Source organism: Anopheles gambiae, chromosome 3, assembly GCF_943734735.2.
Source record: "Anopheles gambiae chromosome 3, idAnoGambNW_F1_1, whole genome shotgun sequence".
NCBI classification, from domain to species: Eukaryota; Metazoa; Arthropoda; class Insecta; order Diptera; family Culicidae; genus Anopheles; species Anopheles gambiae.
In genome coordinates, this window is record NC_064602.1 from 86,066,055 (window position 1) to 86,210,233 (window position 144,179).

General features: G+C 41.8%; 1 protein-coding gene, 3 long non-coding RNA genes and 5 other non-coding genes across 14 annotated transcripts; 5 read left to right on the forward strand and 4 right to left on the reverse strand.

The window, feature by feature from the left end:
• Nucleotides 1-7,428: 7,428 nt before the first annotated feature.
• On the reverse strand, nucleotides 7,429-7,510 carry Trnal-aag (transfer RNA leucine (anticodon AAG)). The gene has a single exon. It is a non-coding gene; the product is annotated as a tRNA-Leu (tRNA).
• An 8,614-nt stretch (nucleotides 7,511-16,124) lies between these two features.
• Trnaq-cug (transfer RNA glutamine (anticodon CUG)) lies at nucleotides 16,125-16,196 on the forward strand. Its single transcript has one exon. It is a non-coding gene; the product is annotated as a tRNA-Gln (tRNA).
• Nucleotides 16,197-19,417: 3,221 nt separating this feature from the next.
• Nucleotides 19,418-19,490, forward strand: Trnav-aac (transfer RNA valine (anticodon AAC)). The gene has a single exon. It is a non-coding gene; the product is annotated as a tRNA-Val (tRNA).
• A 13,773-nt stretch (nucleotides 19,491-33,263) lies between these two features.
• On the forward strand, nucleotides 33,264-33,336 carry Trnar-acg (transfer RNA arginine (anticodon ACG)). The gene has a single exon. It is a non-coding gene; the product is annotated as a tRNA-Arg (tRNA).
• A 14,249-nt stretch (nucleotides 33,337-47,585) lies between these two features.
• LOC133393366 (uncharacterized) lies at nucleotides 47,586-106,025 on the reverse strand. Of its 2 annotated transcripts, XR_009766129.1 has the most exons (7): nucleotides 105,877-106,025; nucleotides 105,742-105,803; nucleotides 105,562-105,672; nucleotides 103,052-103,270; nucleotides 49,565-49,741; nucleotides 49,144-49,492; nucleotides 47,586-47,912 (listed from the first exon to the last, which is right to left on the reverse strand). It is a non-coding gene; the product is annotated as an uncharacterized LOC133393366 (long non-coding RNA). The 2 variants fall into 2 exon arrangements; XR_009766128.1 differs by lacking the exons at nucleotides 47,586-47,912; nucleotides 49,144-49,492; nucleotides 49,565-49,741 and adding an exon at nucleotides 80,730-80,928 and having other exon boundaries at nucleotides 105,877-106,022.
• Nucleotides 78,398-80,645, reverse strand: LOC133393367 (uncharacterized). Its single transcript, XR_009766130.1, has 2 exons — nucleotides 80,539-80,645; nucleotides 78,398-79,024 (listed from the first exon to the last, which is right to left on the reverse strand). It is a non-coding gene; the product is annotated as an uncharacterized LOC133393367 (long non-coding RNA).
• On the reverse strand, nucleotides 90,765-90,836 carry Trnap-cgg (transfer RNA proline (anticodon CGG)). Its single transcript has one exon. It is a non-coding gene; the product is annotated as a tRNA-Pro (tRNA).
• LOC133393592 (uncharacterized) lies at nucleotides 97,640-101,539 on the forward strand. Its single transcript, XR_009766272.1, has 3 exons — nucleotides 97,640-98,991; nucleotides 99,111-99,177; nucleotides 100,490-101,539. It is a non-coding gene; the product is annotated as an uncharacterized LOC133393592 (long non-coding RNA).
• Nucleotides 106,026-106,045: 20 nt separating the features above from the next.
• Nucleotides 106,046-108,024, forward strand: LOC3291372 (uncharacterized). 5 transcript variants are annotated; one of them, XM_061658049.1, is made up of 3 exons: nucleotides 106,046-106,184; nucleotides 106,401-106,786; nucleotides 106,851-108,024. In XM_061658049.1, exons 2-3 carry the CDS (start codon nucleotides 106,558-106,560, stop codon nucleotides 107,453-107,455), a joined length of 834 nt encoding a protein of 277 aa, XP_061514033.1. In that variant the 5' UTR covers nucleotides 106,046-106,184; nucleotides 106,401-106,557; the 3' UTR covers nucleotides 107,456-108,024. The 5 variants fall into 5 exon arrangements, with proteins under 5 accessions (XP_061514033.1, XP_061514032.1, XP_061514031.1 ...); XM_061658048.1 differs by having other exon boundaries at nucleotides 106,056-106,305; XM_061658047.1 differs by having other exon boundaries at nucleotides 106,056-106,243.
• Nucleotides 108,025-144,179: the final 36,155 nt, after the last annotated feature.

Here is a 144,179-nt window from a genome sequence, read left to right on the forward strand (position 1 = left end):
AACTGCGCACCACTTTGACCCAGTTTTGGGTGGTGTGGGGGGATCTCGTGTGGGGATTCGTTTGTGCAGTAGAATCAGCATTGCGGGCTAATGCGGGGTAAGTACACCCAGGCAGGGCACACAGGAGGGGTGATTTATTCGCGAACCGCGAGCGCGCTCGCGCTCGTGCCTCTTTCTGTGTGTGTGCCGGTTGCGTATTTAAATTGAGTCCAATCGCGCGTTCTGTTTGTTGTTTCTGTTTTTTTTTACTTTATTTCTTTTCTTACCGTTTGTTTTCTTTTTCTGCTGTTATTGCCGCTTTGTTGTTCGTTAGCTCATGACCAACTCAACGCCGGGGCGATTAACGTTGGTGTGTGAGATATTAAATAGGCGCTTTATTACCATTCGCTGTTAGGATGAGGACGTGGGGAAGCATTGTTAATTGAAGGGAATTAAGATAAGTGAGTGATTAGAACTCTTTGGCTGTCTTTATGTGCCATTACGTTTGCTGTTGTTGTGAAGATGCATTGTATATGGTTTGTTTGACAGCTCTTTTATCGTAACGAGTTATGAAATATTTCACAAGCTCTAGAGAAAACACTCCTTATTTCTTCCAGTTTTTGTTGAAATGGTGCACAATTTCTCAAAACACGGTTATTTTATTGAAATAATTTTAAATATATTTAATTGGAAGAGTTTCAGGGATTGGTAAATGTAAACGAATAATGTTTTAAAAACAATTAATTGACAACGCTTAATCTCCCACCTTGAAATAGTATTTTGATAATGTATTATTAGTTAGCTTTGATGATCTTATTGGTATCGTGGATAGCAGAAATTAGAATCTGTTATACTCAGCGATGAAGGGCAAAAACAAATATTCTAATAAGACTGTAAAACGTCTCATACTAATGGGTGGAGAGGTTAATGGAAACGGAAAAGTGTGTAAATTAAACTAACCAAAACCGAACTCAATCAAAATTATAATTTAACTTTGGTCCTGAACGTTTGGGATACGGAACTAACGTTTTGGATACGATCGAACACCATTGTAGTGGATTAAAATAAGGGATAATAGCATATTTACTTGTAGTCTATCATAACTCAAATATTTGAATAAATTGTAATCAAGTATTATACATTCATAGTAAGGCATACATTTATAAACAATAATCCATATTTCCATAAAAATGTTCAATATAGGTATGAAATTCGATGTCCACAAATTCATTTAGCAAGTCGCACAACCTAACAGTATGCCATTTATGAGCTAAAATCGCGAATAAATCCAGCCTCTCATCTCATGTAAGAGATAGTTTAGCCCATGAGTGCATAAAACAGACATTAACTACGGTTGTTAAGCCAAATAAAACGATGAATTTATATCTGCAATTTTTGAAAAATTTCAACTTTACCAATTCCACTATTTCAAGATTTGAGGATCTTGTCGTTCAGGTTTATATTAAATTGTAATACTCAATATACACATCAATGTAGATTTATGTTCAAGTTCTTGTGAACATGTGCTAAAACGAATCAAATACTTCTTATTACGTTAAATTGTCTAACATTGAATTACGAAAAAAAGTGAAAGTAAAAGTGTCATTAGTTAATATTCGTTATCTGTTCAAAGTATTTGTTGGTATAATTTAGAGAAACTTGGGTTCGTATGGAACTCTTTCGCCTGTAAATCTGTTCATAGCTCCCTGTGATATTCTCAATAAGGAAATATATTCCAACTCATAAGAAAGGTGTATCAACTGTACCAAGCGAAGTGACACGTGTTTAATGTGTAAAACAAGAATCATGTCTTTCTACACCTTAGAATGTCCTCGCAAGTGAAAACAAACACAACTGTAACATTGTGCTAAGGCGCAATCTTTCTCGAGCATTATTAATAGTGTTGTTGTTTGTCCACTTCCTCGCAAACCGTAAACAGAGCACGTCATTGACATTCAACAGCGTTTCTCAGCAGAGCAGCAGCAGCAACAGCAATACCTGGTCACAATTATGCCCATTTCCTCCCAGAAGAATTAATCCGCCCGCTACCCACCCAACCACCTGGAGCCCCCATTTTGAGAACCTTCCTTCAACGGGGTTGTTTTGTTAAAAATAGACCGGTTGAAATAAATTGATAAAAAGCGTCTATTTATTAAACTGTTTACTACGCGCGACCCCCGTGTATCGCCGTGCCCACCGAATGCCGGAATGTGGCAAAGCGAAATGGCAAATTTAAACGGCACTGCGTTTGTATGGGTGTGTTGTGTGTGTGTGTGTGTCAGCCCCTCCACAAGGGCTCCCCGGTTTGGCATGGTTACGGCGGGGCGATGGGGTGTCCGTCCACCTCTTGAGCGATGATGATGACGGTCATGATGGTGATGATGCTTGTTTACCTCCTTCTCGCGAGTGCTGACTCTATGAGATTGAGAAAGGGGTATGGGAGTAGAGGTGGTGCAGGTCCCCGAGAGGGGAAGGGAACAGGAACAGAATGAGCGATGATGGAGTTGATTCTATCGCTCGCTCTCTTTCTCGGAGCTGCGTTTGTGTGGGTAATTTAAGCCGGACACTAGCAGCCATTTGGGGCCGGTTGTTTTCGCGCATTTACGCCCAGTTTTTTGTTGTTGTTTTTGCGCTCGCTTTACGTTTCGTTTTGCCTTCCTGCTTTCTTATTAGTTAAGGGTGTGTTTCAGTTGTTTTTGCACGAAGACAGACAGAGAGAGAGAGAGGGAGAGTATGCATTGATGGAGGAACTGAGTCTAGCGCGAGTTCGGCACACGATGGACGATGTGGGGCTTGTCACGTATACGTACGTCCGTACAGTAACGGACGGGTGACAATCGTAGTAGCCAAGAGTTGTGACAGAAGTGTCCAAACGTCTTGGAGCACGAGTGCGTATGGACTAAGAAAGAGAGAAAGAGAGAGAGAGAGCGAGAAAGCGTGCTTCGTGCTGGTGATTATCAAAACAACACTTTGGCAAAACTGTCGAGATAGCTTGGCGTCAAGGTCGTTGCTTTTGGGGTGTGTTGTTTTTATTCTCTGTAGGACGGGGATAGATGGGGGTATATGCGGGGATGACACTGCGAGATATAATAACAAGCAGGAAAAAAATGGAGCACATTCTCGGGGTAAATGTTGTTAGCACGCTATAATCGAAATGGAATGCTTTTTCATCCTACTCCTTTTTTAAATTCACAGACAGAATGTTTATAGACCTTCCCAAATTGCGGTGGAGTGTAGGAACCCCATACCTGTGTCTTTTCTTCAATTGTCGCGAAACCGAAGCAAACAAAAAAAATTGCTACTCACAAGCAGGGCACGCAGGAAGCAACCAATTTGCCAATCGTTCTTCGGCCGCTTTCCTTCATCTCAAGCGCGCTGGAATGTATCGGGAAAAGCAGGCGCTGCAAAAGGATTTAAGTTCGCAGCAACGGCGTAGCAAAGCTGAAGTATTAGTAGGCTGCGGGATACACATGTATGGCGATGTGTGTGCGTGTATGTTGTCTGTGGTACATGGAGAGTCCCGTGTTTGCACAGGAAATTGAATGGCAAATATTGTGACAGTGAAGTGGGAAAAGCTTGGATAAAAGATGCTGCGAGCATACAGCGAGCGTGGATAGAGGAAGGAAGAAGGAAGGGTGGTGTAGAAAAAATGTGGCGCGGAAAAACAAGAGCGAAGAGAGATGCGCCAGTGTTTTTTTTTTTTTGCAAAAAAAAAAGTCATTCAGGGCGAGTCAGTTTTTGCTGTCTGTGTCGCAACGGCGGTTACATAAAGTATGAAAATATTTCCTTTTTCCTCCTCCCCCGTACACAGTGATGAGATTGATGGAGAGGAAACGCCGTCATGGCACACATGGCTTCAATCACATGGAATTGGGATGAGAAATTGACCAACCCGAGAGAAAGGGCATGGAAAAAGGAAAGGAGGAAAAATAGGTACGTTGACATTATATTCTCTTATCAGTTTTATTTGTTGAGCGTACATCCTTATCAATGGTTTTTGATCAATGGAGTGGCGAAAACGGGTTGGCGAATGCCTTTGCGGACACCAAAGCAGCTATTTGTCCCTTTTTATTTTGGGGAAAAGCATGAAGAAAAACGGGATCGTTTAAATTGAAACATTCACAAGAAGATGGGAATTGTCATTTATTTTCATTACCATTTTTTTTGGTGCATGTTTGTGATTGTTGCCGTTGTGTGAAATGTGAGTTGTTTCATCCCACCCTAAATTTCATCCCGGTTTTGAATTGTTTTTATGGTGTGTGAGGCTTTCAAATTTTATTGCAACTTGCTCCCATGTCGATCGTTATCTAGGAACGTTCTTGCCCCTCCCCACCAAAAACAGGAAGGAAAATCGATTTTTCTTTCCTTTATCTACCGTTTGTGGATGTTTTTACAAACCTTTACATCAAGATTTGCAAGAACTTCCCTCGTTTTTTTGTACGGCGAACACGGCGGACACTAGAAAGGAGCGTTTTGTGCGAGGAGCACAGCAATTTGGGCTGACGCGAGCTCCAGCGTCCAAAGCATAAAGTGGAATTTCTGTTGGTCGATTGTTTCTAGGAAAGCAGTACGGTCGCTTGCCCGCGCGTGTAAATAACCGTTTCTTTGTTTGAGCAAGCAAGCAAACCACCACTGACTTGTGAGCGGTCGGGTCGTTTTCCACATGGAGACGCTTGGTGGCTCGTAACAATGGATGAGCGGGACCGGATGGATAGCGTAGATGTTTCATTATCTTCCGCATAGTAGGGTTTTGGTTACTCGATACATTTTTGGTGGTCGGTTTAAGGTGGGTAGTTTTGCGCTCGTTCGAAGTATGTTGCTGCACAGTTGAATCTGGTAATGAGCTGTACGGGGAGAAAATTGACGGTGAATGATTTAATAAAGTTAATATACCTCATCGAATAGCTTCTAGGGGTATATCGCTTCATCGTTTTAAAAGCGTTAGTCAAATTCTATCATATGTCACTCTCAACTAATAGGTTAGTCCTAAAGAACTAAAATAATAATAATAATAATAATAATAATAATAATAATAATAATAATAATAATAATAATAATAATAATAATAATAATAATCACATTTACCCTACCCATGGATGCACATATGGGGTTATGGGGGTTGGGTATGGGGCTTCAGCATCAGTTTTAGGACTTTTATAGGACTGCCAGGCTCGGGATGAGTTCAATATCAGTGCCATTACTGGTGTGGATTCGGTATCAGTCTCTTAAATTTAATACCAACATACCTCACAATTGCGTTGCGGAGCCCTGTAAGAAAATCAAATAAATTTGTAAAAGCAAACGCTGATACATTAAAAAACAACAAACAAACCCTTTTTAAACAAAATAATCACCTATCAATGTATAAAAAAAATAAACAACAAAAAGAAAGATAAAAGAAGCTTAATATCTGCATTAGTTTTATATGTAACGATTGAAAAGATAATTCGATAATTCGATTAACGAAAATGTCACTTGATACTGCACATATGCAAATAATTAATATAACATAATCGCTAAAAGAAACGAAAGAAAGAAGTGATGAGAAACATTCAATAACTTATAAGAAAGGAGAAAAAAAAAGAAAAATTAAGCTTTCGAAACGAAAAGAATATAGCAGAATAATTTTCCAAATGAAATCTTTCAAAAAAGTAAGTTTAAAGTTGTAATAAAAAATCAAATAAAATCAAATTACGCAAGGAAATCAAAGCGAGAGCTATCCCAAAGCATTTATAAGCATAAATAACATATTTTGAATGACACAGTAAACAGATAAACTTAACTTAAAGTGAACGAAAAGAAAGCAAGAAAGAAAAGCGAATAGCAAAACCAAATAAATAAATAAATAAATTAACAGAAAAAAATTAATAAATAAATAAATAAATAAATAAATAAAACTGCGAAAGTTAATGAAAACTAACAGAATATTAATATTAATATGTTTGTGCGATGTAACCATGAAACTGCAGCAGTAAAGTAAAATAGAAAAATAACAACTTAACAACAACAAGTTTATTATAAAAAATAAATCCAAAAACTATGTATGACAATCAACAAAATGGAAAACTCGCACATGGCTCAACAGAAGATCCATTACCTTCTAACATACAATCATGCACAACTTCTTCGCAGAGCGACAAAAAAACAACTACCGGACAAGCTTACACTTACACACACGCTCACACGCCAGCACATGCATGCTGGGAATGGCGAGAGCGTTAAAAGCTCGAATATGTCACCATAAACGAGCATCACCGCGCGGTGGAAAAATGTAATCTCATCTCATTTCCACCGCAAACGATGTATCACATGATCATGTCCTTGTGTGTGTATGTGTGTGGCCCTCCAGTGCAACGATGATACGGATTCTGCCGCTTGCCGGGTACGGTGGTGGTATACATTAATCGCCTTGATGGGCCGGGGAAAGGAGAAAGACGACGTGCCGGCGATGTTGATGTGAAATGAGTTTTGACTCGTTTTGCGTATCGTTCGGGATGATGCTCTTCTGCCAGAATTCCCTTCCCTAGCCTGGAGTGGAATGTTTTGCAGCGCCATGCAGCTCTCATCACCACCGTGGTGTGTGACGACGTGTTTTGAGATAGAGATGAGCATCGCGTCATTTTTCCCCCCATCTTCTTGTTGGCTCCATATTTGATGGAATGTTGGATAGAAATAATTCACAAAAAAAAGAATGAAAGAAATGGCACACAAAATGGATGGGGATGAAACCATAAATTGATGACAGATTCATGACGCGGCCGCGCGCTGCTGTAAAGTAGCAGGTTTTGCCAAGGGTTTGTCTAATGATAGACGAGCCTGGCTTGCAGTAAACGAGCGCGAGCGAAAGTGATCAAACGATCATAGTGGCAGCTCGCTGCTAATCTCGCATGGGAAATAGATTGTTAAGCGGATTTGTGTGCAGTTTTGGTTGATGTTTTGGTGATTTACAGCGCGCGGAAGTGAGAGCAAGGGAAGCCAGCACTCATGCAATGTTGGTTTAACACTTTCAAAAGATAGAACGAAATGACACTTTAAATTGGATTTTTAAATGAAAATTCATAGCAGAATGAAACAAAATATCATAAACATTCAAAAGCGTAGGGGAAAATGTAACAGCATACAAAATAAATAAAATTAGATAGGACTCATCTTTAAAGTAAACTATAGATATTCAAATAATAAGAAACAGTTCATAAAAATTATACTTCCTACAAACTGCATCTGTACATTATTAACTTAATCGTTAGTTTTTTTTAAATTATTTTTATCTTTTCCTTAAGTTGTATAACACTCTAATTTCTACACCAACTAACTACTGTTGGCAGCAATTCGTCTTGTATGTTGCTGTATCATTGTATTAAAACTTACCCTTTACGAATGCTGCTGCTCTTTAGAGACAGAACCCTTCATTGTCGTTACTTATAAATAAAAAGAAAAGTTTCGTTCGCATGGCAGCGGTGGGATTCGAACCCACGCCACCGAAGTGACTGGTGCCTTAAACCAGCGCCTTAGACCGCTCGGCCACGCTACCTCGGTGCGTGTGGTGCGTCTATAATCGATCCGCAGCATCGTGCCGTTTCGTCTTTGTGTGAGCGTCTTACGCGCATAACCCTACAAACAACGAGCGGGATATTTTATCATGGTGTGTGTAAAAACCTAGAGTTAAGCGGAGAATCGGTGTGAAATACACGGAGGCGAGAGCGCGTTTTGGTTTCGACACAGTTTTGGCACTAACACAGTTACACATGTGGAAATGTGTGCGTTCACTTTCAGTCTGCGCGCTCAGTTTGATCTGCTCGCAGCGCTGTGCTGATGTTGGTGTCTCGCTTGTACTGCTGTACCGAAAGTTCCTCTGTGTGCTCTCGTTCTTGCTACCACACGAAATCGTCAGTACAGCTCAAGGATCGACAGCGAGCGGCCGCACGTGCGTCAGCCTAAGTCCTGGACGATTGGTGTTATGATTTTGTAAAGTGTTCAAGTGTTCAAGTGTTGTGCGAATTCAAATGAAGCAGCGCGAATGATTCGTAATGCATGTTATGTACATCGCGCAGCTTCATTTCGTACCTTTTTTACAGTAATCAACGTGTGCAACAGGATCTACGCAGATATTCGACAACTTCAACGTTTGCATCGATGGATCGATCAATTTTATTTTAGTCAAATGTTTTGTATCAACTTACGTTAATGTGTGAAATCGTGTAAAGTTAAAATGTAAATGTTTCAATAAAGTGATGAAAAAAAAATCTACGCGTGTTTGTGTTTTTGTTTAGCTTTAGATAACAAAAAAATACGCAGCGAGTGTGAGCGATCTCTGAACGAAAGAAACGCACACAGCGCAACACGAAAGAAACAAACACAAGCACACGAAAGGATGCTCGCGCATGGGCGCGAGCATTGAGAGAGCGCACCGTGTATTTTGTATGGGAGCGGGAGAGAACCGTGGTACCCGTTCCCGCCCCCTTTTTTAAGCCTAGGAAATCTTCCATCGGCTTAACTCTAGGTTTTTACGCACACCATGATAAAAATTACCCGCTCGTTGTCCGTAGGGAACTTACCCCCACCGGAGTAGCATTCTTCATCCCTCTATTACATCGCATAGAACCATTCTTCGTCAAACATTCGGGTGGAAGTAAATGCCCTCATACACACACACACACACATCCAACTTTAAAGCTATCTGCCCCAACGTTCTGCGCTTGATACGGTCGCGGTTCGGTACTTCGAAGTTGTTTGTTTCAACCAGCGGTTGGAATGCTGGAGCAAGCACACACGTACAAACAAACACTTGCCCCTCCCTTACGTGGACCCACACACCCGGTACGGCATCATTACACGTAACAAACGGCGACGAGCGGACCCTCGATGGGGGATGGTAGTGTTTATCAATAAACAAGCACTCCAATTATCGAAGATTCTCGCCCGCGTGTGGATTAAACAACGGAACACGTTGAAAAATTGCACTTTGTGCGTGTGTGTGTGTTTGTATGAAGCTGAGAATGATTGAATATGCTCCATAGGGTGTAAAAGAGAGGGAGAGAGATATAGCGTGAAGTATTATGTATACAGCACGAGTAGCATGGACCACACAGTAGATGATGTTTAACTAAGCTCTTATCGCCCGTCCCCGGTGGTGGACGATGTTGTCCAGCCAAAAGGGAGGGACGGAAGAAAGAAGCTCTCCAAACACCCCCTCTCCTTCCCAAGATAGCCATTATGCAAGTTGGTTCCACCACGTGCTATACCATTTGCGCTTATCTGCACTTGATTCTATGCCGTTCTGTTCTGTTCGGGTTCCGTTTGTTGTTCTCTTCCGCAATTATGTACACAAACACACACACATCCACCCACCCGGCACTGATAAATGGCTCAATGTAAAGCAATAAGCATCTCTTCTATCCAGTTCTCTCTCGCTGTATCTTTCTTTCCCTCTAGCGTAAACGATCTCCTGCCCAATTAAAGCACCAAGTTTGTTGATGTGTAAGCAGCAGCAGCATCATCGGCGCAAAACGTGCTGCACCGGCATTATTGCATAATTTCGATTGACCCCGCGCGTCATCCCACCCGCCGCGGCGGTTCGATACCATTTCTCTGGATGGATCTGCGGATATACGGAACCACCGGATTATTGGGTGGCATGGAGATGGTGGATGGAGATGGAAGATGCAATGCAAATAGGTAAAATGCATAATGAAGTCATTTTCTATCGTGATGCACAACAACATGGCGCATCACAAAGTTCACTCGAGAGGGCAAAGGTGGGTGCTTGGTTCGTACATCCTCGTTTTACAGCATTTTTGTTTTGTTTTTTTGTTTTTTTTGCATAGGTAATGATAATATTGCAAATGTAGTATTTGTGTACGTGGACGTTGAGGTTAATGATAATCACGGTTCGCACCACAATCGCGTTGATCGGGCGGGCGTTAAAAGCAGAGACTTAATTTATTTACCGGTGCGCTGGAAACATCATCATTTCACACGGGGGCAGCTTTTGTGCTTCCATTGAGTTTTAAGTGTGTTTAATTGCGTGTCTGCAATATGAGAAGTTTAGTGTTTGTGGAAATATTTGCTCTGAACAGTGCATGAGATTTTAATTTAAATCGTTTCAATATTGCATGCACTTTTCATGTACTGTATTGATGTTGTTTTGTATGTTTCATGCAGTATTTTTATATTCATGTTTCTTATTTATATTTGTGTTTTTTTTTCCTATGAAATTATGCGGTGTTGCTTAAAAAGTCTTATGATGTATAATATTTGCCATTTACATCTACTTCTTCGATGTTTGCACATTAAATTCTATAATTCTGTTTAAAAGTTAAATTCTACGCAGGAATTTATTAACTATCTTAGAAAAAAAAGAAAAAAAAGAAGCACAATCGAACGCACAACAAAGAGATAAACAGAAGGTAAGACAATAGAAAACAAACAAACAAAAAAGAGAGTGTAGAAAGAACAAATCCCATCAAATGAACAGAGGTTTTAAGAAACTGAAATGAATTGGCTCACAATGTAAATTGCTAAACAAAAATATAAAACTCTCTTGGAAAAAAGGAGAAAAAAAAGAAGTACAATTGAACACACAACAAAGAGATAAACAGAAAGAAAGACAATAGAAAACAAAACAAACAAACAAAAACAAAACAATAACAACAAAAACAACAAAAAAAAGAGAGTGTAGAAAGAACAAATCCAACCAAACCATAAGAATTCGAAATTAATTGGCTCGCAATGGGTAAATGGCAAAAGAAAAACTATTTTAACTATTTAAATCGAGTAAATTGCGTGTATTTCGTGTATTGTAAATTATCTTCGTTTAAATGTTATCGTTCTATGTTTTTATTTTGTTCGTTTTTCGTTCTTATGTATCTATTTTGCTTCGCATTTCGTTACTCGCATTGTCAACTGTTTTTATTTGTTATGGTCATATTTTCTAAAATGTCTTATTTGATTTCGTTTGACATTCATTATTTATCTCCTTAAGTTTTAAAAAATTTTAAACTTTTATTTAAAGATTCTTCAAAATTTTTGATTATTTGACTCATGTTTCAAATGTTTTGATGAAATCTCTTGTCGATATGTTTGTTCAATCCTGTTGGTTAGTAAAATACTTCAAATATCCTAGCTTGCATCTGTGAAACTTCAACATGCCGCAACTTGTTTCATTTGCCAACACACATAACAACGATCGCGCAATGGTGAACCGTGGAACAACAGCGGCTAATCCCTTTTGCGTGATTGCAGTCGTTCATTTAAATAAACGTGCTCTCTCATGTCCGATCGGATTAAGGTGGCGTGAGCATCGGCCAACGAGAACACATAGCACTGCGTCATCATCACTCAGGGGGGCGCACATCATTCGGCGTACGATGATAATCCTCCTGCATGCATGCTGCTGCAAAACATCCCCCCACCGTCTTTAGCCTTCCCCTCGCAATAGGTAAGATAATCCTGCCAAAATGAATCGAATTCTTCCCGCACAATGAGGGACTGGGGCTGAGAGGTATCTCGCGCGTGCATTAAAACCAAAAACCCTCTCCCCTCTCTTCCTCCCCGACCCCGTAGTGTTCGGAAAACAAAACGGTACGAAAAATAATGAAATAACCGGAGTTCAATTTTCATCGCATCATGCCCTGCTCTCCTTTAGGAGGGAGGGGGGTGACGGGAGGACAAAACAACAGCGCGATGCGCTTTTGTGTGCCACAACAAAAGCTCCATTGTGTTATGTATGTGTTGGGGCAGCACAGCACGCCATTATTGTTAGTCGTCCCATCCCCGTAGCCGTGGACACACATGCGCTCAAAACACGTGCAAAATGAGCGGTCGCGCGCGATAATGGTTGGGGCGGATGGATTTCGCGATGAATTTAAATAAGCGATTAATTGTGATACAAATTCGCTGTGCGCCGTTGCGCCGTCATCCCACATCCCATATCACAGAGCCCAACGGGAGAATAAAACAACTCGGGCAACTCTCAACTGTCAAAGCAAACTTGACAGCTGCTGTATGGTGGAGCTGCTGGGACAGAAAGTGCATGGAGATGAAATTAGATCATCTAGCTCGTGTTGTGTGTGTGTGTGAGTGAGGTGGTGTTTCGTGCACGGCCATGTGGTTGCTCGTATCATGCAGTTCCAGTGTGGTGGAGAGACAGATTGGCGTGTTTTGTTGCATGTTGGCGCACCACCAGCACCGCCGCCTCTTTCCTCTACCGCGATGCGTTTACTACGATCGCATAATGAGGATTGATTACACAGTGTGGTACTAGCCTAGAGCTTGGCTTTTTGTGAGGGATAGGTTGAATTTGACAGTTGCTAGATGCTAAATGCTAGATGCGGTTGTGCTGCGGTGTGAGTAATGGGAGTCTATTATTGTTGTCTATTCCAGTGCTCGGCTTGGATGGATTGAGCCAAAATATTTAAAATAGATTGCACAAAGGGATGGAATGGCATCACAAAGGAATTCTCTTTTCTTTGATATGTATATCTTTGCACATCTTGGATAGGTTGTATCTTTCCTTTAACTCACAAAAGCAAATCCTACAAATTTTTAGATAGATTTTAGAAGATGACATAAAACCATTATCATAGTCATGGAATTTAGATGAAATGTGATGCCATTTTAATATGATGTCGTATAATACGCCGTATTTACAAAACAATTTATGTTTTAAAGGTCTGAGAAAGCATACCTAGCAACTAGTTAGAAGTGATTTGTCAGGCTTACAAGGGAATTTTTTCAAGAGGAAATCGTTAAGCATGGATAATAAGAAACGAAGCTTGATGAAAATCCTGCACAAGCGTTTCAAGAAGTCGCAAGGACACATGAGGAATCTCAGTAAATTATTATCAATCGTTTTAAAGCAGTTAGAATGATTTAAAGCAGTTAAAGTGTAAGCTGCCTCCCGAATCAGGGCCCTTGATATTAATTATTATTCGTACGAGCACCGAATGTTATTCTGGATGGCTCATGTATTGGCTTAAATTGATCTTAAATAGTACCTCACATTGGCAGAGCCGTATTCGCTACATTGTGCAATGAAAGCATATTCGCTTTAAGCACTGGTTTTGCATAAAAATAATATTGTACCTTGCGCAGCTTATTCTGCATTTAATAAGGAGCTTGACACAGCAATTTTCAATTTCAATAACCTTTTTCAATATCCAGCTTTAGTTAATTAGATGATCGCTTTTCGGATCTTACGTAAAAAAAACGAAAAATCTGATTATGACTCTTTGGATTTTGTGAAATTTTGATTAAAAATGACCAAAAATTAAAAAAATCTCCTCTTCGGGAGAATTCTTCCCGTTTGAAAACCGCTGAGTTAGAATGATTCAAAGCGTGGGGATTTGGATGCCATATGAGCTGAATTTAAGAGACGATCAAAGTCATTACTTCGCCAGTGAATATCCATAAAGGTGGCATTTCTAATAAATAGCAATTAGAAACTTATAACTAATAAATAACTATTGTTTTACCAATAAGATTAAATTCTAATCTCCTATTGGTGAAAACCATGATGATCTTATTGGAGAAAACCAATATCCTGGTAATTTGGATAACCAGTGCCAATATCAATTAAAAACACAATGAATAAATTTGAATTGCCTTAAATTGATGTTTAGATAGATGTGACTATATTAGTCTTGAACTTTAAATTTTAATTTTAAAAAAGTAATGAATGTAAAAATATATTATTTACAGTTTTACAATGCTTAACTCACGTCTGTTAATTCTTCTTACAGCAATAACATTCTGACATTCTTCTTACAGCAATAACATTCTTAGTACAGGCTACCCTTATCTTTCCGGAATGAAATATACTCTATTCTCCCTCCGTTAAAAACACCGTTTTAATCAATAGGAACTGTAATTGCAAATTCGTGTACCTTCTGCAAACCTCTTCTGCTCCTATACCATACCCCGCGTCAGTGCATGATACACATTATAATATCTTAAGTACCAATCGGGTTGCCATCTTATATATGAAACAAATGTCACCAGAAACTCCCGTTTTGTTCACAGCACACACGTAAAACACACCATCCAGAAGTTTTCGACTCGATTTCGATCGTACGCTCTTCTATCCCGTGCGCTATTAATTGCCCATGGAGGAAGGAGATACGAAATCCTTCAAGCACATACGTATAAATGGGTACGGTTACACCTTCTGTTTCGTTTCTCAAGTAATCTTTTGACAGGTAATAAATTTTCTCATCCACCAGGCCCATCACTTCCACCAGACAAATGCCGAATACGCGCGCGTACGTTTCAAAGGACATGCTTCCGCCGCCCATGCTATACACCTTGCGTTTTTAATTGCGTCGGCATCTTTGGAAAGGCATTTTCCGTATCCAATTCGTATCCTGCACGGGCGCTCCCGAGACTGTTTGCCGTTGGGAAGTTCGGATGGGTGAGGGGTCCGGGATGCACATTTAAGCGACCACACGTATCACCAAAGACGTTTGCGAAACAACAGAGGGTGAGTGGGTTGTGTAAGATTTTAAGCTCATTTGAATTGTTGTGGCAGAAGTAATTTGCCATTATTGCCATTATTCGAGTTTTGTCGAGTGGTGGTTGGACGAATTTTATCGCTCACCTGCATATCTGTCTTGCGGATGGACGGTAGTAGAGCGAGAAAAACAAAACGTGCGATTGGGAAGATGGTCTCTCACCTTTCCAAGTATCTTCCAACGGAAACGATACCAAACGATAACGATGATGATGCTTACGCTGTTCGTTTTCGCTGTTGCCGAATGTACACCACCACAAAGGGAAACTGCCTTTTATGTTCCAAGTTCTAAGTCGTTTGAAGGGCTGGAGCTGTGCCGGTGTCAGGCACTGCTGATACTAAGCACCGTAACAACGTAGCAGTTTAATGGTTATTGATACACGGCAAAACGGGCGGAGCTGCTGCCGTTTAGCTCTAGTGTTTGTGTGTGTGTGGTACGGTTTTAATCCATTATGGTGCTCTGTTTGTTTTAATGTTTTCTTTTCTGTGAGCAGTAAATCGAAGGTATTTATTTTATAGACAGCAAGCTCCAATAGTCTAACCTCACTGTGTGTTGCTTTCTAACGTTCTTCGACTGACCAACTTCGACGTTGTGGTCAGTTGTGGATGCCCCCGGAGAGCAGCAGGGGAATGATTTACGAGCGCCATCTAGTGGGGGCTCGAAAAACGGCCCAAAAACGAAGTTCGGCTCTCCAGTGTTGCCAGGGATTAGCATTCGGCCGAGATTCCTTGGCCGTGCCAACGTTGGGAAGTAAATTCCACCCCGTTAAAGTAGGATGAAATTAAATGAGCGAACCAACAAACCCTCCGAAACGATCACGGGTGTGGGATTTGGGCGGTGAGAGATCGGGATGGTACGCCACCGTGTAACCATGTACACACACACACCGAGCTCAAAGTCGTCGCATTTATTGTGATTACCTTAATGAGTCCGTATTATCTATCGTAAATTATTTTATGACTACCTATTAATGCCATCCACTGCCGTTCTGTTTCCCGAACGGTTTCTTTTAGGCTCCGCTTCGCTGTGTTCCTTGCATCGACTTCTTCACATTGCCGGGGAGAAGGTTCCCGGGTGCTTCGATCCACCGGAGCATTGTGGTCTTCTTTAGATCGTTTGAAGTTCCAGGCAACCAATTAGCCTTCGGAAGCGTTATGGAACCGTACATACGCTGCATGACGTGCCTCGTCGCCGCCCGTTCAGGGCAATAAAAACCTCATCGCATCGGTTTCGGGGGCGACCGATGTGTTTTCGATTTGCGGCAAAAGTAATCGAGAATCAATTCCTTAATTAATGCAATCGTCGTTTTGCTCTCTCCACTGCAGCAGATAAGCCACATTTTGCTCGCTGCTAGTGGGCCTCTTGGTGGGTGGGTGGATGGGTGTGATTATTGTGCCGTTGTGGTGAGTCATCGCTGCAATTGTGGAATGAAATGGGAACTATTTTTCTCTCTTGTTGCTCCTCCGACTATGTTACGATGTGCCGGTATACGTCATTGCGCGATAAGGTGATGATTGCGATTGCAAGAGGGAAGGGATTTATTATCGACCGAGCGGCTTAGCGAGATGCTGATTGCAGGTGAAGCGAAGATTAGGGTTGGCTCTACCGGCGCGCTATAATCGTCAGCCAGCATCAACGGGTTCTATGGTGTAATGGTTAGCACTTTGGACTCTGAATCCAACGATCCGAGTTCAAATCTCGGTAGAACCTCTTTCGCAAGCAATCCTTTTTTTATGTAGGTAAAGTATTGCTGCAATTGGTTTGTAATAATTAATGTATTGTTGTAGCAAACATTAACACCATTGAATGCTCATTTGCCTTCAAGAAAGATGATCATTGATCTCATCTACCAAAGAAATCATACAAGCACTTACTTGCAAAATAAAGAAATACGTTAAAATGTGTTCTATTACAGGGTTTTCGAGGATTATATAGACATGTTCAGCGAGTTGTAGATTCGTTCAGGCATATAATAGACTCTTTCAGCGAGATATAGAATTGTTCGGAAGTAAGCGTTGATGTTCAGCGATTCTGTAGAGTTGTCATTTGTTTTGTTTACACACTGTGCCGCAGGGTTCAATTTTTCATTCTTAAAAGTCCTAAAAGTAGCTAATAATCATTCTCCAAGCTGTTTAATACATAAATTAGTTGAAAAAAGCATATTTTTTCGAAAACCGTTTGTTTACCTTCTGATGAGAATGATCCAACTTGCAGTCCAAGGGGTACGAAAGTGACAGCTCTACAGTATAACCGAACATGTCTACACCTACTTCCGAACAATTCTATATCTCGCTGAAAGAGTCTATTATATGCCTGAACGAATCTACAACTCGCCGCACATGTCTATATAATCCTCGAAAACCCTGTATTTGTAATAATTGCGCATCTCTTTAGATTATTTGTTGTCCCAAAATTGTCAAATTATCACAATTTTTTGACGTATTAGTTAAGCTTTGCAAGGGAAACGATCGTTAATATTTAAAATGGTTATTGTGAGTGTCTGAATTATCAAGAATCAAGCATTAAATTAATTTTCTGACAAGTTTAACATCATCAGTAAAATTCCATTTCAACACTATGAATAAATGTAAGTGAAGAAAAAGAAGTTGGAGAATATACTCATGGGTTTGAAACAAGTGCTCTTGGTGTTGAGGTATCTTGAAAACCTGTGTAGTAAGGTAGTTCCCAGGTAGTATCCAAGATACGCGGTACCTTCTTTATACGCGGTTTCGGCTAATTTAAATTTGACAGTTCCTTAAGCAAATTGAACTGATTTGACATTTTAATAGTCAAATGGAAAAGAAATTCCCTTTTGGTCGAATTCCATACATACATTTCATGAAGATATAAAATTGTAATAATTAATAAGAATCAGAATCATATGAAATAAGACATTTAGTGACTAAACCCTATCATTACATGCTAAATTACACAAAAATTAGTGTTTTTTTGGTTGGAAACAGGGAAATTCGAGATACGTGGTTTATCTTGGTCCACATTAAGAGCGTACTTTGAAGATATCTAGTAATTAATAATGAATTAAATTGAGACGATAAATAAACGGGTTCGAAGAAGAATGTCAAAATTCTAACACAGCAAAGGAATATTTTGTGTTTTTTTTAGCAGAGACCTATAGAAAAATAACTTGGATTATGTTTTAGATTTAAAATTTAAGGGCTCCAAGGTGTTGTCTCTGCAAGATGAATTGTTTTTTAAAGATAGACATTTAAACGGTCCCGTGATGTCCCATAAAATTTGTCCCTCGGAGATTTTTCCTTTCCTAAGGAGAATTTCTTAAAGTTTGGACATGTGTTTTGACGACCTACATTCACCAACACTTAATGTCAACCATATTTAAACCAAGACTGGATAGTTTGTATACTCCATACCAATAAGTTGAGTTAGTTTCTCTCAGAAGAATTCGATCAAGATTCATATTAGGGAGATACTTCATTGTATTTTCAAGCTTCATTGGAATGTTCGATAATTTATTCCTCCTTCTATTAGTGCATCTGCAAAACCGATTAAATAATTGACGTCAATTGCTTGAAATTTACTACTAAAAATTTCATCTTCTAGGGACTCAAGTATTTCTAGACATTCTAGACATAATTACCCTTTTATTTCTTAAAAGGTTTATTTCTCGAGCATCCTTCATCGTGGTCGTAAGAGCAATTGCACTTGATCGCTACTTTCAAAACAATAATGGCTGCATTTCAATATGGTTGCCGGTATGGTGCAAGAAAAAAGAAAGAAACAACAAACCTTAACATCAAGCGTTTGTGCAATAAATTGATAATCCCTCGGTCGTACCACCATTCGCAATCTGGTTCGGGGCACGCTCACAGTTCAGGGACACGGGGGGCTGTCGTACAGTGACGATTGCTGCCCGGTTGGTTGGTTTGTTGGTCGGTTTTTGCTTCCGCTCTATACTCACTGGCAGTCGCGACGATGATAACCGGTTACAGAAGTTCTCAGACCGGCAGGCAGGAGCAATCTACGCCCGATCCGATTCGAACCGGTATCACCAATCGTACCAAAGCCTGATAACACGTTTAAAGGGAAAAGAGCAAAGTCGTTTAGCAGTAAAGTATGGCCGAGCAATGGATGGTTTGATTAGTGTATAAGGGTTTTTTTTTTTTGCAAATGCTCTCGAGGGTCAGCCGAGGAGGTCGCAATCGCAAGACAATAAAGGATTCCTCCACATCCGTCCATGGGTCGCGTCAGACGATTACGTCAGTGCGATTGAATTAGAATTGCTCGCTTTAATGGCCACTGATAACGGTGAGGAGTGGAAATCGTTTATTGGAGTTATGTGCTTTACAGGAATGGCAATTGAGAGTTTGCGCCTGTTTCAATGCAAAATGCAATGTATGAATCTAAAATAATGAGCAACTGTAACGCACCTTTTCACCATTCTTCAACACAGCGTCCTACAATACTTATCATCGTTTTCAGTTTTTTTGCGTCACAGACTCCTTCAAAGCTGTTGTTTGTTAACAATATCTGGCTTATTCTTGACATGTTTTGTGCTGCGTTTGCATCCCACCACACGACACGAGGCTTGCCAAATTTGACCCGGCGTGTTTGCGATAATGCAAGAATTTCGGCGCAAAAATATGACGCAACCGAGGGATCGTGTTGAATCAGTCGACCGATCAAGCCGATTATTCGCCCGGCGAGTGGCACTTCTGGTTCTCTCTCTCGAGTCAAGTGTGCACGGCATTCTATTCCTGGTTCGATACGGGCTCTACGGCGGAGGTCGGGATTTGCGTTGGGTTCGCGGCAATCGTAGGATGAAGAAGTCAACTAGAAAAAGTATTTTTGTAATGTGTGGTCGCGAGTTTGTTTTTAATTTCTTCTTAGCGTGGAACATGCTTTTGCACCGCAATAGGTGAGGAGTTAAGCTCCCGCTAATAGAAAATCCAGCTGTTTCCGTGGTGTAGTGGTTATCACATCCGCCTAACACGCGGAAGGCCCCCGGTTCGATCCCGGGCGGAAACAGAGAACCTTTTTTGTGATGTGTCTTATGTTTAAAAGGCAGCAACAAGTCTGTGATGGAGGAATTTTTGACCGGAAGGTAATTGTTTGAAGCGCTATCATAATGATTTTAGATGTCGATTTGCAACTTAATAAACATTATTCAACGCTTGCGATATGTTTTTCAAAAGCTCTGTCGTTCAATATATATGACACCTGTTGAAATACATCGCCCGATCGTTGAGTAATGCCGTAAAAATTGTAAATTGATCCGAAAAACATATTAAAAGCCATATACCTGGAATAATTATTTTAAAAAATTGTACAGCGAAAGGAGCAACCACCTAAAACATGATCCCGATTTGATACAAAATTGCTTTAAAAACTACGTCAAAAACTGAAGAACATAACTAAATAAACGAAGCAATAGACATAACAATTCTTAAGAAAAACATAGGCAAAATTCGGAAACGATTACTATTGTAACCATAAAGAATAATATAACAAATACAAGTCGAACAACATTCTTCGTATTAAACATTCGTGTACATAACATTTACTGTCATTTGGATAATAAACATAATAAAACAACCAAAATACTGCTAATATAAAATAACAAACAAATAACCAATCATCACTAAATAAAAGAAGCTCTATACCTTATCAAATAAGCTAAGATTGCACGAAAAATATAAAAAAAATCGTTACAGCAATATGTAAAACAGAAAATAAAAAAACTCGTATGAAAAAAATAATAACGTAAGAAGGGAATGAAAGTTGACAGAGTAATAAAATAACGATAATGGTATTTGTATTTAAAAAGTCAGAAATACTTCAATTTCAATGCTAAGTTATGAAAATGAAAAATGATTAAGTATATCGGATAGATAGAAAACTATAAAGAAACAATATATTAATGATCACAAGTAAGACATGAGAAAGCGATCATCAAAACTAATACTAATACGTAAGAAGATTCAAAGATGAAGAAGGAAGAGAATAAAGAGAATAAAAAAGTAATTATGTCAACGTAACAAACCAAAAGAAACAAATGCAATGTTTAAGAATCTTAAAAATAGAATTTTACAGGTACACATTTACCAACAAATGAAAAAGATTAAAATTATAGTAAAAAATCACTTTTACAAGCACAAGATCCTTTACATCACTTCCGTGTCTCTGTTAAAATGTAATACTTTTAGCATCACTTGAACTTTACTTTTATCATTACATCTTATTCACTCAAGGACAACCTAAAATCCACCGTGTCCTTCTGGATAAGTAGATACGAAAACAGAGCTACAAAAACAAGACAATTCACAGTTCTTTCACCAAGCACTTTGTCACCCAACCGTGTACGGCTAAGCTTAACTATTGTTAATCAAAAACAAACCTCCTTTCCCTTTCCTACACAGGCGTACGCGAAAACAAAGCGCACAGTTGTCGCAACATACCACCGAACAAGAGGAAAATCCTGTCCAGCGGGCTAATACATACGATTCCGCTGGAGGGTAGGGAAGACTGCAACGCGACCAACCCAAAATGTCACCCCGAGCTGAGGTCGCTAAAATCAACACACACACACACACACATGCTGGATTCCAGCTGGCAATACATGTCCTCCGTTCACCTGGCAAGGATGGCGCGGTCCTGCTGTTAAGCAATGTAAGTGGTTGCACGTCGTTTTGCGAAACACAAAAGGGTGCTGCTGGCGGTTTGGTGTGTAATTGGGCTTGATTAAACGTTTTGCTATACACAAAGGTTGGGCGCGCCCGCCCCAGTGGCCCAACAACGGTGATGAGATGGTCCCCGAACTACGCGCAATGGATCCGCTCGTCCGGAACTAATCACACCAAGCATAGGTTTGATGTAACTATTTTGTGCGCACAATGTTGATTCAAGAGTTTCTTTGCTTTCCTTTTTCCCGTTTTTTTGTCTTCCTGATTAGCAATACTACGCAGTTAGTTCCCTGGTCCCGAGAAAGGCCAAGGCGCACATCTTTGTTGGCTTTATACAGAGTTCTCTCGTTTTCTGGAAGTCGTCATGGGCGCTAGCATTTTAATAGCACGCATGTTTATTTATGCTTCCCGGTTTTCCCGGATTGCGTACGGGGAGATCAGGTTCCAATTTTTCGGCTCCTGCATCCTGGGCAAATGACGACAGGCATGACGACGGCCGGGCAGGCGAAAGGGAGAAATAAAAATGTCAATTAAAATCATGCAAGAATGTTGCCAAGGTAACGGGGGGTTTAAGCTCACCACACACACACACACGCCGCCATTCGTGGAAGGAAGATGCGTCGTGGTTTGCCGTGGTTCCCTCCGTTCTTTTACAGGATTTGCGCCCCATGCCAAACGGTGCTGGAAAGCCACATCAAGAGGAATTGGTTTATTCGTCGCCCCGAAAGATGGCTTCACGGTGGCCCTGTATGGCCAGGTGTGTAGGGAGTGAGAGTTAATCGCCCTCCGTCATCGATGATGCGCGGCTTTGCGAACGCGTGTTTCCCTGCTGATTCCATACCGACACAACCAAGGGCAGTGAGCAAACAGGAACGGCACGGGCTTCCCATTCGCTCCCTCTGGTTGGTAGAGGTTTACCGAAAGGATTAGCGCTCCAACGCTCGCTTCAAAGGTTTGTTGCGTAACTGCTACCGTTGCACGATTGCGATGTATGAAGGAGAAATGGGGATTTTCTGCTGCGCTGTGCTGCGCTCTGTTGCTCATTTTACGTTGCCCAGGGAAACCGTTTGCCGGGCGTACTAGCGCGCGTGAGCTTCTTACTGTGTGTGCATTTCCTTTACGGAGAGGGAGGGGTGGAGAAATTAATCCTGCCCATAGCGCACCAAGCACCACCACCACCGCTGATGGATGAGTTTTGACTTGCTGTTGCTGTACCGCTTTTCGGGGTACACGATGATGAGAGCGGCTGGTGATGGGATTACGGTGTGATGAATCATTTGCTACATTGCTGATGAAGTGTGTGCTGTGTGTGTGTGTTGGTCTTAGATCGTATTTTTCCTAGCTTGGAGTTGATTTGCGGCATGTTGCGAAAATTATAAGATTGGTTTTGCTTTCTGATTTTTCTGAAATTTATTTAATCTCCAAACGAAGAGAAGTAAGTGTAAGTACTACAACGGTGTATTATCTCGTGTAGTATTACTGGTGCTGTTGTTATGAAGCTTTTCTTCTTGTCGGATTCTTCTTGGTAGGATTAAAGGGAAATCGTGGATACGGTGATCAGTGTGGCAATAATTAAAACGGCGCTGCTCAACCGTTTTGAAACTTGGAACATTTTTGTTCCCCTTTGTTAGATTTTGGAAGTGTGCTTTCTTGATGATATATTATGATATAGTGGTAGTTCATATTAGTTGGAATTTTCCCACTCATTCATTTGTATGTATCTTCAATCGTAGAAACACGTGTACAAATACATTCAAATGAATATAGCATAATGCAAGGATCTTTACTTATAACTGCAGATTATTCTTTCAAATCAAAGTTAATGCTACATCAAAGTGTTTTGAGATGGTTTATTTAAATTTTTAAAGCCATTGAATATAATCTTTTACTGATGTACGCACTGGAGGGTTTGGTATTTTTGTGTTCTAATACATTCATCATATTACATTTACTCTTTGATGTTTGAAATCATTATTTGAAAATCTCCTAGTTTGTTATGTATAATGTCATGAGAATCAAGTGATAATCACCATCGAAAACAATCAAAATATCCGTGGTAGCTTGATGCTCATTGCCAATACAAATCACATGCCTGGTGACATTTTAAGCAGCACCCAAATCTTAATCACTCCCTTGGTCACGTCATTTTCTGTAGGTGATAATCACGACATTCTTGGAATAGACTTGGCGTGTCGTCCCAAGCAACAAAATGAGCATGTTTACTCACTCCGTCTGGTTTGATGATCTGTCTGACCCGACAGTGCGAGGGCCACTCGCACGCACCGCATATCTCCCATGACTATCGTGATGATCACCGACAGAAAATGTCGCGAACAAGTGACTGACCAAGAGTTGGTTGCTCAAAATGTCACCAAGCATGTGACAGTCGCACCAACTGTTTGAGTCTCACCTCTGATCATCACAGTAGAGCTCGTGACTGTGACCTTAATTTGTTTCAGTCGAAAATTGTCCTGACTATTTCAATGACATTTTGCAGAACTGATCACAGTGAAAAAAAAAGTCATAACATAGTGACTGACCAAGCGTTTGTTGCCTAAAAATCACCAAGCATGTATTGGACACACCACCATTGGTTTGAGCATCACCCTCTGACTATCACAATTTAGTACGTGACTCTGACACGGATTTTATTTCAGTTAAAATGGTTTATGATATTACTGGTCCTACTATTAGAGGGGGTTTTCAACACTTTAAATCATTGAGAAAAAAGTTATGGAATGATTGTTAAACAGCATAAATGATCCAAATCTACATACAAACATGAAGTAAATAACACATAATATTTAAATTATAACACATACCACGTACATTGCAACATCTAGGACATATAGCGGAGTTGGACAAACAAGTGTATGATTAACAAAGAAAACACTTGAAACAAGTAACAAAGCATTGATAAAGATGAAAGTTGTCGAAGAAAACAACCTAAAATTACCAGAAATTAATTGAAAAAATTGTAAAAACATCTTATTCAACGACAAAACAACGAACATGGAAAAACCCACGAAGAACCTAAACAACCAAACCGCATGGGCGCGTTGAGGTTCCGTGCGACTGACAGTGCGCCTATTTGCTCACCGTATTACCTTCATTCAAACAGTGCCATTATCCACAATACCTCGCAGGGCCGCATAAGAGACGACTGCCGCACGGGGGGCCCAACTTCTGGACAGGAAAGTGAGCAATTTCTTTACCAAGCGACATTAATATGCACGCAACACGACCGGCAGCAATCTCCTGGATACAGGATTGCCAATTGCCGGCGGTTGACAGTTTCCCTTCCCCGGTGCACGAGTGAGTGTATCACCAATTGACGTGCCAGTAAATGATGACGTGCGCCCGCTGCACAAACGAAATTGTCCCCTGAGTGGAGAGAAAAAAGCAAGCCGAGAACGATTAAACAAACAAGCAATTTATCGTACTAGCTGCTAAACAAACAGGCTACACCATTACTGGTTCTCCAGTGAAGCGAAAAGGGAAAGGGGACGGAAAAACGGGAACAGAAGCATAAAAAAAACATGAAAATGAAACATGACAATAGAAGTAGGCAGCGCTTTTGACTGAAAATCAGTTTGACGTGAGAAGAAGGAAAAAAATGGGAAAAAGTGAAGGACTGTCACACTTTGTTTGTGTCCCGTTTTTTTGTTGCTTTGTTTAAGATCCTAAGGGCTATGACCGTTTGTGTGTTGTGCTCTCCCAATTTCTTCAGCCTGTGATGCTCCCGCGACTGTCCAAACCTTAGCGCCGAAGGTTAGTAGTGTTTATTTTTGTAATTGAATAATTTGGAAATTGTATTACAGGATGATTGGTTGGCTCGGAGCGATGTGTTTTCCTTTTCTTCTTTTTTTTCCTCTCTTCAAACGGTGCCTTCCAATATGGATGTATACATAAGACACATCTAATTCAATTGCAGTGGTGTGTCGGTCCTCGTCTTGGGCTGTCGTCGTTGGCGATCCTGTTGCGAAGTGGAAGGGCCACAGCACAGCCATAACAACACATCGGCACAGCAAAATATGACACTCTACAATGGGGACCACGCGGGACCACCTCGAGGCGACACACCGAAGAAAGCCATCAACATGCTAATTTAGTTGTTGCTCCAAACAGTGTTGTTTGGAGTCACCACCGCCGGGCCTGCCTGCCTGCCTGCCGGGGCGAAGACGTTACCGGCAGAGCAGCCACAGCGCGCTCCCCGAGCGTGCTATCCATTATTGATCGAGGGCGTTATAGCAAGTGCAAGTGTCGCTATTTTTGTGCCAACTCTCTCTGCGCCTTATTATGCTGCTGTTATGCTTGCTTCCTGTGCAAGGACGGTCCCCGCCTGTATTTGTGTGCGAGTGTGTTTTCCGTAAATTTAATTACTTGATAGGAGAGAGAGAGAGATTGCGGGGGCATTCTTTTATTTATTTTTTAATGCGCTTCTCCACCGCTGCAGACATTTGCACTGCAGTGGATTGTTCGTTCGTAACTTTAGCATCCCCCCGTCCGTCCGTCGCAATTAAGTAATCCAATCTTCATAAAACGCACCAAGTAATGGGCCCGTCCACTGTGTGGGGCTGTGCCGACGACACCTTGTGTCCATGGCAGCTTTGCTGTGGGGTGTGAAAAGGAGACAACTTTTGCTCTCTGGTGGTGGAAGAAAAACGCGTTAAAGAACCGGGAAAGGCGCGAAAGATTGAGCTGTAAATTTTGCGCCCCTGGTTCGCGCCTTGCTCGCCGCCGCCCACTGCCACATCCACAGCCCCATCGGTGTGAAGGAAATTATGATTGCGAAGTTACGGTCAAGGGGGAAAAAACGCAGTAGCCGCCTTCGCGCGCTATTCACTGGGTCGCCGTTACTTTAAAAAGAACAGATTCCAGTGGTCCTTGCTAAGTATTGGCATAGCGGAAGGAGGGGCGACGGCGCGCCTGTCTGCACTCGATTTGAATGCAACTAATTGCACACTTCAGTGTAATTTCTTTTGCCGCTTTGTACCTATAGCCGGCCGTTTTTTGTTGTTTCTCTTTCCCTTTTCACAGTAATGAAAGAACAAAGGGCGGAGCGGGTCTTAAGAAAGGACTTAAGAAACAAATTAAGTAGCTTCACGGGAAGGATTCGAGAAAGAGCAAACGTTTCTTTATGCGTTAGACAGAGAAGGAATTACTGGGAACCGGAGAGAGAGACAGAGAGTGCAAAGAAAAGGTGCAAGGATGCAAAAATATTACTTTTTTTACGTTTTGTTTCTCTCCTTGCCAATGCAATTACTTTGCAAGTGTTTAGGGTTGGAGAAATTGTTTGGTGCCTTTTTTATGCTTATTTCTGATGCAGCGATGAAATATTACTTAAGCGAATGATGATGCAAATAAATTAATTTCTTTTCTTATCATTTGGTTTTTTTAAAGTCAATTTAATAGTTTCCATACTATTTACATTCATTTTGGATTTGATAAATGTACTAGGAGTTATTGAAATTAGCTCTTATCTATATGAACCTTAAGACAATTGATTATTACCATGAGTATGATGATGATAAGTCCCACCTCTTTCCCCAACATAGGTTTGAGAAGGACGGAAGTATCTTTACGATAATATTACTCTGATAGGTATATTGAAATATTTTGTACGAGCAAGTGGTGACATCGGAATACTCTCAGAGGATCTGTCCGAGTCATGCACACACCCAAGATGACCAACATAGTTTCATCAAGAAAAAAACGGGTCATACTCCATCGAATACAATGGTATTCCCTAGTATCATTTACGTAGCCCGCCAAGAACCAATAAATGGATCTGACGCACCACTTATCAGGACACAACTGCGACATGCATATGGCCAGTTCCACTAGTGCCAACCGCTGACCCCAGGGTCTCTGGCACCACTGTCAGGCTCCTACCTTCCGAAGCAGGAGAATCTAATTATGAGAAAGAAAACAATAACCAAAGGTAGCTAGAACTAAGAACGAGGATCATAAAATGCTTGAACCTGGGAAGTATCCTGTGGAACATCGTAGAATGATGAGGCAGCGGAGTAGGATATGGTCCGTTTTGTTTTCCTCTACATAGTTTCGATTGCACTTCCATAAGGACGGTCCCGTTGTATAGTCGTTTACGTACAACATGCTCATCGTGTGTTCTAGCCTAGAATGGATCGTCTCCCCGTATCAAGGACCTTACTATGCGAGCAGCGTGTGGCATAATATAAAGTCTTGAAAGCCTTGTATAGGCCGATATATCCGCGTAGGACGTTACAGCAAATAGAAGGAGGAAGACTCCATTGCGTGTAGAACTACGGCTGGAAACTGGAACCTAGAACCCAAGGTCTTACTACCATTTGTGAGAGCCAGGCTGTTTGGAACATTTTTGAAATTAGGTGTTAAAGTACAACAAAACAAAAGCGAATTAGTATCCATTGGTAAATTCATAAATAAAATCAGATACATGTTTTTTTAACTGTTTATAATTATTTGAATATATAACATTTAATTTATTTATATTCTATAGACTGTAGAATGTGTCAATGTATTCATCAATATGTAAAATGTTCTTAAAAGTGTAAACACACCTATCATAGATACTATTGCATTCCAAGACAATCAAATTGAGATTTGAAGCATAACAGGCACTGAACTCTTAGTAGAAAGTATTCAAAGGGCATATCATCCATGATTTCTGTAGCGGTTATGGCATCATTTATGTTGATTTGAATGAAAAAACGATGATTTCAAATTATTGTAAGAAACCTTGCAAAACAATGGAACTTTGCCATTTAAAACTCAATAAACTGAATGCAAAGCAGAGATGATCATCAGTGCCACCCAATCGAAAGCCACTACCACCAGTAAGTAATTTATTCGACGTTCTACGTCGCATCAGCATAAAACAAACATTAGCCAAGAGATTGCTAGTAGCGCAACGCTAGCAATTGTCAATACAGCGGCAAAACAGCGTCTGGGAGGAACCTCTGGGCAGGCAGCACCACACATCCTCTACCAAACCGCAGCCACAGAGTGATTGATGAAAATTCTATAACGATAAAACAAATACAATTGCCCCCAAAAATATATAGAAAAAAAAAAAACGGGAAGGGAAAAACATAAAACAATTCCACCCGCTGGGTGGTGTATGTGTAGCACCCCGTACAAAACAGTACACTCTCATGAGCTCGTTCACGATACGAAACCGTTTGACAATCACCGTTTGTTACGGTGCCTCAACCCCGTAAAAACATCGGGAAGGAAGTTTGGCAGGACACAATTTCAATTAAAATGGGAAAATTCATCACCGTCTTCGTCTTGATGAAGCACCGTTGTAGCACAATCCTCCCTCCCCTGGTTCAATGTGAGCCGGACAAAAAAAAAACGGACATTCAACCAGAGGACACCGAATCCCCGACTCAACGATGCTACTCGAAGAGTAATAAAAATCCCGTTTGATGCTTGATGCTATTCTCCTACCAAAAAAGGTTTCCCTTTTCCAAACCAAATGCTGTTCTTCAAATGGAGCTTCTTACCGAGGAGCAGGACGTCTAAGCTATTGTCGCCATCATCAGCGCTGAGGCAAACCGTTTCGGGAACCGACCGTTTCTCAATGGGCCGGTGGGGTCCGCCTCTTCCATGTTCGGCGGTGAGCAATTGAATTGATCGAAAAACAACTTATCTCCCTCGGGTTGCCACGGGCTGGGGGGGGCAAACAGTAGAAGGCAGGACATGAACTGGCAGTAACCAGAAATCAGCAGCAGTGCCTTGGCTTCCGTCAGCAGCAATGCGCAAACCCATCGGGCGATGGGGACCAACCTACACGACAGGGAAACGCAGGAAGAAATGGCAATAAAAATATGCAATAAAATTTTATTTTCTCCTTTTCTACCAACGAAAGTGTGAGAGATCGATCGAGATGGAAACCGTTTTCTTTACTTTTCACGGCCGCTTTCGCAACCCACCCCGACCCGACACCGACCGACCAACCAGAGCCAACCTGCTACCCCCTCTCTCTCCGTGGGGAGCAATTCCGGTTGACATTTGTAGCGCCCCGTCACCGAGGGCCATCCATCCATCACTGGCCACTCAACTCTCTGGGTCGCTGTGGGATGCACAACACAAATATCGAGATAAAAAGACTCCTTCACTCTCTCCCCCTGCTACGAGGGAAGAGTTATGATCGAATCAAATCGGTTTTCACAATACTCGCACACAAGCAGACGAGTTCGAATGTCAATTGGAACGTCTTGAGAAGCGAATTTTGCTACACTTCCGCACATTCCGTCTGAGGAATCCGAGGCCAGCCGGCTTTCTGCTGCGTGTGCTCTGTTGGTGTGGAGCTCTTCATGTATGAGTTTTCTTTTCCCATTCTTTCTCTTTTTGGGATGAATCCCGTACGATGGGTTGATGATGGTTCTCCAGCAAAGAAGGGAACTTTTATGCCCATTCTATTCTGGTCCTGGGCCGCCCGGAAGTTGTGGACGTCGTTTTTTTTTTTTTGCTCGGTCCTACCACCCTGAATTCTGATAAGAAGTGTCTCCTCTTTCATTTTCGGATGGCTTTCTTTTTGCCGTTGCTTTCTTCTTCCGTTTCTCCGAAAGGTTCTGGCTATTTTTACTTGTCATAATCTTTTTCGTATAATTTGGCATGGGGTGGACTTCCTGGGTCGTTCAGTACTGTTAAAGGGGAGACTTTATTGTGCGTCTGGGTGGAATTGCTCTACTTTTCTCTACTTCAGTGTATTAAAATGTTGTAAAAATAGTTCGAAATAATGTTGAAACATAGAGTAAATCGTGTAGAAGTTGGTACTTTGCAAAAATCGATCATGCATGTACGGAGACAACATATTCTAATGTCGGCACGGATGTCTTAATGAAGGAAAACAATATTCGTGTATATTTTTCATAGTTCTAAATCCAAACGTATCGTAAAACTAAGCTTACAAGCGATGAGGAAATTTAAAATTTAACAAAAAATCCTAGTCGGATTAATTCCTGGGTTTATAAAAGCTTTTCAGCCAAGTTTGGATGCATCGATTTCGGGTCATTACGGGCAAATACCCGCGACTCCGAATGAGTTACAGCGACTCCAGATGAACGAGGAGTTTGAACTAGTTTTGAGAATAGAGCATCTTATGGTCTTATTTGAACTCATCCAAAGTTGTCCCGACCCATCTTGATTCGCCCGGACATAAATGCACTCTCCCAGAGTTCGGGAGTGTTCCTAATTCAACCGGAATCGTATAGAGTTTACCTGAAGCCGTCGGGGTTCATCCAGAATTTTCAGAACTCTTTAAAAATCATCAAGAATCGACTGGATTAGCCCAGAGTCAACTGGAATCATTTGGAATTTTCCAGAGTCATCCAACTTCCTGAATCCTGGATTTAACCAGAGTATACCTGAGCCAACCGGAGTCGTCCAAAATATTTTGGAATCAAGTGGAATTGTTTAAAATCCTCTTGGTGTCGTCGGGATTTATCCAGAGTCGTCCGAAATCGTCCGGAATTATCTGGAGTTTTCCGGACTCATCCGAACTCGCCCGGAATCTCCCGGAATCGTCTGGATCCTCTTCCGTATTCGTCCTGATTCGTCCTGAGTTTAGGTCAAGTCTTTATTCTGGATTAAACTCCACAAAATTGTACCGAACGTCAATTATCCGCAAATCTTTATTTTGTTGCAGAAATATAAGACATAAAAGCCCAGCATGGATATTTGATTTAAAAACTCTAATTTAATTTTTTTTATCAGTAGCTGAAACAGTTGTAATGAAATTATTACCATGTAAAAACCGACTAGCAATACCGATTGACCACAAAAGAGTGAATCGTGCCCACCACCGCACGATATACATTGTCAACCGCATCATGCTTCAAATGGAAATTTCAACTGAACCAATCAATTCCCAAATTATGCGCACGTCTCCCCGGCAGGTCCCGCGTGCCACATCCCAAACAACAATTGTCCTCATATTGAGTCGCGTGAATAAATCAATTAAATTATCAGTCGAAACTCGAAATCAATCCAATTACTCACTCATCGGCTGCTGATTGCAAGGACAGCTCTAATGCTGACGGCGACGATGATGGTGGTGATGATGCTTGATAATTACATTGAAAAGCAATTTTCCAGCCATCCAGAAAAGGGAACAGAAACGTAAAAAAATGAACCACAGTAGCAGAAAGGGCGACCAAACCAAAATGCCGAACATCAGCTTCATTATGTAACATATGAAACAAAAGTTGGTTTATACATTGGGACGAGAAAAAAAATCCACAACCACAAAGCCCAACCACCACTAAACATGGACACGGACAACACACACACGTACGTTTGCAATTATAATCCGATTTCGGACTGCCACCACTCCGAGTTTTCCCACGTTTCCTTTCCACACTGGACCGTAGTACACAGCAGAACCACAAAAACCCAAAATATCAACTTCCGGTTCGAATGGCATAAATCAACAACACACATTGGACCATTCCTCCCTCAATATCTCTCCATCTCTTTCTATATTTCCTTACTACTCTAACCTTACCAAAGTTCGCGAACGAAAAGCGTCATGTAACAACCGCAAAATCCATCCAAGTAAGCGCTGGCCCTCTCCTCGCGTTTGCTCGCCACCGAACCAAAATCAAAAGCAAAGGGAGTGGGAGCGGGAAAAAAAAAGAAAAAAAAACACACGTGACAAAAGCGTCCCCGGGAAATGTGACACTCATGGTGGTGTGTGGACGTGTGTGTGTGTGTGTGTGTCCTTCTGTGGCCGCGTGTCATCGTAATCGCTGTCACGTTTGCCGGACCGATGATTGGTGATTGTTATTTTTAGTGATTATATTTTCAATTTCCCTTCCGCGCGTTCGCGCCGGAAAAGGCCCCCGGAAGTATGCTCCCGTGTGTGTGTGTCTGTGTTGGTGAACGACCGTTGGCCACCACCACCATAACCATAAGGGTAGTTTTTTTCCAACCAATGATGATGATGATGCCGGCCGAACCTTTGCACGGGGTCAGAAGCTGATGAGGAGGAGGACGGTTTTGCAATATCCGTTTTAGGTTAGGAAACTGCCCAAGGCGAACCAAAAGGATAGAATCAGGGAGGGAGACCGGTCGCTCATGTATGGGATCCTTACCTGCCGCAGTCCGAGCAGGAGATGGTTATTAAACTCAGGAAATCGTGTACTGATTTACAGTGATCGAATTGTCGGACCGAAGGACAACTCTGCCAGGGCCCGGCGGCTGCGACCTGCGTAAAGGAAACTGTGCAGTCCGAGTCCGGCCCCGGTTGGGTTTGCGTGCTATGTAGCGTGCTATGAGGCAGGATGTGAGAGAGTATCGATCGATGGTGACGTGGTTCTGGGGATCGTTATGGCCGTTATGCGTTGTCGTTACTGGGCAAAACTGGAATGATACTTTTTCTCGTCGCATTTGCTATGCTTAGGTCCATGATGATGATGATGGGAAAACTATGGAAAATATTAGTATTAAAGGATTTAAGGGATTAAAGCATGTTATCAAGCGTGATACTCCAAAAATGTGTTTAATTTATTTAAATTAATCAAATTAGAGGCTCCATTGAATCCGCAAACTGCAAGAAACAAGTCATAAGTCGTCATTGAGCTCCATTATTTGTAGCTTAGCGCAACAATTAAAAACCCAATAAAAGATTAAACTAAACTTAATTCATTAAAATAAAATGAAAAACAATAAAATTTAATATAAATATTTTTTTTTTTGGTTTTTGGAATCCGAAATCGAATAAATAGATTCAAAAAGAAATAGGAAACACAAACCAAAAACCAATGCAAAGCATCTTCGTCACATCCAACTGTAATATATAGCGCATTGACTAGTAATTTCAAGCGAAATAAATTAATTACAATTTTAATAATAAAGAAGATAGATCTGGAATAATAGTTGTATCAATTTAAAAAAAATTTTTAGAAAATAGTACCAAATGCGATCGTTCCTCCATCTAAAATCACATCCAACCATTGCTTAGAAGATGCTTTTGATCATGCGCAGACAACTATCGTCACGATCAAGAACCATTTGAAAATAGATCCAAGCAAACAAAGCAGCAGCGATTAGAAAAGTGTTTGAAATTTATTTTTAAATTTCAAAATAACCTCACCCTCTTCAACTGGGTCCTGTGGCGCAATGGATAACGCGTCTGACTACGGATCAGAAGATTCCAGGTTCGACTCCTGGCAGGATCGCTACGAAAGAACTTTTTTTATGAAACAATACTATCAATATGTTCATCAAAACAAAGCATTCTTATCAATTTCTTGATGACGTTGTTTTCGTTGGTTGTGCCTTTCGGCTGAGTCGCAGAAAAAACCACGGCAAATGTCTAAGATTTTGCGTCGTGCTGCGTTCGCTATTATTAGATAAGATTAGATAAATTGGCAGCTACACACGGACGACTGGCTAGCTGCCCTTGACCCAGTTACCCTGGCCAAATGTGGCTGACCGATAGGCGAGTGGTCGGACGAACGCGCGCGCTTGTAATGCGCGGAAAGCTGACCCAAATAGTACGTTGCCGTTTGCTATTTTGTTCTTATCAAAAGCATCTTTAACACTTTGACCGCCGGCCTGACGTCACAGTTTTTGAGTGAGCACGTAGCGCATGGCAAGAGAGCGATGAGAGCGACAGTTTCTCGTGCCATTGTTATCACTCTTTTGTTTCATTGCGATAAGCGGCGTAGCACATGTCGTTCTCGTTCCCTCTTTCCTACCTCATTCGTTCTCAAGAGAATCACAGAGCGCCAGATGCAAAGCTGAACGGTGAGCAAAACCGTCATGCGAATTTATATGACACGGCGCTTAAAGTGTTAATCCCCTCTCTCACCCCACCCTCTCACCCCCAGTCTCACGGTCTTGAAGCGTGTGCGGTGAAGTTTGGGTTTTGCTCCACACAATGGCAACGGAATTCCTCTCGAGCAATTAATTCCTTCCTCTCGGGTGAGCTTCCGGTCACTCCTGGGCCGTCCTGGGCTTAGCGTCCCTCTCTTCCTTCGTCCCCTGCTCCAAACCCTCCACACTTTCCGAAGCCCGAAGTCAAAGGAACATCATAATTTTTGCTTTCTACGCTGGGACATCACTGGGACACGGGTATTTATGGCAACGGTGGAGCGATCGCAGGAATGGTAGGGTGTCATGTGAGGATTACCGTGGTGCTATTTTGCTATGCCGGTGGCAAAAAAAGGAAGCAAAAGGCCGAGAGTGGTGGTAGTGGTAGCAACAAAACGAACGGCAACAAAAACCATACATCATACCAGCGCCGGGAAGTGGGGAACAACAAAACCTCGGAAAAGCGCTGCCAGAGACAGCAAATGCTCGCGAGTGGTTCGGTAGGAGATATTGCCCCGCCGATAATAAATAATGATTATAAATAATGTTTTCGGCGCACACCGTTTGGTGCACAACCAACGGTGCTGTTAAAGCTGTTAAATGTTTGCGTTGTTCGGTCATGTGTGTGTATGTGTATGTGTGTGAATCGTTTGATTTCGAACGAGCAACAAAAAGTGTCCAACGGGTGCGGCTGTTTTTTTGCCAAAATAAAATGTTACATTTCATATCTTGTTTTGCTTTTTCATTAAAAACTGGCCGTAAGGATGTATAAATCTCTTGTAAAAATTTACTATTTATTAATTGATGTCTTTTTTTTATTTCCGTCTTAGTCATCCTTTCTCAGTTTTAGTCTCGAGGGTCATTAAGCAAAAATAAAACTTCTTATGAGCAGCTTTAGGGCACCAGAATATCCCAATCTCTAAAACCATGGTTGATATAGAAAGTACTATCTACAAAGCAAAGGCTGTGTATCGAAAACGTTGAAGAGCTGTTTATGATTTCCGCAAGGCAATAATCCAGGATTCTTTTTGTTGTACATTAACGAGCGAACCTTTTGATGTGTGCAACGAGAAATGAACATCTGATGCGGTTCTTGTACCATTGGACTGCATAGAGCTACATGAACTGATCGCTAGACTGTAGACTCTAGACTGTGAATGCACTGTAGTGTATTTTGATCATTTAAACCCCTATTTATTTTGAATACACACTACATTTGGACGCTCGCATGCATAACGCGAGTTAGGAGATGTGAGATATCAAATAATATTTTCGTGTTAATTATGAGACAATCATCAGCTCACAGAATGCTGAGCTTTGTTAATCGTCGCTCAGCTTCTCAAACTGACTTCCATTGCCTCAAATCCCTCTATTTACCATTTGCCAGGTCTTATCTTGAGTATTAATGAGTATTTAGTATCGTATCAGATGCAGTGTTTGTAAGAATGTTACGAATTGAGTAACTAAAATGTTAACGTCTTCCAAAGTTGTGTAGAATTATGATTAATATATTAACTATCATGTAGCTATTGACTGTACGATGCAACAATGTAGCTCTTATGAAGCATTGATGTCCAAGTCTTACTTAAAGTATTAACTTGTCTTAAATGTATTTTGATTTTTAAACATCCTAAAGCCAGTTCTTGATTGGTCGATAGTTCATGCATAGTTTAGGACAGTTCTTAAAGTGTTAAGACTACCAGCCAATAAGTTAAGGCCATGTCAATATCATAAAATAAATTTAAAAAAACTGGATGTTCACTGCACTTTGAACTATGCAATAGAATGAAAAGAGCATACATTAAACGACATTTCATTCATCGCTTATGAAATATTCACATATGCTTTGGTAAGTAAGCTTTTGGATTGATACTATCTGCGTTTCATTATATTTTTTGCACCTTAGACACATTACAAACAGACTAGAATCTTTGAGAATCGCTCATATCAATGAATAGCGAATCCTCGAGAAAAAAAAACCTTTTGCGACTACAAATCATAATTAACAACAGTAAACAGTAAAAATGCAAGGCATCTTTACGCTCGTGACATTTTCGCTACAAAAGCATCCATAAAACTTGGACGATTTGTAGCCAAACTACACATGCACCCGAAAATGAACCTTTTTTCTCCCAGATAATAAATAATGAATTATGAGCTACCGAAGGAGCAGTTCACTTTGATGACAATCGATAAGGCACTCTCTCTCTCCCATCAGCACTAACCTTTAAACCGTGGGTAAAACAGCTGACTGGGACAACAAAACACTATCCACGCTATTGTGTTTGGCGTTTGGTCGTTAATGTGAACATTTCCGAGCCTGGAATAAAAGAAAACAAATAAACAGGCAACCTTTTCCCACTTACCGACCGATACCTGTAGTACCAGTTGCCGGAGAGGGCTTTCTAATGTCACCCTGAGTGTTAACTGTCCGTTTGCTTGCGATCGGAGCAGAGGAAACAAACGTGCGCTGCACATCAGCCGCACGTCGTTTTTCGGGTGCTTCAAAAAAGACTGGCAACTGCGCTGTGTGACCTTTTTCGTCCTGAATGTTCTGTTTTGTGGCACCCCATTCCAGCATTGCGTGTCGTGCGTATGTGTGCCATTGGGCCATAAATATTGTGCAGAGGCGCACTTTTAATTGAAATAGCGCGTATCGCGCACGGGATTGGGAAGAAATAGCTACCAAGCTCTCCCGTGCGCGCAGCACTCGATCGTGGGACAGAGCACGGGGAAATGTGTCTGTGTGTGTCTGCATCTGTGTAAAAAGTAAAAAGGGAAAAACACATTTAAAAATAAATAATAGCACAAAGTGTTGACATTTGCGGTGCAATCCGAGGCTAAATCATTGCTATTTGATGATCACCACTCGATGATAACAGAAGCGCTAAGAGGGGGAGGGGAAAGGAAGAGGGCAACAAATATTTCAGCGAGCGCGAAACAGCGAACAAAAAAACGGGAAATAAATAAATCGATACAATTTACAACCGTAGCGCATGTGTTTGCTGCATCGTCGTGCGCGAAAACACAGTGGCAGTAATCGTTTATGTTTGCGCGAAACGCCACAATGAATAAGGGGTTCGAGACAGTGCTCCCCCCCGTAGCCGGGATGAACTTTTGTTTTTTAATTAAACCCAATGTCGCATAAAATGCCTATAAATTACGACAAGACAATACGCAATCGGTGTGATAATGCTGCATGCGTGTGTGTGTGTGTGTGTCGGTGCTTCTGTATCCTATATCACCCCGGTTGTGGCCAAGTTTTTGCTTGATTCGAATTTTTTAATTTTTCCCATTCGTGACAGTTTTTATGCAAATGGGATCCAAAATGTAGATATTATAATTACTCGAACGCAAGTAAATCAATTTAATGGCCTTACGATTTATTGTTAACCTCCCGCGGGAGAAAAAAAGTCTCGGAGCAGTGCTTTCAATGATGCGAATATTTATGTTCAAAGATTTGTTCTATCGTTGTTCTATTAAAGGCAATTGTTGTAAGTATTGATTGATAGGGGGTTTTCAATTTTCATACTATCACTGAGAACTATATAGCATGCTTTTGTTTGTTTAATTTAACAAATACTTGCATGTAAATGTATATAGAAAAGTAAAAATAGGATTAAAATCAATCAGCGAGGCTTTCGAGCGAGTAATTGCTATAGAAGCAAGATGAATAAAGTCTCCTTTGAGAAAAAGGAGACGAACGAAACCCCATCATAGAGGGACAAGCATAACGTTTAAATCCAAGCCTAAACAATACCAAGTTAGTCCTTCCGGGAGGTATTGTAGCTTCAACATTAATACAGGGTTTACCAAGTCATTTGGCAATATGCGTTACATATGTTGTCGCTCATGAAACTTATTCTGACACCTATTCCGTTTTAGTACTGGTTCAATAAAAATATTCACCCGTCCTAATTTATTACACCAACCCGAGGTGGAAGTTTGCCTATGGCATTCTACATTATTTTACACTTTTTTATTCTTTTTTATCTACAATGCATTACAAAAAAGGAACGATAGGACAGTTCGCGCTTAAAAACTGTGGTCAAGTGATGAGTTAAAAATATTATTGGACGAGTAAAAAATATTTTTTGCCAGTTAAAAATCGTGGCTGCTGTCAAGATCAATTTCGTGCTCGATAAAATATGCAGCAGACATCGCAATGTCGCTTGAAACCCTGTAAATAGATTACTCTGAAACTCGGACGCAGGTTAAAGATTCAAAAGATATTTCTGATACAAAATTTTGATAAGGGAATAGTACTACTTAGGGGAATGTTGCAAATCGATAGTGGAATGTTGCAAGCATACAGTGGAAATTTGCAATCATATAATGGAGTATTGCAACCGAATAGGGGAATTTTGTATGCATTCTGTGGAGCTGTCATCAGACTGTGGGTGCCGCTGCAAACATTCCAAAACATTTTAGTTAATTTTACTGATCTATCAAGGTTAATTGTGACTCCGCGGCTGGATTTACTTAGCTTATTATGTATACAGATGGAAACCTCTCAAAAACAACTGAAAATGATGTTTATTAGAATAAAGCATTGGTGATAGAAAGGCCCGAAGTGATCCTTTTTACACCGGCTACCACAGTCCAATGAAAGCTCATCGGTATGCTCGCAAAATTCCCCTATTCGTTTGCAGTCACTCCATTATATGATTACAAACCTCTACAGAATGCTTGCTCGATTCCACTACCGAATTAAAACATTCCCTTAACCAATTAAACTATTCCATTATATGACTCGAAACCCTGTACTAGTCTTTTTGGCCTGTTTATCCTAATAATTTCGTTGGATTGACTTTCATTCTTGGGCTTTATCATATTTCATTGCCTGCCCTTGTATCCAAGAGTCGTATTTGGGTACCTCTTATTTAAATATTCTTGTATCCAAGGATTCCCTAAAGCATACACATGTTTATTTTATTTTTTTGTAATTTTACATGTATCATTATGAAGTTCATTCATAAATTGATCATATTTTGATTAATTTTTCTTTGAATTGTAACATGTTTTATCTCAATTACTTCTTGCCTTATTTATTTTAATTTCCTGATTTCCTCGATTTGCTATGTTCAATAAGCTTCATTGTATCATCATACAATTTATTCAAATTAATGTATAAGAATAATATAAATATAATTTGATAGTGGTAAAATAACAAAGAAACTTATAAAACTGTAGAAAAAAAAGCAATTGTAATCTAGTTTAAGCTTCAATGCATAAATATATGAAGTTTCAATAGATTGGAATGACTACGTATAGTTACAGTTGTTTCTCGACAATTTCAAGAAAAGTCTCTTTTCGACAAATGTAAAACACAAAAAGAGCTAATTTTAAATCCCTTACCTCCATTTGAGCGCGATTTGAAAATGTGTGTGCAGAAAGGATTCACGGTTAACAACATACCATTATTAATTGAATTCGTTTCCCGCCAAGGATGTCAATGAATGGAATCACGTCTCACAAAACATGCGAAACACCATGCTGCAGCAAAACCGTTAGCAAGCTAAAATCTCCTTACCCAGTTGTTCTCCCCTCCCGTGAAACAGGTTTTGACAGTCCATTAATAATACTTTACAATAATCTCACAAATTGGCTTATGAGAACATTCCAGCAGGAAGTGCGAACACCATTCCTCCAAACTTATCCCATAATAGCCCAAAATTCCCAGTCAAGATGCGTTCCAACAGCAACTGAGCGTCAACGACTGTTCATTTATAACCGATTTTAAGGACACACAAGAAAATACATGACTCCTTTTTGTAGGATCCTCTCGCCGTTTGGATTTTCTAATCATTCATCCACCAAAGGCAGCCAGCATCCGAAACGGAAACTCCGTTCAATCATCTGCCTTAGCCCATTGACACGGCCCAGGCTCTACCCAACAACAACTGTTCTGGGTAACAGTGCAAGCATAAAATCAAAACAACATTAATCAAACAATTCGCCCAGCACTCCATTGCACTACGGCAACTAGGCAAAATGAAACAATTAATCCTCACCTCATCCACCGTGTCCCGGATGGACCCGCGTCGTTGCTTGACGTTAAGATTGACTGAACTGCTAAGTACTCGAACCTGAGTGAACTCCGTCAACCGACGGGCTACATATGTCAAACCGTTCTGTCCTGCCTGCCCGTGTGACAAACGTGCCTGCACTTACGGCATCATTCTCATGCGCATGCAATGCGTTTCTAGTGCCCTTCGGCGGTGGGGGCTTTTCGAGAAATTCGAGAAATTGTATTGTATTGTTTATTGTATTAAGTGATTGGCCAAACAAGCGGCCTTATCACTGAATTAAAACTAAAACTTAAATAACTAACGCAGTGTACAATGACAAAACGGATCAACAAAATCTAGTAGGTAGGTGCCAGTCAAATGAAATGTAACGCTGATTAAATTTACGGGCCATCGCAGTCATTGGGTCGTTCTCGCTGTATGCACGTCTTGTAAGGTCAGTTCTTATTAGTCTGTAGTTACGGAACACTCTAGGAGGGACATTTATGTTGACTCTAGCCAGTAGTTCTGGCGAATCTATCTCACCGACAATAAGTTTGGACAAAAACGTACATTGGGCATTATCACGTCTCCTAGCAAGTGTGTCCAGACCAAACAACAAACAACGAGTATGATACGATGGACGAGGGGTTACATTACGCCACGGAGTGAAGTGTAGGACAATACGAGTAACTCTCTTTTGGACAGCTTCTATTCTATTGGACCAAACACTAGAGAATGGACACCAAACTGTAGAACTAAACTCGAGGATGGAACGAACATAGGACTTATACAGAGTTAACAGGCAGTGTGGGTCATTGAGTTCTCTCGAATGTCGACGAATAAATCCTAGCATTTTGTTAGCTTTGTCTAAAATATCACAGTAATGTTGTCGGAAATCTAGTTTGCGATCCAGGGTGACTCCTAAATCCCTGACCGTATTGCACCGCGGTAGTTGTGTCCCTGATATGCTATAGATATACCTTATCGGACTAGCTATTCTAAAGAAAGACATTGACGTACACTTATCAACAGAAATTAGCAGGTCGTTATTGATACACCAGTCAGAGAAAACATCAATCGATCTTTGCAGAGAAAGAGAGTCGGAAGTGTTACGTACGATACGAAACAGCCTAACATCATCCGCATAAAGCAGACAATCTGCTTCCGTAATGGCCAGTGTGATGTCGTTAATAAAAAGCGAGAACAGCAGTGGTCCCAAGTTGCTGCCCTGAGGGACGCCAGATGAACTCTCGAAAACGTTAGAGGAGACACCATCGATTTGTACGTAGTAGCTACGTTCAGAGATATAGGACCTGAACCAATTCACCAGCGGAGTAGAGAGACCGATCCGGGCGAGCTTAGCCAACAGCAAGCGATGGTTCACACGATCAAACGCAGCCTTAAGATCAGTGTATACTGCATCCATCTGAGCTCCGGAAGTAAAGGCTGCATGGCAGTTGGAGACGAATTCCACCAGGTTTGTGGTAACACTGCGTCGAGGAAAGAAACCATGCTGGCGTGTAGAAATATAAGAACGACAGTGATACATTAGCGAGTTTTGTATGACGATCTCAAACACCTTGGCACAAGAAGGCAAGGTGGTTATACCGCGGTAGTTCTCAGCAGAGTTTTTATCCCCTTTTTTGTACACCGGAAACATCACAGAGGATTTCACAATGTTGCACGGGGACGAAAGTGCAGCGAAAAACGGACGCAGCAGAAGCACCACCCATGGGTCCCCGGGTAAAAGCATTCGATTTTAATTGTCCCTTCGGGCGTATCTAATTATAATCTGTTGATTCAAATGCAGAAGAGCAAAAAAAAGGGGACACAAGGAAAAGAGAGACTTTACCAGGGACATGATTCTCTGCCTTTTTTTCCCTATTTCTGGTTGTACAATTGTACCTTCCGTTTTTTTGAGTTGCTATTGTTTCTGATTTTTTTTCTTCTGTTATTGCCTCAGAGTTTCTTTGGGTTCAATTCTGCTCGCCGTTTTTCGAGTGTCTTATTGCGAAGCAATTTGCTTGTCGCGTACAAGAGCGTGATGTAGCTTTCGAATCAAATGTTTCCACACCCCGAGGCAGTTGTACTGGGTCGTAATTGGACAATTAGTGTACTTTTTCCTGAGAAAGTTAGCTGAAGCATTATGTTTTACATTTCGTAAGGCAACGAAGTTTACCCGATTTGCTCGTTTATCAATCATTGCTCTAATTTGCATGCTATCTGCTAACTGGTTTGTAACGTGTTTACTTTACCGAAATTATCAATTGTTGTTGTGTCCTTTATTTTACAAGTGTCTGCGGTAACTTTCAACAATATTCATCTATTTTTGGAGTATGCTTTTAGAGGTTAGTTCGCTATGCACATTTCATTGCTTTTTTACAATATTTGAACTGTTTTTCTTCTTCTTCTTCTTTGGCTCAACAACCGTTGTCGGTCAAGGCCTGCCTGTACCACTAGTGGGCTTTGGCTTTCAGTGACTAATTGATTTCCCCCCATAGCAGGATAGTCAATCCTACGTATGGCGGCACGGTCTATCGAACCCATGACGGGCATGTTGTTAAGTCGTACGAGTTGACAACTGTACTACGAGACCGGCTGAACTGTTTTTATATTATATAAAATAAATTTTAATATTTGAAAACAACTTTTATATTTTTATTTATATGACATTTTTAAAAATTTTAATTTATTATTAAAAATGTTTCATTTAAACGATTTGTATCATGCTTGTTCAAGATTAATTGACTTTTTATTATGTTATTATTATTATTGTTATTATGTGTTGTTTTTTTGAGTTTAATAGGAAATCAGCATTCTGCATACAATTTTACTACTTTTTTCATATGTTTGTTTTTAGATTTATTTTGCGACAATTAAATAAACTTATTATCCTTTTATACTTATGTTATGTATTTGTTGATCTTTATATATTAGAATTTTTTGTTCTCTGGTTGATTTATTAGATCTTTGTTTTCGTATTTCAAAATGTCTTCAATAATGTTCAATTATTGTTTGTTCTTTTACTTTTTATATTAGTTTTCTTGAGTTTTTTTTTATTTTACAGTAGAACGTCGATTATCCGGGGGCGGATTAACCGGCGGGCGGCTTAACCGTGCGCATAAATGTGACAAGCTGTTCAAACGTACAGCGAACATTTGCTGCGATAGTCAAGTGGGCAACCAGTTTTTTGTGCAGCTCTGTAGTGTCTAGTGGTGTTTTCGAAATTTTTTTTTGTTCATAAACAGTGATTAAACCTATAGTTATTGATTAAAATAATATTCTACTAAATATATCAACTAATTTATTGATTGATTCAAGGTGAATTAATCATAAAACTAGTGGATTTTTTAATTTTTATATGAATTTGACATTTCTTGGACCATTATCCGTGCAAATCGATTAACCGGCAACCGCCCGGTCACGAGCTGCCCGGATAATCGACGTTCCACTGTACTTATTTATTCAAACTGAAGCTCAACATTTAAGTTTTAATAAATCTTTTATTCTTTGTTTTAAATCTTTTTTTTTTTCTTCAAAATAATTTCACGAAATAATGGCCCTTTGCAACATATATGAAAAAAAAACACTAGAAGGTGTACTTTCCATGTGTTTTACAAACCTTATTTAATCTTCTTCTACCAAAGAATCTTGGCAATGCTTTTCACCCCAAAGAAGCAGAACAGCTGGACATCATTCCATCTAATTGCCAAAAAGTGGATTGTAAAACTCATCTGCCAATTGTCTAAAACACGCCGAAAGCCTTTTTTACAATCTGCCACTGCCAATCAGGCCAGCACAGGGCGCTATATTACACCAGAACAAACATTCCCTATTGCTGTTTGTGATAGAAACAACAAAAAAAACGACTCGAAACATCGCCCACGAAGTCAGTCTGGCTGTGTAATCCCAGATGGCTTTTTTCCCTGGGTGGATTCGAAACGAACTGTATCGAATTTCAATTACGGAATGCCGACAGGAGAGATGGGGAAGAAATAAGGCCAGAAGAAAGGACGAACACACACACACACACACTCAAGCTCAAACTTCACTCCATAACGTCCAATCTTGTCCAATACGGTTGGTCTTAGAATTGGCAATTCGATCCAGGAACCGGATGCACTGAGAGGAAGAACAAGCCAGAAGTCTCGGCTGGGGCCTATCCACCAACCGAGAAGCTGCTCGAACAGCTGATTAAAGGAATAAATCCTCGAACCACACACACCTCTCCCGCAATCCGGGTTGAATAATTCATCTGCCAGGATGAGTCGAAAACGTCGATAGATAACGAACGGTTCCCGCCGGCAGGAACGGTTGCGTAAGCGCAGTAGCTTAAACAAAAAACCTCCCAGAAAACCCGCGGGAAGGGGGAAAGTGATAAATGACGTCCTTCGTGTAGATGTTTAAAATGTCATTAACTTCAAACAGTAGCAAGCACATCGGTAGGATTGCTGCTGTAGTGTTTTACCTTTCCATTTACGCTCCCATCGCTTTATCGCTTTTGTGGCAAACTTTTCTCACTTTGCCGAGTTGCGAGGGTTAAAACTTTAACCAAAAAAAAAAAAAAACCCAATGCTTTTACCGGTTCTAGGACACTGGTTGCGTTTCCATTTCGGTAATTCCTCTCACAGAGACTGGGACACTGGGCGCTGGGCGAAACATGAAACACAGGAAGGAGAGAAAGTAAGGGGACACACACCACGGCAGAAGCCTTTTCCTGGCGGTGGAAACTTTTTGCGTAACCGAAAACCATAAATTACACCTGAGCACTCCAGAACCATTAACAGCAAATGGGACGAACAAGAGGAAAAAGAGGTAACCCTGGTGTGGCCACACGCACAGACACACACACCGATACACATCGTCACACCGTTTCGAACCATTCCCGTTGTTTAGGATAATTGTTTTGTTTCTCGCTGCGTTCCCTTCGCTTTGGCCAGGTTTATTGATTGTGGAAGCCGCTTCAACCGAGCCGCTGGAAGCAAGCGATGTGCGTGCACTTTTTTACCGGCCGTGGGATGCTCTCGGAGGGATGCTTTTGGGGTGGGGAAGAGGCGAATTGTCACCAGGCGAAATGATAATGTTCACTGGCCGTGCGCTAATCTGATGATTAATAACGGCGTTGAGACGATTGTGTGTTCGGTAGGGCATAAGGTAAGGATGGGAAAGGGATTATGGCCGGACATGCCGAAATGGGTTAAGGGACGTGGTGCTTGGCGAAATGATTATTGATGGAGTTTTTGAGCCAATGCCAATCCCGGGGGTATTACAGCAGTCGATTGTTTGTGAAGTTTTTACACCGAAACTTGGGACTAGGGGTATTCTGAAAGAAGAAGAATGCTACGGGCAGATGAATAGAGTCGTTGGTAATAAATATTCAATTGATATAAACATCTCGAAAGAAACAGCTTACGGATATAGGGAGCGGCTGAAAAGAATTTTCAACCTTTTTAGAAATCGTTAGGCTTCATCAAATATATTCACACATTAACAGTTTAGTAAAGGCTTAAAGGCTTAATGGCCTTAAACAAAAAATTGGATAATTTTACGATTGCTACTGAATTATTTTAAATGCAATTTGACATACCAATCTCAACACTGTGATGTTGTCATGACATTTTTAGTCCGGATTTCTTACAACATAAACAAATAAACCTCAAGATGGAATATGGTTCAGCCTTCAACATATGAGACTAAACAGTACCAAAAACAGAGCAGAATTGATTCTGTACGTTCCCGACCACGCACAGCGCCCCCGGGGAACTTTCTGCTTGGAATTGATCGAGCTCACTAATTCCAACAGGCGAGCTCATGATCCATTTGTCTCAATGTGCAAAGTTTTCAATAAGATCTAGAGCTGATTTGAATTCAATGTTACTGTTGCCACGTTTAAATCTGTCTGTCTCTGTACAAACGTTTAGCTTGTAAGGTTATCTTGTGTTTTATTTCTAAGAATTGCAAAAGCCCCTGCGCGCGCTACGCAATTATCTTAAATAAATTAAAATTAAATATTTAGCTGATGTTTAGCCTACACAAAATTAGTAATTTCAAGCATAATATTATGTATTGAATGTATTCAAAGCAGTATTTGGTACAGAAAGCTTTAGAATTACTATTTTCACACAAATTGTGGACTGTTACAAGATGTTTTGCATATAACATTAAATTAACATTATAAACAAAATTACCAAACATTTCAGGAAAGCCAGTTTCCAATTAACATTTGCATTTGAAAAAAATGGACTAACATTCTCGATTTTTCAAGGGTTTCGGCCTCAGCACAATTTTTCGATCGAAAAAATTCGATAGATCCGGCTGTCATTTTGGTGTCATTTGACACTCATTTCGCCGCCAAGGTGTTCATTTTACTGGTTTTTTTGAAAACTGGTATACCATGACACTCACGAGCAAAATGAACTATGCTACAAAAATTCGATCGTTCCGCTTTGTATGGGGCAAAATCCGCGACGCATTGAGCTGCGGAAATTATCGAATATCAGAAAAATTCCGTAAATCAAGGTTGATATTTTTGAAAAACGATATGTAAAAGCAAGTTGGTAGATGTGTTGGTTCTTTTTCAATATTTTGGCTGATAAAAAATTATTTATAAATTATTTTAAAAATTGTTTACCTGGGGGGCCAACTTCATGTTGGGTATAAAAGAAATAGTTATACTGTCAGTTTTACGTGAGCGCCTATCGAATTTTTTCGATCGAAAAATTGTGCTGAGGCCGTTTATCTTCACCCGCACAAACGAAACGTTAATTGCACTTTTAACAATAGTATCCCATGAGTCATCACACAAAATTTGACACCTTTATCAGTCGAACTCGAACGGAGATGGCCAACAATCTGAAGCAACTTCGTTTAGAAGCGTGTACGATCAAATAACGGATAATAAGTCTGTTCCGGAATCTACAACATCTTGGCACACATTAATCAACAATCAGAGCATCGAAAGAATGAGCGACTAGATGAGCTCCAAAGGAAGTTGAAAATGAAGACCGAGGGACATGTGGCTGTATTGCTGCATCAGCTTGACTGGGAGGTTGATGGAATCAGCCAGGAATCGAGAATCAAAAAAGAAACAATAACGCCAAAACTCAATGAGATGATTTCAGGCGAATTTCGGCTGAATTTCGGTATATGTAACCCTAGTACTCGAACCGTTCCAAAATTCCCCAGCTTCGTCCAATCGAAATTCTTTGACTAAAATGATGCAAAAGCTGTACTCCAACAATTTTGTCGCTAAAACTGAGGAGAAATTGATAAAAATCGAAGGTAGATCTTAAAATACGCCAACACGCATAATTCTTTAAAGTCCGCCATGGCGAAAATTCTGGATAGTTGACGAAAGGCAGCTCGCAAGATCGTTGATTTGTTTTTGCAAGTAGCTTAAACAATTACCTTTCAAATGATGTTTATGGAAATAAATACAGCCAGCGAAACAAGTCCATTTTGTTTAATGCAAACGCTATATATGGACATTTATGAGCTCACGATTCATATTATGAGGGTTTGAGCTCCGGACAGTATCTACACGTGTTCTTTCTTCTGTATAAATTGTCCCAGAACTTCTATCAAATGGGAAATAGTTAAATCACACAAAAACTGTTTAACATTTGTGTGTTATTGTCCAAAGAATGACCAACTAACCCAAAAAAGTTCCCGTTCGCACGTATTCAATCTTTCTGAGCTCTCCAGAATCACAACCGCGCTCCCAAACCATACTCCTGCTTCCAAGCTGTCCCCATTCAGGCTGAATAATTTCCTCCCATCATTATTGCACCCAGAAAGCCCCATGATCGGGAAGGGGTCCATGGTTTTGCCAGTTTTTCCTACTGCTCCCCAGACGCCAATTTCCATAATGATGACCTTCACACGAACCTTTTTTTTTTTTTGGCGGCTGCTCTACTCCGGGGTCTACACTGTGAAGAAAATAATGACATTCCGATCAGTTGCCAGCAAATACCAAAATAGCTCCCCCAGGTACGCACACCCAACCCTAATCTATCCTTTTGCGAACCCTTTTTCCCGCCCACTGCGGCCACAAAAAATGCAAACAAAAAATCATTCCAGATTGTCGCCTTCGTCGTCGTGTGTTTGAGGGGGAACGACCACGGGAGCGAACGAGAAATCGAAAAATCGGAACTCCCGCAAAAACGGGAACACTCCCCCTCTCTTCCTCTGAAAGGACACGCTTTTCGAAAGAGGTCGATCGATCACGGATGCGTGTGTGTGAGGCAAATATTTGTGAAAAGTTTTACCCGTCCACAGGGCCGTGACACCGGAAAAAACCATGAAGCATTAGGAGAAGAGAAGTTCGAGGCAAAAAGGACATTACCCGTACACCTGCTGTGTGTGTGTGTGGCCGAAAAAGGTGACGGAAGAATTTGCCTTTCCTACCTTATTCCCCCACCCGCGCAAGAAAGCCTCAAATTGGTTCCGGATTTTGTGGTCCACAGGGGGAGGCCTAGAGGTGGCGACTTCCAAGCGGCTTTTTACTTCCTTTTCCTTTGCTGGACCGACGGTATTCGGGATCGGATCGGGACAATAAACGTCAACTCGGTCGGAATGTCCAGCTCACAAAACAAATCTTCGACCGACGACCGACAACCATTACCACCTTTTTTTTTTGGTTCTATTCCCCTCAGTCAAGAATGGGGAATGGGAATTATCGGGTGCCCCAAACCAATGTTTGACGTACCAATTTTTCCACCGTCGAACGTCGGATTTCGCCCTGACAACCGGAAGAGAGTGGAATTTCTTCTGTTCCGTCACCCTCCTTTCCAACCATTCGAGAACAAGAAACCCAATTAGTGTGACCAATATATCACGGAAAACCATCCGGTTCGCTTAGACTGCCTGCACGTTCCTTACGCTTCACTCCTTGAACGCCTGCACTGCAAGAAATACCAGCCTCCCCCCCTCGGAAGATGACCTTGCACGAAAAAGCACACGGAATTTGCGACCATTTGCTCCGGTGGTGCGTCCCCCCAAAAAAAAAAACGTCTCCTGAAAAGGTCACCAAGAGAAAGAAAGGAAAGGGGGTGTAAAACTTTCATTTTCCATTCCACATCCGGGCGTAAAGGTTGGCGTTGGCTTCCGTCGAGTGCAGCAGTAGTTTGTTCGCACATACATTTCCTTCCCGGTGCTTACCTGCTGGTTCGATTGTCCTGAACGTCCTTTTCATCTGTATGTGTGCGTTCGTCTTTGCGGAGAGGGATTGGCACGGGCAAAAAGTTCTACGTCTCCAGCAGAAGAAGCCCGAGTTGACCAGCGTGTCCTTTGAAGAATTTTCCCTTCTGCCACAGGCAACCCCAAAAAAGCCATGCCAAATAGTGCTTCGGCAAGCAAATTGGCATCCGAGATTAAGTGAAGCAGAAACGTTCCGAAGGCAGGCGCGGGCAAGGGAAATCTCGTGTTTGGTTTGGAAAGCAACCCGTTTCTTTTTCCACTTCAATTTCTCAGTTTTCCGAGGTTCGTTCTTTTCGCTCACTCGCTCGTTCTGTAAAAGCAAGATGGAAAATCCTCATTAAAGTGCCCTTTGTAACGCCCCCCCCTCAACCATCCAACATACCACCAGCTACACTCGGCAGCAGCTTTGCAAAGCTCCAAGCTGGACGGCTCTACCGGCAGCAACTGTCGCCGTTCGCCAGGTCGTTACCGGCATCTGTTGCCCGGGCCTGATTGCTCGTTCTTAAGGTACTCTTCTCGCCGAGTAATTTGCAGCATCTCTTCGCCGTACCTGAAGCTTCTGGGGGAGGGGAAGAGGTGAAAGAAAAAATGAAAAAAATTATGTTGAAACGACTGCAGCAGATTCTGTTCTGCTCTTATTTTTCCCCCTACTTCCTAAAGGTGACTTTTTTTTATCGTCAAACACTCTCTCACACATAGTTAGGAGTTTTAGAGCTGCCACACATCCGCTTGACAGAGCCAGTTGACTTCTTCATAAAGAAGCGAAGGCATTGGTGGGTGGGCGGATAGAACACGTTAGTTTATGGTAGTAATTGAACCTATTACTGCACTCACCACGTATTACCTCCTATCCTAGTAGTGGTGCTCTTTGCACTCACACCTACGATCGACTTCCGGTGGTTGGTGGTAGATTTCTGTCGAGTTCACTTATTCGCTTCAGTGCTTTCAATAAAAAGGTGAGCATCGTCGTTGTGAGAGGATATCCCTGCCGACCCGTCCCGGAAGTTCGAATGTGAAGCGGAAAGCGGCGCTGTTGGCATTCCGTAAAAACGATCAGCTTGTTAGAGGAGGAGAGGTGGGGGAAGGAAAAATGAGCACACGACAAATTGGTTCAATGTCGACTGCATCACGGATGGGTGCACGGTTGAGTGCAAGCATCGTAAGGCAAAGTTTATTCAGTGTGAAGGAAGAATGTACAGTGAGCGTTTGTAAATATTTTTAGTGCTTATTTTGTGCCGACTTCATATTCAGGTTGACAGATGTATCCTACAGATGGCGCTGAACACGATAGTTTGATAACGTACTCAGATGAGCAAGTCTTAGTAGACTGCTTATTTTAGTATTGGAGCCTTACAACAACAAGATACAGGGTTTTCCAAGTCATTTTCGAATGTGCACATAATTATTCACTACATTCAAGATCCAGATTTCAGTTTTTACACATGATTTTCAACGCACAACAAAGAACTGTCAAACTCAATCCTGCTCGAGGCGTGTTGAAAATCATGCTGATGAAATTTAAAATTATTTCAATGGAAATGAAATGCCAAACTGAGATGGATTAACATCTTGCACGCGGTGTATAACAATGTTTTCATTTGAAAGTTACTTAGAAAACCCTGTAAGAGCGTTATAATCGGTCGACATTGGGGATGTGCGAGTGCGAGAAATGGTGCTGAGGCCTTATACCTGATTCGTTTATCCGATTTCTGGAAACCAAGATTCCAAGTGGTTTGAAAAATGTTACAATCATTGTCACTAACTTTATCTCGAAAGTGCTTATGTTTGACTCCAATACATCAAAAACATCAAGATTCTTTTAAAAAGCTCCAATGGCGTATGCTGTCAAATGATACATTCGCCACTAACTGTCAAAAATGTCTGTCTTAGTAGTAAGTATTGATACTCAGAGAGGGCACCACTGTCGGTCTGCTTTACCAGCGTACATCAAATCCCTTTCGTGAGCTCCTTCCTTTCTTTTATTGTGAATATTGCTTTTATATTTCTATGGTCAAGTCGACCATCTGTTTGTCAAACCATACATTGTTTTCCTTTACATGTTTCTCGATTAAAGCCCACGACAGAACGTAATTTTAGGGTTTAAATTCCACCTTTAATTATTTCAATTACCATGAATCACTCGCACCACTGCAACAACCATCTGGCTCATCCTACGGATCGCTTTTTTTGCACAACCAGACGAGATATAGAAAAAAACCCATCTCACTTAATCTCAAGCTAAACGTTTTATAAACGCTCCATAAATAAATCACTCAAATTTTGCATATACTAATCCACCCGCGCCCCGCTTTCTTCCCCATACCCACCGGCCACAGCAACGCTGCCCCACTGATTATTAATTACACATTACAAGCATTATTCGACCCTGCTTTGGAACTATTTATCGCGTAACCAACGTCCCTGGTGGAAGAGGTGGGCCAGTGTGATGGGTAGCTATAAATATTCCTAGCAGGAATCTCCTTCAGGAGATTATGAGCTTTCTTTCTTCCACAGGGAGAGGAAGAAGGAAAAAAAAACTCAAAGAAAATTGTTCACCTCCATCCTTAAGACCACACACACACAACGTACGTACAATGTTGCTTATTTTTCAATTTTTCGATTACGTTGCAATTTTCCTGCTGCTGCTGCGCTTAAGCCACAAAACGATGGGTCATATTTCTTTTGCCGCGTTGCCGGCCACCGCTGCCGAAAAAGGGCTTTGACGCTCGCTCGCTTTGGTGCCGCGCTTGGTTGCGTTTCGGTGGGCATCCATCATCATGTTTTCTTGCCTTTTTTCTCTCCTATTTGCGCCTTCGAACACCCCTGCGGTGAACGATGAGTTGGGCGAAAACGTTCGGGTTTCCACCGCGCCCAGCGCACACAGTAAATCGTTAATTTATACGCAAAATCTTCGCCAGCTCCCGAGAAACTCCCGGCCCCACACGATCGGTGGTGGCAGCACAACACGATGGAAACGCATTACCTTCAACCTAGCGCCATACATCAGAGGAGGCGCGCCCCGGCGGTTTTGCGAGAAAAGGCGACTTTCTCGTTAGCAAATGGTTAATTTCACCTTTCGCTGTTGCCCATCCAACCGTATGCTGTTGTGGTGCGCCTTATTACTGCCCACCCACAGGCGAGCTGCTCTCGCAGCACGCAGTAATGTAGCATATAGTTTGCTGAGCTGTACGCTTTTCCGCAGAAAATCGGCATCCATCCATCGGGGGGTGAGGCGGGCGACGAGACGAGATAGAGCAATCAGCACTTATGGTGGGCTGAAATGGAAATCCTTCCAGCGGGATGGAAAGGCTCATCTCGCCGTGTACGTCCGCCTATGGCTTCATTCACCGATGTGTGTAGACACACATACACACGAATAACACACACACACCCACGTCGGAAAACCCCAGGATGCAACAATAGGGTTTGCCGGAGCGCAAAATGAATGAGGTGTTGAGCGAGCGTTGATGAAGAAAAGTGCTGACTTTCCTTTCTCTTTGCGCTTGGGCTGGTGCTGTTGATTTCCTTTTTTTTTCCTTTTCCTCCATTTTCTTCCCTGTTCAAAGACACATCCAGCTGCCTTGGTGGGGTTGCTGGGAGCGCAAGGGCTCGGGGGAAAAAACAAGCGAAAAATAATCATTCAACCTTCGCTCTCGGTAGAGGCTTACACACGCCGGCATTGAACGGTTTTCCTAAAAGCCCCGTGACCACACGGCGACCGAGGATGGGGCATGAGAAATGAGGTTTTTGTTTCATACAAACGGTCCTCGCTCGAATGTGCGAGTGTGGGTGGGTGTGTATGTGTAAGCGGAAGATTTCCATTTAATCATAAAAGCGACCAGTGCGAGTGTGGTTTGCTCGCCTGATTTTGACACGTGTCTGCTTGTAAGGCGCATTACAGCCCGAAACAAAAGGTCAAAAGGGGAATAAAAGGCGAGATTAACATTATCGAGCAATTGTGGCCCATGCAGTGTATTTTATTTTTGCATTATGAGTTTTGAAGGCGAATCAAATGCAAAAAATACAACTTTAGGCTAATTAATTATGAAGCTCTTTACGCGGGCCTTGATTTTGGCCCTTGTGTACGCAAATTTTGAATTTTAAGATTTAGAAAGATATTTTTTTACAAAAAAAAAATCCATAACATTTCTAAGCATCCATACAGGGATTTCTGTGTCACTTTAGAATGTGCACATACTTGAGGCGGTTAATCTCCAGGATGTTTTTCAACAGCTGTCAAATGATGTATTTGCTAATATTAAGTATCTTATTTTAGTATTTTTTAGTATATTCATATCAAATTTCAGTTTTTCAACATGATTTTCAACACATCGCAAAGAACTTTTAAACTCAATCCAGCTTGTGACGTGTTGAAAATCATGCTGAAGAAATTGAAAATTATGGAAAAGAAATATCAGATTGATGTGACACCTTGCACGCGGCGAATAACAACGTTTACATTCGAAACTGATTTGGAAAACGCCTGTAATGAGCATCATCTAAAACAATCCGTACGTGGATAGAGAGCAGAATTTAGTGAGTTAAAATAAGGAGTAGTAAATACAGGGTTTTCTTTTCTTTATTTATGTCCTAACGATTTTTCGGTGCCTCCCAAAGATGTTTTATATTAGTTTTACAATTTGTTGTTTATTACTTTAAAAATGCGCCATACCCGGACCACAATTTAATTGCATATTTTTTGAGAAACAATTAATAAATCTTAGTAACTGTTCACAAATATTTGAGAAATATTCAATGATATGCTGCAAAGACGTTTAGTCCTTTGCTTCCTTCATTTTCTACTGTTATTTTATAATTCAGTGTTTTAAAAACTTGTTTATACTATATTCATGTTAATACAATTTGACAACATTTATTTGTATAGCTACGTTTAGACACTTGTTTTTGCCACTTCACATATTTTAATGTTGTTTTAGTCATTGCGACTTATTCTGATATACATAAGTCCCATTATTAAATGCAATTAAGAGTATTTAAACCCGGTAGATGTATCAATCGTAACTTTTCACATCTCACAAACAACAATCCATCTCATTCCAGCCATCCTTAAAGCCCATCGATCTTGGTTAAAGCGTATCAACCGCTCCCTGCCACTAATCGCTCCGAAGACTCATTTTTCGCATCCATTCCGAAAGTTTATGCATTCTCACTCAAACCACAAGCCTCGCCCAGCGCTCTCCCACAGGCCACCACCACTGCTCTATATTGGAATGAAAGAAGAAATAATTAAGATTCTCCATCAGCGAAGTCGCTCTTGGCAGCTCTCAAGATGGTTTCATCGAGAGGCAGCGAGCAAAAAAAAATCCAAAAGCAAACAGCATTCATTAGCACTGCTGCCGAGCCATGAAACTGATGAAACTGTTTCCTGCCCCTCCTACACTTACAGCCATTTCGTTCAGAAGACAATCCTCGTACTCAAAAAAGACGAAAAAAGACCACTCTTTGGGAGGAAACACTTGCACTTCTGCTCGTGCAGAAGAAAGTGAAAACAATCACCCCGGGAAAGTGGTGGCCGACAGAAATAGCGACCGGATAGTAAATGTCGGACTCCGCCCCGGTTTTGCTTGCTTTTGCTCCCCCGTGTCTGCGCAACAAAGCGCAGCAGCACTAAAAAGGATCAATTAAAAGATTTCAACCGAACCGGGCAAAAAGTCATCCTTGCCCAGGGTGGTGCTTAGCTTTTATAGAGCTGGGAAGACTACTACTACTACTACTTCCCGCTCATCTGGCTCACAAGTCCCGGGTTCCCAAAGCGTTGCTCATCCATCAAATCATCCGCACTCGGAGGACCTAAAACTGACGAAACAAACAAAGCGCGAAGCGAAGGGGCCTGTTGGACAACACACTGCACACGATGAAGAAGACGTACCCAGACGCACATTTCCGGCTGATGGAAAAGATCTGCACGAAATGGTACAATAAACCGACCCTGGCAGTGCTACCGAATGAATGTCTGGCCGGGAGGTGGCAGAAAGTGCAAACCACCACCCCACAAGAGACAGAGAGAGCAGCAGCATTGTGTCGTCCATTTCCTGCACTGCACAAACTGCGCAAAATTGAGGCGAAGCCCAACCCTGTCAATCTCAGCCGATGCAGAAAAGATTTGCCAAGGGGTGTATAAAATCTAAATTAGTAATAATCGTAAAAACCGTGCTCTGCGAATCCCTTGCAGACGCGTTTGAGGATTGGGAGGTTCTATTGTACAGAAGCAAAATGGCGAAAAACACACTCAGAACTACTGCCACGCATCCTGTTTCCGTTTCGTTTGCTTTCGATTGTTCGATTAGCATAACGGACGGAAGAAGCACCAGTGTGACGGCGGCAGCTTGTGTCTTGTGTAATGCGCTCGGCGATGCTACCAAAAGGCCATCGACTCTGGTGTGGGGCTCCTCTGTGCACGTCATAAAACTTCATCGTTTATAACCCCCGCTTGCCGGCAAATCGACAGTGCGTCAGCAGCATCCCAACCTGTACTACACCGCCTGATTAGGAGTGGATAAGGGTGTGTACTTTTTTCCTGTTTTTCCTCGCTGTTTGCTCAACCCCAACCCCCAAGGGCTGCTGCTCTGGGCGAAGTTTTCCTTATGGGATTTTATGGGTCCCGGGTGTGACGATTCTGCCGTCCCTTTCACAACCATGCCCGGGAAAAACGACATGGAAACGTTTCAGCGAGCTGATGAGATCCGTGATTTCGTCAAAACGGCGCGCGGAGAAATAAAGCCCGCCGTGAACGGGGCCGTGTAGCGGCAACAAATCCGGCTCGAAGGACCAAATGGTGCGAGCGACGGTTCATTTCGATGCTAATGAATCAGAGCACACCAAAATCCTTATCCAAAGGCACAAAGGTGTGTCGTTGCTGGTGTTTTCTTTTTGTAATAAAAAAACAGAAGAAGATCGGAACCAACCTAGCCTCGCAACACACAAAGACGCGCGCTGGGTTGTAACGGTACGGGACCAAACGTGCGTAATCAGCCTTCTCCGATCTGGCGTTGTTTTGTGCGTTGTGGAGCGTGGTGGGACCAGAGGGAACAACAACAAAAAAAACAGCACTGCTACAGCAACTGAATACCTGCAAAACAATACACCCAGCGATGACAATAATCCACATCATCGACAGCGCGTTTGGATTGCGAGATAAACGTTACACGGTTGTCACGTGACTGCTAATGGTTTCGGGCTGTCACTGTCAGCGGGATTAAGACGACGACTTTAAGATTGGAGGAAGTGTTTTTTAGATCATTGTACGGAAAAAAACTGAGTAAGGATAGATTTTGAATAAATTTTACAGATTTATATAGATTAGATATAAAAAGATATGTTCTTAGTCATTTGGAAATTTAAAATTATGTAAAATTGAAATTACAATACAGCTTTCTTCTTATCAGTATCCTTATTCTGTGCTGTCATTTATTAGTTTATAACAATTGACTTACTGATTTATTTTTGGTTACAACTTCACGATATGACCCAAGCTTATATCTTTTAAACCTTTTACTATTCTAAATACTATTAAGTTCAATGACTTTTCTACCAAAACATTGAAGAAGTGCATCTGGGAATGATTCGTGGATTAATATCGTAACGGAATCAGGTATTAGATCAACTTAGGTACTGACACGGGACATTGAATAGGACAGGAACATTTGTTCAACTACAATAACATCGGAGTACTGCAGTTCCAGGATTAGTTCCATAGGAATTTGGATTCTGTATCAGTTTTGGATTAAGGGACAAATTCTTTTGAAGACATGAATAAATTTATTGAATATCATAGTTGTTCCTTAGGAAATATAAGTATAATTTGATCCACTAATGACACTAAACTAAATGTAGGCTCATTGTTCACAAAGAAACCATAATAACTAACTAAGGAAACGAAAGGAAACAACAACCTTTAATGTAGGTACAAACCAAAAGCTTATCACAGAATTTTAATATTCTACAAAGTCTAGAGTATTTACTACACATCTACACAAAGTAGAGTACATTAAATAAGTTTTCAGTATTAAATTTCTATCTGTTCAACACAAAGGACCTACCCATGACCGAGCTGTCAAACGTAACAATGCGCACTCGAACTCGGGTAGCACCGGTAAACAATTCTAGCAGCAGCGTTCAACAGCATCCAATATCGATCCAGTGCCATCTCTATCCAGAACCGAATATGAATGACTCTAATTATCTGGCCCAACCCGTCCCATCCCAAAATCCATCGCCCGGGCTCGTCCCATTGCTTAAGGAGGGCCTTCGATTTCCGATCCTTTTGTTCGGAAGCCACCGGGGTTCTGGTGATGTAATTTAACCGATTCCAAAACATGTTGACGCTGAATCGGCTGTCCTAAGAGCTCGAAGAAGAAGCATCGTCACCCATACTCGTGCCCTCCCATCCAGCCTCGATTCACTCGATAGCCAGCTCTCGACCAGCTCCGACCCGGGTCGTCAGAAAACTATTGCATAATTCAACAGTCACAGTCCTTGAATCCACTCTCCCCGGTCCCGATCGGCTTCGGAGTCGGAGGGTTAGAGAGCTATACCCGGGGTTTCACCGGGCAAGTTCGCCGGCAAGATCGTGCGAGAGGATTGGTGAAAGCCCCACTACACATTCAACATGCGAATTGTCAACAAAATTGTGCGTCCCATCGCTCCCGTGCCAGGCGAACGCGACACTGCGCCACGGAGGGCTTACCCCTTCCCGAACGCCATTGTCCGCGTGGTGGTGTGCCACCACGTTGACAGTTACTGGAAGTGTTCGAACCCAATCCCTGGGTCCCGGGGTGGCTTCGCGAAAACCCCGTTCGAGGCGTACAGCGCGCGCTTGAAGTGGGCATTATTCAAGTTGACACATTTCTTCGCTTCCATCCCTAATTGACACTTTTCAGCGTGAAGCGAAGCGAACGAATCCGTGATCCGGCGACACAAATAGCGCTCGCGCGCCTTCGAAATGTCCCTACGAAGACAGCTCCGGGGGAGTCGCTCGACGCTGGACACTGTGTTTGGCGTCTTCTCTCCTTGCAGCGGGTTTGGTTTGCCGTGGCTGTTGTTTTGCACGAGACTGCTGCTGTTCGGGTTCACTTGAATAAATTTTATCGCACCCATTGTCTCTATGGATGGGTGTGTGTGTGTGTGTGTGGGTGTGTGTGTTTGTGAGGTGCACCCCAAAAACCCACCACCAAGAGCAGCGACTTTCTGTTGTTGTTGCTTAAATTCTTCACGGCGAAACGTGTCGATTTTTGTAACGTTCTCATACCGATGCCTCGAGGATAGGAGGCGGTTTGGAGTACCGTCTCGAGGACTTTTAACGTTTCTGTAGTGGGTGTGCGCTTTCTTTGTGCGCGCGGATCGTTGTTTTTTGTCGGTCTCTCTCTCTTTGTTCCGTTTATTCGCTTTTCCTAGAAGAAAACACACGCTTTCCGCGCACATTTTCGCCTGCACTTTAGCGCTTTTCTATATTGGCGTGACGATGCAACGGCTCCCCGGAGGGTTTGTTTGGCCCGGGCTTTGGGAGGGCTCTTTCTACTCACATCCATTACACGCTCTTCCTCGCTCTATCTTTCTCTTTTTCTTATACTTGTTATCTCACGGTGGTTTGGTGGGTAAGGGTCTGCACTTGTTTGCCCAAAAATAGAACCAGCCGCTCATGCACGGGAATAGAACGTAACGGAAGCCTAATACAAGATGCTTTGTGGGTAGGATTATGGGCCGGGAGAGATGCGTTATTCGCACTACAGTTGTGAAAGGGACGAAATTAAAGGGAAAGTTGCTTATTTTGTGTTTATAGCATTAAATTCATATTTTTTTGTACTGATTCAAGAAATCAATCTAGAATCTAAAATTTCGAAGAATGATTTTTGATCCGTAATTCGCCAAAAGTCTCAATTGAATAATCAACTAACTCATAATGTTTAATCTTTCCTCATCATAGAACTTCCAGGACATTAGGCTGGACCTATTGTCGATTTATTGGTTTGTTCCCATAATTGTTTGGTTGCTTCCCATATTTTGTTACTCTTTTTTTATTTTTGAATTGGATTTTTTGATCGATTCCAAGAATTTGTTGGTTCAATTGTATTGATATCCAATCGGACGATACCAACAAATTATGTGAACGAACCAAAAATCTGTGGGATACGATAAATAGATCTTGAGATGAGCTCAAAAAATTATGGGAACCGGCAAATCAATCGTGGATAAACCCTATAAAGGAAAGATATGAAATGTAAAACCTTCCTCAAGCTCCAAAAGTCATTCAGACATAGAACAACAAAATACATGGAAATCTCTCTGAGGTGAATCTTCAAGGCGAATCGTCAGCTCAGAGTGGTATTCATGTTGAGGAAAACTAATGAAGGTGTTGCTATGAAGTATCCGAGAAACTACGGGAAGAAATGGTATCTCTTGACGAATGTTTTTGTTAACTATCACCCAAAAATGCATCTTAATTTCGGCTGCCAAATCGCATCTGCAAATATGGTCGGTTTATGGAGACATTCATCTTGGTGAGACAAAATATGTATGCAATATGACGGAACCGTCAAAATGTACATCTTAAAGAAACAATTCTTGAATAGACTCTTAGGGAGATATCACAGTATATCATTGAAGAACCATCAGCATGTGTTTATATCACCTGAGTCTTGCTTAGGCAAACTATTTCGGATCTTAGTCATCTGTATATGCATCTCTAATGAGACGGTCTGCACATACCAGCCGTTAGGATGATATTGATTATTAGGAACATTCCAAGAATCACAGATTTTAATTCACAAATTGTAACCTTATTAATGCTTTCGAATAGTTCAAAGGAGTATAGAAAACATGTGACGATAATTCCCCAAAAAATCGGAATCTTCTAGTATTTCAATACAATATCCGATCGAAAACAAAGCTAGCTCTCTAGTTTTATTTTCTTAATTAAACCAGGGCAACAAGATCCGATGATCTCGACATTACTAGAAGATCTTCGGCAGAGTAAAGATAGCGTCAGTGGATCATTAATCGGCTATATAGTTCTCTTGCCAGCTTCCCCCTTTATCAATAACAAAAAGGATTGAAATTCCAGAAGAATTTAAAGTTGCAATCATGCACTATGTACAGGATTGCAATGATTCCTCCTAAATTATGTTGCAAAAAATCTATAACAATCTATTACACGAAAAAATGTGTATGTAAGTCAACTGCCGTCATCCTGTGACTTGTTTCTTCAAAGCCCCATTTTTCCTAAAGTTTCCATCAATTCTTCTTTTTACTCTGCTCAACAACAACGACAACACACAAAAAAGTGGTTTATTGCACAACATCCTTACCGATTCTCGCTGTACACTACACTCCAGAATGTAATATTCAATGGCAAAATTGAAAATTTCAGACAACTTCCTACGGTCGCCTGTTTTGCAAAAAAAGGCTTTTCACCGAGGGCTTTTCCTTTGACAAATAGCAGTATAGCATCATCCGAGACGAGGAGAGCGTACCAAAAAAAAAAGAAGGTAAGCAAAAAAGTATCCATTGTACTTGTAATAGGACACGGCCGACACACACACACACACAAATACATAGAGGCAACAACAACAACAACAAAAAACGAGGTGTCTTTCGACGCTCGCTTGAAGTGAAAGAGAGGAATTCGATTGATCGCGAAACGCCTGAATGACAATCAATATCATCCACGTTTCCTTCCTTTTTCACTCGAAAAGAGGACGGTCGCCGCCGGCGGGCAGGCAGGGTGGTTGTATTTTATTTTTCAACCGCTTTTCTTTTTTTTCATTGCTTCCTTTTCTATTCGTTTCCTTTCGGATTTTTCCAGCCTCCCAACCAAGCAAGCAATGTTAGCAATGGATCGTGTGATGGAGCACGGAGCAACGGATCGCGCGCGCTCGGATATTGTTTCCTTTGAGGGCTTTTAGGTGAGCTTTGAGATGAAATGGATCCAATTTAATCAAACAAAGAACTGATTGTGTGAACCCCCCCGCAGGGGGATGGCGGAGAACACAATTCGAGAAGCTTTTCAAGTGGAGGTTCGAGCTACAGAACCAAAAAAAAAAAAATAGCAAAAAAAGAAGGAAATGCTTCAGGAAAGTCACATCAAATACGAAAGGAAAACTTTCGCACAGAACGGCACCGAACCAGTGGTGTGTGCGAGGGGGACGAGGGATATGAGGTCGTTAAATCTTAAGCATCTTTTTTTGCCACGACGCTACTCTACCACACCAAATGACAGATTAAATTAATCTCCACCGAAAACGATGATGAAGCTCCATTTTCATGGTGCCTCGTGTAAAGATTGGAGCAAAATTAAAAACAAAAAAAAAACACACACCCACCACTGAACGAGGAAAAGGGACCAATTTTAAATCGTACCCGTTGACGTTACCCACCAAGGTTCGGGGTGCTAAACGGTTCGGAAAAAGCAAAGAAAAACACCCTCAGCAGCTCACTCTCATTGCCTTTGCTTTCGACACAACTGTCGCCCAGGCGAGGCGCGGTAAAGGCGTGCCGCTATTTCACACACCCATCGTCAGGCCGTTGTTTTACGACTCGCTTGTGCTTTTGCCTAAACCTGGGCGCGTGGGACTTGTGTCCAACCCGGACGCAAACAACCAGGAAAAAGACGGCGGGTTTCGTTCGCTCGCGAGCCGCCGCCGGTTAATTACAAAAGTTCAAATCGTTCTAAGCTGATTTATTTTGTTTTATTACATTTTCATATCAGCGAGCGTGCAGCACAAATAAAGTGAAGGCTGTTAGGCTTCCCTAACCGGAGGCTCCGGTTTTAACATCCCGCGGAGCTGTGCTCTAATCCTTTCGGGTTGCGTTTTTTTTATTCCTTCTTTCTCTCGCTCTGCTTGATAGCTGTGCCCCACTGAGCAAGAGGCATACCGTTTGCCGTTGCTTCTGGCAACGATAAATATTCTTCAGCGCTTGGGAGGTTATTTTTTCCAGTTTCCGTAGGTTTACATTTGGGTAGGGTTTTTGTTTTTTGCACATCTGCATGACGATTCTGTGCTTAGGCGTGTGTAAGGCTTGAAAGGATTTTTGGCATCCCGTGTTGCTAAATGAAATTGGTGCTGGCTGTAGCGTTAAGATAAGCGTGAAATCCGTTTGCATTTCGTTGTTTCGAGCAACGCTACAAACGTATCCTTGCAAACATAATTTGACTGCCTGCGAGAAGTGTAACCCAATTCTTCGTTAACTTCAATCATTGTACAAGAGCTGTTGTAGAATTTAAACCAAATAATGAGGTATGCCTTCGAGGAGCTAGGATTTGCTTAATTTTAGATGCTCAGGAAGTACAGCTTGTCCGTATTAGTGAGGTAAAGAATGAATCTGTAATTTACAGATCAGTTTCCTTAACGATAGAGGAAGATTCTTAAATAACTTCTATTTTGTGTGTTACAACGTAATTCTTCCTGCGCCTTATCCTGTTTTTATTAATTTGTCTTCTTGTTTCATTTCTGTTCACTTCTGTTTTGCTCTTTTTAATTTTCTTATTTTGTTCCTGTCGATTATGTTTTTTCTTTCTCTTTTTTACCAGTTCATCACTTTCTTTCCTTTGTACTGTCATGTTTGTACACTATCATGTTTTTTTGTACTTCAATTGAAGTATTTGAAAGAATACTATCCAATTAATATATAATTTCTATACAATTCGTTGCTTTGTTTTTGCTATACTTCAAATCTCTAGTTGAAACATGTACTTTTCTACGATCTTGTTTGCATTTATTATATATAATACTAATTAATATTTGATCGTTTGTATTTTCTCATACCGTTCTCCTAATTTATTATTTATGAGAATGTTTTTTTTATTAATTATCTTTCCTAAACGAACCGCGTTTGTATCATATTTTATGGTTTGTAACTAACACAATGCTATAAAAATCTTTACAACAAAAACAAACTATAGCGTCAGGGTAAAAAATATCATAAATTCTAATCATTTCTCAATTTAAAAAATCCTTACAAAACAATAGCTTACACTACACTACAATTTCCAAAACGTAGCACGAGTTAGTTTACTTTTTTTAATTTAAATACACACTGGCTAAACCGAAACAAATGACCTGTTTGTGCGCCCGGGCAGCACAAATAAATCAGCGAGATTACTAGATTTAATGCTCATTTGAAACGTTTCGCTTCTCGAAAGCCATTTGTCTGCTTGGTGTGGAGTTTCAGAGGAGGTTTTTTTTTTGGCTATCCTGCTACCTTCCAATGGTCAAACGGAACGGTTAGAAAAGCTAGTCCGTGCTCTCTTCCCGAACATACAAATACAAGTCCGAAAGTAGAAATAAGTAAGCAAACACACGGCGGCGGGTAAGTTTCCACACTCGAACGCGGGAAAAAAGAGGCACCAAAGCAGTAAACAACGGTAGCATTTTTCGTTTTAATCTAGTAAATTTAATAAAAATGATTGATGACCGCCAAGGCACGCCCAGCGGCTATGTACGAACGGGACACGACTAGGACGAGACAAGCAAGGAAAGAAAGAAAGAAAAAAAGGCCAGAGGAAGCACCCGAAACAAAAATCTCGCGCTCTTCCTCATCTTGTTTGGGTTGCCTTGGCGAGTATTAGAGTAAGGATAAAAAAAATAAAATAAAAAAACTCACCCGAATCCGCCTCCCAAAAAACCGAGTTCAGTTGAACATTTGTAGAAAAGCCAAAAAACAAAAAGCGCAGCAACGAAAAAGGGTTGTGTAATTAGAAAAACAAATTTTTCGTTCGTTTGAAAAAATAGGGATACGGGAATAAGGGAACTAATGCCTTTGAGGAATGTGAAACCTGGGTGCACACATACACGGTAAATCTGAATCCTCGGTAGAGCCTGCGCCACAGCGAACGACAAACGACTATTTCGTTTGTACGCCTTCTGTCCTCAGTGTGTCCCTCTTTTTTGCGCTCTACACTTCTGACACATTGAGACACATTGAAGGGATTTAACCAGTTCGTTCCTCTGGCGCCCGGCTGGGTCCAAAAGCTGTGCTACAAAAACCCCCTTTCCCCCCCTTTTTTTCGTCAAAATGAGTCCCACGGGAGGCTGCACAGCCCAAAAGCCGCCCGCGCTCGTGTCTTGATTGATAGCCTTTGAATTCTCTTGGCCCTGTTACGGTGTGCTGAACAATCTGTCGTTCGAACCAACAAGGACCAGAAAGCGAGGGGAAAATGGAACCAAATCATCCTGATTCGCAATCACATAGGGCATTCCCGAAACACCCGAGCGACACACAAATATTTGCATCCCGAACATACAGCACACCATTCGATAACGATCGATCCGCTCGAGGGAATAGTTGGGATTACCCGTGCGGGCTATTTTAAGCCCACCGTCATTATCACTGACAACCTCGACTCCCTTACCCACCTCTATGATGATTACGGATGACTGTGACCCAACGGTATCCCGCGCGTCTGACGAGCTGGTCAATATTGACGCTGCTTTTCCTGAAAAGCCCTTCGATCATTGTGTCTGTTTGTGAATGTATGTGTGTTGTTTGTTATGCATCAGTGGAGTACTCGGACCCGGGCGTTACGCGTTTCGATTGCGCAAGCCAGTGCCGCCAGTACTTATCAGTAATTATTTTTACACCGACAATCTTGGGATGCGTGCTTGCCGCCATCACACACAATCTGATTTCCAGGAAGCATTAGTGACGTTAATCCGTCCAGGAGGTGATGAAACTCGGTGCAGCCTCTATCGGACACATCCCATCGGTTTGATTGTTGGTGCAAACTTGATTTCGTGACGACTAGGTCAACATTAGACCCGGGGGATTGCCGCCACATAAGCGTGAGTGTCACAATCTAAATGATTTTTAGAATTTCATGTTCTAAAATGTACTGTAGTTCCGTCTATCTAATTATATAGAATTAAAAAAATATTACGAAAATTTATGAGAACATGAACATCTCCTTAAAACCAAGCATTGGCAAATGATTGTCCGATGATATCAGAAACAGGATAAAGTCTCCTAAGAATTGTATGCATTAATCCTCGGAATCGCTGATGACTGATTCTGCCGCTTAAGTCTATGTTATATACATTGAAACATCGCAAGCAGTAAAATGTCACTTTAGAAAAACATACGAGAATATAGATATATTCCACCTGGATCTTGAAGGGATGAATCCTCAACAAAATCAGGCTTATAAACTATAAACTGAGCTTAAACAACATGTTCAACCAACGTAAACATTATTTGAAACAGATGTTTTGGACATCTTTGGAGAAATTCTTTGGAGAAAACGTAATACATGATGATGAACAACGCGAAGTCTCTTCGCAATGAATTCCGATTGAATCGAGACTTTCCAACTATTTAAAGAATGTATAGTGGAATTTGGGACAAGTGTGACATCTTGAGTATTTCATGCTACAACTCACTCAATTTACACCTATTTCCCCATTTATAAATGTGTTTCATTGGAAATAAGTGCAAACATAACTGTTTTTGAAGCGTTTTAAAAATGGTTGAAAAAGACATGATTTGTTGGGTTTATGGGTTTACGTGTGCGGTATTAGGGAATGTGTTCCAAAATGACCCAAATCACCTATGTACTCTTTTAGGCCACGAAATGTACCGCAATATTCGTTTTTGCACCAAACGTTATTATTATTATTATTATTATTATTATAATTTTCTAAATTATGTTTTGAATCATCAATACCATCTCTATACTCATTTAGTCATTTAAATAAAGATTGACTGAAAAAAAGCTTGGTGGCACTCGTGCTCCACATTTCGCTACATTTTATAATCAAATCCATAAATGTTGAAGAAGAAAAATTTTTAACGTTTTTGCTAAAGGTTTGTGGCATTTTCAGGTGCCTGAAAACCGACCAAAGGCTCAAAGAGGATGTATCATCATTAAATGTATGTACTTTCAAGGAAGTTTAAAAAAAACAACAACAACAACAAAATTCCTTACAAATATATAAATATTGTATGCAATGCTCTTAGTTTTATCCTTTACCTTAACGCTAGCGATTTTGTTCAGCATTTAATTACACAATCGAACCGCTTATAACGCCTTTCCCACTTCTCCGCAACAACCAATGCACGAACCAACAAGAAACACTAAATACCACGCGTTAAGCAGATCTTCCAGCGCGACCGAAAGGCTTTTTAGCGATGGGGAAAAGTTTTCCACCACCATAGACAAACCCGGCTTAGTCGCATAAATTTTACGGCTTTAGCAGACCACTCCGCACAGTGTCCAAAGCCGCGCACCAGCAGCAGGCAGTAGTTGCCGCGCAAAAAAACCACAAACACTGTTGAAGTTGTAGAATGAAGTAGTGGTGGTTGTAGTAGTGGTAGTTGCAGCAGTAGCAGTAAATAAGTGGCCCAACTTTGATCGTTACGTTCATTTTCACTCCAACACACCCATCGCGGCGGCTTAAGGAGAAGAAGAAGGAATTTCTCTAAACCGTCCACGGCTACAGGACCGAAGCAGCACACAGCGGCCAAATGGGCGGCGTGTAGTGGTCGTAAAAATTGAACTTCTGTCCATGTACTTTGCTTGCGCTGTGGCAAGGATGCTGCACTGGCTATGTTTGTGTGTGTGTGTGTGTGTGTGTGTGTGTGTGTGTGTGTGTGTGTGTGTGTGTGTGTGTGTGTGTGTGTGTGTGTGTGTGTGTGTGTGTGTGTGTGTGTGTGTGTGTGTGTGTGTGTGTGAGCTCGTCGTTGTTATTATTATTGTTATCATTATCGCCATCTTTCGCTGCTTTTAAAATCTTCTCCACAACCACGCACAGGAACGGCGATAGAAGCGGCGATAGTAGGATCGGGAAAGCCGGTGAAAATATTGCTTTCCAACCGCGCATTTAAATTGTCTTAAAAGCTTTTAAGCGATGCCACACCAAATGGGGGTGATCGGGGAGGGGGAATGGGAAGCGTGGCAGCTTAACTTTAGCGCGGATTTCCAACGTTCACCCAACCGTCGAGCGTTGAGCAAATGTTTGTGATGCAATTGGCTTAAAATGGAAGGCTCGCTGCCCTGTTTGGGATTGTAAAATTGGGCGAAATAAAAGAAAATAAAACCACTTCCGATTGCCGCTGGTCCCTTTTCCATGCCACGGAGGGGGTGAGAGTGGAAACTCCCATCATCTAATACAATCACAATTTTATAAAATCCTTCTGTGCACGCTGCACGCTTTTATTTATTTTTCAATTACTCGCCCACACAAACAGCTCCACTTAGTCCTTCGCCGAGCACTACCCGAGCGGAAGGAATTGTTTTACGTTCAATTATTCACTCACTAAGCCCGCGTGTGCTCAACATCGAATCGTGCTCGGTTCGATTGGATTGATTGGAGTGACGCAGCCACACCAGTCCCGTTGTGTTGTAACGATAGGAAAGGTGTGAAGTTACGCTTAGGATTCCAAAGGATTTTAGTGCAGAGTGGGTAGACGTGTTTTTGAGGTCGTAGGTAGTATTAATTTTAGCCGGATTTTGTACACACCGCTTCCACCTTAAGGTTGTTACAGTTTGCACTGCTGTCTGTTCAGACAACAAATTCCCACGAAAAGGCGGAACACAAAGGATTCGAGGCGAGCTTAGCTAAAAGGATACTGGAAACTCGCAAAAGGATCGGGTTCTGAGTTTTTAAGTGGTTTTTAAACGTTACGTAGGCGTTGAGGGCCATTTCGTATTTGCGTCATTTGCGTTTTTATGGTTTATGTACAAAAATAAACTCTTTGAAATGGGAAGAAAACGCGGTTAATGGCTAAAAAGAACATACTTAAAATATTATTTTGCTAAAATACTCAAAGAAAAAAGATGCACTGCCACTGTGATATACAGTTAAATGATACAGTATATGTACTACTTTTAGTAAAAATTTGCATATTTTACCAAACCGTTATCGAAATACGTTTTACAGGGTTTACAATGGACAGTTTCATATGTAAACAATGTTATTGCAATGTTGCCGCGTGAAAAATTTTATTCCACATTGATCTGACATTTCATTTCAGTTTTAATAGTTTTCAATTTCTTCAGCATGATTTTCAACACATGGACTCCTTCCATGTTTTTTTCTCCAATATTTGAAGCCTAACGTCATCATCTGTTGATAGGTGAGGTGTTGAAAATCATACTGAAGAAATTAAAAATTATTACAGGGTCACTTTAGAATGTGCACATACTTATTGACTGCCTCCAAGATGTTGTTCAACAACTGTCAAATGATATGTATTTGCTTCATAATAAAATTTTAGTTTTAACAAATGATTTTCAACACATCACAAATAACTGTGGTTTGAGACGTGTTGAAAATCATACTGAAAAAAATAAAAATTATGATGATGGAAAGGAAGCATCAGATAGACGTGGATTATAGAGTTTACCAAGTCAGTTTCAAATGTTAACATTATTATTCACCGCGTGTAAAATATTACTCAACATCGATCTGACATTTCATTTCCATCATAATAATTTTTAATTTTTTCAGTATGATTTTCAACACGACTCAAGCTATATTGAAATTGACAGTTCTTTGGAATTGTGGAAAATCATGTGTTGAAACTGAAATTTCATTTTGAAGCAAATAAAACATTTGACAACTGTTGAATTTTGGATTCGGTGAATAACAATGTTTACATTCGATCGAAACTAACTTGGAAACCCCTGTGATTCTCAAAATCCATGATTGAATGTGCAAAACGATGCAAAAGGCCTCTGAAAGAACACTTTGTGCGTTTGAAACATCATATTGTGCCTGTTAAAAAACTGAATCTTGAACTAATGAAAGAATCTTGCTGACATTCGATTCTGACTTGTAAAACCCTGTATCTGTTTTCTGTACCTATAACTACACTGTGATTTAAAAATACCAAAAAAGTACGACAGTAAGCGAAAAGGCTATACATTTTAGTTCTTACATTTTAAAATAATTACTAAAATAATTGTACAGTTTAACAGTCCAACCGATTGCAAAAGGCTTACTTAATGTTTCGTACAGTATTATACAGAAAGTATTTTAGTGCACTATAACCACTGTTGGTATTATCGCCACTATTAGTTAAATTTCCCAGGTTCGACTTTGGAGTTCGAGTTCGAAGTTCACTATGGCATGTCGAATAATTTGTCATTCCAAATAGTTTTCTCAACATAGATGCATACTTTGGATATATGTCAACGGTCTTTATCCCACATTGCCGTATAAAAGTGGTGGCGTTTTAAGAAATACAACTGCCATCTCGATTGAAGGAATTAATTATAATTTGTTGAACGGCCTTCAATGGTTAACTCATTCCCGTTGCTTGCTCATGGTGATGTCATTCCAAATCGATCACTCGCATTCGAACATGATCAGCTTAATTCCAACATGCCCTTTTAAAACATTTCCCCCGTAAGCTGGTTTAATTATGCAACATGATATTTTCCCCTTTCTTGTGCTTGTCCCCCTGCTTATCGACGGCAAACAAACTGGCACGCGCCCCACAAGCGCCTGCAAAAGTGTATGATAATTTATACCGAAAGTCAATTCATTCTGTACCATTCGTGTGCGCCAGCGTACGAACAAACCTCCCGTTCATGTCTACAATGTAAAATTCCACTCCTCCCCCCGCAGGAAGCTGGTTAGGATGGTTGAATTTTAAATATTTATCGAAATAAAAAGCAACACAGCCGGGTGGTGGTGACGGCCAAGCCAAACCATGTGACAGTTTTCCCTTTCGAATTTTGCGCTAAACCTTCTGCTCCACTTAGAAGACCCCAGGCTCCTGGTGACACACTTCCCCCAGTGTCACAAACACACACACAAAGCAGAGTGCCTGGTGACACACTCCAGCCCGGACGACGTCTTGTGCATTTTCACACAGTACTTTTGCGACCACTTGTACGCGCCAGCAGCTTGTGCCGTTCTGACCGTTAAGCGCGATTTATAATTCATATTTGAAAATCAATTGTTTCCCACTTACTGTGGGCTTTGGTTGGGACGGAAAGCTTTGGTAACCGAAAACACTCGGGTGATGATGGAATTTTCCGCACTTAAAAACCGAGTTCGCACCTCACTTCCCGGGGCATTGCTTTCCCAATACCCCTTATTGGTGGTGGTGATATTAAGTGAAAATCATCCACGGTTGCTTTCTTCCTTCCTTCAACTTCCATCCTTGTGTAGAGACACACAAACACCTCAGGAGTGCACGTGACGGTGCGAACCAAATGTTCAAAACGACACAATAACATCGTTTTATACATTCCTGCTGTTGAAACAGCATTTCCTTCCTTTCGAGAAGAAAGGATCCCCCTCTTTGCCTTTCTACCGGAAGTCAGCGGAAAGGGAGGGGGGACCCAGCGCAACAATGGCAACTGTCCTGCATCATTGATGAGTGATTTTCAATGATTCGCTTTCCCGCGGCAAATCTCTTTCGCTCTTCTCACTGCCCTAGGTAAGTAAGTCTCCGGGTAAGTCGCCAACCGGGCTCATGAATCATTCATCGGCACGGACGCGTGACTCCTCGCGTGACGGTCTTCCTTCTCTTCCCTTCCCGATCGCTGACCTGTGCGTAATCACACCTGACTCAGAGAGCCGACCCGGGCAGCCGGGAAAGTCCCCCCAACCAAACCCATGCGCCCGCGCGTTTGACAGCGGACAACGTTTTGCAATCTCCAGCATCCAGCCGAGGATCCTGATCCCTCCCACATCCGTCAACATTGGCATGGGAAATCTCCAGTTCTGTCCATTGTCAGCGGCATCGGTGTGTGTGTGTGTGTGTGTGTTCGGCCAGCCGTAGGTTGAGATTGGAAAAGCGTGGGCCCGGCGGCCGTTTCTTCCCTGTCTCGCTTTGGTACGCATAATTGGATCATTTTCACCGACCTACCACGGTTTTTTCGAGAGGATAAAAGTAGAGAAAGAACCTTTTTCGGGGATTCTGGAAGGTGCGTTCTACGTGTGTGTGTGTGCGTGGATGTACTGTTGATGCTATTGTCGTTTGGCTCGAAATGGTATGTCTAGCAATAAATGAGACTAATTATGATTGAGCCGGATTGTCGTGGACGGTTGCGCAAACGAAAATGCAAATGAACGGTAGGGCTGACCTGAGTTTCCACCACGGCGGTGTGAATTTGTGAGCCATTAGCGATGTGACGGCAGCATGGGGCGGTTGGTGGAATGGGGCTTACTGGAAATGAAGCTGTAAATTCAAGCTTAGTTGTGAAAACAGGCAACTTAAGTAAACAAAGTATTTTTGAAACATTGGTGTAACAATCTCAACTTTTACTTCAAGCTACTTTACGGTGATGGTAAAGCTTCTAGATTCCTCGGTTGAGTGACACTTCAGCTTTGCGAGCTATCGTGCGTTGGAGTGCGCCAGCGAAATACGGTGTGACCTAGATGCTGTGTTTTGTGCACTTCTAAGAAGGATTGGTGTCAAAGTTGGCTTTAGAAGATGATACACATTTAATTTTAATTTTCGTTTTTCACTTACAATTTCCAGTTCGTCTTTTAGATCTTTCAAGTACACGAAGATCCACTTCTGCATATATATGTACTTCAGAAGGAACACACGAATGGCTTAGGTTGAATTGTACAGAACTTGGTCGCAAAAATCTTCGTCCCATAATTCTTGGTCGAAAAATTCTTGGTCGCATAGTTCTTGGTCGTATAGTTTCTTGGTTTCAAAATTCTTGGTCGCATAATTTTTGGTCGCATAATTCTTGGTCGCAGAATCCTTGTGTAAACGAAATATTCTACAGGCACATTACTTTGCTTTGTTCGATTCCCAAACGCTGCATCTTGTATCGAAGTCAACAGACAATTCGGAAATGTGAATATACAACAAGGATCTTAATTAACTCAACTGACAACATGTCCCAGGAGTTACGAAACTCAATATGAAATTCTTCTCCTAAGCTAAAGCTATTACCAATTGAATTGTTAATGAAAATTCTTAAAGGCCACCGTTAAAACCAATTCAAAAGAAAACATGCTGCTCCTTCCCCTTTGCGATAACCTCTTCTCTTATTTTCCAAATTACTCCCTACGGTGTTACACCTTTGCATGAAAAAATTAATAAATCGTTCCTTTTTGCCTCGTCCCAGTTTGATTGATGCGCTCCACGCTACGTGTGGAGCGTGGGAGTTCTTTCGGGAGGTTCTACGTTCCGGTTCAACCCATCAATCCCAAATTTCAACACCCTCGCAGCAACCGCTTCTGTTTTGGTTGGTTTGCCTTTTATCGGGGAGCTATTTTTCACAAAATTGCACATAAATCACTTTGCTTGCTTCACCTGCGTCCCGCAACCAAAACGATACCACGCTGTGTGATGGCAACCGGTAGGCAAACACCGGGGCAGGTGTCTTACTGCCACCGTTGCTGCCTTGTCTGCGCCTCTAAATGCCATCACCCGTGGAACGAATCAATTTACTGCGTGATTGATAAGATGGCGGTGGGAGTGGAGAGGTCTCGTAAAATTATTAATTACTGCCCAAGAGTGCGCCCTACTGGGAGTATACAGGCGCAATGTTTATCCGGCTGATGGTGATGCAGAACCAGGCTCAAGTGAATGCAAAATGGCCATAAATTATTTTCAATCGCAGTTAGCAGCTCCAGCAAATGCCTAGAGCGAACTGAAACAGTGTGGAAGGCCGTGTGTTTATGGGCGTTAGTTGGGAGTTTCATTGATTTTTGATAGTAAATCATACACTCGTACAGTGGATCGCACTTCATTAGGCGTGTGATATGTGTTTCTGCTCTAAATTTAAGCCAACCTCCGGAATGGAGAAAGACGCACAGTTTACAGAAGAACGCGCTCTGTGTTTTGTTTACACCAGGTTGGATGCGAGAGTACGATCACCAGTTTAGTCCTTCGAACCGGATCTGTCCAAACATTTGGAACGGTTCGAGCTCGTTAAATCATGTTCCGAGCACACTCACGCTCCCGGTAGATCGTGTTTGTTGCTAAAAGATTAATCAGCTTGCTGAATGGTGAATAGCAACAACAAAGCTCACTATATTTACGTTCCCAGAACAGTGTGCCCGATTTCTTCCCCACCACACTTAGCGGCACGTGCCTATCGTGCAGCTGTGCGTTTGATGCTACCACGAACGCACTTACATTTTATTTTCGTAACAAACATTGCACGATTTCGAGGAACAATTTATTTGCAGCCCTTCTCAGTGAGCGAGATAAGAACGGAACGGTACCCCCATTGGAATGTCTTTGCGCGCGCTACATTTATGCCTTTCCCAGGGTCGAAACGCTGTGTTTTCTGCGTACCTACAGAGTCAACCAAATGCCAAACTCCAGGGATATCTGCAATCAACATGATGGTTTTGGAGTTTTTCCTCGGAAGAAAAACAATCGAGCAGCTATGCGTTTTTTTTCTTTTCTATCGGTAAATTAATTGCCTTCCCCATTTTGTTCCGCTCAACGTGTTGCTTCGTTAGAGCAAAGTTAGATTTGCTCCCTCCGTGAAAGGAATTTGATTCCCGAACAGAGAGTACATCAATTTGAATGAGGAAAATATTTCGCCGGAAAATGTATATCCGAACCCCATTTTTGCTTTTCCGGCGAGCTCGTTTGCTGCTATTATTTGTCGAATCGCAAAGACAATTTACCAACGAATCGTTTTCCAAGCAGGAGATCCCTTGGTTTGGTTGCGTTTTTTGTTGTAGATGATGCTGTGAGTGGAAAAATTGCACAAAAAAAACGAACCAAAAACAACGCATTCACGCCCTTCACTCATAATGATGGGCCAATAAAAATGTTCCCTGCCTTTGTGTTCGCCAGTTCGATTGAGGCGATCGAAATTATTGATTCGTATTTTTAATGGGTCGTAAAGCGGCAGACAATCCGTTCCGGTTCGATGTTTTTTGGGTATTATTCTCTCACTATCGCAAATATTATCACCACCGCTTACCATCAGAGCGAGAGGCGGGAAAGGAAGATATCAAATTTAATCCACATTTTTTTATCTGCTTCTATTCTTTCTCTCCCTTCCCTTGTTTGCCTAATTATCTGCATCTCGCTCGTTGGGTAACTATCTACGGGTGGAAAATATCCTTAAAGTATTAGAGATCTTAATCCAGTATGTTTTTAGAGATATTTTTTTTGCGCTACCTTTTGTCACCCATAAAGCATTTGGCAACAGACGGCAATAGAAGGAGGGGAAAATCGAAAGAATTTTGATTGGAAATTGTGACCATAAATAATCACGTAAAGCTCTAGGGGATGGGATTGGCGAATGTGCCAAAGGTGATAGCAATAAACGGCAGAAGGTCATAAATCTAGCACCAAGGCATCCAATAAATAGGATAAGCTTTTGATTATTGTGTTTGCCGTTACAACCGAACAAATACCTTCAAGTCGTGTTGTACTTCTTGTGCTTCATTTTTGCCTAAATTTTTGTAACAATTCAACGTTCAAAGTTTTGAAGGAGTTTTAGTCTAGAAAACGAATAGCATCAGAATAATGTGATACTTTCGAACATTCAAGCAATTATCTCCATTTTCCCCGGGTTTGTCCCGCTTCGGAATTGAGCGCACATAAGACGTGTTTGTTTTTATTGCAATTTTATTACAGCTTCCACCACCACCAACCAAACACGCCCTACTGAGCCCTATCAATCGTTGGAATGAATTTCCATCCAGGCCCAAACGTGTCGTACGGAAGAAGATTCGGAAGACAGTTGGCATTTGGTGTTCAGATTTAATGGTAGCATGCGCATAGATATGGGCGTTAGAGGAAGCATTTATTTAAAGCCGAATCGGATCGGTAACGATCGATAAATCACCTCCCTTCGCATGGTGCAGATTTACGACGCTACAAACCCGGCAACAATTAGACGACATGGGAGCGCGCCGCGGCTGAGATATATCTCGCAACCGTTCCGCAAAGGCTCGTAAAAGTTTGCAAATTTTAATGCCTTTTTTTTCTTCCTTAACTTCGCCGTTCGATCTCCGCCTCTGGCAAAGCGAAGGATGAGGAGGAGGAGCATGATTGCCCACTAGTAGGTTGCCGGTTGTCAACAGTTTGAGCAAGGCACCGGTGCCGTTTTGCAGCTGCCACTGATGACGAAAGAAACGGCCTGTTTTTGTCGGAAATTGAATCCAAAGTGTCTAATTATCTTGATTCCTACGTGCGGTATAGATAATTACCCAAAGTGGGCTTGCCAGAAAAAGGGAAGGACAGCGAGAGCTTTATTTATCGCACCCCGCTGTGCATCACATGCCCGCCACCCCCTGTCCATCTGTCACACGGGAGCTGCCTCCTCATCGACCGTAATGACCCTCGAAAAGGGTTTGGGATACAAATTTGTTGCTTAATTTGTATGCATACAAACTAGCGGGCGAGCAGCGGGGGTAGGCTAAAAGGTTGAACTAAAATGTTTGAAAAAAAAAAAAAACTAAACCATTGCTGCCCAACCAACATGCCCTTCACATGTTGCTGAAAGGTCGCTAGTGTTCCTGCGGCGTGATAGTGCTTAGGTTGTTTGAGAACTTTTTAAAACAAAAGTTTAAAAGTCACCTCTTTTGGTCAATTTTTGTTCCAATTTGTTGTCTACAATATTTTCCCTATTTCTGTTTCTTGCTTTTTTTCCACATTCGCTTATTTCGGTAACAAATCCCAATTTTATTATTTACACTTATTTTATTCTTTTTTGGAAATATTCATTTGTAGAGTTTCTAAACATTCAAGAATCTATTTGTTCATTATTTTTTATCATTTTTCTTAGTAGCTTTGATTGAGGTAAATCTTGTGATTGTTTGACATTTTTTGGTGTGTTATTCTTTGTTTTCTACAGTATTATCCTTGTTCTAGTTTCTTATGTTACTCCACATTAGCTTGTTTCGGTTGCAAATCCCAAGATTATTCTTTAACTTTATTTTATTGTTCTTCGAAACTATTTGTTTGTAGAGTTTCGAAAAATTCAATAATCCATTGGTTCTTTATTTTTATCATTCTTATTAGTAGCTTTGCAAATTTTCTGATAGTTTATTATTATTATTTTTGTATATTATAATTTTTGGTCTAGATCAGGGGCCTCCAAACTTTTCAGCTCGCGGGCCGCATTGCTTCAAAAATAACTATGTTGAGGGCCATTTGACGCTACCTTTCAGTGATGACTGGACGTTTAAATCTTGTTTTTACAACAAAATACTAACGATACTTGTACAGTTTCGTGTTACTACAGCTTGATTTTTGTCTAAGAAAAGTAAAAAATACATTTTATTTGAAAAAGTCATAATAACGTAATATTTATATTAACTCTGGCAAAGTCATCGTGGGCCGCATTATAAGCTTTTGAGGGCCGCATGCGGCCCGCGGGCCGTAGTTTGGAGACCTCTGGTCTAGATTACTAAACATAAGGAAAAATCTTGTTAAGAATGCATAGAAGAAAAATTCGTTAAAATCCGTAATTCCAACATTATAAAGAAATAATTTGCAAATATACTATTATAATACCATTCCTCTAATGGTTTCCTCTCTAGTTTCCTCTTTCCTCTAATCTCTCTCTCTCTTGACATAAAGAAAAAAAAAACACTTCAAACAATATGTATGCAAAAAATTAAACGATTCAACATAAAATGAAAATAAAAATGTGTAAAGAAGTCAACACCCAATGAAAACTATTACTTGAAATCCAAAAAATAGGAGCACCCTTTACAACGGACGTGCGTGTGTGTGGCAAGCTTTCGAGCGTAGTAGCGTCCAGCAAACGCATTGTGCGTATCCCCCCCCCTTTCCGTATATAAATCCTCCCACCAAACACCCACGGGACAAACGGCGTGTGTTGGGCGAGCGAGCGCGCAGTGTGAATAGTTCGGAAATGATCGGACAAAGGAAAATGGTAACAAAACCAGCAACAAAGCGCCAACAAAACAAAACATAAAAAAACGGCACAAAATTACAAACCAAGAACACATAACACACGCACAAAGCGCGCGCGATCCCAACGTGACCGCGAGGGAAACAAAGACCATCTCCCGATTTGGGATGGCCAACCTCTGCCGCTTCCCGCCCACTGTGCCCACCCATCATCCTCAAGCCGAAGAACAAAGAAACGCGCACCAGAGGAATAGTGATGGGTACAGTAGTGTGCGGCAATATTTGTGTTTTATGTAAATTTTTGGTCGCGGTTGCGTGTTTGCCCTGTTTGTGGATGAGCGCGCCTTCACTTCCCCTCCCTGGTTCGGGGTGCTTTATTTCGGTTAATGCTGGTTTGTTTAGTGATTTGGAATGGTTAGTGTGTGTGTTCTGAGAGTCGAGTTTTTTGTTTCGTTCGTTTTTTTTTTTGTTTGCTGTTACTACTACTTTCTTTTCTCCTGCTCATTTCGATATCTATTCCAGGTTTGTAGGTCCGCAGCACACCACGCTTGACAGCAGCGCTTTCCCCCATAATGGTTCCATTCTTTGTTTCCTTTTTTTTTGCTCCTTCTCTCACCACCCATTTCAGCCCGGCCACTACTGCAGCCTGGGCGCTGCAGATAATGTCATGATAATGAACACCGCTGCCACGCATTCGGCCCGCTGTACGAGGATGGCACAACGCTTCGCGCTCGCGGGCGCCCCAAACACTAATTAATTTAAACGAGCCAGTAGCATGAAACTTATTATGTAGCGTAATATGTCGAATTGACTGCTTCCGGTTTTAATGTGTGTATCATTGTGTAGAATGTGCTGCTTCGCGTCTTCGCATCTTGTACCGTATCGTCGGCAGGGTTTGGCAGGTCGGGGGGGGTGGGGGAAATGTAAAACTGGAAGCGATGTAAGTGACCATCGAACTAGGTTATGGACATGGGTTGGTGTTGGACAAATATGTGAGAAATTATGCAGTGATGGACATGCAAATGAGTAAAAAACTGAACTTTGGATTTTTATATTGCACAAAACAAACAAAAATATATTTAAAAACATTTAACACAATAAACAATTTGACACATTTTAGAAAAATAAATAAATGAAAGAAAAATATCATAACAATTAGAAAAAAATACTATTACTAAACAAATAAAACCAAGAAATAGGCCAAGAAACACATTCATTGAAACGTACAAAAAAGGAAAAATATGAAATCATGCATTAAAAAACAAAAAATCCTAAAATTAACTTATGTACAAATATAAACATTTTTTCTAACTTATTCTCTACAAACTGTTATTTATACTTTGAAGTTTATACATGATTGTTGTTTAGTATCGTCTTTTGTCCTTTTAAACGTTGTTTTTAGTGCCATATTATCTCGTGTCTGGATTTACTCTTTGTTTCAAGTTTTATTAACAACTCTTTGTTTTTGTTATTCATATTCTGATTACTGTTTCAATTTTTGACTGTTCGTTTTTTGTCTATTATTTTCTTTGATTTTGTTTTCTTAGCTCTGATTATATATTTCATTAGTTTGTGATTTTGTATTTTTTTTATAGCTGACTCATTTTCTAACAATTCGTTTTTATGCATACAACTCACTAAACTTTTAAGCATCTATCTTGTCTCCTGACTTAATCGCTCCAGTTTCACCATCATCTCGGTTTAGATTATCTCGCACACTCCAGCCATCCGATGTTGCGCTTGTAGCATAATTTTAAACCAATTTATGCGCCTAATTGTTACGCACGCAAGTAAAAAAAAACGCCACCCAAAATTGTACTGTCACATTCGCTTCTTCCCTGTCGACTGCCGTTTTTCTCATCATCAATCAAAGTCGTGCCGGCGCGTCCAAAAAGTGACCACTGATGGGTTACACCGTTTACTTGCCAACATCTTGCGCGGCAAACAACGGTCTTGATGAGTGAAAGAGTGTAGCGTTAGCTGTTGTAGTCGTTTTTTTCCGTTGTTTGTGGTTTGCAAAACAAGCGGTCTAGTGAGCGGACTTGATGAAGGTATGATGCTAGCGAAATTAGAGTATCGTTAATCTAGTTTTAATGAAATCATCTTTGAGAGCGCATTTGAATGGTGTAGAGTGAGTTTGTGACCACTTGTGCCACTGTATCGTTTTGTCATTAATGTAGGCTCAGTAATTTAAAGGAAATGGGTTGGATAGACGATTCAAAATTGCAATAATTTGTAACAGATTCATACTTTTACTGATATGTTGATTAATAGTAATGATTTAGTGTTTTGTTTTTTCTAGTCTTACTAATTGTTGCATGAATTGTCCTTTTTTGTAAATTTCTTAGCGATTGTTCTTTTTTTTTTCATTTTCGTAACGTTTTATGTCGTCTTATTTTAACCACATATTTCGTAGAGGTTTAACATTCACTTCTCATTGCATTGTCAAAAACGTTAATGCTGATGTTGTTTAACACTGTGTTATGAAAACATATTTATACAACTTATGATTCATTTCCAAATCTCCCTTGCCCTGGTCTTTACACTATATCTTGACCCTGCTCTCCCCAACAGTCCCCTCTCACGCCCAACACAAAAACGGACCCTCTCACAAAACAAATAACCGCCTGTGCGTAACGCATCACCTTCACAAACCATTTTCCGTCCCCGAAACCAATAACATAATCACACCGGAGACATAATTTCTTCGATCCAACTTGAAAGAAAACCCACCCCAGCCCCAGAGGGTCGGGCCTAGAGGCATAAAAACGCTCGTTCTCGATAAATGCTTGAGAAACCGGGCACCCTCTACCTCGTCGGTCACGTGAATGTCACGACTTGTCTCCGTTGTCTCCGGCCCCTTTCCCCAAACATGGTCATCATCTTTGTGTGTGTATGCATTCGCATCGCGAGACTTAAAGTTTACGCACACGCTCCCTTCTAATCGGTCACTTCCTTCCATTCATCATTCAGCCGGGCCCATCCCGACCCATCGCGCCACTGGCAAACAATGGACAGTGGAGTTCACGATTTTCCCAGTCCCAGTGTCCAAGTCCCAAACAACCCGTTTCGCTTGACCGCTGACCGATGACGTCAGACCAAAAGATGCGCGAGAGTGCAGCGCTGCGTCTTCAAACCCGTTCCATTACGGTGTTGGTTGTGTGCCTGCTTGCTAATCATTCGATTTTTCAAGACCATTTCTTTCTTTTGTGACTTGAACAATTGTAGCACCAGAATTGATATCTGGAGTAGGAAAAAAGGGTAGCTAAAGAAGGCGGCCTCCCATATATTCTTTTCGGAGACCATTTGGTTAGAGCAGTTAGAACCAATTAGGCTTAACATTGTTGAAGTCGTCGTATACGGGGCCCTGTCGGTCGAAACAATGGAATAGAAAGGTGATCTTATGAGTCATCCCACACACCGGTGGGTTCCTTTCACTTTCCATGTAAATAGTGGAAAATCCCTCTTTGTGTGAGCGTATTACAATTTTTTTTGCAGCGATTAAATTACTCATCCACCTCGCTCACGTGACAACAACAGAAACAAGGTAAAGCAATGAAAATGCCAACTAACCTGAGCGATCGGTATATCCAACCCGGTAAGCCAGCTGTGCAAATCTTCGGCTGGAATTTCCCAGCCGAGCGTGTGCGGGGCGATACCAACAATAACAAAAGTGCTGGAATGAGACTGAGAATGAGATATTTGCAAAGGTGATAGAGTCGATCGATTGCGACGCATCTACACCGCCATGTACTACATGCCGGGGTTTGTTATTCTAGAAGTTCTTCGCTAAACAGGCTCTGTCTGATGAAATATAACAGTCTTTTTGCGTCTTGAAGTAAGAATAAGGCCAACGACCTACTTTGCAACAGGCGAAGTGATCCAGAAGTGTGCAAAGTGCAGCTGAAGTGATTACCTTTTATGCACCTTCCGTATTGGGTACGGCGTAGATTGCGAGTGGATCTACAGTATCGAAGAAAACAGAAACAGGTGTGGCTTTGTTGATTGTCATTTAACAAAATATTTGACGAAGTTTGTTCTTATGTTGTTATTGGAATAGTTTAGAGAGGCTTTGGCTCCAACGGAGTTCTTTCAAAGTTTGTTCTTATTTATATTGTGTCTGGTTGAATCTTCCTTTCAATCAATGTCAATCCGTCCTATGTCCAATGTAATACAAGTGATCCAAAGTTCAAATAATAACCCAACTCTTCTAAATAAATACACTAATTGAACTCCACTATCTCCACGTATAAAACTGGTAAGTCCTTCCTAAAGTTACGTTGCGTCGGTAAAGTGTTAGGAATTGCATGAACACTATTTGGTTTGCTTAATGTATTCCACAGAATCGACTCGATTTGTGCGTCGGCGTCTGTCAGTTGAAGCTATCCTGATATCCATCAGCCTGTCAATCCTGCATCACGCGTGTACGACGTTCGAGCATGATTTTCCGACAAGGGTACAATGTCGAACTCGTATCACGGATGTGTATGAATCTTCCAAGGCTCAATTTGTGTGCGGTTCAACGGATGTAGGCATTTGATAAGGTCACACAGAAGCGCGTGGGTAGTAATGATATAGATTTAGTTCATTCCTGAAATATGTATTACATAGTTTTCCAATAAGTGCGAAAGAAATAGTAATGATTAGAATAATGGTTTAAGTGATTCCTAAATACTATTTCAATGGGACATTTTGTAACCAAGAGATGTTTCAGAACTTCAACTGTCTTAAGTTACTGCATCATTATCTTCAACCGAATTGCGGTCAATCATTAATTCTAAATTATGTGATACATTGAGCAATAAAAGAAGGCTAATGACGTGGCCTTTAGCATCTTTAGCGTCATAGACAATGCTATTACACTAAGGTCTTTAGCAGAATATTGGAGTAGATTTTACTACAAAAAGCAGCAGCTTCCAGTTCCTCTAGAATTAGGACAGTGCTGGTGAATATAGCATATTATGGACGTGTAGGTTGTTTGGGGCCATTCTTGAGACATATTGAGAGCTTCAGTGAATCAGGTACTTTCAATGTTTGAAAATAGTGTTCTTAATACACAAATCTAGGTTTAATATGAGCCTAGATATGAAGATATTTATATAAAACATACCAAACATTCACAAATGAATTTCTAAGACGACCCAATCCGTCTCACACGCGTCTGTCCCTTTGATGATACTTTTCAATAACCTTGTAGATGTCTACCTCACACACAGCATCTCTCCCGCGCGTATCAGTTACCATCATCCACGCACCGCCCCCTTTGCCCGCTACTCCGAGCACGTTCACGAGACAATCACCTCAGCCGCGACGACCGGCTGGGCAAACAACACCCGTAAATTGTGAAACTATTGAACGAAACATGCACACACAGGTGTACCCCGCGGATGGAGAGCGGCATGCCTGGCCCGTGGGAAATTCCCTCACATGTATGCATGGCGCACATCTCATGCGGTGAGGCATGGCGGATCATTGTCTACCTCGGACCCGGCCCAACCAGCCCCAAATAGCGTCTTTGTCGCGTTTGTTTCATTCTTGTTTTTTTTTTTTGCTCCATCGCGGATAAGAGCGTGGGTGATATCATCGCCAGCAGCAGCCGGAGCGTATCGCATGTACTGCGGTGGGCGAATCGATAACAATAACACACATTCCTGTACGACGAGATCATCTGCGGAGCTATCATCATCCGGCGCGGATCATGCGAGAAAGAGCCGCAGGAATGTGTTATCGCTACGCGGTATCAGCTACGCGAAAGGTGCAACAAACAATCGAGTGCATTGTTCGATTTGCATGCTGCCAGTGCACTTACTTTCTTATGTTAGCGGAGAGGCTACTGACATTGTTCTTTTGTAGTTGTTTTGTTGTTACAATTATCATCGAGATAGTATTGAGCAAAGCATATAATAAAAAATCGTCAAAAATCACCTAATTTTAATACCAACGTAGAATTGCTTTCCGCTGTTTCTCATTCCCAGTGTGCGATTATCAAAAATGGATGGATGTTTCTTTTACGACTCCTTCTTGATTTGGCGCTTTTACCGTTCTCGCTAGGTAGCGTTTTATTTTCGCACCAAAATTCCTGGAACCTTTTATGCTTCCATTTCCCAAACGGTACGCATTTTTTTTTTACTTTGTAGCCTAGTGTCGTCCTCAGCTACTACGGAGTGGCTTTGCGAGTCGTTCCCTACCAAAGCACCAAGGGGAAATGGTCCCCGTGTCGTGTCGAATACCGGGAAAAATTTCTAAAATATTTTGCACCCAGAGCAGCACGGACATTCCATTTTCAAGCGCAGGCAAGCGTTTCGCACGGGATCCTCCTGCCACAGAGTGTGTGTGTCACCGTGTGCTGCCACGACGCTCCATGGTAACGCTCGTGCGCGACATAACGCAAGCGAAACCAAACCTACGACCGCCGGTCCTGTATCCTGCTCCTAATGCACTTTCAATCTATTTTATGACTTTATTTTATGGCAGGCTGCTGCTGCGAAATGTTTTAAATTCCCACCACACCATACCCAGTTGGTGGTTCTGTGTGTAGTCGTTAGTGATGTAAAAAAATATGCTGGAAGCCAAGCGAAAAAAAAAAACCTATCGAGCGGTGCAGGATAACACAGGAACGCTGCGAGGTTTTGCGTGCGATGGTGTGATTGAGCTTTTGAGCGTTGAGCGTCTAATCATATCGGCCATTTTCTGGTGTGAGGATTTTGTTTTATTCGATCGAACCGGTCCTCTTCTTTTTTTTTCAAAAACAGTATTTCACCTCGTTTTAGAGGGTGAATATTTGCCATGTGGGATTGCGATTGGCTGTTGGGTCGTAAAATCACACAAACGGCACGTTAAAATAGAAGTTTGTGCCTCATATGCCCCGAGTAACCGGTTAGTGTATACGTGTTGAACGGTGGTTATTATTCTTAGGCCCAATCTGCATTGGCCCTTACTGCCAGATGGTGCTGGATAGGAGGCTTTTTGCTCGGGAGCTATATTGCAGCCAGGGTTACAAAGGATATGCGAATAATTAATGTAGGTATGTTAATATTTCAACAAGAATGTTTGATTTTAAACTTCGAACAAACGTCGTTAATGCCAAAAATAAGTGAAGATTAAAAATAGTCATCAATAAGTCGAAGGCTACAAAACCTTTGGTAGAAAACATAACATTATTTTTAATACTTCATATCTGACTCTTCTTTTAAACTACGTTACATGTTACATGTGTTTACATACTTCAGAGTATGAAAAAGGATTTGAAAAAACCTTGTTTGGCGAACAATAAACAATCTTCTCTCGAGTTACGCGATTAATACGTTACGAAGACATCAGAATAAGTACAATTGCCATTAAATTGTTGAGTTTAGACTAGTGTTGTGCTCACTGGACTGCATTAATGACTCCAAAGTGACTTTGGCTATAGTTACTTCGATTCTGACTCCGACAAAATGGGAACTACTCATCCGTGTCGGAGTCCTCCAGAGTCGGAGTCTTTCATAGTCGAGTCCTCCAGAGTCGGAGTCTTTCATAGTCGAAGTCCTCCATAGTCAAAATCCTCCGTAATCGAAGACCTCCAAAATCGAAGTCGTCCGGAGTCCGAGTCCTTCGGAGTCGGAGTCCACCAGAGTTGGAATCTTTCTTCGTCAGACTTCAACTCCAGACGACTAGGATTCCAGACGACTGAGGACGACTTCAGACAATTCTAGACGAACCTAATTCCATCCATCGGTTCCCAAATATTCGAAGTCGGTTCGGAGTCAAATTCTGAATTTTTGCAAACTTTACCCATCACTAGTTCAGACACGCAGCAACGTACTTATATGTACGCATGTGGGACCTATAACATTTCTTCCTCAGCGCAAAAAAATGCTTACCAGCTACAATTTTTGTACGCCGCATTCAGCTATCCAATAATCTTTATCTTGAAAACAGAACATTCAATTCGATATCGGATGAAAGCGCACAGCACTTCGGACAACGGTCGGACAACGTCTGCCTGAAATCTCTGCAAAGGTTAGCTTGCGGAAAAATAGGACCGAAACGCAATGAAGAAACTTTTCCCGTGCACGGGAGGAATGCATCGCAAGGCACACGATTCTACAACTACTGGACACCGGGGTGCGTCATGCTGCTAGCATTCCGGTGTCTGATCATAGGTGTGTGTGTTCAGTTAGTCAGGGGTGGAAAACATGGATGGAAGAAAGGGGACAAAAATTTAATCACTGCAACTTGGCGTTCCAGTGATGCCCCACCGGTGGAAGGAAAAATTCGTTTTCTGCTCGAGACGGCACCATTTCGTCACATCGTCACAGGGAAATGGCCTCAGGCCTTGCAAGGTGGCGGAGAGCAATTGCAATTGCTGTCGGGACAGGATTTTACTTGACAGTTGTGTGCAGCATCTTCAGCGCTGATTGCTCTTTTCCTTTGCCGGTCACTCTCTCGTGGCTATTAGACTGGAATTCCGGGATTCGGTTAATACGATCTACGGTAGAAAGTGGTTCCGTTCCACCAATTCAAGGTGTAGATCTTTAGGATTTGGATGTTTTTAGTGGCCAACAAATGGTAACGATTTTTTATGCAATTTTGTTGGATCCTGGAGATGTTCTTGATCTTATTTTGATTCCATTATCCATACCCAAATTATTAGTACAATATGGTACATATATCTATACTTAATTTATCGTTTTAGAAACATTTATTGATGTGTAGAGAACCTAGTTTCTTTCTCTGTTGAAACTTTTACATTATACCAAAATACCGGGGGTACCAAAATGCAATTTTATTTAACTTTGAATGAATAAGTACATTTCAAGATTGAAATGAAATTAATTCTAGCATTTTCTAACAACTTCCTTAAACCCCGAGCGGAACCGTAGCAATGCAAAACTAAAAGCTTTTCTAATTGAAACAAAATGAGCAAATACCGACCTCGCCATCAACGGTTACTTGAACGCCGTAAAAGGTAAAATTAAATTCCTTCCCAGCTGCAGCCAGTTTGTTTCATTAAACCTCCTTACATGCTTACAAATGAGTATGTAATACGGACGCCGTACACCACGGCATGACAATATACCGTCAGCTTCCCAATATCTCCGAGAGCACCAACCGTTTTATGCGTACGACCGGAGGCTCTTGCATGGAAATTTTGAATGCCATTGTCCCGAGCTCCATTGCACGTCCTTGCATTCGTTCATGGAGGACACACAACACCACACACGAACTGACTGCGTGTTGGCAGGATGAAATCATGCCCAGAGCTCGTCCCTCAGTCACCGGAGGCCAAAAATAATGTCCGAGTGTCTTATGAGCAGCTTCCGTCGTGTGACCCCGACCTCGACCCTCCTACCCGGCGGCTTCCAGTGCGGTAATGTTTATGGCGGTAGTAGTGTGCGATGGTTTTTCGGTGTGACTGATGGCACATAAAATTTGCGCAGGAATGTACGCTTCTCTTATTACTCGGCTCCACACATACCGGACGTTGGCGCGAATGTCGCGCCGCTTCATCATATGACCAGACCCCGACCGACCGAACCGGAGGGCTGCGTTTTATTGACGGAGTAAAAGTGTCTCCTCCTACCCTCCATGTAACAGAGGGTGTTGTACAGCGGGGCGTGTGCTAAAAGGACCTTTTACTCCACTTTTCTCCCGCCGCTGGAAAGACGCAGCGTTGACTGCGGACACTCTGCGACTAGGCAAACTATTTTTCCATCCAAATGAAGGAATTACATCCCCGCTCCCTCGCGAAACTTGCCTTTCACTGCAGTGACGATTGCAGTTGGCACTTGGGTTTATTTTTGGGGCCAGCCAGCAGCCGGCCGCCTTCGGGCAATTGTTTTTCAACCTTTGCCCGCACCGCAAACCACAAACACCGAGATCAACCGTCACCAGGCAGGCATCTCAAATTCCAATGACAAACTGTGCGCACGGCTACGCAGTGAAATTGAAATAGTTTTGTTTCGGGAAGGCCGAGAATATTTCCCAAAGCCAAGTGACCCAGACTGCTATTTCTGCGGGAGTGTGTGTGCCAGCGATTGTGAAGTTTGTAAAGAAATTGAGTTATTTCTACGAAAAGTTTTCCTATTGCAACTAACAGTGAAATGTACATTTTACTTCTTACTTGGCTCGGGCCAATTGGCCAACTTTCTGTGGCAGGGCTGGAGTTATTGCTTTTCCGTTGAAAGTTTCAGCACAAATGAAGGAACTGTAATTGGTTTAATTTTGAGGTCAATCATTGCGCTGAAAGCAAGCGATTGCTCATAAACCGTTTTACGAGAACGCTAAGGATATTGGTCAATTTTGGGAAGTGAGGTGTCATTCAGTAAGAATGGAATAATAATAATAACATTTTTGGATCATACTTTCTGGTTCAGTATGATTTTTGGAAACATTTCAATTCTTTAATTCTTTAATTCTTTTATTCTTTCAGGCGAAGATCGCTGTGCAGTTTCTTGTCCCGCTACAAAACTTTTATTAATGGCTAATGTAAGTTTGATTTGCTATTTCTTAGCTACTTGAATATCTTAACTTGTAAATTAAAATAATAAGAAAAAATCTGATATCAATGATTTCTTCAACAGTAGCATAGGTAGGTACTGTATTGGAGTAGGTACTGTACTGAGATATGTGCAAAACAGTTCTTGAATGGGAATGAGTTCAGTATGTGTTCTTAGACCGGATTGAGTTCAAGGCCAGACTTTCAGAACATTTGTTATTTCCTGTCTAGTTCCAGGACCAGTATGAATTCAGAATCAGTCAAGAGATCAGTGTGAGGTTAGGTTATGTTACACATCTCCTGTATGGGTACCTAGAACGGGTATTGGTTCAGAATCATCACCAGGACCGTTTTGGGTATGATATCTTTTTCAAAACTGGCATGAATTCAACATCAGCTCCTCGATCGGTATGGGTTCATAATCAATTTCAAGATTGATACGGATTCGGGATTTCAAAGCCCACATGAGGATCAGAATCACTTTCTGGATCCATTCAGGGTCATGATGAGTTACAGGATCTATATAGGTTCAATATCAGTTCCGGGACAATCTAAGATCGGATTAAGTTTAGGATCATTTCCAGGCCCGTTGAGAATTCTGACATTGGACTTGGTATATTGAACATTGGACATTGGACATTGGACATTGGACATTGGACATTGGACATTGCACATTGGACATTGGACATTGGACATTGGACATTGGACATTGGACATTGGACATTGGACATTGGACATTGGACATTGGACATTGGACATTGGACATTGGACATTGGACATTGGACATTGGACATTGGACATTGGACATTGGACATTGGACATTGGACATTGGACATTGGACATTGGACATTGGACATTGGACATTGGACATTGGACATTGGACATTGGACATTGGACATTGGACATTGGACATTGGACATTGGACATTGGACATTGGACATTCGACATTGGACATTGGACATTGGACATTCGACATTCGACATTGGTTTAGGAATACTTTCAAGTATGGGATGGGTTAAGTATTAGTCCCAGGACCGATGCGGGTTCAGTATCAGTTACAGTACCGGTATAACTGAGACAACAGGCAGACTTTTTGAGTCATTACTTGCTGCTTATAATAATCAGAACCTATACAACTAGATAATTATCACTGCTGCAAACCATAGAAAAAATATAATTTATTTCTAAATTGATTTTATATTTTAACAAAAATAGAGCGTGAAATTGCGTCTGAATTTTTCCTCCAAGTAACTTAAAGTTGTTGCACATTAAATAAAAGTTAGTTTTATCGCTTTCAGGATGTCCACGATGAAGCGCATATTCGTTGTACATGAACATGAGTACAAATAAAGGAACAGTAGATTAAGCATCTTCTCATCTGGCATTGGAAACGATCATAAATCAAACCCCAAGCCAACGAGTAAAGGCAATGTACACCGGGCAAAGCAACATTCCCCGCACACGAAACCAACAAGAACAAGAAGTTGCGCTTTTAGCGTCTCGTGCGATATCAAAACTCTAGCTAACTGTGCAGAAAATCGAACCACACCGGAAAGCGCTTTGAAACCTTTGTTCAAGTTTCAATTCGAACAATTGCCTGATAGTCATAAAACCTGCACGTCTCGCTAGTACACACATTACGCGCTACACCCATAAATGCGAAATCGATAAAATTGTCCAAAAACTATACAAACTACCCCGCTGCAGCATTGTTGTACCGCTGCTGTTCGGAACGAATTGAGCCTTTCAGTTTAAGAAACGGGAATACGAGGTCTTTTGAACGGAAAAAACAGCGTAACAAAACCTTCACTATTGCGATGGATTGCAACAGCATGGAAAGAAAACAAACGTTTGTGTGTGCAGGATGGCATTTTTATGTCCCGTCATTAACTCTGTGCGACTGTGCACGGGGAATGAACCTTGGGAGGACTTCTTCGCATCGGTATAATGAAAACCGCTTGCTGAAGAGGACTCGCGCACATACAAAAACGGACACATCCTGTCAAACGCAAACATCCATGCCCGCTGAACCGCTGTTGCGTACGTCAGCGTCGTGTGAAAAGATTTCTTTTGAAAAATTGTAAAAACCTGCGGGCACCTTACCGGTCTCTTCTACTCCCGTCTTATTCGACGCGTTTCATTCTGTTTTTCTTTTTGAATACCCAATGGGCAATAAAATGTTTTACAATAATTCTCACTTTCGGTTGGTGCCCGCATCCTTCTCGTGCCCTTGCGCTTCCCTTCCGACCAAAACGGTGCAAAAGGTGTAATAAAATTACTTTTATTATAGAAACAGCACGTCGCTGCTGGCTGAAGGGCAGATTGGTAGAATGTTTCATCGTTTTATTATTATTTTTTTGTTTCGTTCCTTGTAAGAAACTCTCTTCTCTATTTATTACACTGATGTTGCATTTTTGTGTGATTTTTTTTCTCTCTTTCGTTACATCCTTACAGCTCCCGAAGAAAAAAATGTATGAAAAGAGAAGACGGAACATACTTTGATGGTGAGATTTTGCTTTACACACTATCGGCGGCCAACATTTGCCGTCCAAAAACATCCGCTTTTTCTTTTTTTCTTTTTGCACCGGTGTCCACCCTGAACCAGAGGGAACCATCAATCGGGGTAATACTACCGGGGGTCTTCTTATCGATGAGCGCGGACAACAGTGCAGCGATAACGATGCTCACGGGAAAGGAACGGCAGAGGAAAGCAGCCAACATCCCCCCCGTTTTCCATCGCTTTTCTACATTTAGCGCGGTATATTTTTCTATTTTATTTTACTTTTTTTAAGCGAGAACACATAAAACTCCCCAAGGAATGTAATAGACTAGGTGCTTTGTGTTGCGGTACTCACCCGCCCACCAACCCACCGCTCGGTTTGTGATAATCTGGCGGACGCGATCCTCTTTCCGTTAGCGTGTCCGCCGCTGTACGCTCTCGAGGGAAAAAAACCGAAGGAATCAAATCATCTGGCAATCGTTTGTATTCTGCTTATTTATGTTTTCCTTCATTCGTCAAGGGAGTACTGCGCCAGCACGGAAAACCCCAGCACGCCCTAACGGAATCGATGACAATTCTTCAGCGGTTTCAGTTCCGTTTGATGTGTCTTGTTTGGCAATAAATATTGGTGGTGGGGGTAGGTTACTGACGTGCGCACACGTCCGCGGATGCCAGATACCTTGTTTTTTTTTTTGTTTGGTATGAGCGGTTTTACGTCTTTGAAGTTTTGGTGTGGAATAAATAAATGTTTGAAGCAGTAAAAAACCCTTTTCAAGATGTAAAAAACCACACTCTGCAAAAAGAATTGTCCACTTGCGCGGGCTCGTCCGGGATTTGAACCCGGGACCTCTCGCACCCGAAGCGAGAATCATACCCCTAGACCAACGAGCCTGTTGTAAGTGGCGGCGTTCGTACGCGGTTTTCTGTGCGCTTACGCTTTTGCACGCACACCTTTGCCGATCAGTGCCGTGTCCGGATCGAACGTCAAGTGGCAATGACCGCGCTGTGACTGTTTGTGATAAGATAGCCGTTTGCTTTTTGTTGCGTTCTAACAGGCACTAATGGGACGTTTGATGTGCGTTTAATATTAGAATAGTGGCATGCATGGCGATTGTAGCAAGCATAAAATGAGAAATTTTTGATATAAATTACTGCTATTCAACCTGAAAACTTATTCGTTTGACAGTTTTATGGTAAGAGTTACTCGATTTTGTGCAAAATGTATTATTATAGGTGTTATTAGCTCTTTCTAATTGATTTTAGTCTGCCAAATTTAGCGAAGGTAGTCAAAAGGTGTTGGAAATACAAGACAAATGTTACATTTTACGCTAAACAATTGTTTTGAAACTGCATTAGCATCGACTATACGTATTTTTTATTTAAAACTATCGTTGTACAGGTATTCCCCGATATACTCCATACCCGATGTTCGCGATATTCTAAATTTGACAGTTTATTTTGGCAAATTAAATCAGTGTGACACATCAATTGTCAAAATTCAAAGTAATTCCCTTTTGGTTGGATTTCAAAACTCAATTTAAAATGTACAATATTTTAATCTTTAGTTAGATTCAGATTAAATCACTAATCAAGTGGCTAGCACCTTGCAGTCGTCTTCAAGCTAAATTATACGACAATTACATATACCATTTGCTGCTACAAAATGCTTCAATAATTACAACCTTACATGCATAAAACACTTATCGTGTTAGTTTTGTTAGTGACGTCAGTTCAAAATCAAAATCAGAATAATCCAACAAATCAACAACAACAACAATCTTTTGAGCATACAAATGCGTGCGGACGTAAAAAATATTATCCTGCCTTCGCAATCACAAAATCATTGTACATCGTAAATCAAATAATAATCTGAAATACATGTCACAACACAAGAAAAAAAAAACACAAAAAACACCGACAAATTGTTTTCACATTCCACACCCCGAAAAGATTCATCTATGCCACCAACTACAAGCAATTCCACATAAGGTAAATCCTCACCTGGAATGTGTCCCGTGAGATGATGATGACAATGATGATATTTGGAAAATTATTCCCCAAGAGACCGAATGTAACCGAAGCAAAACAAATAGCAGCAAAAGAGTGTGTTTTTTTTTGCATCAACCCTACACACACAAAAAGGACATTTTCCCATCAATCGACATGTGGTGGCAGATTTTATTTGTCACATAAAAACGGTGACTATCACAACACCATGACAAGGCACGTTTCAGCAAGGTGCATTCTTTGCACGATTCGTTCCAAAAGTCCTGGCCCCACCCATGAACGAACAGAACATAATCAAAGACACTAATCGGCTGTGTTGTGTTCATATGTTTTTGTCACCATTTGGCACCATGAGATGGCAATTTTTCTTACCCGCTTGTATGTGTTTTCGTTGTTTTATATCGTTTTTTTTCTATAACTCTCCAAAAACAGAGCTGTTTGCACAAGTTTTCCAATTTTTCACCCAAGGTTGAACGAACTTCACCGTTGAAGAAAGATGAGCCCCATTCTGCGCAAACACAAACACACACCCCCGACCTGACCTGCCGCAAAAAAAAGTTCGTTTCGTTTGCGAAACGTTGTGAAATCCAAACCTTTAAAAATCGAAACCTTAATGTGACCTTTTCCCCCCAGCGTTTTGCATGCCAAAACGTTAGCGATAGGAGAGCAAACATTGCGCAGAACGAGAGTTTCGTTATACTGCCAACAATTAAACCCTGATTAGGCAAAGTTCCCCTCGCACCCCCTCTTTTGCTGGTTGTAATTTCGGATGTTGTTCTTGAAAACGACCGCCGAAGACCGCTCTTTTGCAAAACAAACTCACACAGTGGCAAAATCCCTTAAGGACCTCTCCATTTTACAATCGGGGAGCTCGAAACCGAAACGTTAACGAGGCGGCACATAATGTGGAGGAGGTCCTTTTGCGAAAGGCCCATTGGCATCGTTTAGAATCGTTCGAAGCAAACAATTCACGATCACGATTTGCACCAGAAGGGACCGGCGGAGCCAGATGGGCTCTGACCGTCCTTAAACTGGCGTACAAATAATTAAAACTTAATTCTCCGGCACCGCTCCGCTGGAAGCTTTTGCCGGCCGACGGGTCGACGGGAAACTAAGCGGAAACTATCCGCGAGAGCTCGAAACGACCTAATAAATTCAATTAAACAACGATCAAGTCGCCGGAACGAGTGCATGCGCTTCCAACTGTGTGCTGTTGGTTTTATTATTTTTTTTTAAAATACGGCGAGCAATAAGACGGCCACCACAGAGCCACGAGACCGAATGGGTGTGTGTTCACGGTTGTCACCCGTACACTGTCGGAGCAAAACCTTCACAGCAGCAGCAGCAGCCGGGATGATGCTGTCATCGTCACCGAGGCAGGAAGTGTAATTGAAATAAATAATAAATAATTGTTCTAAAACATCTCACCGATGTGGAGAGCTAGGGAGGCACCGGAGCGCACAAACCAGCACAGCACTAAGAGGAGAGCCGCCTGACGCCCAAGTACGGGCGATCGTGAGGCTCGTGATATGTCAGAATCGCTCGCATTCCCCCACCAGCCGATGGCGCACAGACAGACACATTACACACCGGGCGCAATGGACCTGCGAGATTGCGAGATGGTGAACGGAATCGGAGGCTGGCCCTTTGTGATGCAGCAGCGACAGCCGGTGTGTGTGTGTGGGCTAGAGTTTGTCAACCCAGGCGAAGGTCTTCCGTTGTGGATGCGAAAGTCTCAGCACTAACGGCGACTAAGCAGCTCGCTGCTTTCTGGAGTTAATGTTGTTATTCAGATTTGTAGCCATTAAAAGCAAGCTTGCTTTCGTTGTGTTGTTGTGCTTATACAATGATGACAGTCAGGAACTTCTTTACACCCTTAAAAACTAGCATTTGTTCCTTAGAGGATTTAAGTATGAAAGCTGAAAATCAGTGTCATTTCACCCGGCAAATGTCAAATTGCACACCAAAATACAAAATGGAAACGTAAAACATCGATTAAAATAGGCAACTGAGTTCTGAGAATTATTTTGGTAAGAAATCAAATGAAATTCAGGCAAAATATTTCAATGTTTTGTCTGAATTAAGCAAGATTTCAATTTTTATACATAAAAATATGCAACAAGGAGATTCATTATAGTCGTTGCCGCTAAATTTCGCTCTAAATCACCTATTTTTCATCCACCTTGGTTTAGAGCACTAGTTTGTGACAGCTTGTCACAATTTTTGCCTCTATGACATCAATTTCCGAGTAAGTCAATCGCCTTACAAAATTTAACGTATTGTCTGAAACTTTGTGTTTCAAAATTATTCAATTTTACTTAATAATAATATCATTAATAATAATTATTATTATTAAGTTAGTAATATCATTAATAGAATTTTAAATATGACCAATTGTATGCCAATTCTGGTGTTTTAATGAATGTTTTAATGCCAGGTTTTAATGAATAAAAAAAATTACATGTTTTTCCAGGGATAAACAATGTCTGTAGTATTCATTAATTTTTTTTTTACAAAAAAAACCTAATTACACAGTATCTGTAGTATTTTTGTGATCTTACATTACAGTTATCATAAAACTTCTAAAATACTTTGCAAATTTGACATAATTCCTAAAATAGTCAAAAATTGTTGACTTAGAGACAAAAATAGGTGCGTTAGAGTCGAAATTTGACGGCAACGACTGTATACGAATTCTACTTTCAACTACTTTATAGATGTTAACACTGCTAGTGACACATTTACAATCAGTGTATAAAACAAAACATACTAAAATGAACTCAAATAGCTCCAAAACAAATAAACCATTAAAACAATCTGTTTGTGTTATTAAAAAGATCAATAATCATACTTTCATGCGCGCCCAATATTGCTCCACACATACACACATTGCAAGATAAACAGACAATTCAGGAATGTCATTTACATTCATGGCTGGCTTTGGCGTCAAGAGCCTGCGGTATGCGACAACTTTAACTCCTGCCCCCATCATCCGTCAGTGAAAAATACAACATGCAGAGAGTTGGTTTGTTTGTTTATTTGGTGCGCACATTTTACAACCCACAGAGCGCGGTGCACCAAACTCACACACACCACGGCCCCCCTTCCTGACGGATGTAAAAGGTAATAAAACTGTAAAATTCGTCAACTCCAAAACTCGTGCAGGCAGCCATTCTCAATACAGGCAGCAGTGTTATTACCGGCTGCGGCCACATGGGAGTTTTCTTTGTGTGCCACATACCATCCCCTCCACAGTTCCGTGAAAATGCGTGCGTGTGCTTGAAAACATTTGCACGCGCGGAAAATCAATATCAAAATCATCCATGGTAGCAGCTTTTTTTTTGGGAAAGCGCAAACCATTATTCTTATTGTACTTTTAATGTAACAGGATTAATTTGGGGTTCCATAAAAATAAAAAAAAACACGTCCACTGACAAACCAGAAAGATAAAATGTAACAAAAACGCACATTTCCACACACACACGCACACATTAGCCAACCATATTTATTTGCATTTTTTTAATCAAAACAGATGCGCGATTGGTTGTAAAAGTGGGAATTTTTGTTTGCCGACACAAGGTTCTTTAAAGCCACAGGACCCACCTTCAATTCCCACCAAGCCTTAGGCAGGGCGGTACTAATAAAATGAATGAAAGGCAGCAGAGAGCTTTAATTGCATTACGGGATAAAGGTGGAATATGGTCCCTTCCCGTGGCAACCGACGACAAACGCACACAATTTAACGGCCACAACACAATCAATATAACGATGCCCTAGCCTAGAGGAATGAAATACAAAAAAAAATCATCCAAAAGAAACAGAGAAAGACGAAGGACGGCAAATTGCTCATAATGGTGTGCAAGCAAAATCCGTACAGCCACAGTCAGGAAATTACCATCATCATACCGGTCCCGCGGTGTTGGTGGTGGGGTATGCAAAATAAAAATAACGATAAAACGTTCTGCATTAAATAATAAAATGCTTTTCTGTCTTCCTGCTCATGCTACACTCCCAAAACCAAATTATTGTTCGTTTCCCTTCCCTAGGCTAAGCAGCAAAAATTCCACGCTATGCGGTGCTTGTGTAAAATTGCATTACTTTTTACGAGAATTGGAATAAAACAATGGAAGAGATGGTTTAATATTAATTTGATTTGAAGATAGTTTTTATCCCTGCTGCAAATCTCGAAACGCATCAATGTTGTAAACTCGGCAGCAAGTAACACTTAAAAATAGGAGTACAACATTCAAAAGCGCCATCCCTGGGGGAGGCTTTCAGTTCCAATTTTCCAATGAATCCCCGGTATAACGATAACGAGCAATGCCCGCAAAAGCCCACTATTAGTGGGTGTAACCAATGGTGATGCGAGAAAAAAAGTCTGACGCAGGACATGTCTGAGATTAACAAGATGTAGTTTATCCTACAGGAACACGATCCCAGTCTTCGCCCCCCAGCCCGCATGCTATGAAAAGCGGTATAGAAACATCTTTTGAAAGTTCCCCATACAAGGGGAGAGTCTATTCCTCAGAACTCCTATTCCTGGAATGAACCAGGAACCCGTGTGCACGAGTGTTTAACGACTGCTTGTTAGTGGTAGTTATTTTTCCACTCGAGTCGCTTCTACAAGCGCACGGAAGTTTTGCTATCTGCGAGGATAGCGGAGTTAGGATTGCAAAGGATTCAACGCTTGAAGGAAGATGGCGAACAAAGCAAATGTTGTAACAAAATGCTCAGATGCGCGAATGTGGATCATATTTTGCTATGGGAGTTGTAAAGCGATTTATTTTTAGGATTCCTATGAATTGAAATGACATGTATATTACACGGAAGTTGTGGAAGAATCTCAGAGGAATCCTTTCATATAAATTGGTGTTAACCGTGTTACATTTGATCAATATGATGTATTTAACGAACGTGTAATCCCGAGCAGAGAAGAGTTTAGATTATCAGAGCTAGTTAAAGAAGTTAGAAGGAATAATATACTTGGAAATCAAACATTAATAAATTAGTATAATGTTGAACGAGATACTCAGTTTTCATAAATCCCAACTAAAATGAATTCTCAACATTAAATCCGATGTTCCTTAAAATTACCATGTTTCAGAAATGAGCTCTGCTTAATTTCTTACAATTCCTGCAATTCCTGTTACATTGTTGGAATATATAGTTGCACGTCTATTTTCAAATAGCTCTTCAATATCTGTTAGTTTTTCGTAATTGACACTGATTCTAACCCGGTAGAGCAACTAATATCAAGCCAATCTCAATTCTAGAACAAGTCCCTTCCCAGCATTGCAGAAATTTATGGATTATTCAGGATTCCAAAATTGATTTACAGCGAACTCAGCAAAGAACACAAGATCACAACGAAGTTGTATAGTTATGAATGACTGTGGGACATATATAACATAATTTCCATCAATTCTTTTCCTTCTATTAAACATCAACTTAAAGCTAGGATATCAAGAACTCTGCATAATTGAGGAAAGAAGCGGAATTCTCCCGAACTGATCTCCCGAATGACTTTTCGGATCGTTCTCAAAAACCCGATTCCCACCGTGTCTTGTTTCGTGTTGTTTAACCGTGCGTTAAGATACACATCCATAAACTGACCGGGGGTACACAGACCGGGGAGGTAACACCCGTAGCAGATTCCAGAAATTTGAACCCATCATCCGAACCCGAAAGCCCAAAGAGCCCAAGCAGCCCGCGGTTAACTTCTATGCCAGAACCGTTCCATATAGGTTATGGTTTTTATATTATTATGCAATTTATATGGTCCTTCGAACCGGATCCCTTCTTTGTAGCTGTAACTACGACAACCGGCCTCACCAGCTGACGACCGAAACGAACACGTATAGCCCGTGATGAAACAGAAACCTGGTGAGAAGATTCGAGTTCAGGGTAAAAGGGAATCGTGTGCACACAGGTAACACTGAAATGCGCGAAAAGAAAACCCCGTGAAAACCAGCGTCGAACCCACCGCGCTCTGAAGAGCTCGCTCTCGGTCAGCTGTCATCGCAAGCGAGGTAGAACACGCAGGAACAGCAACCGGAACCGAAGCACAAGGTGTTGTGTGTGTTGGTTCTGTTTGATTCGCGTACATAATTCAAAAAAAACACACCAACAGCAACACCAGTATGCGAAATTATTCCACCGGAATTACATAACCATAAACCGGTTGGATCAGTGAAGCAAACGAGAGAACCTCAGAACCAGGGACGTGAAGACGACACACACTCACACTTGCAGCAGCAAAAGAAGAAGGGTTTCCCCTTTTTTCTCGATAAAGAATTGGATCGCTTGGACCCTCTTCCTTTGGTCTACTTACTGCCCCTTCCTGCGTATGCTGAGTTTCCTCTGCTTGTCAAGTTCCTGTACTTGATTCTTAAGACGCGCTTCAAAGTACGTTTCTTACTACTCTCGCTGGTTCGTTCGTTCTTACTTTTCGTGGACGTCCCGGTGTGTTTGCGTCGTCGAGCACTGCTGACATCTTTCAGGTGCCTCCACAAAAAAAACCCCCCAAAGAGAACCCCGTTCCCCCGTGGCTTGCTGTGATGGAGATGAAACATGAAAACGCAAAACCAAAGCAACCCGTACTCGAAGTCACGTGTGGAGGAAGGGAGGGACAGAGGCCTGCTCGACGATTTGCTTTGTTGCTGAAAGTTTGGTAGGAATCTACACAGTTTTTTGTTGGTACTTCGAACCAGGTTCTATGCCACCAAAACGCACAACTAAACAGCCGTCGAGTGACCGAAATTTTGGCCGCGCGGCTATCACAAGCACAGCTGGATACCTTTCGCTGTACGAGAATAGGGTCCCGCGATTTTGTTTGGTTTTTTTTTTTCATTTGCGGCCCCTCAGTCTCCAAAACCGCGACGACCCACGGCGTGTTCTTTTCGCTGAAAGCATAAAATTTATGCGCAGTTCTGTGCCGCACTGCTCTCTGATACGTGTGTTTGTGCATGCGAAGCAGTAAGCAACCATGCCCAAGAACAGTCAGCAGCAGCAGCAGCAGCAGCACCTTAACCTAGAAGAAGTGCGTTTCCCCGATTCCGTTCACAGAAACCATTCGCAAGCGGCAACATATGCTAACGGTATGTCGGTGTAGTTCTCGTTTTTGACTACCTTTTTTGTTTTTTCTTTTTTCTTTTTTAGCCTGAAGTAGCATTGGAACTGGATCCATAAGAGCATGGTGTGTGTTCAGATACTCTCGCAGCGTAAGGTGAGTAAAAATCGCAAAAACCTATAAAGAATACACAGAACAAAAAACCCCGAATCCTCCCTTTGACATTGACTAAATGCTTTCCCGGTGTGGGTTTATTTTCGGTGCCGCTGCCGGGTTTGCGTTTGCTTTCTGTGCAAATATGCTGAATGGTAGTTTTTGGGAGCCGGGTGGGGGGAGGGGGGGGGGGGGTGAAGACAGCTCAAAAGGGGAACTGCTGTAAAGCGTTATGCTTGAAGCATAACTACCGAGAAATGCCTCATTATAAGCAAACACTACAAAAAATAATTTTTGAAAGTAAATTAAATTTAGTTTCTATATTTTCATCTTTCAATGCTGTGAACAAGAGAGCTATACCAATTTGAATAAAATTGATTTCACATTTAGCTAAATTTGCCACAATAAACAGACAACTAAAACGAAAATATGTCATTGGCAAACAAATTATTCGTAGAAGTACTAATAGACAGATTTTTTTCTTTACTTTAATGTTCAAACTTGTCATTTAAAAGCGTTTTGAAGACGCAAGCTTTAATGATTAATGCTAAAAAAATAAAATTTATAACGAAATAAATTGCTAAAATATCTTAAAAATTAATTAGTTTTCATGAAAGTTTAACCTTCTAGATGAAAAAATACGTAAAACAACTATAAAAAAGATTAAAAAACGACAGGAAATTGAATTTTGACTAAAAGTTGGCAAATAATGGAAGTTTTTACTACATCAATTATAAATTGATATTTGAGTCAATAAATAATAAATCAAAATTTAATTTTTACGATTCAAATTCGTGTAGTACGTTGGATAAAAACTGTTCAAACATTATTGACCTTGCTGAACATTGTTGACCTGATATTGCTGAACGATTCTTTAAGACGTGTGTTTGGCTACACGTCTACATGCAGACTTAACTAGCTTGAACAAAACATTAATAAAGTCAACAATGCAACTTAACGTAAAAATGGTGTAAACATGCCATTTATACCGCAAACTCAAAGTTTATTCCAATCAACATAAGACGTTAAAAGTGAAATTGTATACACAAATGTGGAATGAGATTGTTTAAAAACAGACCAAAAAAAACCATGAAATTTCAACAAAACGAGAAAAGGTCACAATTAAGCTTTCCGTACTGCGCATAAACCACTCCCTGATTTTCTGGCCGTACGGGCATACATCTATCACCATTATTTCAAACCGCGTTGACAACCAATTAAGTGTTGTTTTGATGTTGACCCGTTTGGACAATAATAACTTCGCGTCGCTAATACATGGTTTCCCCCGTTTTTTTTTCTTCTCTTCCTCCGTTAGCTGACACTTTATTTCGCACCGTGAATGAATGATCGATCGCACGTGATTGTAGAACGCGCTGCGCTCTGAAATAATGACACCGAAGCCGCAGCAGCAACAGCAATGGCAAATGTCCTCCAAATTCTTTCATTGAGCAAAAGGAAGGAACAAATGGCCAACTCCATCAAAATCATCTAAAACCCGTTCCCGGTCTTTGGAGCGGCATTGTGTGACGCACATTCGGGGACGGAAATAGAACGCGCTCTACGCCGAAAACACCGGTCTGTAGTAGTAGTAGGTTGAATTTTCCACGCAGTGGTGGGTGCAAATGTCACACAAACTGGTCGGTGGAAATGGAAACCGTTTGCCAGTTGGTTGCCAGAACCGTACCCCGCAGGAGGGTTGATTTCCGCATTGATACACTTCTCGTCGGCACACGCCTACACGGGCGTGGGCTCTTTTCGTTTTTTCAAGTTTTCACTCCTGCTCCTCCTACCTCCTTTTCCTATATGATGTAAAAGGAATTAAAGGCGACCGTGGTCGGATCGGAGGCGGCCGGTAAATCGTGTTAGCGCTAACATGTGTCCGCACAGCCGGTGTAGCGCAACGTGACGTCGGCGTGGCACGGAAGCACTGACCTGGTCAACCCGGGGCTGTAGGTGTCACCGGTGAGCGCGCGGCAAGATTAATACGCTTCTTCGCCCGGTTTACTTACGGGTGTTTCAACTTTTCATCGGCCTGTCTAGAAACAATAAGGGTGGTGGTGGTGGGTGTGTGCTGTGTGTTTTAGGTTAGGTTGGTTGTGTGCTGCAGGCTGCAATGGTTTGTTGTTTGAGATGGGATTACGGTAATAATTGATAGGATTTATTGGTGCCAGTTGCAGGAATGCAGCGGGTGACAGTGGATTCATCTAGAAATGCTCATAATTGAGACCCGTGAACAGTAACGGTACGAAATAGCTGTCACCATAATTGTGTCGATGTCGGTGCTTAACACATTATTCGGTTTGTTTTATATTTTTATACATTGTAGCTTTATTTATCATTGTAACTTGTATGATGTTTTTCATCTTTAATGGCAATAATAGTAACAATCTCTTTCTTGCATTATTCTATTGTTCTAAATTTGTTATGTTGCTTACTCGTTTTCTGTTTCCTATTCCTAATATTTTTAGTTAGAAAAATACTTTTTTTTTAATTTTCAGTTTCTTTGCATTTCTTCATGAAAATAACGTTTAATATTTTGTGCAGCCGCTCTAAGATCGGCGTACAACTATTTCGTTTTCCATTGCTGTTTGTTCTAGTTCAATTATTCACTATTTCTGACAAAATGGGACCACCCTTCTACTAATAGCCATATTAATCCATCGCGAAGGTATCATCGATCAACGATTTAAGCCACTGGTCTTCGCGCACACCATACCAAGCTTTAATAAGAATAAAACCTTCATCCGGTGGTAGGTCAGTTACACCTATACGGCTAGCAAACGGATCTCATTTTTTCCTTTTCATTGGACATCCAATCCCATTCGTAAATATAATACATCCTCATCATTCGAATAATCCTCCTCCATCCGTGTCACAACAGTGTAAATGCATACAAAGCATTTGAAATGCGTTTGAATGTGACCACACGAGATAAAGCAGCACTAAAGTGCGCGCACGAACGAACATCGTGCCGATATGGTGCGCACCAGGTTGTGCAACGATAAATAATAACCCCCCCACACACTCACGCCGCATGATGTACGGTTTCTTCGCTGATTGCACAAAACACAAAAATAGCACCACAAAAAAAAATCAAATAAAAACACCACTCATCAGAGTGGAGGTAAGAAAGCAGGATAAGGAATAAACCCGGCTCAAAGAGTTAATTGTTTATTCGCAATGGTGGAACAGGGGTTCAGTTACAACCAGCCGTGTGCGATTTTTTTTTTGCACTCAAATGCAATTGCCTTCCTTTAGTCGCCGGTGCGTCTTTATAGCCGATCTTGCACTTATGGGACCGTACCGTTTCAAATAAAGCACCGTTTTTTTCGTTTGGCATCAAATTTCAGAACATTCTAACCACTTCGTCAGGAAAGGGGCAGAGACATACGCAAAAGGCGTCCGGGTGTGTTGCAAGAGGCAACATCCGTTGCCTGCTGGAAGGTGCAGCAACTCACTTTACATCGGGAGCTATTTTTAAATTTTAATAGCACACAAACAAACAAAATCCGCCAAACGTACGATACGGATTCAAAACAACGGTGTCCAGTTGTGTCACCCTCTGGGGTTGAGGGGAGGCGAACTTGACACTGAAAAATATCTACCGTTTGCAGTTATTTGCGGATTGCAGCATGATGGGGTTGCAGTGGCCGGTGAGGCTGGTTGTTTGTTTGGATCGTTCCGCAGTGGCGTGATAAGGCCGGGTAAAGTTACCGGCACCGTCCAAATAGCGAACGTCTTGCGATCGTGTGGTTTTTAAGGTAATAGTATTGGGCTATTATTTGGTTTTTTGTGTGTTTTTGTAGAATTGATGTTGAATATATGATTGACGGAGATGTGTTTTGCAAATATTGCATCATAAGGATCGTCTACTTACCAAAGATGGAGTCAATTCAACGCGTGAAAAAGGTCGCAGGCACATCCCCGAGCTTGGCAAGCTCAGGGCATTTGGCACACGCTTCGGATGATTGAATAGCTCGGATCTTCCCGATGGTGTTTAAGCGTGGATGAGATGATACAATTGGGGCAGCAATGTCCTCTTTCTTAACTTTACACTCCAATACCGATGTTTCAGAGCTTCCTTCAGTGCGAGTGACTACAAAAGAAATGTTTTCAATTAGCATTTGTTGAGCAGCAACAGCAGCACAAGAAGATCTCGATAGTAAAGTCCAGGTATATTGTTTCAGACCAAAAATCAAATAGGACTCGATTACTTACACCTGTAGTGAATGTTGCACGGATTACATTTTGTACTTTGCTGGAAGAGAAATGCGTAATTCGACGCCTCCTTTTTCTGCTTCTTCAGCCATTTTTGTAGGTTACTTTTTCATGACAAGCGTTTGTGTGGCTGTGACAGTTTGACAGTAACAAAATAAAAGTGTAACCACAGGCTAATAACAATGATCGAGTTACAACAACCACCAGATGTTGTAGAAAAATAATAAGAGAACAACTATTGCCATTTTAGAATCACTGAAAACCGTTTATTATCATTCTTTGGTAATTTTGTGTAATAAATCTTGTTTTATCATTATTTACATTCGTATCATCCGGCTGGCATTGTTAGCAAGTAGTGACACTGCTGTCAAACTGTCAAAACCATACAACCGCGCAATAGCAAGAAGCGGCTGGAGAAAGTAGCAAGTGATCGCGTAATCAAGAAATAGCGGATTTTTGGCCACGCAATCCCAATTCGACCAACATGAAAGATCTTCCTCTCCAACGAAAAGTACCGGCAGCTGCTAGCGGAGCATCCCCTCCTACCCGCAAGTCATCAAGATGTACGTGGGAAATGGCCAATCAGCCAGGCCGGTCCATGGAAGCGGGAAAAGGATCATCCCGAACCATTCAACCATGTGAGATAATTGAAATCGAAGACGATCCCATGGACCCGGTTCCGGGGCCGTCCGTTCCTATTCCTTCCCAACAAGCACAGACCTCGCAACGCGTTTGTAACGACAAGGGGGTTGAGGTGAAGATGAACACTCAATCAACCCAGACTAGTGAGGCAACGGTGTTGCTTGCAACGGGCAAGGGCAGTCCTGGAGCCCCAAGTGCGCCACGGAAGCCTTCCCTGCAGGTTTCGATCCTACCGCCCGAGGGCCAATCTGCCGGAGCGATCCTGACAATACGTACACCAATCGAGATCAACGATGGACCTGCTGGCTGTACCACGGGCCAAAGCTCAACGGCCCCTCCGCCAGCACCAATGCAAGCAACCATACGCTCAACCGGTACATCCACGGAGGCGGGCGGTGCATCCGCTTCTTCCGCCACGCCGACCGCACCGAAGCAGCAGACCGCCTGGCAACGAGCAGTCAATGCGATTTCGATCGACGGCGTTGTGGACTTTACCAGCCTGATGCAGGAAATTCAACCGTACGTGAACCGTCTGCCAACCATCAAAAAGCTGATGATTTACAAAAAAATGCTCGAAATGGTGCAGCAAGAGTACGTGAATGAGGTGAAGAAGCAGTGCCCAAACACTCGCACAGACCGTCCATAAGGTTGATCCGTTACAAAAGAATTCTTTAATTTTGAACACTAACTGAACTACTGTCCACCGTTTTGAACGCGTTAGAATGGGTTCTTTAAATAAATATACAAGCCATTGAACTTTTAAATATCTTTTGTTTTAGTTTTGCGCAAGGCTTGAAGTAGATAAGATCATTACTGGAAGACAGTTACTAACGATTGGGAACAGGTAAGTATTAACGATGGGCGGGACGATCCGAACCTACTGGGTCGGAGCCATCCACATGCGATCCGGAGCGCTCCGGGTCGTAATTTTGATTCCAGTAGGTTCAGTAGGTTCAGCAAAGCATATGCAACTCCGACCCGTGGGTGCAATGATTTCAATAGATTCATACGAGTTGAGTAGGATTAGTAGGTTTGGTGCGTTCAAACGAGTTCAATACGATCATAGGAGATCGATAGGTTCATACGAGCTCATTAGACGTAGTAGGTTTGGTAGGTACACCTACCGAACTCGTTGCACCCTCGGGTCGGATTCGATTCCGGCCAAGCCACACCGGGTCGATCCGTTAGTGGAGTCGTATGAGCCATCTCTAGTGAGTATGTAACGCTTTCTAGAACACCAACAACAAACACATTTGTTTGGAATATTCAATTGATCTTCCTTTTAGTTGGATTGAAGGGCCAGAAGTATTGGGTAAGTATTTCGAAAATGCGAAATAATGCTTGAGTGCGATCAAAGAACATTCTAATCGAAATCTAATAAGAATCTATACTTGCCAGACCCAAAGCTTTGTGTAACCGTTGGTTCATTTGGTCCAACAGTTATTCGCCTCTAAAGAATTCAGTGCTTATAAGTGATTTTATCGTTTCAGTTCAACCACCTACGATTATGCGTGTTTGTTTACGTACGTGGGTTGTTCGCAATTGCAGTTTGTACCAACGCCGGATAATAATCACTGCTCAGTAGCTTTTTAGTGGGCTTCAGGCACAAAAGCAGCTTCAATTATGTTCAGCATCTTTCTAAAAGACATGTGAAAAGAGGATTAGTTTTTAGATTAGGGACTTGCACGGAGAACATTTCCTTCTTACCAAGTGTTTACAAACATGACGCACTCGTGCACGCATCATGAAGAACGGGTTGGTCGCAGGTCCTAGAAAAGAAACCGTAAATAATGTTAATTTCTCCTGAAACAACTTGGAAAGTTCAACGTTACTTCATCGTACCCGTTGCCACACATTTAATTTAGCGGATGATTTACTGTTTGCCTACGATTGTTCAATACACTTGGAGCGGCCAGCAGTGGGGAGCCTGTCATCTAGTAACTGATGCTGTCACATTGACGACGTCCTGCAACTGGCTGCGCGAAGGAGAAAGAAGCAGCGTGCGTGCTTGTCAAACGCACAGCAATAACGCAGACGAAACTGGTCCAATCAAGGTAAGCTGTGTGTGCGCGTAGCGTTTGATCCAGTTTGACGCAACGCAAGCCGCGGTGTGCAATTTTCAACGCGAAAGGATTTTGGTGAAGAAAAAGGTGAAGTACAGTTTTGGTTTGGATTAACCTTCGTCATTGCTTAGAAGTACACATTCCGAGTAAGTACAAAACACAACTAATTCGTGTACGCACACACAAGAAAAGCGCTCCAAATTCGCATGTGAGTTCAGGCGCACACGTCAATCCGTCACCGGCAAATGGAACAAGAACCAGTGGCAATAACCTTCCCAATGAACGTGTTTCTTTGTATTTTAGGTTCTGCAACAAGTTTCTCACCTGTTCTTGCCGTTCTTATCAGCACACTATCGCCAACTATTGCGTACCTCAGGCCGGCCGGTGCGCGTGTTTTGGTGTTCACGCGAGTTCGTACCGCAACACAATCGAGCAGCACAGTAAGCAGCCGGGCAGGTAAATGAACGCAACAGAGATGGAGGAGGAATCAGCCCCGGAGCAGCAACTTCCAGCGGAGGTGAAAGATGAATTTGGGCGGAAGCGAATTTTCGGCCAACAAGGCACGCTGCGCCTCATCGAATGTGTTCGCCAACGACCGAAACTGTGGCATCGCCAGTATCTGCGCAGTCGAGCGTCGGGCATCGATGATTGGGAGGACATTCAGCGTACGGAATTCAGCACGATCAGTGGTAAGAAAATGAGCTTTAAAAATCATTTACAAAACAATATTACAATCACCTTCCCGTTTTGTAGTGAATCAGTTGCGCGTGCGCTGGAAAACACTGCGCGATTGCTTCCGCCGGGAGGCTAAACGTATAGAGGATGGCACGATCCCAGCAATCCGCTGGCCACTGTACGACCACATGCAGTTCCTGCACGGTCACTTTCGGCTGAAGAAGAGTAAAGCACGCAAAAACGCTGGAAAGACAGTATGCCGGCCGAAACATGTGTCTTCTCCGCTGCAAAACGATCCCGATGAGACTGAAGTCAAACAGTCGATCAAGTTCGTACCGATCGAGGAGGACATCAAACACGACACAGGTCCCTCTGAACGTTCGATCGATGAACAAGACGTGAAGGAAGAGGATGATACATCAATTGATGACAGTGAGGTTACTTACAAGAATAAGTTTCGGCCGCGTTCCAGCAAATCCGCTTCGAGCACCTCGACCGGTGGCGGCTGGGTGAAGCCTGATGCAGAAAATCCGGACTGTCGCTTTTTGATGAGCCTGACGCCATTTTTAAACGATCTGCCAGCGGAGGAAAATTTAAAAATCCGCATCAAAATGCTGCAACTAGTAGCGGCTGCGAACAGAAGCTCGGGCTCAGGGACGTTTGTTAGGAAGGATCGTTCCTAAGGGTTTGGATCAAGAGGTCAAGAGTATTAGGAGGAGTGCAATTCGAAACATGGTATGTGATTTTGCTCATACACTAATAGAAAATGTTTAGTATTATTACCGTTCATCCAATATAGGTACAATTTTCAGCTTAAATATTCATCATATTAAGTAGTTGTACGAAATTGGATTACAAATCTGGTAACAGGGGACAAGTAGGGCGGGATGATTGAATTGAGTACAACATCCAGCAATAGAAGTAGATTAAAGAGCGGCAGCGACATTCTAATCTTTACTTACAGGGCTTGCTGGGGTCAATTCTTAGTTTGTAGTCAATTCAAAGACTTCAGCTGGCTGTAAGCTCCGGCTAACACTAGGAAAAAATAGCTCAAATCGCAGGGTAAGAAGGAGATTATTCCTAGGAGTTAATTATTGTACTTTAACATCCCTAGCTCATCTTTTGCTTTAAATGTAGCTTCGTGCTTCAAGTGAAATTACAAGCAGCTCCATATTATATTATTATTAATGAGCAAATGTAACGTTCTAACTATTCTTTGAATTTTTTGTATAAAATACTAACTCTAGATTTAGGATTTCCGCTCTATTTTTATCACTTCTTTTTCTCTCACTAGTTTTTTTCCCTTATCAATGTATTATGCCGATGATTGACTGGTGTTTTTCACGTATCACACTCCTTCCCACAATCCCAAAGGCTGGATGGATGGGGCCTCCCACAATCAGATTAGCTCCGAATTTAACTTTTACCCATAATCACCTCAACGCATGATTAAGCTGAGGCCGCCTTAGGCCGGTCATACAGTGGAACAATTTCCCTTCCGTTTTTCTGGGAACTTGTTAGTGGGGCTGGTTTGGGCTTTTTCCTTCTTTCATTCAATTACACGCCAATTCGCTAGGGCCGTTCAATGCGCGTACCTCCACCACCCTTATCTGGGAAGGAAGTGCGCGGGATTGTGCGCCCGCAGCCACACAAAACCACCCTCAGCCCCAGTGGTAGGGTGGGCAGGTTGTGCCAATCATCGTATCGAACAAGCCCCTGGGAGTGCGCGTTAGTGGTTCAGTGGACGCGACAAAAGAGACCCACCACACACACACACACATCCCACTCGGGAATCGCGGAGTGGAAAAAGCACGAAAACAGGACCTTGATGTCCGATTATTATGAACCTTTTTTTTTGTTGGTGTGTTCCTCCCTGTGACCCTCACGCATTTGTTCCCGTTTTCTTTCTTTTTTTTTATGGTTCCACACCGACCTTCCGGCGGGTGTCCCTTTTTGCTCCTGGATCACCGCGCACAACAAGCGGTACCATATGGTACCGAAATTCAGAAAACAAAAACCACCACCGCAAACACCCCTTTTTGCCACAGTCCACCACCCACCCCCTGGGTTGGATGGTAAAAGGTGTAGTGTCCCGGGTTTTCGACGCTGAGTCCTATTTTGTGTAAGCCCCCGGGAACACGAATTGGTACAAATTGAGCTCGCGTCCACCTTGTTGTGAAGCTAACGCTCCTTCACTTCCCCTCCACCTAATGGTGCGCCGGCAACAAATTAGCCTGCGGGTGAGGTTGGCTTCCTTCGTTAACGGCCCCAGCTAGCGACCGGTACCTTGATGTGGGGGGAGGGGGAACAGTTCGTTAGAATTCGTTATCCGGCGATCCGACCCGGGTAGCTTATCGCTCGCGACTCTTTGGAGGGACGGAGCAAATGCGGCAAATACACGTGTCCCACTGGTGCAAGTTAGCTGCGGTACGGGTCGTCGGTGACCAATCGCACACCGGTAGGGATCTGTCTTTTGGGAATGGTTTGTGCGTGTGTGTGTGCGTGCAATCGAAGGTGATAAATAATTTCCTAACAAGGTCCCTTTTGTCATGGTTTGGAGGGGGGGAGTTGGAGCACTTTCGCTGGCGTCGTGTCCCTACGGCCATTAAAAAAGGAACCGTTTCAGTGACAAGGTTATATTGAATGGTTTAAATTACGGTTAACGTGAAGTGATCAAGCTTACAAATTACAAAAATGGAATCTCTAATTTCCATCACAATGGATAAGGTGAAGGTGTAAGATTATTTTTTCAAATAAGTTATAGACTTTTATTTTGATTTTCCGCGTTTATATTTCATAAAACAAGCTGTGCTAAAAAGCAACCGAGTTCGTCGACCGAGTCGAGTCAGTTACCGGATCGGAATAGGTACTATACATGTTACGGGTAGTTTCGTTTCCGGGTTCTAGTTCCGATATTTAGGTCCATCACCAACACTGGAACAAAAACAGTTTAAAGAAACTGCGAAACAAAACTGTTTGGATAGCTGAAATCAACAAATCAATGCAAATCAATTCATTCATATGAATTCCAGAACCAGTTCCAGAACCGGTATGGGTTCTCAGCATCGCTGCAAGGGATAGCATGAACTTAGTATCAGTTCCAGGCTCAGTAAGGGGATCAATATCAGTACCAAACTAAAAATAGATTCATCATTCTTTCCGATACCGTGACATGTACCGGTATTATGTAAATATCGGTTGATGTCCGTTAGAACCGGTATTTGTTCAGACTCAGCTGCAAGCGGCTCTGAGTAACGGAACTATTCGATTCCGGAGCCATTCCGTTATTGGATTGATTACGACTCTGGTGCCGATATGGGAGTATATTCAGATTTCGGAATCAGAATCAGTTCCGGAATTGGAATCGGGTTCGGAATAGGAATCGGAAACGGCTCCGGAATCAGAATGAGTGAAATTTTTAATCAGAAATTCCGGAATCTTTACGAGAATTAATTGATTACAAGTACATGTGGATCATTTTAGGCTATCGACACAATCCTACAACCCGAACTAGTGATGTGCTGTATGGAGCGCACCCACGACTCCGATCCGACTCCGACTATTGTTAGTTCGATTCCGACTCCGACAGAATGGAACCACTAGATCCGCCCAGAGTCGGAATCGTTCGGAGTTGTCCGGAGTCGTTCGAAGTCGTTCGGAGTCGTCGGAGTCGCCGAAGTCCGAGTCGTCCAGAGTCGTTTGGAGTCGAACGACTCCGAATGACTCCGAACGACTCCGGACGACTCCAACTCCGGACGACTCTGAACGACTCCGAACGATTCCGGACGATCCCGACTCTGGGCTACTCCGAACGACTCCGAACGACTCTGGACGACTCCGGACGACTCAGACTCCGGGCGATTCCGGACGACTCCCGACGACTCCGAGCCTTTTTGGTCGATTCGGAACGTCTCCGGATATTGCAGCGCGGACCTACCTACCAGAGTCGGTACCGAATTTATCGGAGTCGGATCTGAGTCGACTCCGGATTCTTGCCAACTTTACCCATCACTAACCCTAACCCCAATGTTTTTGGAGATGCCCAAACCAATTCCGATTCCAGATCTGAGTCCGAATTCAGAGGTGATTCTGGAACCGAGTCCGAAAAATACTTCCGGATGTATTCTTCGGAATCGTTTTCGGAATCGATTCCGACCAAAACTTCAATTTTCATAATTTTCGGGGAAAAAAAACAGTTTAAATTATGTAAACTATCCAATTTAGTAAAATTCCATCGTTAAACTCTCCATCTTCCTTCCAATTGTCCTTCCATCCCAAACAAATTCCCTTCCCCCATAGCTCCGCCTAATGTTTCAATTCAATTTGCTCATCGAGCCTCTCTTCCTCTCTCTTCCGATTGATTACATTGAACTCCTCCCTGGAATTGAATCGAATAAAGCCGTTCACCGCAAATTCGCGGACAAATAGAGAAAACGAAACCCTTTCTTTCGAACGCACAATAATTCAGTTATTCAATCACTTCACTAATCCGTTCCTCCGATTCCCCTGCTTTTTCTGCTGTTACTGCGGCGGAGGAGCTGTACAGCGCCAGCCGTATGTTCCAGGAAGGACAGCGCAGGGAATGCCTGTGCCAATTAGATATGCGAAATATTCAATACCCGGAAGCAACTTCTTGAAAGCAACTCGCCCCAGATGTGTTCCGTGGATCGCGAGACACGATCGGAAAATGGGATAAGAAAATTCCACCCGCACTCAAATATGTCGTTAGTCGTCCTCGCTGTAGAATAAATTACACTTCCGATGCCAAATGTCTTCATGTGCGCGTCCTTTTGGGGCGGGTGAGTGCGCGCTATCCTTTTGTCCATTTTCCACTGCACAAACAAATACACACACTCACGCATACAGAGAGGGTCGGGGGAGGAACGATTTGTCGATTAGAATCGGGCGGTTTTGTTCGTGTTGTTGCCGGTTGTCCTTCCGTGTGTTTTCCGTTTTTTGTTCTTCAAGCAATCCCATCACCATAACCATCATGGGCCGCGCGATGTACTACCAACGTCTCGTTACTTTTCCCCGTACCGCTTTTGTGCAGCGGAAAGGATTTTCCCTCGGAAGAATTGGCCCTCGGAAGGCTCTGATGGATTCAAACTCGCAAAACCCGCTCCATTCCGCTCAACAAAACCCCATGGAAGAAAGCGGAAGTGAAATGGTGTACCGAAAGCTTAAAACGAAAGATAGACGGGGACAAAAAGCGGCACCACCGGGCAGCAATATTGTAAAGAAATCGGGCTTCTTCCGGTCTTAAGGTTCCTTTTCTTCTAGCGCTGCTGCTGCTGCTGCGTTTGTATCGATTTTCCACGCCATTCAAACAAAACCCTCCGGCCCGTTCTGCCTCGGTCGAGGAAGCTCATCAATTTTTATATTTATTGCCACCGAAACTGGCAATGGCTTATGCTCATCGGCACCCCCAACGAAGGTGGGAGGTGTGTGGTGGGCATAGGAGTGTGTGTGTGTGTGTGTGTGTCTGATCCTTACGGGCGGCAACTGCTCACGCTGCGTAGCGGCGTAAAAGGGTTTCCGTTTTGATCGCTGTTAAAGAGGGAGAGAAAGAGAGAGAGAAGAAGAGTGAAAGCAAAGGGCGGAAGTTTTGTCAAATTTTATCCCACCCCTGTGCACCCCCCTTTCACTCCTACACACCAAAGCTGGTCGTTTGTTTTCCCAAGCCCCTAGTGAAGGATTCGGCACGAGGAGGTTTTCGATAAGGCCAGGAGCGTAAAACACGGAACGCAAAAGGGGAAAACTTCGGGGCGAAAGCGATCCGAATCGTTAGTTTTTATTTTCTTTTCTTTTATACTCACGCCAACACACACACACAGTTCACAGTTTTACTTCCGCTATTTTATTTTACCTCGCTCGCTCGCTCGCTATTACTTCCGATGGCGCATCATCCTTCCTTCTTCTCCATCAGCGCCCTCCACCCAATTTGCCACTATGTTAATGCTGTTTTCTTTTCCTGCTAGCTTGTGGGGGGGTTTTGGGGTGGTTTTGAAGGGGTGATGCCGTACTTTTCTTTTTCTAGTTGCAAAACATTGACAACACAATGTGATCTAACAATCACACGATGCCACACTACTGGAAGGAGGAAAAACTACGCTTCTTATTGTAAGGTTTTCCGACTCTCATTTTTGTGGGATGTGGAATTTTGCTGCCAATGCGTTTCAGTTTGCAAGCGTTTTGATTGAGTTTGGCCCTTATGCTATCTAGTTTAGTGATGTGCTCTCTGGAGCGCACCCACGATTGCGATCCAACCCTGACAAAGGTTAGTCTGATTACGACACCAGAAAAATCCAAACCACTGTTTCCGCTCGGAGTCGGAGTTGTCCGGAGTTGCCCGGAGTCAGAGTCGTCTGGAGTCGTCTAGACTCGGCGTCGTCCGGAACCGTCTGGTGCAATGTGCTTGTGATAAGGCATTTCATTTCGTTGTGTTTTTTTGTCTTTTACTTTGTGCGTGCACTTCGTATGCAGGCCTTTGTTTTGAAGGCCCACCCGGTACGACCCCGATTCCGGAGACTCCGGGCGACTCGATACATCTCAGAATGACTCCAGGCAACTCTGGGTGACTCCGGGCGACTCCGGACGGCTCCAGACGATACCGAACAACTCTGAATAATACTGAGCGGACCTACCTTTCAGAGTCAGTTCCGAAATTGTCGGGGTACGATAGGAGATGACTCCGGAGTATTCAGAATTTGAAGTTTAATAATAGATAACTCCTGATGACTTCAGACGACTTCGGTAGTATCCAAATGAATCAGATCTCGGTTGAGAACAGGGATGAGCTCTGACAATTACTGTGTGCTTTGACGATTCTGGACGACTTCAGTAGAGTCCAAAAGTGTCCAGTTCAACTCCAGACGACTTGTGACAATTCTGGAAGAATACGGAGCCCGCTCTAGTTGAGTCCGAATGAATTCCAATAAGTCCGGACGACATCGGATGGGTCTAAACGTCTCTAGAAGTGGCAAAACAACAGTACGACTTCGGTTCGTTTCGGATAACTTCAATGATGTCTGGATGTTTCCAGGTGAGACTGAAAAACTAGTTGTACGATCGTTAGATCTCATCTAGAGTTGACTGGTGTTAACTCTAGAGGCTTGCTTAGTTCGCCAGAACTGTCCGGAGTTGTCTGATGTCGTCCAAACTCATCCGGAATCGTTCAGATTCTACGCAAACGAACTTGTCCACTTGTCAACCCCTTCAACTTCCCATCTTATTCAAGTCGTATTCACTCCGACTCCGGCTTGGACGGTAATTGGATCGTTCGTCGGATATCTGATTCTTGAATGGTCCAAGTTTAATTTTTTTATCATTAAAACAAGAATGTGAAACAGTGTATTAAGTCAGATGCTGTTCAGTATTTTAAAAACCTTTAATGTTACAACCTTTTTGTACCAAGAAAAGCGCGGGATGTCAATATATCCTTATTACATGTTTTTTTGCAATTCAGAGTTCATATTTTCTATGGCTCTCCTTGTAGACACTGGACTGGACTGGAACTGACAAATATCAAAACTCTGGAAATTTTTGAGCCTCTCAGTCCCTACTCTTTAGAGCATTAAACTCACTACGAATCACATAACATTTCTAGTCCGTAAACGGCACTAACAAGCCGGCTTTCGGTGCAAATTTCACTTTCATCTACCCTAGGAGGGGCCTTTCATCGCTTCCGGAATGGAGTCCTTTTGTGTGATTTCTAATTATTACACCGTTAGCTTCCATCGATTGACTTCGCCTCTTACCAAGAATGTTGTTGCTGAACATTTCCTTTCATTAGCGCACTGCAAACTGTTTCAAATTAAAATGCCCCGACCGGTTGGTTGGCTTTCTCGCTTTCCCTTTCTGTGGACCCCCACCGCTCCACGCGGCGGTATCGGCCAGAATCATCTTGTTACGGGCGCGCTCGCACCCGCCGTCCCCGGTGGGTGGAAAAATGCGCCTGATTGAGCTTTAAGTGAAATTTCAAATTCCATTTCACCGCGTTTTGCGTAATCCTTTGATGACGACGATCCGGCTCGTTGCTGATGCTGGCGTCGTTAGTTTTTCAAACACCGGGCGACCACCTTTCGGTCGCCCCCGTTCCACCATCACCGTCATGATGATCATCATCATCATCATCATAATCATCAGCAGTGAGTTGGATCTCCCTCCGGGCTTATCAATTAGTTTCTTTCGGCTGAGTGAAGATTCGTCGGGATTTCGGAGGTTCGCTACGGCTACGGAACCGATGACGGGCCGCGCGTTTTTATTCCGGCGCACCATCCACGCCCAATTTTTCGTCCACGGTAGCAGATTAATTTTTAATGAGCTTCTCGGCAGGCGAAACGCTACCGCTCGTAAGGATACGAGATGGAAGCGCGTGACGTTGTGGGAGATTTCAGATCTTCAACGTTTGGCGGTTAAGTTAGGGCGGACGAGCGCAACCGTAATGCGAGGGCCCCGTGAACCGGATCTTTGTGTAGTATAAGAAACAGGGAAACATTCATCGGAAGACAGTTTTACTGATTAATGAGGACAGGCGGCAAACGGCTTCTTCTTGGCGTGTAAATTAATAGAGAAGCTGTTTGGCCGGTCACGTGCTGCCTTTGCAGGGAGAGGAGAAGGATTCGGTTCTTGAAGGGTAACGTTTTTCTAGAACATTGATTGCTTTAAGTTTGTATAAGCTTTCATCGGACATCAGGAATTCCAAGAACAATGAAATAAATGAAGAATTAAATTTTGGGTGAAAAATATAAGTGGTGGATTGCACATGAACATGAAACAATATTCAAAATACATTCAAACAAATTAGAAAAAACCAGAAAGAACATCTTTAAAGAAAGATAAAATGAAAAAGAAAACAATTTATAAGAATTTAAAGAAAAACAAACAAAAAGGATGAATCATAGATAAAGACATGACAAAAATTACATTCATAATTAAGTAGTTCAAGGAAAACCTGTACCCAAGCAACCTCAAACATTGTGAAAAAAGGAAAACAAAAATGGGTCAAACTTGCATCTTAGGTGTAAAAAAAGTTAATGAGTGAATAATTTTATAGAACATTAAAACTTTCTAAAACATAACATCCATGGCAATGTTTGTCTGTTTTGACAAATTTCATCCAACTTTTTACCATCGTTTTACTAATGTTCTTTCCTATGCTCTCCGTTACTCTACAGTTTTAATGTCAATTTTAAACTGTGTCTTTAAGTTTATATGCTTAAATTTATTCATTTATTTGTTTATTTATTTATTTATTTATTTATTTGTTTGTTCATCAAGTAATTAATTTACTTATTTTTTTATTTATAAAATATTCATTCAATAAAACATCCATTGAACTTGTAGGCCTTCACAACTTATTTCTATACGTTGCATTACACCACACCGATAGGATAAAAGAGATAAAATTAATCTTAAAGAAAAGCGTGTAACAAAAGACAAAAAAAAACAAAACAAAAACATCTCGTGCACAACATGCACATAGGAAGAGTGATTCAAGTTTGTTCATACTAACACTAAAATGGATATTGCAATTTGTACAGAAAAAGGCATTAATTATGTTTAAAATCGGCTCATTGGAGCCAAACTCTGTCGATCTAAAATCAGTGCAAAATAATGGTCTTGGCCTAAAAATTCTACAAGGTGCACGAAAGTTTACATGTTCAAGATTGGACAAGGCGTCAATAGATGCGTTAATCGTCTATACTGGAAAGACCCCAGTCCGAACAATCGTGGGACCAAGGCAAATAATAAAACACTGCGCGTAAAAACCTTTTTTGAATTGTTACTATGCTATATATAATGTACTGCTATGTTGTAGCACTTCAAACACTCGCAAACTCCAGGATTGGATGCACGATAGCACAATACAAAGCACTCAAGCAGTCATCAGTATGAGTAACAGGCGTGAAGATCTTGAGAGCGTCGGCATAAAGTAATTTCTGGCAGTATGGAAGCGCGCTTACGATGTCGTTTCTATCCATAGCACAAGTATCACTATTATCTTAGGCATCTATTATCACAAAGCCTCATTTCCAATGTGCATCCAAATACCAAATAAACTGGTTTTATCTTTACTTTTAATCTATCTAAGTTTTCTTCATAAACCGATTATTGTTATCAAGATTTTTCACCATTTTCTGCAACTTTCTCACTTGCGCAGCACTTTCATTCTTGCCCCAAACACCATATTTTTGTAAAGCAAACTCTTGTACACAAACGCAAACCATGCTAAAACCAGTTCCAAATTATGTAATCGCCAAAGGGGTTACGTTGATTGTTCCCTGTTTTAAAAATTTCCCAACCCAAAGGCAAAGCGAAAATGTAAACAAATTCACAATGCGTCCCTCAAACAAGAGCGCGAAAGCGCGATCTATCATCCGGTGGTGGGGAAAACCGGGATTTGCAATCCTTTTTTTCCCCTCCGAGAAAGAAAACTGAGCAACGTAGTGCCTTGCCTTTTCAGCCGAACAACCCCGCTCCAAAACCCAGTCCATTTCTTAGACAAAAGAGAATAGTTCAACCAGTTGCATCCTGCAGAGCCAGAGAAAAGGGTACTTTTCCACACTAAATCTCTAATTGCCATACATTACCGGCGCGCGAAAGGATTCCCACCAGCCGCGTCGTCACCGATGCGTCGTCCGATGCGTCGTCCACTTTCTTCTCGCGGCAAACCGGAATACGCTTCACTTTCTTCTTTCGATGGGTGGACACCGTAGCGAATTCGATCTAAATTCCCCTTTTCCTCTCCGGAGCTCTGCCCCCGGTACTTGGCCGTATATCATGCGCCGGTAAAATCCACAGGAAACAATCGAATTGCATTCTGATGCAAATGCCCCTTTCCCTGTCCGTGCTTGTGTGTGTGTGTACAGTAGAAAGTAGGGAATGTAGCCTGGTTTGACTTGAAGATGGAAACTATAGAAGAGTTCTTTTCTTTACCCTTCCCGTTTTCCTGGCACTCGGTCATTCACTTCGATTTGCCGGAATCATAAATTTAGCATAACTAGTTGTTGAACAATATGGACCCGGTGCTATACATACATTCCGGTTCTTTGTTTTGCATTGAAATGTGCATGCCTGCTTGCGCTCACTGCAGGGGGAAGAGATTTAGCACACAAGAACGGTACTTAAGCTCCGTATCCTTGCTGTTTCGTTCTGCCATGTAGCTCGTGATTTGAATGGCACCAAAAAAAGGGGTGGAAGAGAAAGTTTGATTGATTACATATCTGTTCATAAATCTAGAAAGAGATTAAACCAAATTCAAATGAGTATACATTTGAAGGAATATTGAAAAAAAAATCTACAATAACAAAACTACTGTAAAAACTATAAAATTAATGAAGCTTTTTTCAGAAATCAACGTAGATAATAATAAAAACAGAAATATTTTCATTATATGTATAGCAAGGAACAAAGAGATGTGCATTGAAACAAATGTATGATAAAATGTGTAGAAAACCATACAAAAAGAGCAATGCAAGCAAATCGTTAATGAAAAAGGTAACATGAAAATGAAAGATATAAAAACATGAAATAATAAAAGCGACAGAATAATGCTAATTCTCCCTAAATAATCCAAACAAAATGATAAAATAAAAAATAAGGGTTTCCAATGAAGCAGAAGCAGAAAAAAGTATAACAAAACAAGAAAAGAAAAAAGAAATAACTGCATAGTAAAATTTGCTTATAAAATGTGCAAATTAATTTGCCTAATGCAAAACACATCCAAATAAAAAAATAAAACAAACAAAAAATCTAACACTTTAAAGGAAAAAAAACACAGTAAGAAAAAACGCAAAAAGAAATGGAAAAAGAAATTAATAATAATACTTGCTTATGAAATGTGTAAATTAATTTGATAAATGCAAAACACATTCAAATAAAAAAGTAAAACAAACAAAATATCTAACACTTTAAAGGAAAAGGAATAATACAATAAGAATAACAAGAAAACAACATCGTATATCAAACGTAGCAAGTATAGGAAAACCAGCGGTAAAATAAAGCAAATAATACAAAGAAGGAAGAGCACTTTTATTGTACAACCCTGACAGCCCTACCAAATTCGCAAACAATGCAAAGCAATACGAGAACAACCTCGTCATCCGGGAGAAATGCTTTCTTCAACAAATGCTACCCTTCTTCATAAAAATGCTTCAGCTAAGCGTTGAAAAGAATCGGTCATAGCGAAAAAAAAAAACTCACAATTGAACGTAAAGTACAATAGAGCGAAGAAAGATGCCCGTCGTATGTTAGAGAGAAGAAAAAAAAGCCCTCCTTTGGCATGTAGATTTGAAAGAGGAGAAGCGAATCGGGCACATTGAACAAAGAACTAGAAAAGAAAGGAAAAAACGCATCCAAGCAACCAAACGCTTGACTATCTTCTTTGCCCCCCCGCCTGCCTCACAGCAAAGCTTGCCCGCTCCTGAAGCTTGATTGAGTCTTGGGTTGCTTTGTGTTTGATTGTTTGATTGAAATTAAACTCCTCGATTTGACAGAACAGCGTGCGTGCGTACGTGCGTGTGCATCACTGTAGAAAGCAAACCCAAGGGAACTGCGCGCGGTATTCAAAAGAAATGCTATTTAATGCACGCAATCTTAAGAAGCGTTTGTTTCCCCCTTTTTTTGCTGTCGTACTTTTGGTTGCCTCGGATGTGCACCCGGGTAGGGGGAAAAAAGGACAATGGCCTCCGATTGTGTACCCCGTTTGCTTTCGACGTAAGAGTTGCATCGGACTCGCGGGGTCCGGAGCACCAGGACGCTGGTATCGCGGTTGTTTGCGCGGTTCGCGCGGTCTTCCGCGGAGGGACGTGTCGCGTTGGTCACAACACCGTTTTGCTTTCCTTTCCGCGCGCGCGCGCGCGCTCTCTCTCTCTCGGAGTACTTTCTTTCTCCGGTCAACCCCTTTCGTCACGGTAATGCGACCCACTTGGAAAGGGGCGAAAGAAGGAAAAACGAGCTCCGATTGTTATGCAATCCACGGTTTGCCCGGGGAAGTGAACGCCAGGATGCGAACCCGAAACCGGTCGTCGATCGTCGTTGACCGAATTTTGATGTGCGTATGAATGGGGACGATGGTGGCAGGCAAAAAGGGTTTTTTTTGCTTCTTTTCTTCTTCAAAGATTTGGTTAATTCATTCAACAGGTTTTTTTTTTGTCTGCTTCCCCCTCACGCAGTTATGCATCAAGCGCTTTGTTCTGCATTTATTTATGATGGATGAAGGATTGTTTATTTGCAGCACAGGATTTTCAATTCACGCGCGCGCATTGCTCTAATGATGTTTTTTTGATTCCCTATTTTTTACGAAAAGGGATTAGATGCTGCAATTTCTTTTCGTTTTGTTCAGCATATTATCTCTTTCGAATATAAAAAGACCATTTCTTTACATTTTGTTCTCCGTTCACTTTCATTTTACATGACATTTAGCAGTTTTGGTTGATTTTTAGTTTTAAAAAGGTAATATTCAGCGATTGGGAATCAATCTGATATGTGTTGTTATTGCTTTTTGCTTTTTCATGTAGGTTTTTTACTAGTTTTTTTTTTTCATGATAACGGATGTGAGTTAAATATTTTATAAATTGTTTTCATTGCTTTTATCTTTTTTTTTGTATCTTACTTTCCATTTGAAAAATCTTTCTTTCTTGCTCAAAAATTTTTTGTGCTCATTTTTTTGTGCTCATTTTTTCTTGTACTTACGTTTAGTGATGTGATTTCTGATGCACACCCACAACTCCGATCCGACTCCGTCTCAGACTATTGTTAGTCCGATTTCGGCAAAATCAGTTTCCCCCGGGGTCGGAGTCGTCCGGAGTCGTTTGAAGCCTTACAGAGTCGTCTGGAGTCGTCCGGAGTCGCTGGGAATCGTTCAAAATCGTACGGAGTTGTCCGGAGTCGTCCAGAGTCGTCTGGAGTTCCCCGAAATCGTTCGGGGACGAAGTCGACGGAATGGACGTCCGGCGGATTCCGGACGACACTGGACGATTCAGACTCCGAACGACTCCGGGCCTCTCCGGACGACTCTGGACGACTCTGGACGACTCCGGACGACTCCAACTCCGAGCGATTTCGGATGACTTCGGGCGATTCCGAACGGTTCCAGACTCCGGATAATGCTGATGACGTTAAAATTTTTCTTCCTGTATCTTCTACAGCTGATTGTCTAGTCCTTCAATCCTGGCTCTGTAAATTTTCTACATGGTCTGCTTCGAACGGTTTAGCCCTGTGTCCTGAAAAATGTTCTGTCTTGTCTTTCTTCCGATCCTCTACAAGTATAACTCATGCTTATAGTGTCTGTGATGCCCCTATTCCCCGTGTGTCCTTGTCTAAGGATCTTGGCGTCTTCTTTGACCCGAGTCTCTCTTTCAAAGAGCACACGGACTATGTCATCAACAAGGCCAACAAAAGTCTTGGTTATGTTTGTCGCATGTCCACTGAAATTCGCGATCCTTTTTGTCTTATTCCTTTTGTCCCTTTATTGTTGTTGGGTCCGTTCCGTACTAGAATATGCCTGTGTCATCTGGTCTCCTGTCCAACTATCTCTGCTCCAAAGGATTGAGAGGATCCAGAGACGTTTTACAAGGATCGTATTTCGTAGGTCGCTGGGTCCTCACTCTATTCCGCTTCCTTCGTATGACGATAGATGCACCCTATTAGGCCTTACCAAGTTGGAGCACCGCCTCTCGGTTGCTCAGGCTTCTTTAGTTGCTGGCATATTGCTCAATACGATTGATACTCCTTCCCTTCTATCGCGCTTACATTTGTATGCACCTTGTCGCACCTTACGTTATCGTTTTTGTCTCCAGTTACCTATATGTCGTACACGTTTTGCTCGCAATGAGCATTTTGTAAGAGCTATGTCGTCTTTTAATAGTACTTCAGATCTGTTCGATTTCAACCTATCCTATCCTGTCTACCGATCCCGTCTTCGCTCCTTTTCCGTACCATAAACTCCTTCCAACTCCTTCGCGAATAATTGTATACTATAGTTAGTAAGCACTATTGCTGTAACCCAACGTGGCAGAGCAATTAATAAAATAAAACAAAATAAAAAAATGCTGAGTGGACCTATCTTCCGGTGTCGGTTCATAAATTTTCGGAGTCGGGTCGGAATCGACTCCGGATTTTGGCCAACTTTGCTCATCTCTAATTCATACCTTTTTTGTGTTTCAAGTTTAAACACGTTTTCTCAACCATTTAATTATATAGTTACATTTCACAAACCTATTTTCACTTTTTTTATAACAACCTACGTTTGCTTTTTTCTAAACTTTTATATTTCCTTACAATTTATTGCATTAAAACCCTTTAGTTTCCTCGATGAATGTAACACATTGTCGGCGCAAGAAATAAATGTTTTCCTATTTATTTAGTTGCTCGTACCATTCTAAACACGCATCATACACAAAGGAGGCACCCCTGTTTGCCAGACGCTCGACTCGCTTGATCTTTGATCGGCATTCAGTCTTCAGATGTTTAGCGCCTCAAACCCCTGGAAACTGGCACCTTTTCGGACCACGGGTACTGACAGCCATTAAATCAAATAGATAAAACATTTTTCGGGCACCACCAAAAAAAAAAAAACAACAACTCACCCATTGACCAAACACATCACCAACAAAAAAAAGGGGAATTTCGGGTCGGTGGTACGCTCGCGCGTAATATGGTGAGAAAATGCACACCGAATGCACCGCCGGAGGGTGCAGCAACAGGCACGCCGCGGCGATATCTTACCGCCGCGGCGATGCTTTAATGCACCGCGCGAAGCAGCTGGCGCATGTCGCGAGTTGTATCGGCGGCGGGGTTTTTTTTTATTTATTTGTAGTTATTCTAGCGCCGAACAATGTAACTGACTGTTGTGCATTGACGGGTGAGAGTCGCGGGAAGCTTAAGGAAAGCTGCATGTTGGCAGCTGTTCCCGGGTTGTTATCAAAAGGTGCGTGTGTCGGTAGAACGGGGTTATCGGGCTCTTGCACAGGACGGCCAAAGTTTCTAATGTCCGTTGATTACTCTCTCATGACAAGATGGTCAAGATGGAAGGTATGGGATGGGGTTTTTTTTATGTTTCGATCATGTCAAGGGAATAATATTTCAATTTGGCCTTAAAACAGGGATTGTATTTTCTCACGGACGACAATCTCGTAACGGTTACCATTGTCCAGCATTAAACGGTTAGAAAGATCTTCAAAGTTTACTGAAATAATGGTACAAAACAGGAATTTAATTACAGGTTTTTGCTTGTTCCATGTTAAATTGCAGTGCTTTGCTCATTTAAACAGAACTTCACCTTTAAGGTTTGTTGCCCCATTTATCTCGTTCCACACACATTTATGCATACAGATCGGTATCGATGAGCACGGTAATTAGTTATTATGCCAACCAAACCCCTACCCGTTTTTTGCTCTTTTTGCTACCTTTCTAACCCTTCCTTCTTTTTTTTTTTTTGTTGCATAATGTAGAGGTGAACGTTTATCGCCGCTTACAGCTAATGTGCGGCTGGTAAATATTTGCCAACATTCGCGTTCGATCGATTGCGATCGCTATCGTTTGCGGACGGGGTCAGCGAGTCAGAAGTTCGCGCAGTCATGTTACCGAGCGGCAACATTGCTTGTATGTGGAACCAACACACACAAAAAAAAAGGCTCAGTTAGAACAAAATAACGATCCAGCAAAACATTCCTTTCCTCCAGCCACCCATTCCATTTTTTAACGATGGGAAGTATAATCCATCTATTTTACGTTCGCCGCGTGCACTGGGAATAAATACCGATCTATGCATGAACTGCACTTTTTTGTTTGTTTGTGCTGCGATTAGCCGTTCTAGAGCGAACGTGCGATCCGGTGCGTTGTTCATCGCGATAGAATGCGGCGGGTGTAGTTATGAGCGACGACTGCGTCAGACATCGTGTCTGACGTGGAATCGTTTTTTTACAATCTACCGTTAAGCTAGGAAATGGTGAGGTGGTAGTGGGAAGCATTCCATAATGGAGAATGGGTAGGTGTCGGTCGCGCAGCAGGAACGTGCCGATTAGCGGTGGTTACTTACCTGTGATGCAAATTGGGGACGCATATCGGTGGGTTGGGATGAAGCAAGGGAATTTCGATGGTGATATGAAGTGATTATATCAAGTTAAAAAAAAACAATATTTTCTACGAAATAAGTTACCAAAAAATATAAAATGTTACAATGCACTATTGAAACAAAAGTGCAAGAATTCACTTTAACGTTGATAATGAAAAATTAAAAATAAACGAACAGAAATGAACATTAATTATCATAAGATACAAAAAGAATATCGAACAAAAATAGTAAAATGATGAAAAAAGTTATAAACTACACATACAAAAACGCAAGAATCAATTGCAAAAGAATAACTGAATTGTTGTTAAGAGCTAAGAAGAAAACATCGTAACTCCATGGAACGATGTTACAAGAGGGATAAAAAAAGATGAAGAAAACTGCATAAATTAAACGATATTTAGAAGAATTAGTAGGAGTAGCAGAAAAAGTATTAGTAGATAACATTTAAGAAATAGTATTATAATATTAATTACTGAGAATTTGAACATACACAAGAACGGTTTTCGATAAATGTTCCATATTTTGGCTCTAAACCTTCAGTTTTTGGCTCTGAAGCATCAATTTTTGGCTCCTATTTTTTGTACCTAAGTCACCATTTTTTTAGTATTATAAGGGGATTTAAGTTGATTGATGACAACTGTAATTTGAGAGCACAAAAATACTACAAAAATACCGTGTAATTTGAATGTTATGTCAAAAAAAAACAAACAATTTGATGAATTGTAATGCAAAATACATAAATAAAGTCTTTTTAGGCAAACCATTAGGCTGACAATTTGAATAAATTTGAATTTAATTGAATAATAACCAAAAACCATGAAAAAAATATAAACAAACCATTGAATTCAAATACATAGGGCCAGTTTGAAGTTCTATACTCTCTTTTTGACCACAGCTTGTTTGCAATTGACGTTCTTCGTGTGCCTCGAAAGCCCAAAGAACTTCTTTCCCAATAATCAGTTTAAGATCTGCCATCAATGCGAAAAACCACTCCCACCGGCCACCGTCCAATCATCTCCGAATCAGTGCAGTGGTGGTCGTAAACCTGCCTGCACTAATGTACACTTTGCTCACGCTCTCCGTGCATTCGGGCGACCATGCCATAATGCCATACCGCGTTCGCTAAGTGCACTCCCATTCCAGCCAACCTGCACACTACCACCATCTCCACGCGAAAACTTCAACACGCTGCCTAGCAAGAATACGTTTCAAATGAAGCAGAAATGTGTAGCCCGCCCGTCTGGAGCTGATTATGCAGCGCTTCATCGCTTTCCGTTGCAGAAAGCTTCACTTCCGGGCTCGTCCTTTCTGGTGTGGTTGTATTAAAACGCGTCAATATAGCAAACACACACAGACACACATACACACTTACAGACAAAAGGTTTGAAACAAGAAAAGCAACGAAAAAACAAAAACGCAAGTAAAAACGGACCAACCAAGACTCCAAGAACGGAAAGACGTCGTCGATTTGGCGCTTGTGTCGTTATTACTTGATTTAATAACCGTTTTGCAATCTTTGCATCATTACGTCGTACAATCAGGAAGAGGACTGGAAACAAGCGAAAAGAACAAGTGAGTGTTCCGGGGCTTTTTTTTTTGGTGAAGAAAGTCTACCGGAATCTTCTCACATTTGGGGTGGGGTTCTGTCTTTCTCTTCTTCGATTTGGTCCTTCGAGCCGGAATTTTCCTCTCTATAACAACTCTTTCGAGGCAAGATAATTGTAATACTTGGCTCCAGTGGGTGCCCTCCCTTCCTTTTCCATCCTTCCCGGACAAACGGCCACACGGAATGCGTGAATGCGGAAATGAAAAGCAGTGCGGAAGGGCTGGCAACATCTTCTGCCCATCCACGAGCGAGAGCGCAAAGTGCGAAGAAGAAACCTCTTCATTTCTTACTTCTTGCCGATGCGTTTCGGAATGTGGTACCACGGATTGTTCGACAACTCAATTACCGTGCCGCGTGTGCCCGCCTACCACCCCGATGATTTTCACGCCGATTTCATTTCGGAACAATTGTGTGCCGGGCGGACACACACACAACCTCAGCGTGCTGCTCTGTGGACGAAAAATTGAAACCCGAAAGCAGTGGAGGACGGAGCTCGCCTTACTGACTCGCCGGTATTATCTGCGCAAAATATGCAGAAGCTTGCTTTCCGATTATCTTCCCCCGCATCGTACACACCACCCCTCGCTGGGGATGGAGGGTTTTCCTTCCGCACGGGCCTCACCGCTTTTCGCCGGCTTATCTGCCGGACGCAAACCGTAGTGCGGACGGGCGAGTAGTGTGAGTGGCCGTTTTGCAAACTCATGAAATCGTGACTCGAATCGAAGTGGAATCGGATCGGAATCGTACCGTTGGGGACCACTGGCTTCACTGTGTAACAGTTTACACTTGCAGAATGGGTAAGAATGTGCTCGTACGCGGGAGTACAATGGAAAGTTACTTCTGGCGAAGTGCTTAAGATTTCGCAAGTGACAGTGTTGGCGTGGAATATAGTCAAGGAGTTTGTGTGGAAAATTTCGAAATCGTTCAGGAAATTAAACCGAATAATTTGGATATCTTGTGCATATGAGGATATTGACAAGCCAAACTCGATTGTATTGGCGTAGTATTAATCTAAGGGATGAAGTTCTAAAGTAAGGGCATATTCCAAAGATATTTCACACGAAAGCAGTATAAAAATATAATTTATCAGCATTAGTAGTAAAAAGTAGAATCAATAGTTGTTGTAGTGCACTAAAATATATTCGATGTGGCCTTTCGAAAAGACATAAATGGGTATAATGATATAATTTCGTCAGTTAGTGGCCGAAAAATCAATTATTTAGTGAACTGTAAACGACTACAAATCCATGAAATATAGGTTTTTTATCACAATATCTCAAAACTTTAATTGATTTACTCAAACTCATTGGTTTTTAGCTTTATTTTCTTAATTTTTGATATTTTATCGTAAGTGCCTTAGTATTTATACAGAAAACAATCATAAAAAAAATCTATATTAATTTGATAACTATTCAATAAAACATAAATGCTAAGGAGTTGAAATTCCTGAAATAAAATTCCTGAAAATTATTCATTTCTGATGATTTAGTCATGCCAAAACTGCATCTTATGTCAGAAATCTTTGCTTTGTATATAAAACATGCATCAAAGCTTAGTTCCTTAGTCGATTCTCAGGGTTTCCAGCCAAATTATCACTTTATTTTTTCGTGCAATTTTACTACAGGTGATATTCGAATCGCGCGGTTTTCATACTGATAATTTAATAAATAAATTCATAAATTTAGCTAATTTTCGTTTAATTTGGCCCGTAATGATTTATAAAATTCGATCACGAAAGGGTTTTCTCCGAAGTATCTCCAAAGTGTTCCTAATCTCCCAATCTGCATTGTTGAGGTACCGTGTATCTCGGCGTCCTACCTATATATCATTATTGTGGTTACACCGGAGCTGCCTCAAAATATGGATTTCTTATTTTTCGTAAATTTGATATGTAGAATGGTAAAAGTGGTTTTAGTTTGGGAATAGAAATTGCCTTTCAAATGTTTTGTGATAGAATATCCACGAATTGTAGCGTTGTTGGTAGTGACAATTTGATCTGATAATCGTTTTTCAAATATCCTCAGTACGCAATGTCACCTTTGAAATGTTGAGCCACATATTCTGAAAATTGCAATAGTAATACGTTTTTTTTACTACCAACCATTTTCCACGTTACCGTGAACTATCGCTCTCGAAAAATAGCGGAATCAAATTAACAAATTCATCGCACTTGAGTTAAAAAACATCCTTCAAGCATACTTGTTCCATCGAACAAGGATACCTTCTTTTTTGCTCCCGTTCTGCCCGTTCACTTGCTTGCCGTTACTGTTCGCTAGAATTTTATGTCGCGCTTACACGCGATAGCGCCCCGCATTCAGCGTCTCGTGCTGTCCAAATTTCGACCATGCTGGAACAAAACACAGACGCATCCTGGATATATTGGATCCTGATCTGAGCATTTTTTTACACTCGCCCTTTTTCGATATCCAGCCGAAGAGTGCGATAATTGATAGGTTGATCGACAGACACGAATTTGCAGACCCAGACCGAGAGTCCAGCGTCGTTCCGATGTCCCCAGAGCAAGGTACGAGAGTATGAAATTGGAATGATCAGGAACGCCTGCAAACGGTTGATTTTCGATGGGTGAGCGTGACATCATACTCTTTGCCATTCACGCGGTGGATTGATTTGATTGTGGTTGAGGGCGAATCCAACAAGCAAAAACTGCCAACATTTATACGAGCAGTTCTTAGCAGAGTGAGAAGGTCACACACACAGGAATGTAGGAAAAAATTGGATACGATGAAGTAAGCCAAGTCAAGCCCACTGAAGATGGAACCTGGAAAAAGGGGCACAATGATTGCAATTTTCCCGAGAAATTTAATTAGAAGTGATGGGCATCGTCGGTCGGAAATGGGCAAATTTGTTTCAAACTCTGGTAGATTTTGTCTTTTTGGACATAGGCGACGAGCGATGTGGGAAATGAAACATGTGTTTTATTGTTATCTTCTACCTACAATTTTGGTATTGATTGGCTTGAAAAGATGAGAGAAATAGATGATGGGAGCTATTGGATTCTTTATTTTTTTATTTTTTAAGAAATGCTGAAGAAGTCATGATTTTTCATAATTTTTATATCGTTTGCTATTAGTGTATAAATTTTACTTTTTTGTTTTGACAATGTTTAAATTGTTTAACTTAAACTTCCCTTGAACTTAAGTTAATAAAGTTTTAATTTTATTACACAACATGGTACGTCTGCTCTATTCCACTCTAAACCCTAAGCGAAGTCCAAGAAACAGCTATTGTAATTATCAATAATATGAAATAGCTTTAAGCGACGATTCTAATCATTCAACCTTTCCTCTTCAAGACCTTTTTTTTCAAAATGGGCCATTTTCGTAACATTTATATCATTTCCAGGCAAGGTAAATGCGACTCTAAAGAACGAAATCAAACGCTACCAACGCGCGTTCCCGAACGGCTCCATCATACCGGATTTAAGTGACCAATTTCTATGCGATACGAGCACGCGCAACAAATGCCAGTGTAAACTGATTTATTGCTTTCATAAACCTGTACATACTTATGAGACCCGTACCCGGTGCCGGTGCCGGTTGATGTACGAGCGCCTTCCCAACGAACTTGGTAAGAACCTTCCACTACTGACTACAGAGTGCCCAACTCGCCACCTCCAACCGCGCACCTACTACTCACTTGCTCAAACTCGTTAAAATTATGCAATCTCGATTAGATTTGAATATTCGGATGCATAAGCGTTGTGCCGGGTGTCGATTTTAAACCCCCCACGGACGGTAACAAAACGTTACCAATGAACCGAACAAAAGAAGCATTCAACGCGGGGTGGAGGAAAGGTTTAATTTTTATGGTTTTATGTTTGGCCCCCGAATTATGCTTGCGTTTGATGGCTTTTTATTCACATTCGACTGAGCATACGCAAACGTACCCTGTCGGCATCCTTTCTGGCCGGTGCACTTGGGCACGCTTCACAATTGTTTCGATAAACAATCGAAAACTTTCCGCTGGACGTCAGCAGACGTTTGGTGTGGCGCCTTAATAAATGAGCGCTGTGTGGGGGGCAGCTAAGGGGGAGCTGTGGGCAGGTGTGAACGGGACGACACTCAACACTTTGAACTTTATTTTAACATGATGCAAGGAGCACAGTATGGAATAGAATTAAACGGATAGGACGGCGGCTCCGAAATAGCCAGTAGAGGAGCACAAAAACATGGCGGAGAAACTGTGTCGATCGTTCAGCACCGATGTAGACGCTTTTGGGTTGGTGCAGAAGTTTTATGCGATTAGAAAAAAATAATATTTGGAGTTTCTCTTTCATTCTAATAATTTTATTTGTTCAATCATTTATATGCATTATTGTTGTTTCATTTAATTTTTTCATTGATTTATTTAATACTATTCAATTCCAATTTTAATGTAGATATCTGTGTTTATATGTCAATTTACTCAACAGATGTGTTCCATCTTTCAATTTGCTTTCACTTACTTGATGTTCTATTATTTTTTTCTCTACTTTTTTTACAATTTTAACTTTATGTTGATTATAGTGCTTTAGTATTCTAATTTTTAGTTTCTATTCTATCTTCTAGGCTTATGTATTATACATTTTACTTGTAGTTAGTTCTAGTGTTTTAGTATTATTCTTTTTAATTTCTATTATATCTTTTCAGACTATATCATCCATCCTAAAGCAGTCTAATAAATATAACTTTTTTAGAATGAACCAGAGTTCTGGTTAAAACCCCAAAGCAAAATTGTGACAGGAACTCAAATCTTAGCGCATCAGTAGTATTCGGTATCATTCAATTGGAACTGAGAGAGATACTAAATCAATGATCGTCGTGAAAGCAGGCGTATGAGTCATATAAAATTGGCAATAAACTGTGATCTATATGATAAATACATCAATGTAGGGATTTAAGGATTGAATGTCAATAGTTTAAAGTAATAATTGTGGTCACTTTGATAAATGACAAACAATTTTGTTAACAACAATACAAATAATGCAATGCAAAAATAACAACCATTGAGCAGGAGTAAAGTCCAATCAACATCGTTATGTGACATTACATAGAAAAAACCCGAAATTCGATAGAAAGACAGTGACCTAGACAGAGGTAAGATTCAGAATAATGGTTGATATTGAGTAAGTAATGTTCAATTTACAATGTTAATGACACTATAATTTTGTAAGTCAAAGGACACTGACCTTACCCGGGAATTGATTAAAACATAATAAAAATTAATCTTAATGTTTGGAAGAATAAGACCTCATTATTTGAAATTTAAATCAATAAGCTAGAGTACCTACTCCACATCTACAACCATCCCAATCATGCCAATAATATCCAACATAACAACACTTTTAGTCTCACCCAATCCCAGAAGCAAAGTTCAACCATTCTTAGCTCACCGAGAAAATAACAGTCCAATGCACTGAGAAGTGAAAAGCCACCAGCAAAACAAAAAAAAAAAGGCAAACGCTGTCATTCAAACCAAGCCTTTGCTTCCTGAAGCTCCCAGTTCCTGTCGGTGTGGTTTTTTCCACTTCATCGAGCCTGTCTGACAGGCTTTCACCAGGAGGGAGTTTGCCCGAAAGTCAACCGTCTCGAACCATTCCTGTCGACCGGCTCATTCCTTGGTTCTTGCTCGAATTTGTCATTTACCATAAACAGCGTAGACCGGGGGAAGGACTACCGAACTGTCCTGTGGCCTGTGCCCGTCCTGTGTGCTACAAATCCCAACAACCCGCTACAGTCAGTAGTTTGACTTGCCTGTGTTTGTGTGAGATTTGCTGCTAGAAAAAATGGGAATACGAATCCAACGCTGAAATAACGGAGAGAAAACACGAAATGGTGAACACACAAACACACACACAAAAAAGCCTAAAAGCGGAAAGGACACATTAAGTGTATGCACTTTAAATTTAAATTAGGCTTATTTGTTCGCCATCGTTCAGCCGTTGCGGTGTGGGCCAATGGAGAGAACCAAAAAAAAAAACCCCTCAAAGAAGCTTTTCGACCTCACTTCATCACCCGCACCCGGCAGGGCAGCAGCTTCCGGGTTGGGAAAATAAAAGCCGGACAGAGAATGAAAATAAAATCAAAACCTCCTGCACGTTCGAAACACGGCGCGGCGGGGAAGTTTTGCTCAATCCTGGCAGCCCGGCGAGCTGCCTCTGCTCGTGCAAAGTCGACCAAATCCATCTGAAACACAACGATGAACCGCCGAGATTTGCATAAATATTTAATGCATTTTCCACTCACTGCCCACCGGGTGCGCTTTTGTTTCTTTCCCGAGCCCGGGCGGGCCCTGCCGAACGTGTGACGACACTTTCCCACCCGGGCAATGTGGAAGTTGTCGGGAGTGAAAACCGGACCGGACCGAAGCGCAAAATCTGAATCTGTGCCTCTGCGTGACGATTTTCCATTTGCCGGACTTTTGCTTTATGAGTGAGTGTGCGGTTTAGCTTTCATTTTCCTTCCTTCCTCATGGACCACTGGCCACATCGTACGGCTTCGCACAACGAATAATTCCTACTGCTGATGTTTTCTTTTTCTCCTTTTCAACTGGACTTTTCTTGGTGGCCTTTGCTTGCTTCCTTCTCCGGTTGGTTGAAATTGGTTAGTCGCTAGGGAAGCTAGGTGAAATAAGGGACGAATGGGGAAACTCACCCCACTCAATGATCCTGCAAAAAAGGAAAAATCCCCCAGGAACACTGTGGAATGGAAGTTTTAATTTATTTCTTGTCTTCTTGTCTTGGAGCGCGCTACTCAATGCTCTCGGGATACTTCGGGAGGAGTTTGGGTAAAAAGGGCCACTGGTAAGCACTGGCACTGGAAAGGACACTGTTTCGTTCCCGGTGAAGGTTTGGGGCTGAAAATTAGGCTAACGAATGCATTGCAATGATTTCTTCGGTATGTTTTGCATTTGTTGGGTTTTTATTTTCTTTTTCCGTAGCTGGAGGAATGGTTTGTTTGGATGATTTCGGGCCAACCAAACAGGGCAGTGTGAGCTGTCGAAAGGTGATTGTTTGCACCTTTGTTTGTTTTGTCTTTTTTTGTTTGTGAAGCAGAACCGGCTCGAAGGTGATGAGGACTGGTTGGTAGGACAGTGATGTTTGAGTATGTTTGTTTAAAAATTATAGCTTTGAAAGCATTTCCTATATCTACAAGTTATAAAGTTCCAACAATCACAGAAATCACTATTCCAGATACTACAACAATTTTCCAAGAATTTTAGTTTACGTTAAGAAGTTTAAAAATACAATTTAGTGTAAATAACCAAAAGCACTGGTTTAGTTTGTAAAATCAATAAGTACATATAAATATTAACTATATTCCACCCATATCAATCTACCACGTTCAATGTAAGCAACTTTGTTAGGTTATTTAATGCAATGTGTTTCGTCATGGGACATCTGTCACCCTAAGGCATCCTGTCAATAAAGTTTGTTATTGGTATTATGCTTTGAGTAATCAATAAAGTGAAGTACAATGATGCCTCTAGCCTGTACATCCAAGGAACTATTAGGTCCTATTTATCGGGTCGGGTTTTCTTGGGAATCGTTATTGCTCGGGAAGCTGAACTGGAACTATGGTGATTTCAGAGAGCAGAACAGTAACTAGAATTCTTAGAATAGATCACTGGAGAGGGCAAAGATTGAAACAGTGTCCAGATACCAGAGCCAATTAGTCAATAAGAAGGTTAGCGGGCAAATGAAAAAGTATAACAGTAAACAATATCCTTATTCATGTAAAATTCTTGGAAAATTGTTGTAGTATCTGGAATAGTGATTTCTGTGATTTTTGGAACTTTATATTTTGTAGATATAGGAATCTTTGTATAGGCATTTAACTAGATAAATCGTGTTCTATGTTTGATTCGTGGGGTCTATGTAGGATCTTATTTCTGAATCTATTCCATATTTGTGAGTAAAAGAGCCTGTTTCAGGTAACTAAGGATTTAGAAGGGAGATGCTGAATCTTGGTTGTACAAATATATTCTTGATTTTTATTAAAATAATCCTTCGTATTCTTCATTGTTGTCGTATAATACTGCAATTTTGGAACAACTCAAGTATAAAGCCAGTAAAATGTAAAGAGTATAACTATACGAATAACAGTAAGTACACAATCGGTAATCATTCAAACCATCGATTTCTCTTAAATTTACTCTGATACTGGATACGTATACTGCTCTTGATTGTATGTATACAGCCAGCTGTAATATTTAGGTATATTCAATAGGCTATGTTTTATTTAATAAGTTTTATATTTAATAGGCTATGTTTTATTGTGAATTTTAGCTAAAAACCCCTCAAAAAGCTTTTTAATCGCTCATATTAGTGTTTGAAATTCTTACCATAATTCAGTTATTAGTACTTTGGTGAAGAAATGTTGCAACTGAATTACTGATTACCTTTCGATAAGATTCCTAAGTTGAGTTTCTAACTCTCAGCTCCAGAGCTACTGACCTTTTTTTCCAACAACTCTCATACCCATCAACACCAGATCAACACTTCACTACCACCTATTCCTACTACATTGCTCGAACGCTACAATGTATTTACCCATCTGGAGCAACCTGCCACCGGCACATTACAGTGACATTTATTAAACCGAACATCTCCGCTTCGCACAAGCCAAAGGCAGGCAAAAAGCAGGGGCCGAAAAAAACCCCCTCCCAACCAAGCCCGATTACGGCTGTGAACCGCACGGACTTGATCTGTTCTGGCCATTGGCACTGGTTCGTAGCTCACCATTTCCCAGAAATACATCGTCATTAATATCAATTTCTTTGCCCAGTCCCAGGCTCTGTCAGGCCCAATGGTGCGTGCGTATAACGGTGGCCAAACAAGTGGAAGGTAGGGAACTGTTTTTTAACGGCCTGTCACAACTACAACCCCTCAACGACGGACGACGGATGCTGGATGTAACCAATTACACCGAATTTGAGAAGTGAGAATTAAATCTAATCTTTGGTGTACGATCTGTGTAACCAGCATTCGTGGCCGGCTCGGCTGCTGCTGCCGGCTTGTCGACGCCGTGTCCGGCTGCTGCCCGTTGAAGAGCCAACATGTGTACATGTGTGGAGAATTACAAATTAATTTACGAGCAACGCATCACTTACGCAGCTCAATTTCCAGCAAACCAAGAAGGTTCCAACACACATTTCCTTAATTAAATTCTATCCTGCGGGATCGGAAGTGCGCGACAGCGCGATGCATGTGGGGAGTTTTGCCATTCCCTTGAACGCTTGTTTAGATCTGCGTTTGAGTTTATTAGATTGTTGAGGCTGTCGCCTGCAGGAAGGTAAAGATCCTACCCGGGATACAGGAAATGTAGCACACTGTCTGCACTGCAAAGAGAAATCGAGTCTGGACAAGCGATTGCGCGTTCAATCTGCATCGAAAGCATCAATGCGCACAATGCATCTGATAAGACCCATCCCCCTGCAGACTGGTGCATTTGTATGCTTTCTACATTTTTTGTTAACCACGTAGATGCATTACCGTGACCCAACTTTAACCACGATCAAACAACGATCGCTTCGGCCTCCGAAGCAAAAGAGCCTCCATTTTGGCCGATCCGGTTCGAAGGGCCAAAGTGTGGCGGCTCGTTATCTCCCTTTCCCTGTTTATTACCAGCACCAAGACCGGCTTTATTGCACATGTTTTACGGTGTTTTTCCAGTTTGCGATTATGATCGAACATTCCCCCCTTCGGCCGGAATCGTTCAGCAAGGGGGGGTCTAATGCTTCACGAGAGGTCGCTGCCGGGAGAAAAGGAAAAGATAAACGGTTTTTGATAATTTTCACCATTCCCCCTACGCTCATTCCAATGGTTGTCCCAGTTTTTTTGCGGTGACCCAGGAACATTTTTTGCTGGGAACAAAGAACGCTTTGCTGGAACGCGGCAAAGTGCGGTGGGGTTTGGGAAATGGGTTGTTTCTTTTCCGTTACCCTCCAACACAAAGACCCCCCCAACAGCGCCAATGACCGAGTACCTGCGCGGTGCAATTAGATTTATGCGCTCGGTGCTGGGCCTGCCTTAATATTGACCAATAAATCACTACACGTCCGCTTGAGCGACGATCCTGGCGCTGACCAACGGCGGCGCGCATTACGCTCCCCTGGTGGGAGAGCGGGGATAATAAAGTGGTCGGAAAAACATAGGCTTTGTAGTGGCAATTAGAAAACAGGGCCACCCACAGGAAGCCGTGGCAAAGCTCTTCCACCTTGGCGTAGAAGTAACGATGCGTGCGGCTATGCCGAAATGACCACCTTTTAAAGTTGCAAGCGGCCGACCGCGGTCGTATACTTCGTTTACCATTTGTTTTTTTGGTTTTATTGGCCACCAATTCACCGCCGGATTGCCGGGAAAATAGCTTTTATTTCATGAAATTAATTTTAATACACCTGTTTACGCCCGAAGCTTCAGTTTTTTATGGAAGAGAGAGAGAGAGAGAGAGAGCAAGAAACCGCCCAGTGCGCTATAGATCAATCGCTGATATGTTGTGTTAAAGGCATTGAGATGTGAAAATAAAATCAAAAGCAGCAGCACACTAACTTATCATCCTGTTCTTCTCTAATCAGTTTCGTAGCATCTCTCAGCATAATAAGTACGATTAGCCGCCAAAGTTACTCAGAATTGTATTCTACAGCACTGGTAATCGTAGAGAACTTCAATAAAAGAGAAAAATTCAATGTTTTTGCTTCTTGAAGTATAGCACTCCCATTTTGCACTCTTCAATGCGTTTGATGCGTAAATATAAAGAGGCAGATCCATGATGAACAATGCATAATTATATGGAGAGCAGTCACCAATTCTTGGTTTCGTGGGGTTAAATCATTAAAAATATAACTCTTTAAAGTAAAAATGCAATAATAATTTAAAGAGCTATTTGAAAGGAAAGTATGACTTGAGAAGAAAAACAATCAATACATAATACAAAAAATGACGTAAAATACATATAATAGCAATAGTATCAGGAATACCTACGATTCATTTCAATATATCTGAAACCTTCTCATTCTTTATGGCTATTCTTGATATTCAAAATTTAACTTACCCTAACATAGCACGCTGAGTTAAAGACAACTTTCCCATACAAGTTCTTCTACTTGAACTACTTTCTTCAGCCTTTCGGACCCTTCGCAAGAATAAGTGGTTTCCCCACACCTTCATCAGGGGTACAACTTTAACCTGATTAATTCATCTATCTAGGCATCCGTCCTTACCCTCCACATCCCAACACATGGAACGCGCGCGCAAACTTCAAGTGTCAAAATCCTCATTTATTTCGACGGGTTTAGCCAACCCGACCCAAAACCCGGTGTGGTTCTCGCACACGTGTAGCACTTGCCGGCTCCACCCCAGAAACAACAAAAAAAAGCAAGCCAAAACCCCAACCACCCTCGTTAATTATTGACCGGAAAAGCAAACTAGCGTGAAAGACGTTCCCGCCAGCAGACCACCAGCGGACGGTGACGATGACGTCAAATGCGACATTGTGTAACACAACACCGCCCGTGGACTCAAGCAAGCACTCAGATGGGCCCCAGTCCCAGCTGGTGTGGTGGTGTGGACGCAAGCCAAAAACTTGCGAACCCAACCCTCAAAAGCCGTAATTACAACTCGATGAATTATTAAAAACTTGCTTATAACTCATCATCATCATCATCGCTGGACACAGACTGGGATGGATAGCACCCGCCGGGTGAACCGCAAAACCTTTTCCCTCTGGTGCTGGAGGCAACCGGCAGACCGATTCATGCATGTTTGGTCCTTCGAACCGGATCGTGTGTATGCGGTTTTTGCGAACCTCAATCTGCCAAATTTCTATCCATAGGTACCGAGGAAAAAAACACTACCTTTACGTTGTGGTTACGAAACGTTGTCTCCATACCAAATACCGGTGCATTCCTCCAACAGTTCCCGCCTCTCAGTCTATTCTTTTTCTGGTCTATTTGAGGCCGGATATTAGAACTGCAACTGCCAGCATGCGCAACACATGAGCGACTTCTCACGCGCTGCGAGAAGGAAAGAAAACTCTCCCCGGCGCAGACATTATTTATGACCTTTTGCTTGCTGCCTTTAGCCCGATAGTCCCGGTGCGGCCCGGTCGACCGGAACAATGGTTGTTTGCATTCGGTTGCATCCCACAAAGGCCGACCAGGCCGATGGGTTCCGCTTGCTTGATGCACTCGCGCGTGTAAACAACACGCAAACGCGACTGCGGTGGCGCCCGGACCGTTGCTCCGTGGGTTGGGTACGGGGTGGTCTGTTCCGGAAGACAACTTCCCGAGTCGTCCCGAGAGCCGAATGCTAGTCTCGGAATGAACAAACATCGAAGAGGGTGAAGAGCAGAGGGTTAGAGTGGAAATAGGGACCGAGAAAGTGTTAAACAAATTGAGATGCTTCCGGGGCCCAAATCCGAGAATTGGAATAAGGTACTATGTTACAACAGAGCCTATGCCTTCCAGAGGAACAACAATTTATGACGATGGTCCCTAGGTAGGACCATGAAAGAGCGAGAGAGAGATCACGAGAAAGTAAATAGCATAAATAAATAATTATAACACTGCTGCACACTATGAATGCAATCCCTTTTCTCCTTCCTCATTGCTGGGCGAGCTGAGCGCTGTGCCCAGGGTTCCGGGACAAAGCAGTCCATTTATCCCACTGGCTACGAACTGCAGGCGTAACATCACTGTGCCTGACGTCCTTTGTCGTTGCTAGGACGTCCTTAACTCAAAACTCATCTTCTGTAGCCTTCGCACGGTATGGCATCATCCGGAGAACCGACCCGAGAGGCGATAAATTGGTCATCATTTCATCCGCCCGGCTTCACCTTAAGTGAATGATGTTTCGCAAATGGGTTTTTAATCTGCTTAACTCTGTGTGTGCGAGTGTGGACCGTTTGGACAAGAGCTATCACGGACCGACATTCAACAAGATACCTGTGCTGAACGGCGAGCACCGATCGGACATCACGATTCAATGTCCTTTTCTTGCAGAGCGGACCCCATCCACGGGGATAGTAGAGCGCGTGGGGAGGTAATCTCTTCACCTGATTGGAGCTAATTATACTTTACTACGGTGCAAATTGCAATCTGCCTTCGCGTTTGTCGGTGGAGATTTATTTGTATTAAACCCATGTCCGGCAAGAGCGTCTTCCCCTTTCTTCCGTCGGGTAAAATCCTTACCATTTTGCAGTGAAAGTACGCTTATCCTCTCAGTCGCTAGGGTTTCGCACATTCATCACACAAAGGAAATGGACGTCCCGCATAACGTCCGCGAAGAAAGCGAAACGAAGAAATCATTTCATCATCTTTGGCCATAATCATTTCTAAAGGACCGTAATTAATGTCTCATCCGAGGTTCCGGTGACAGGGACACACACTACACGCCTGTGCAGCAAAACGGCAAATAAATGTGCCCCTTTTTGAAGAAACCGGGAAGGTCACCCCGGTCAGAAGATATTGAGTTATGACCCTAGACGCTAATTACGCTCAACGAAGGTGTAGATCATGCGACTTGCGCGAGTGCTTTCAGACAGTGGTGAGCAACCATTGAACATTGATGAAATATTATTTAAAGATTTGTATGGCTTAATTTAGCTTTCAATACTGCGTTTAGATTCAAATGTATGTCCATATCCACTTTGGACTATTGGGAAGAGCTCGAGAGCATTAGGAGAAATTGTAAATTGTCACCACCAAATCACTAGGCTCTAAATCAATATTAGGGGCTTGCTTCATGTTGTACCTTAATGATAGTCATAAATGCGTAAATTATTGTTAACGAAGTAAATATTAAGACGAACCGTCAAAAATTGATCCCTTTGAGACAAAAATTGTAGCCTAGGGATCAATTATATCAGCAACGACTGTATTCATAATTAATAGCTCATAAACACTTAGCAAAATTGCTGCAGTTTTAGCAATCCAATGCATCTGATCATCTCATTTCTTCAGCTTTGCCAACCACTGGTCTTAAACCGATTGGGAAACACAGAGCACAAGATCTTCCTTCAATATCTCCTGGGCGTGCATAATTCGTCTTGCACAAAGATCTCTTCATTCAGGATCAGTCAAACCGGTGATCGATCAAACTGCCTAGAACCTCAGTTTAAATACATCTCCTTTTTCCCTTTAACTTACCCCTCCAAAACCAAACCTCCAGAACTGTACATTGGACAGTTACACGAACGGCACGATTATCGCACGTGAGCTCGGTATCAATTTCTCTCCGCACCTAGGATCAACCACCCAAAACCCGAAACCCCATTATGGTCATGGCCGAATCGTGACGAAAACATTGGTCCCTCTTCCACCCCATTCGTCCCACACACACACACACACACACGGGTCATATTCGACAAAACACAGCTCACGAGAAGCCGCAAAGGAAAACCGAGGGGGTAGGAACTCCGTTGAATTTGCGGCTTAGTGGCAAATAATAATTCGAACCATGCTTCTCAATTCCATTCCGGGTGTACTCCGCCACCGGGTGTACTCCGCTGTCCGACATCCCCAAGGCATTGTTATGTTGTGCCCGGTGCCTGGTTTGGATCATCGTCGCCATCGTCGTTGTCGTCGACGTACACATTGGGATAGGCCTGGTACTGTAAGCTTCCAGTGGTGGTGGTCGAGTGCCCGCGCCCGCCTAGAGGAGTGGCATGTTTTGAACTCGGCCGTGCACATTTCTGATTTCTCGCACGGCCTGAACTGATCAAGCATGCAAAAGGTGTGCACCAACCAATCCGCCCCAGTGCCTCACCGTACTGGGGGGGGTGGGTGAGATATCTGTGTGCACCGTCGATCGAAATGTGTTTTGTTTGTTCCCTGGTGCTGCGCATTAGATCGGTAGCTGGTTTGTTTTGAGAGTGTTTTTTTTTTTTGAAAAATAAGCATTGCCGCATTTATTAGCTCCTCGCTTCCACTCGCTACTCTAGGTAGATTACAACGGGATCTGATTTGTGTGTTGTTGTTTTGCTTCCCTAATCCGGTACTGAGTGTTCAGTTTGGATATGCCGTTAACATCACTGTTGGATTGGTTGTGTAATGGGACAAGAGATTTGAGATGGAGATAAGATTTAAATATTCCAATTTGATCAATTATAAGAGGACCAGTCACAATTATATTCCAGAATATCTTATCTCTAAAATCCCCATTACTTTCAAACATCCTAAATTAATCCTAAGAATAGGTACTGTGTTTTAAACATTTGTTTAAAATTGTGGAGTCTAGGAAGAAGATTGTAGGTGGAAATGACGATATGATAAGCAGAGGTTATAATCAAAGACGTGTGATGTTGCCTTTAACACAGTAAAGGATACCTGCGTCTTATGACACATTGGAACGATGGACCCGAGAAGGACAACAAACCTAGCAATCTAGCATCTTTCCTCGTAAAATGGAAGTGCAGAAGAACTGACCGCATGGAGTATGCGGGCGTGTACCGAGCCGTATAACAACGGAGACCTAACCAGTGAGCAGAACATCGTTTTGAGGCATTTGAGGCATGAAAGCATTTGCTTTTAAGAAGGATTGTAATTTTAAAGATACAAATTCGCAAATATGCTCCTGTATTGAGGTAAAACTATATATCCGCCGCGCTGCTTTGATCTTTCGAGTTCCGACAAATAAGGGTTAGGATCTTTCGAAGATGTTTTCCGACCATCTTCTCTCTTAGGTCCTCTTTTGGTCAAGATTCACATGAAAATGTCACGTCAAGCGTATAGATACCTCGACGTCGAGTTGATGATACTTTGTATGGGTAAGCTCACTATCATAGTGCATTGTCTTATTAGTTTATTAGTTTCTAGGTTCTAGACTTCTAGGTTGATTAGATTCTTCACATTTTGAACATTGAGTCCCTCTTTCAAATCCCTTGTTTTGATGCATGATTTTACTAATACTAATAAAGACTAAGGGTCAGTTATCGAGTATTTTATACAAAATATATATAAAGATGATACGAAGACTCACTTATACTACATTAAATGTAAATTTTGAAGTCAGAAAAGGTCTAGCTCTATATCGTGTGCTTGTTCAAACTAATCGAACATCTTCATGAAGTGATCAATTGATCGCAACTGATGTGTGTGTGTGTGTGTTCTCCGTATCTTTCCCCTTCCAATTTGAACCCTTTCCCAACAAAAGGCACAACAAAACCAGTACAACACCGAAACCGGCAAAGCACAAACCCACCCACCCCGATGGATTCCCGATGCGCGCAACCGAGCTCAATCAGCTGTGGCCGAGCGTGAAGATCTGGCCCGCAGCGCATCAACAAGAGAGAAAATAAATGGTGCCGAACCGGGTAAGCCCCGCGAGTGTTTCAGAACTTCTGAGCCGGAAAATTGTGGCACCTCGCCGAATCACCGGCGTTCGACAATGAAAACGCAACGGCGGCACACAAACAAAAAAAAACCCCTTCCACGAAAAGACAAAAAGTGCAATCGACAAAAGCTTGGAAGACAAAAGAGAAATGACTGACTTGCTCAAGGGTTCTCGGGCCGTTTGAAACAATTACGCTCCCCGCCCAGCGGCCTTCGAATATGGGGGTTATGGGGTTTGCAGAGGGGGGTTGTTCCACGCGTTGTTCAGGGAAACTCAATCGAGCGGGAATTCTTCTTTCTTCTTGATCGCGGCAACACACTTTTTTCCCAGGCGCGTGTGTCTCACGGCACCACAGCGTCAGGGCGCTATGTCAGCTGACCGAGGCGGATCGAATGGCGAAGTTCCAGTTGCTCTTTTGCCGCCCGCTGGCCGATTTAATCGATCCGGAAAGTTAATCGGGTGCTCCGGGGTGTACCAGAATACGCCGAGGGTCTCGAAAGTGCGCTCCATTTCCGACCCGATCCGGTTCACTAGCTCACTCAGGTGTGGAGGGACCGCCGTTTGGGGGGGGGGGGGGGGGGGGGTGGGGTGAATCTGTTCTGTCACCTTCGTCGATGTTTTTCCCCTACTACTTCCTACACTTTTGCGAGCGACCAACAATGGGTGTAATTATTTTTACTTTCGGCAATTATCGGTTTGTTGTTTGTTCCTCGACGCTGCTTGCCGTCTTTCGGCTTTCCGTATTTTCTGAAGCCAGAGCTACACGCTTGCGGCAGAAAAGAAAGGAGTCCACTGTCAGCTGTCAAACGCGCGTTTCGCCCGTCTTTCGGGAGCATTTGTGACAGACGCAGCACGCCTACTAAGAACCATTGTCGTACGTCACGGTTCAGTTGTTGCCACAGTAAAAATATAAATCTCTTCACACAGAAACCGAAACTGGCCACCACCTTCGGAGCGGGTACCCGTTACACAACCCTTAATGGGTTTGCTTTTTATGTTTAACTACCTTAAATAATTTCTTTTTTCAACGTTAAAATAAAGGTTGGACTGGGACTTTGCACCCAAAAACGAAACGGTTCCCACTGAACCGAAAGAGGGACCCATTTTGGAGCGATTAGTAAACTGTCTTCAAAGAGACAAGCCTCCAACACGACGGCGCAAAGGGGTTGTGCGAATAACGTTTTCGACCAAAACAGCCAAAACAGGAAGCAACCCATTTCCGTGCCCTTCCGGTACAGTGAGCTTCATCGTCCCTTTTGCCATCCCGTGCGCAATCCCGTAACGACAAGACACTCCGTGGATCACACTCACTTGTATCAGGTTTCGTGAAACGCGTCACAAAGGAGTCACTTGGTCGCTCTTCACACTGCTGGAAATCATCATTTGCGTAGGGGATTCGGGTGATACCAATGATAATGAATCGGCCTAATTGAATCGACGAGTTGGAGAAAAGAAGAAGAGGGGGATTTTTTCTTTAAGAAAACCTGTTCAGTGCAAGATGGTTGGTAGAGATTGAACAAGATCATTTACTAATGACTTCAAAGAACTCAAGAAAGCTCGGGATATCTGCCATTTTTTTAAGTTCTAGAAAGGATATGGTTGTCATCATTAGGGATATACTGTTTGAATCTTGTTTTATTCAGGTTGTCGTTAGTGCTGACGATGATTTTTTGAATGAATCGTTTAAATAACATCTTAAAATATCCTCTCGACACCGTTTTAACACTTCAGAATGAACTATTTTTGAAAAAAAAGTTAACGTATTTTAGACGATTGTCTTTAATTTCTATCATTTCCCTTTATTTAGTTTTAAATTTATATTTTAAATGCAAAAACAACATTTGAAAGTGTTTGGAGTATAAATACATCCTACTACTTCTATTCATAGGAACGAAAGCTCGTTTAGCATTGCATTTAAAGTAGATAAAAATTCAACTGATTTCAATTTTTATTTATTTACTTGAGCTCATTGATATCCGGTACGAAGGACCATTACAGTATTTTCTACATAATCTCAAAACTTTGATACCTTTTAATGATTTTTGTTATACATTGACTTACTAGAACTTATTATTTGTTGTGTAATTTTTTTATTTGCTATAAACTGTTGTATTAAAGGCAGCTCCAATAAAAAATATGTTTTAAATTTAATTTAAAAAAAATCAAATTAATCAACCTGAATTCTAGTTCCATATTGGAATGAAGGCTGAACTTTCTTTCTTTTAGAAGCAGTTTAGTAATTGTTTAAATTTGCTTCTACGATACAACTACCTTAGACAAGGACACATTAATTGATCAGATTTGATTGATTGATTTTCGTATTGTCAATAATTAAAACATCAATATTGTACTATTGTTTTACCTAATGCAATGTACTATTGTAGATTTACCTAA

Bases quoted from the DNA above. Each gene is read 5' to 3' on its own strand.
- LOC3291372 (XM_061658049.1), top strand. From the start codon at position 106,558: ATGAACGCAACAGAGATGGAGGAGGAATCAGCCCCGGAGCAGCAACTT. The intron at 106,787-106,850 runs GTAAGAAAATGA...CCCGTTTTGTAG, and splicing joins GGAATTCAGCACGATCAGTG to TGAATCAGTTGCGCGTGCGC.